Below are 144,179 nucleotides of genomic sequence, written 5' to 3' on the forward strand. Positions count from 1 at the left end.
AATCTCAGTCGGCTTGACGAGGCCAGCTGTAAACCAGGAAAACGAGTTGCGTGAAGAGCAATCGCTCCTCCAACTGGGTCAGTGGAGCAGTTCGACTCATCCGTCATCGATATTATTTCCTGTCCACTGACCGCAGTGCTGTGATTTCAAACACACACTTCCCACACAGGTTACTGCTGGTTAACCCCTGAAGCGTTCTGGGGAGGATATTCATCCAAAAAGTTGTGTTTTTTATAGATATTAACCTTTATTATACTATAGTATCCTTTTTATTTTAAACAGAGGGGTGTGTTGAGGCCTTTTTTTATATACACTACATGGTGGAAGCACATATTCTTAAAGAATAAAGAATAAAAATTGTTTTCTTACATCTTCATTTGTACATTTATTGGTAACACTTTACTTTATGTCCCTTTATTTATCTTTTATAACCAGACTTTGAAATAAAGAAGTAATAAAATGTTTACAGCACACTAATGTAGTCTGAAAACAGCAGTAATAATATTCTAAGTGTTTATTAATATACAGTATTTGCCAGCAAGCATAACTTTTGTTTATGAAGACTGTTATGTAATATTTCAATTAGTTTTTTCATGTTGTTTACGCTATGTTTTACTACACTGTCATCCCACTTAAAGTTACTCATTTATTAATCAGGCGAATGAGGTAAAGTCCAAGCCAGAGCAGATTGTCTACATCTGGAAACCAGATGTTGTGTTGGTATTCATGAACATGATGGGCCTTGGCAGTTATGTGAGTTAGCTTGAACAGAAAATGAAATGCGTTTGGTTCTGAACTGTCACTTATATCAGGGAAGACGTTAGTCAGGAGAATTAAAAATAAATGCTTTCTGTTAGAAGAGGCTTAAATTATGAAATACGCTCTTTTCCTTTGGTGCCGCTTCTGGAGAAACTGAACGCTGCCTGTTCTCTGACAATAAAATGTGTTTTGTAGACTTCTTTTATTGTATAGCGTTTCTTTTTTGTTGTATTTTGTGTTTTATTTTATTTTCTCAAGTCTAAAAACCATGTTTGTTTTTGTTGGAGCAGCCTAAAGTTCCTGTGTGTCATGTAAACCCATTGTAATGGTCGACAAATGGCCGAAGGGCGACACCCTGTGGCCACCCGTAGAAATGAATGAGGGACATGTATGAGGACAAAAAGCACCGGGGTCACAGTTTATGAGAGCGTGTGTACAGACAGCATGGTTTATGTCTGCTTAGCTCTGATTAATTATAGCTTCTTACTTCATTACGTCCCCTGATATCTTGTTTCTTTCTGCACGACTCCCACTCATTCATCTTCCTCTCCTCCTCCGCTCGGCCACTCCGCTCTCTGCAGCCCAACATAAACATCCCTCCACCCTGCCTCCCATGGTGTTTTTTGTTTGAGTGGTTCTGTTTCTCTTCACTTCCTCTCCTCCTCTAATACAAACTCATTCATTCAAGTTCTTTGTTTGTTGAAGCGATACGGCAATAATTAAAAGTGTCTTTCTAACTGATCCCACCATCATTTTTAACTCATTCATAGTTTCCCTTTCCTGCTTTTTTATGCACTCAGCTGCTTTATCACTTTGTCCTCTGCACCCATTCGCACCTCCATGTTCTTTCCTCCATCTTTCTCTTTTTCCAGCCCTCATTCCCACAAGTCCTCTGTTCTTCAATCTAGGTCAGGCAGAAGAATGCACTCCCCCGCTTCCCTAAAAACGCAGATTCTTCACTTTTATGACAGCTGTTTTCTTTATTATTTCCATAGACCAGAAACCCCACACCACCGCCATCACCACCACCTCTCGCGGAACATCACCACCTAAAACATGGTTCTCTCCTCCCAGTTTTACAGTTTTACTAGGTGGGATTGCTGCAGACGCATTAATGATCCAACCTCGAATCAATGTCAAGCTTCAAATTGTTTCTGTTTTGTTTAATCCTGTTTATCGGCGTCCTGATAGAAGCTCAAGTTGGCAGTAATTATTTCACTGTGAGGGAAAACAAGGCCAAACAGCTGTAACGTAGACCTGCTGACCCTCATCTGGGTTTTGACAGACCCATGTTTACTCTGCAAGTTCAGTACATGTTTCTAAATATAAGTATCCCTCTTAGCATCTTACCACCTATTGTAATACATTTCAAATACTCCTGGTACTTTCCATTGACTTATGCCACTGCCTCAGAAAGACAAACGAGCCACAAGGAAGTGACATCCTCACTGATGACCTGCTTCGATGAGAGCTCAGCGAGAAATGTGATTGGTTGTGGCACAATTTGTTCATGTAAGAAAACATTGTTGGGGGAAGAGCTGCTAGCTGGCTAACATCTGGAGCTGGCGTCAGAGCGGCGGAAAAAGACAAAAGATTGACATATGACCTTTGGCCAGATCGCCCACCCCTATGCTCAAAAATTACAAGTACACATTCTGACTCTTTTTTTTTTTTTAACTTAATCTGATTGGACAGCGACAATCCCACAAAGCAGAGTCCAATCAGAGAGCAGGTGGTTCCTTTACCTTCATCTCTGCCTATACCCTGAAAGGTGTAGTAGATTTTCAAGCCCATGCTGTCCTCCATCTTGAAAATCTACTACACCTTTCAGGATCTGCCGTGGAGCTGAAGGCAACTGAATGACCTGCCCTCTGACTGAACTTTGTGATTGGATTGTCGTTGTCCAATCAGTAAGGTTAAAAAAAAAAAAAAAAAAAAAAAACAACTTCTCTTTTTTTTTTTTTTTTGGCACCAGTAAATGCCACTTAAACCAACAACCAAGTAATGTAAGGTTTTAAAAATCTTTCCAGGATTCCTGTTAACAGTATCTGCGGTTGGAGCTGTGTGTGATAACCTCCTTTGAAACTGACGGGAGCTAACTTCATAACTTGCACTTGACTGAGTTTATAATGGTAAGTGAAATGAATTATTTAAAGCAAATTGTTTCTCAATATTGTTTTGTGAAAAGCTGCCTAAAATGTCTTGATTTGTCCTGCAATGGAAAATGTATTTTCGTACAACTGCATGTTTTCATAGAGATGCCAGGACCCACCTCAGGCCAGGACCACATCCTGTATGGTGCCGCACACCCAGCAAAAAATGGTAAGTCATGGGCATGACTCCATCACATACCTATACCTAAACTAGGATCAGAAGGATTTTGAGCTTATAAAGTGATGTTCACAAGTAATTCCAAATGTAGTTTTAAATCAATCTTTGTAAACCTGCAGAATCTGTATGAGAAACTCAAGTATATACACGTGAAGACATTGTGCTTGTGTAGAGGAGATTTGTGTTTGTAAAAAGACCGTGTGATTTTAAAATCTGACCAAATGAAATGAGTGGTGAGGTAACACAAAGACACCGTGGAAGACCTGCTTTACTCAGTGTCTGTGTATAGATACAAAGCAGACAACTGTGTAAAACTTGGTGTTCAAAGTTCCCACACAGTGTGTGACACTGAATTTACAAGCACGATTTTGACGCCATCCTTACACCTTAAAATGATTGGACAAAGACGGTCCAATCACAAAGCAGAGTCCAAATAGAGGGCAGGTGGTTCTGGTATCTTCATCTCTATCGCACATCCTGAAAGATGTGGTAGATTTTCAAGATGGACGACAGCGCTGGCTTTAATATCTACTACACCATTCAGGATCTGCGGCAGATGAAGGCAACAGAACCACCTGCCCTCTGAGTGGAATCTGCTTTGTGATTGGACTTTGTCTTTGTCCAATCATTTTTAAAGTGTAAGGATGGAGTGTGTGTGACCCGCTGAGTTTTACAGTTTTCAGCTTTTTATCTGTACACAGACATTTACAAAAGCATTTCTTTTATGTGTTCAACCCTCACCACTGACCATTTGTGTAGTTTTATTCAGAGAGTCTGTCTTTGTAGCAAATACAAATGTCTTTGTCAAAGGACAAATACATTTTTTCACATACACAAACTTCCATTTCTCCTGCGGATTTATTTTACAGGTTTACGAAGTTTGATTTACAACTACAACTTTTGGAATTATTTGTAAACATTACTTTACAAGCTCAAAATCATTTGGACCCTAATTTGAGCCTATATAGGTGTCGGGGAGGGGAGTAAGTCGGGGGGGAGTAGCCTCGCGCGAGGCTGAACGAGCCCGATGGCTGGAGCTTCTTTAAAACTTTTTTCTTCAGCATTGAAGGTCCCAATGAGCACAGTGGCCTCCATCATCCGTAAATGGAAGAAGTTTGGAACCACCAGGACTCTTCCTAGAGCTGGCCGCCCGGCCAATCTGAGCAGAAGGGCAGAAGAGCTTTAGTCAGGGAGGTGACCAAGACCCCAATGCTCACTCTGACAGTGCTCCAGCGTTGCTCTGTGGAGAGAGGAGAACCTTCCAGAAGGACAACCATTTCTGTAGCACTCCACCAATCAGGCCTGTATGGTAGAGTGGCTAGACGGAAGCCACTCCTCAGTAAAAGGCACATGACAGCCCGCTGGAGTTTGCCAAAAGGCACCTGAAGGACTCTCAGACCATGAGAAACAAAATTCTCTGGTCTGATGAAACAAAGATTGAACTCTTTGGCCTGAATGCCAAGCGTCATGTCTGGAGGAAACCAGGCACTGCTCATCACCTGGCCAGTACCATCCCTACAGTGAGGCATGGTGGTGGCAGCATCAAGCTGTGGGGATGTTTTTCGGCAGCAGGAACTGGGAGACTAGTCAGGGTCGAGGGAAAGATGAATGCAGCAATGTACAGAGACATCCTTGATGATAACCTGCTCCAGAGCGCTCTGGACCTTGGACTGGGACGAAGGTTCATCTTCCAACAGGACAACGACCCTAAGCACACAGCCAAGATAACAAAGGAGTGGCTTCGGGACAACTCTGTGAATGTCCTCGAGTGGCCCAGCCAGAGCCCAGACTTGAACCCGATTGAACATCTCTGCAGAGATCTGAAAACGGCTGTGTGCAGACGCTCCCCATCCAACCTGATGGAGCTTGAGAGGTTCTGCAGAGAAGAATGGGAGAAACTGCCCAAACATAGGTGTGCCAAGCTTGTAGCATCATACAAATCATCATCATCAAAAAGACTTGGGGGTGTAATTGCTGCCAAAGGTGCTTCAACAAAGTATTGAGCAAAGGCTGTGAATACTTATGTACATGTTCTATTTTTGTTTCTTATTTTTAATAAATTTGCAAAAGTTTCAAGCAAACTTTTTTCACTTTGTCATTATGGGGTATTGTGTGTAGAATTTTGAGGTAAAAAATGAATTTCATCCATTTTGGAATAAGGCTGTAACATAACAAAATGTGGATGTGTATGTGATTTCTAGCTTTAGGATTATACAGACTTAACTGTCCTTAGGCACAGGAATAATATAAGTTACATTTAAGACATTTATTTAATCCAAATATTTCAAATGAATGAACTGTACGTTTATGAATATTGTTTATGACTAACTTCAACTTCGAGCATGTTGGACTTTTACTTGCAGTTTACCTTCACCTGCTGCTGCAGCTTATGAACACTGAACATTCCTTCCCTCTCTGCTTAAGTTTATGGATTTTGTTGATGCTGCATGTGACAGATAACTACAACTCATCAGATAAAGTTATTATGTTTACTTTCTGTCATTGAGAAGCAGATTTATACGGCATTCCTTCTTTAAAAAAACAAAAAAAAAAACAACCAAAACTGTGCAGTTGGTTATATTCCTTCAGTCATAGGCTTTGCATGAAACAATGCAGCACAGTCCTTTTCTGTGTACTTCCGTTTGCATTCTTTATCTTTTTTCCTGCTGTGATGCTGCCATCAGCTCGAGTCCTCCGAAATCTTATAAATGATTGGGAAATTGAGGTCTTGAAATTACAAATCAACAGCAGACACAGCACCAGCATTTGGATTTAATATTTAATAATAACCCATATGCAACATTTAGAGGGTTACTGGTGAAAAATGCTTGTGTACAGATTGGAAATGGAAGAACTCCAGCATTGTTCTGTCTTGGGTCCGGGTGGAGGTGGAGAGGTGAAGAACTTCTTCAAAAACACTCCTTTGGATTCAAGGATGAACTGATTAGATTTTGGTGGTCAAAGATCTCAAGATCTCAAGAAGAGTAATTTCACTTTTGGTTGTGCGTTGTACTTTGTAATTTCCATCTTCTCCTATATATGTACATGTCTGGGCTTCTTTTTTTCTTTGGTACTAGTGTTGACTTTTACACAACCACCACCACTTCAATCAAATGTTCTCCATCCACTTTTTTTTTTCTCCTTCTAATCTCTGGTTTGAGGCTTTAAACGTCTCTGGCCTCCTCTTAATTGCCCCCACGCCACAAGAACATCAATATCCCTGCCTTTACAGCTCGAGTGAATGTTTTGAAGAACCCCCCACCCTGCAGACCACCATCAGTATTAATGACACGAGCATTAACTTGCCTCATATGAGTTTCTTCACCACAGCTCCTGCGGAGCTGCTGAGCGACTCTCAGCACTCCACTCATCATCTGTCAGCCTCCATTTACCCCTCAGCCATATTTATTTAACTGCGCCACCACATCCAAACAACAGTTTCCCGCTGAAGGGAATACATTTCGGCACCGGACACTGAAGCAGAATCAAGGCACTGTTCACCCAGGAGGGTATAAATCACAACAGGAGACGAAAAGCTAGTTTAAAATACTATTATTATTATTTATGGTACTTTTTCCTCACATGAGTGTTTTTGCAGTTACAGTTACTGGTCCAACAAGCAACTTCTTTTTCCTCTCTCTCGTCAAGACAGTAAGTTTCCAGTCGGTTTAGAAAATGGCTGTTATAATACAAGAATACACACAATATGTACAAAACAAAACAAAAAGTTTATGTTCAGGGTTGTTTGGTCTTAGAACAGCAGGAGCCATCTCACAACAAATAAAGGAAGTGAACAAAACCAAGTGAAAACTGTAACTTTTAATGACCTTTAAGCTGGAAATGTGTCGCTTCCTAACAGAGCAGTTAACCAGTGACACTGATCAAGTAGAAAATGATAAAGATGAAGATGTCTGTGTTTTCAGAGCTTCTGTATTTTCACTTAACTTCAGTCCACCAAAATATACATGTTTCCACTTCCAAATCCCTCCCATCTCTTGTTGAGCTGCAGTGGTTCTTAACTTGAGCTGAACTCTGTCCTGGCCAAGGTTTAGGATACTGGTTAAAGCTCCGGAGACTTTTGGCAAGATCACAAATCACGAAACGTCATGGGAGGTAACAGCAGAAAGCAGTTACTTAAAGTTTAATGGAACGGGTGTGATGGAGGATAATTAACATGAATGACAGGAATCTACCCTCGTGGTAACTGAAGTTTTAAAGGAAAAGTTTGAGACTTTGGGATAAACAGCAAGTTAGCTTAGCATAAAAACTGGAAATAGGGAAACAGCTACTTGTTAAGTTCATAAAAAGAAAATTTATTTCCACCAAATTGTTCAAGTCATTTTAAAACAAAAATGACAAAACATTTATAGTGTCATGTTCGTTAGATGTGAGAATTTGCTGCTTTTTCTTATATTATAATCATATTATAATCAATTTCATATTTTTGGGTTTGGGAAGGTTGATAAGATAAAACAAGACATTTAACAATGTCACAATTAATCGAGAAATTAATCAGCAGATTAATCGATGATAAAAATAATGGTTAATGCAGCTTTAAGGTGAAGTATAACATTAATTTGTGAGCAATAGAGGTGGTAGAAGGCACATTTTGTAACCCTTCAACAGAGCCAGGCTACCCGTTTCCCTCAGTTTCCTGTCTTTTGCTAAGCAAAGCTAACTGGCTGGCTTTAGTGTGCAGATCTGAGAATGATATTGAGTTTCTTGTCTAACTCTCGGTAAGAAACTTTTTTCTTTCTCTTTAACATCAGTCTCCTGTAAATATGAACTGCAGGATTTAAAGGTCAGACAGAGTTCAAGGCAAAAAAAATGGCAGTTAAACAAAAACAAACACACATTTTGAAAACTTCACCAGAAACTGGAACAAGCTCATCAACAAAAAACTGCAACTCTGGTTTTGAGACAAACCAGTTCCTCCTCAGAATTCCTTCCCGATCTAAATATACAGTAAACTTTGACTCTCTCCGGTCTTTTCGTTCATCTTTTACAACCAATTCCAGTCATTTCAAAAACCAAAAATCATATATACACATCGTATACATTATAAACACAAGTGTCTTCTGTACATAACAATCATTACGTGACAGTATAACGAGTTGGTGGGGTGTCAAACTCCACACAGTAAAACATGTTACAGCCGTAGACATTACAGTAATGAAGAATACAAGGTGATATGATGATATGATGCTAGATAATACAGTATATGTGTTTCTGAATGCAGGTGTCAGCAAGAGACAGCATACATGTAGCTAACTTCCCAGTGACCGTTAATGATGCTGCAAATGGCAATTACACAAAACTGACTTTAGTGTTGTTAACGGAAACTCAGTTTCTTAGTGTGAAGCACCGAAAAAAAAAAGTTCCCCCTCAATTCTCTGAACCAGGAGGTTTAAATACAAAAGAAAACAACCACAAAAAAACAAGCAGCGTCTTCTGACACATTCATCAAGCGAAAATGTCTTTGGCAACGTAGTGTGATAAGGCTTGAGTGCAGTTTTACAGAACGTGTTTCAGGCAAAGCGAAGGGTGAAAGGTGTAGCGATGAAACGTCTTTTACTTGGGTTTCTTCAGCTGTTTTGCTCACAAACAAGGATCTCGGTAATCAGGTCGTCCCGTTCTTTCCATCTGTCAACGTGTCGTCCGCTCTCAAATCACAGCTCTAAGACAAGATATGTTTCTGTTGTAGTTGGAGATTTATCCAATTTTTCAAGTCTCTAGTTAATGAAGAACATGTTCTGCTCCTCGGAACGGAGCTTGGAGTAAACTGCAGATGCTGGATCCAACTTTCTTGTTCTTCTTTGTGTCCGACGCTGGACTTCAGCCTCTTGAGCTCCATTATCAAGTGTTGGAGTCGGATCTTCAAGTTAATGGCTTTCGAGCCATTTGGCATTAGAACGGCTGCATCTGTGCATCTCTGCTAATTCTCAAAGGAACAGTCTGACATTTTTGAGATGCTAAATATGAAGCTACAGCCAGGACAGCTAGCTTAGCTTAGCATAAAGACTCCAAGATGTCACAGTGCCCAGCCAGCAAGTCTGGCACATAACCCCAATGAGTTAAACAGTGAACCTTTGGCCTGAGCCATGCTAGCTGTTTCCTTTGGTTTTCATGCTTTGTGCTAAGCTAAGCTAATCAGCTGCTCACTGTACCTTAATATTGAACAGACATATGAGAGTGGTAGCAGTCTTCTCATTCTTCTCAATAATGCATATGAATGCTTTTATAAAAAGTCAAACTGTTCCTTTAAGAAACTCAACAAACATTTACACTGTATGTTTAAACTGGATCCTGACTGATCCGGTTTTCATTTTGTCTCCACCCCCTTTCCATTTTCTTCATATCTTCAGTTTTTTTTTCTTTTTCAATAATGTCCGTATCCCATCGACATTCCCATCCCCATTCCCAGTCCCAGCCCCAGACTCTCCCTCAGCCCCCTCAGCTGCTCCTCTCCCAGCCGGATCTTGTCCTCCAGCTGCCTCTGCTCCACCAGCAGAGCGGCCTTCATCTTCACAAAGTGACTATGGAGGAAACAAATGGAGGCAAACATTATAAAGCATGTATTTGTGCTGAGAATATGAAGACAAAGACAAAGACAGTGCTGTACCTGTAGTCCCTGTGGTGTTCGGGGGACAGGCAGCGGGACAGCACCCGGCTGACTGCCTGCTCTCTGCGGTCAACGTGGTCCTTCAGGTCCTGGGCCTCGGACAGCTGCCTCATGAGCTGACGCTTCTTCTCCAGCAGAGGGAGCTAGAGGACGGAGAGAGAGACAGAGCGAGAGAGTTGATGCATTTTTGACTATATGTAAACTTTATTCTTTTCAAAATACCTCTATCTTTGTTGACCTTTTAAATTTTCCTTTTCTTATCTCTCACTTTCAATCCTTCCAGTTATTCATCCTTCCAACCATTCTTAGCTTATTTCTGCCTTTTTTGATCACTTAATATAAAGATTTCAGTCCTAACTTCAGCCAATCACCCCTCCACCTCACAGCTCCTCTGTCCCTCCTCCCCCTTCTCCTCGTCTCCTCACCCTCTCGTGGTGCTCCGTCTCGGGGTCCAGGGTGTCCAGCGTGGTCTCCACCCTCAGCAGCCTCCCAGACAGCGACAGCAGCAGGCTGACCACCTTGTCCAGGTCGCCGATGAACATGCGGAACTTGTCCACCTCGTTGGGCTTGCACACCGACACCACCATGCTCTCCACCTGAGGACGCGGACAGGGACACAGCTGGAGGTGACCGAATTCGACTTTGTGAGTCCCAACATGTGTAATTTCACAGTTTGATTTGGTGCAGAAGATGATAAAACTATGAGTGAATAAATATTGAACATGAACTTTCTACTTTCTCTGGACACCATTTTGCATCCCTCAATACCAAAGTCTTTGATGTTTAAAAGGGACTGTTTGTAGGTTTTCTCTGCTGTTGAGGTGGTGATTGTTGCTTGACAAGAGCTTCAGCCATTGTTGTGTTTACAAGAGGTTATAATACGTCTTTAGAGCAGCGCTGTGTCTTCAGGGTAGATCGGATGCTACAGTGAGTTGCTATCGGAGAGTGGCGAGATGGGTCGGGGCTAGCTGGTTAGCATGCTAACTTCAGTAGAAGAAAAGACGTAATAGAGACAAGAGTTAACATTGGTGTGTTTTCCAGCTCTTGGCCAATAAAAGAATAAAGTTCGATGCTGAACTCGCAATGTTTTTTCTAAACTGGTAAATAAACAGCTGCTAATGCTAACGTTAGCTATGGTGCAAATATAACTTACAAATAGCTCCTTTTAAATAGATGTGGGGACACAAAATGCAAACTGCTCACAATTTAAAACTCACAATTTAAGTTAAGGGATTAGAGCTGAAATGATTGGCTGATTAATTAATCAACAAATCGACAGATGAATTAACTGGCATCAATTATGATACCTGCTTTATTGTTAGAGTGAAGTTGTTTAAGGCAAAAATGATGAAAATTCACTGTTTCCAGCTTCTCAAATGTGAACGTTTGAAAAGACTGAATGAAAATCATAAAGAAAGCAGATTCATGTAGTGAAAATAATTCTCAGTTGCAGTTGGGTGTGACCATTTTTGGGGCAGGTCTTCAACGTCCCAAGTGAAACCCAGTGAGTGACAAAATGAAGAGATGAATGAATGAATAACTGGATGAAGTGTGTGCCCACCTCCTCCCCCAGCTGAGCATTGGCTCTGATGTCCTCCTGCAGCCCCCTCTGAGCTTCTCTCAGCACTCCCAGCTTCTTGCGGAGGCTCTCCATCAGCTGTTTCTGCACGACGGACGACAGAACGGTTTCAACAAATGCAAATGTCACATCATCATCATCATCATCATCATCGTGTCAACGGGTTTCCCATCACCAGCAGCGGAGACAGTAGCCGCCTGTGCTACCTTGTAAGTGAGCTCGTCGTCGTCGTCCCTCTCTCTGATATCAGTGAAGTCCTTCATCTGTGACAGGAGCTGAGCCTTGGCTGCCGACGTGCTGTAATAGGACGAACAGCTGGAGCTCGCACCGGATCGCCTGAGGAAGGAGGAGGAGAGTTTATTTTATTTACGCAGAGATAAAACACAGAGGCAAAGCGATAAAAACAGACACGCGGCCGTAAAACACAGTGGTTACAAAAGTACATAAATAAGAGATGCAATCAATTCTCTGGGCTAAGTGAGACAAAAAGAAAAACAAGGGGCATGTGGGAAACATCTCAACTCCAAACAGGCAAATAAATAAGAGTTTAGTGTGGGGAGGATGATGAGAAAAACAAAAAACATCTGTAAAGTGACAAAAGACTGTGAAGCAGTTCAAATCTACCCGACAACAAGAAGGACATTTATTTCTTTTATTCATTTATTTACGTCGTACATTGTTGATTTTATCTGTTTTACGTTCATTAATAGAAGAAGGTAGATTCCTTTTCCTCTGATCAACTAAACCCTGTGAGCCTTGCCTCCATATCTGACACCTGAGTCAGCAAAAAACAAACATTTGTCAACTTCACAAAGAGACAGAGAAAAAAAAACTGGCTGCAGAAAGGTGCTCTGGAGAGGTTGTGGGAAAGAGGGAATGAGCTTAGTGACAAGAACAGTTAGGTCTTGTACAAATCAAATGGTGTGTGTAATGAATGCACGACACACACACACACACACACACACACACACACACACACACTTAGTCACATTCCACTACTCAGATTAAAGCCCTGCAACCCTCCTCCTCCTCCCCTCTCCTCACCTATCCAAGCTGTCCGTGTTGTGCTCCGTGGTTTGGTAGGCTCCTCTCCAGCTCTCTGTGCCTGACTCTCCTTCACTGCTTTGGGGGAACAGCTCCTCCAGCCTCAGCCTCTCTCTGCCACTCTCCAGCTCCTCCTCCAGAGAGCCGCTCTCCGCCCTGGTCCGGCCCGACAGCGAGGCCTCAGACTCTGGTAAGGTGTCTATGTCCGTCTCCAGGACGGTGACCGGCAGCGCGAAGCATGGGAGCTCGCTGGTGATCGGCTCGGCCTCCACTGGGAGCTCCTCTTCCTGGAAGTCATCGATGTCAGTCTCCAAGGGGACGTCCAGGTCGGCCTCCAGGCTGTGCGCGGGACTCGGGCTGAGGGTGGTCTCAGATTCAGTTCCTGGTTCTGGGATCTTCTGCTGCTCTTCAGTCTGGAAGCCTCTGCCCACATGAAGTTGATGCTGCTGCTCATAGTCTATGGCGAAGTAGGACTCAGGAGATAAAACCCCACCAACACCTCCGTTTTCTACCTCAGGACGATGTGCTGTGTCGCTATGAACTCTGGGAGATGGGGATCTCTCCCACTCGGCTCCGGGTCTCAGGCTGTGCTGCTGTTTGTGAGGTTTCACTGTCACTCTGTCCTGGTCTGGACCGTGGCTGACGTGAACCTCAGATAAACTGCAGAGACACAGGATCAGAATAATCACACATTAAAGTACAGAAATAACCTGTGTGATTTAACACACCGGTGAAACGACTGGTTACTGAAGAGGGTAAGAATAAAATGTGTCAGGCATAACTGCTCTTACATATCGTTTTAACTTTCAAAGTGTTATTTTGTGCCATTCAGACTCTCAAAATCAGCACATTCAGAGTGTAACAGGACTAAAAGCTGAGCATAAATGTGCTGATTCAAGCTTATTGTTTCTGAATATTAAATATCTTTAGGTTTTGAACTGTTCAGACAAAATAAGCAATTTAAATAGTTTAAATTTGGCCCTAAAGATATTGTGATGAGCAATTTTCACATTGTTTTCACATTGTACCACAAAATAATTGTCAGATTAAATAATAATGAGTCATTTATAAGATGTTCATTTTTTTCCGCCTGTCTCACCTGCTCGTGTCTGTTGGCGGCGGCGGCGGTGGTGGGGGTAGAGACGACAAAGCCTCCACCCTCTCCTGCTGTCCTCCATACAAGCACCTCAGGTTATCTTCCCTCTCTTTCTGGGGCGGGGCCACCGGTCTGAAGCCCCGTCTGGAGAACATAGGACTGGGAGGAGCAACAGTAAAGGGCCGCTCCTGGAACTGAGCCTGATTCTGACTGGACGGGGCGTGGGGAAAGGGGTGTTCCTGGGTCTGGGTCTGGCTGCAGCTGCAGCGAGGGCAGCCCTCCACCACCTCCTGCCTCTCTGGAGGAAGACTGTAGGACCTCTGCCTGGATGTTTCAGCAGGAGGGACGTATGAGGAGGAGTGAGTGGAATAGTGTCCCTCTGCGGCGCTGAGGGAGGGAGGGATGGAGCGAGGAGCAGTGGATGAAGAAGAGGAGGGGAACAGGGTGTGGTGAGATGCGCGCCTGCGGTGGAACTGCTCCCACTTTGGGGGCGGCGGTCTCGGGGGAGGCGGTGTCTTCTTCCTGTTTTGCCTGGCAGTGCTCGCTGCTTCTCCCCTGATGCCGCCCGTTCCCTCCTCCGCCTCGCTCAGAGTCTGACTGGTCGCCATAGAAATCGACGGTGACCAGCGGTGGCTGCTGTCGAAGCGGAGGTCGTTTTCGGACATGGCTCGTCCCCGTAGCCCAAGAGGAGCCGGTGGGGGAGCGAAGGCGTATCCGTTGTGGTCATTGTGGCTGCCGTCGAATTGTCTGGAGCCCCATCGACTCTGGTGGAGGTGCTGCTGGTGCTGACCAGTGCTCTCTGGGGGTCTGGACTCCCGTCTCCAGCTTGAGTAGTCCCTGAGAGGAGAGGGTGGAGCAACAGAAGAAAACAATGATTCTCTGTCAGTAAAGCTCATAAAAACCTGTTTTCTATAACATCAAAGGAATAGTTCAACATTTTGGAGACCCCACCAACAACGTCCTAATAAACTAGTTTAACTCGGTTAAGTGGGTTATAACTATATAATTAATAACTAAAAATGTTTTTTCTAACTAACTCTGATTGTGGCTCATTTAGCTATGAAAATAAAAAGGAATAGTTCAAACGAAGTTTCATGGGAAAACTTTTTCTTAACAAGCAACAACTGGACAGTGAGGTTGCCAGGTTTGGTATTTTTGTGCTTGCACAGAGACAAATAACCACAGCTCTAGCTCAGAGACTGAATCTGGCAACCGATGCTGTACCCAGGTATAGCCTCAGATGTGGTTATTACATTTCTGTTTGTGCCACTTTATTATTGATTAATCATTGGGTTTTAAAAATGTCAAAAATTGTTGTTGCTCAAAATTTTTTTTTGTTGATCAACTAATTGATTTCTCAACTAATAGTTTCAATCCTCAAAAAAGCAGGATGTGTTAAGTAGACGTAGCAGACATATTTTTGAACCAGGCTCGCTGTTTCCCTCCGTTCCCAGTCTTTATGCTAAGCTATGCTAACCACAGCCTGACTTAAACTTTGCCTGTAGCTCTCTTAATCTACCAAGGTGTTGAACAAAACCTTTTAATATTAATTACTAGATTCTGAAGTACTAATTAGTTCGAGTTTAACAGTCAAAAAGTGGAAATCACCTCCATCATGTTAGGGATTGATTTAATTGACAGTGTCGTACGATACTGAAACAAACGTTTCAGTATTGTACGAAACATAACCCTAACCCTATGCTAAATTCTGATTTGAGCACAGGAAAATACCTGAAATTCTCATACAAGGTAAAGAAAACTAATCTAAATTTGGCAGGAAACTGAAGGACCCCACTGCTCACAGTGCAAATCTGGGTTTTCAGGGCCTTGATGGATGTGTGGCAGAGAAAGTGATTAAATTACAGTCAGCGTTTCCCTTTTGCATCCCAGGCTCAGTCAACTGTTTCTGTCTCAGGTCAAATATGAGTAGAGGCCCCTTTACGAGCCATGCATGTCCTAAAAGACCCCCCCCACCCCCCTGCATGCTAACATACAGGAATCACCACCCAACCACATATCATTATGGTCACATTTTAAGCATGGATGATTGCTGTGCACACTTAGAGCTCATTATAGTCAAATCACAGCCAGGCATGACTGAGTGGGATTTCCGCCTGCCAGTGCACAATGGGCTGACCCCACCTAACGTCCCCGGAGACTCACTTAGAGACAATCAGACAGAGATGGAGCGAGTGTGTGTGTCTGCAGTGCCATGCCAGTAAAGGTACAGTCACAAATCTAGAAGATCATGAAGTCAGAGAAGATGTTTATATGAATGTGTGTGTCCGTGTCGGTGCTCTGTGGTTGTTAAAGGAAGTAGCTCACCTCTCAGTCAGGCTGTACTTCCTGTTGAGCCTGGTCGTTTCCTGTTGCCGGGCGGGATAGTTCTGTGGAAGAGATTTAAAGCCGGTTAATAACGGCAAAGGAATGAAGGAAGGCTTCACTCTGGTGCAAAGTGTTGGTCAGCACACGTTCCCGCTGAAGGGAAGTGGGTGTGTTTCTCCACCCTGCACTATACTGCAGCGCTGATAAGGCTGATGGGGCGGGGGGCATTTTCTGCTGAATGTGGACCAGACAAACCAGCTCTTTACCTTAATATCAATATCTTTAAAAAGCATCATCATTTTACACTTTATTTTCTATCATATAGTCTTTAACATGTCAGAAAATACTGAGGTGATGTCGACCAACACTACAAAACTCAAAATATTCAAAAAATCCAGCAATTAATTGATTATCAAACTGGCTGCCAATTAATGTTTCTGTCAACTGACGAGTCAGTTAATCTTTTATTGTTTCAGCTTCAAGCTTCATTTTCATTCTTCTGTTTACCACTTTGTATCTTGATGGAATGATTCAGTCCACTCAATGGCCTTTTTCCAGAGCTTTCAACTGCATCGCATCACTGGATAGAATTTGTTCTTTAAAGTTACAATTATGTGACTGTAAATGTATCTGGGGCACAATTCTTTACAAAAACAAATCTAAGGAATCCATATGAAGATAGAAAAGAAGAATAAATATAAATATAAAATATAAAGTTATGATTGTCATTATCATTATCATTTAATTTTATTTGTAAGATCTCAAACCTCCCACTGAACCTGAGTCACCGGGACAGTCACCGGGACAGTCTGACAGGCGTATATGTAGCCAGAGCTACATATACGTCTTGTTGATCTAATAAATAATATGAGGTTTTACTCATTACGGCTGCAGTACAGGATACGTCTGTACAATGCATTGGGTTATTACCCCACCAGTGGAATGCTGAACGACCTCATTGCACTCTCATTACTGCTCAGAGATACAAGCAGCCAGTAGATACACACAGAGAGGCAGGGATAGGCTACACAAACACACCGGTGGGGCCCCCCCACACACATACACACACGCGCACACACACACACACACACACACACACACACACACACACAGATTCCCGTGCAGAGATATTTTCTGACTGGTTGGGATGCAAACCTGAACCTTCAGCTGGTATTGTTGTTGGAGAGGTGGGATGATTTTAACATATTTGGCCGTCACTTGTCTTGTAAACAGAGCATAAAATCCATTAAATAAGAACAACTGATAATAACCACAAATACCTGGATGGCCCCTCTGCATTTAAATTCACCATCTTGGGCTTTAAAGGGGCATTAAGTAATTTACGACTTCTATTGTTGAATACTTTGAATTAAAGCTTCCACACTTGGGCAAATGCTGGACTAGTTTTTGGGCAAGAACAGTGACTTTTAGGCGTCCTGTCCTTACCGCGAGGTTGCCAATGGTGATTCCAGCGAGTCACTGCTCCCAGCCAAGAAATGGACCCATAAATCCGTCCGCCGAATAACATAATGCTCACATAAAGCTTACAGCATACAGTTTGGTTCCGAATTTTCAGGTCCAGATGCGACATATTTAAAAACGAACTCTTAAAATAACTTTTTATCCCACTAGCAAAACATACACTGAGAATATATTAATGACAGTTCATTTTCGTGTAATGACCATCATGCACAAAAAGTTTTCTGCATGGATCGTAATAAAATTAATATCCTTTGGGAAAAGAGCAAATTGGATCAAAGTGTAGACTTAATGTCCATGTAATGAGGTGAAATGTAAAACATAATCAAATTTAATAGTCTTAATATTTTGCCAAAAACAATTCAGCTTAACTACTTCCAAACATTTCTGAAAATGCAGCTGGGCTTCTCAAGTGAGAGCCCAACTGAGTGACAGACCTAAAATAAATATTATAATAATAATAATAATTATGATGATAATGAAGATAATAATAATAATAATAATAATAGCAGCCAGTTACATTTCTGTATTTTCACAATCTGTTTCCTTCCTCGTTCCAAGACACACACTGGAATATGAAAGCACACACATAAATGAATGACCCTGAATTCCCCGCTTCATACCTTGATAGGTGCATATTTCCTTTTGCATGAGTACATTTTCATGTGTGTGTGTGCCTCTGTAGAAGGTCTTATCACAGCTTTGTAGTCCATCCAAAACATCTGTTATTGTTAAAGATATTGGACGTTGTCAGCAGCAGATATGAAACAAAAATTCCACGCTTGAGGTTATCGCTGTGGCATCAAACTAACAACCTCCCATTTGAAACGGAGCCCAACATGGAGGAAGCCAGGGTTCAAGGCCCCCCCCTGAGGCTTCAGCGCAGCGAAAACCACACGAAAACAACAACACAGTGTCGGCTTGAACAAAATATCTGCTGAACTGAAGATGCATTTAGTCCAAAACAAATGTCAGTTTGGCTTTGCTCACTGTTGAACGATAAGGTTACTAATAGGTTGAAGTTCACAGGAGTTTCTTAAGTTCAGATGAGGGGCTGCACCCCCTGCCAAGTAACTTGAATCAATTTGTGGTAAAGATGTAACTGAAAGCTGCTATTATCGCTTACACAAGTGTCCGCCACTGTTGCCCAATCTCCCTCAGTTCCATGAACTATTTCAATGACCCGCTGAATTTTCAATGAGAATTTCAGACTTTCACCACACGTAGGACGCGAGGTTCAACTTCAAAATCGACCATTCAACCACGGAGTACTTGGACCAAGTGGCCACTTAGCTCCAACATCCAAGAGGGGCCACTCAATCCTTTTCTGGTGCTGGTTTAAAGAACCAAGATAGTTTTCAGTCTCCAGTGGTCATTTCAGCTCAGTCCAAACCCACAGTCTGATTTCACTGAGCTGCAAAGTTTAACTTTCACTCTGAAAGGCATTACTTGGTTTCCGTCCTGCTGGGACAGAGGCTGTGATTTAGCTTAGCATACCTGCTGCTGGAAATCAGTTTTGAGGCCAGCAGGCTTGTAAACATACTTGTAAATGGAAGCAGTTAGAAACCCTGACATATTGATATTTATTGATGTCTTGTTTCTTTTAAATTTATTTGAACGCAAAAATTATGTTATCAGTTTATTGATAATAATGTTTTGGCTCTAGGCGATCTCGGAGAAGATCAATACCACTTCCTTATGTGTTTGTTAAATATAAATCTGCAGCCATAAACTTGTTAGCTTATCTGGGCATAAAGACTGACAACAGAATGTGTAAAAACCAACTTGTAAAATGACAATTCATGGTGCCAGACTTATTCTTGGCTTGAAGCAGAGACTTAAGTGAACATCTTAGTAATATGTAGGAACACCTACAGCATGTTTTTAAAGCTGGGCTCCACCTCTCACTGATATTGACTGATATTTAAACTCACTCCAGATCGCCGACACTCTTTCTGTCTATAAACCTGACAAAGTCCAGTTTACAATCCAGATCCCAGGACAACAGACTCCTGCTGAGAGCTAACCTGGCAACCCCTGACTCCTTCATGAATCCCGTAAATGCAGTGTGTCTTTCACCAGTGATGAAAATGGAATTTGCTTGTGTTTTGATGCGAGTGAAGTGATGCATTTTTGAGTGAGAGCCGCACTCTTACCTCTGTGGGTGTGTAGCTCCTTGTTGTGTATCCCTGGTGCTGAGGTTGATGGTTGCCCAGGTGCTGAGAGGTGGTGTTCACTGGGTAAAAAGCTGATCGAGGGACTTGATTCTGGGTTTGACTGTGGGTGAAGTCCTGAGGCTTGGGCTGGAAGTTGTGGAAGTCTTGATGATTTTCTTTGATGCCAGAATTGCCATAAAACTCCTGATGTGAGTTGAGCTGAGCATCTTCTTCCCTTTCCTTTTCTCTTTCTCTCTCGAGCTCTTTCTCTCTTTCTGCTTTGAGTCGTTCCTTCTCTCTGGTCCTCTCCATCTCTTTTTCTCTCTCCAGTTCAAGCTCCCGCTCTCTTTCTCTTTCCCAATGTCTCACCCTCTCTTCTCGTTCCTTCTCTCGCTGAATCTCTCTCAGCTTTGTCCTCTCCATTTCCAATTCCCTCTCTTGCCTTTCCTTCTCCTGTTGCCTCTCCATTTCTCTCAACCTCTCTTCCCGTTCTCGTTCCCTGGCCTTATCCTCCCTCTCCTTCTCTTTCTGCCTCTCCCTGTTGGTACTAACAGACTGCCTTCTGACCTCCATAGTGTTTGAAAGAAGGGAACTTTGCGGCTGAAGTCCCCCCTGGTAGGAGTATCTCCTTTGGCTGGAGTGCAGACTGAGTTCTCCTCCCTGCTCAGAATGGTTGGGAGGTTTCTTCTGCCTACGACTCGACAAACTTGAAAAGTCTGAACCAGACATGCCTTTGCTCGTCTCCTCGAAAAACTTCATTCTATCCGCAAATGGAAGGATATCAGTCTCTTCCATCCGAGAACATGAAGAGGAGCGACTGTAGGAGGACGAGGAGGTAAAGGCACAAACCCCATGCCTTGACCCTGTAACCCCTAATACCTTCTCACCCAGGACTCTACACCGCCGGTCTGGTTCTGGTTCTGGCTGGAGTTTATGCTCAGGGGTCCAACGCCAGCGACGGGCTTTGCCAGCAGGAGCTGGTTCTTCCACGACTCGAATACCGACACCAAAACTGGGCAAGCCTGGGTCTAGAATCTGAACAGACCGGGACATGTTGTTTTGAGTGTAGATTGTTGACTGAGGCTGAGTTTGCAAGACATCCTGGATTGATTCGCTTGGAGTGTTTGATTTCTCTACTGGTGCTGTTGTCCTGAGATCTTGTGGGCATACAGGTGACGCAAATGCAACTTTGGTACTCCTTTCCTGTGCAGGCATATCTGGGTCTGCCTCCTCTTCATGGAGGTCTGGACCCTCCTCCTCCTGGACAGTCTCCCCACTACAGAGCAGTCCCCCTGGGCCACGGCTCCTCTGAAGCTGGGCCTTCTTCCTCTGGATTTCATTGCGGAGGTTAGTAGCAAATCGCTCGCTGCGACGACGGTTACGTCGATGGTTCCTCGATGAGTTTGTCTTCTTCATAGCTGCCTCTCCTTCTAAATCCTCCTCTTTTTTCCCTCCACTTCCTCCTTTGTCCACTGCTTTCTGCTCCTCCAGTAAAGTGTCCACACTGGCAGCAGCACTAAGAGGCTCAAAATCTTTCTCCAGCATCTGGTCAGAGCTCAACCTTCCTTGGGCTGATGATCCACTGGGGTCTCCTGGTACGCTCACAGAGCGACCCCAAGGGTGATGATGCTGAATTGGGGAGAGGGACTCGCCATTTACACCAATCCCTTCCAGCCTTCCATTTGAATCCCCATCATCACCATCCCCTTCCAAGAACACAGATCCTGGGGTCGAACAACGGCTGCCTCCCCATTTGTTTGATGGAGTGTTGAGGTGGTTATAATCAGGGTTTGATGGATTGTAAGGCTCCAATGAGGAGCTGTCACTGTTAAACTGCAATAACTGAAGTTGTGTAGCAAGGAGCTTCTCAGGAGCACTGTGCCGGTGCAGCCCTGTTGAGGAGTGCTTGGTCTGGGAGTTTATGATATGAGATTGCTCCTGAGCCTGCATGGAAGATTGTGCAGGTAACGAGCCAGGATGAGAGGAGGGATCAGGGATTAGGGAGGCGATCACTTGGTCAGAAAGGTAATCTGAAGTGGTCTCTAAATTGTGGTCTTCATTCGCGCTCGTGTCACATCTGATATTGCTAATGTCTTTAGTCTGTCTTTGGATATAGTGCGAGTCTAAAGTATCCTCTTTGAAATTTCCTGTTTTGTCACTTTCTTCTGGTGCAGAGAAGCCGTTGAGAAGTCCTGATTCAACATTCGATAAGGACTTGTTTTCATCATAGTAAGAAGAAACGTTAGAAATTTCAATAGGAGCAGAAGCACAACGTTTGCTGGTGGCATTAGGGCGACTCCGGGTTGCCCTAAAACTGTCCTTTCTGGTTGGAGGCTGAGGAGGATTCTTTCTCTCTGCTCCTCCATCTCCATTTCTTAAGATCTCAAAGTTTCCTCCCCTCCGTTCCTCTTCATAACAGCAGGACGAAGGCCTCTCTTTTACCTTGACAGGCCTTGGTCTCGGCCTGGTCAGCGACCTGGATTTGTGTACAATCAGCTGTGCCTCATCTGGGGCCTCGCCAGATGAACTCCCCAGGGTTGAAGCATCACCACCAGGGTAGCCTCGACAAGCCGGCCCCAGACTCTGGAGGAGGTTATCCATGGAGCAGGCTTCACCGGGCCTTAGTGGCACAGTTGCGTAGTCAGATGTGTTTGAGCTGGCAGAGAAGGAGCTGTAGGCAGAGTCTCTCTTGTTGTTGAAGAGGGTGGGGTCCACAGGTGAATTATGGGAGTCAGAGTATGGTTGTGTGGTGGGTGTCGGCGTGTCCAAGCTCTCCATGGAGCCCAGGGAACTGCTTCGGTCAGTGGAGGAGTAAGGTCTGGAAAGCTGACCCCACTGCATGGACAAGTCACTGCAGAGACATGGAGACACAGAAGATCAACTTAAATGTTTCAAAAACAGAAATCAACTCTCCCCTGGGGAAGTTTAGCTGCTCTTCACACAAAATAAGCAAACTGACGTCATCTTGGTCTCTGGGAACTTGCAATGGGCATTTGTCATAAATGTCAGATACATCACATACAAAAAAAAACAAACAAAAAAACTTGCTATTTTATCTGAGTAAGTAACTTTTATTGCTTCCTAAGTGAAATTCATTTGGTTTCATTCTGAGCAGTCCTTGATTGACAACATGGGCAACAATTTTATAAACTACATACAATAAGTTATCTTTAATTTTCAAGTACCAACTGTTTTTCCCCCAAGACACATACAGTATATCCTTCTGGAATACATCATTTGAACTGTACCACTGGGGAATCTGTTTTCTATCAGTCCTGAGCTGAAGATCCAGGGCAGCTCCATGTGTTTTTAAGGACCCTCAGAGGAAGCCTCTTTAGGCGGAGGGGGATTTCCTCCTCATCAACTCCTACTGCCTAGAGTCAAAATCTCTAAGTCATCCCTTGATTCCTCTCATCCTCTTTCTTCTTCCTCTTTTATTCCTCTCTTCCTCTTGTGGAATATTCCTGTCCCATCTCCATTACATCAAATTTAGATTCATTTCAAAACTGCATTTTGCTAAACAGTTGAAACCGTCTCACTGAGAATGACTGAAAGCACAAAATGACAGCACAAACAGGATGTTTACAGAAGACCCCACTCATGTTTTTCTCACTAATGCCGAGTAATGGAGAAAGACAGAGATTCCTGAGTAATGTGAAGTCAGTTTAATCTATACCTTTACCACTTTGACCCTTGATTCAGATAAGGAAAAACTCCCCAAAAACTATTTACCAGGGAAGAAATGGGAGGAAGAGCAACAGAGGAAGGCTGACTCTAGGAATGGGCAGACATATAATAAATGTCACATATATCAAATGTCGTGGTTGCTTAACAGGCTGAACTGCACGCCAGGCAACCACAAACTCCTGGTTTGAATCTGACCTGTGACCTCTGCTGAACATCACCCTCCATCCTCCGCTTTATTTTCCCTTCTACTTTTAACTTTCTAAAAATAAAATATTGGAAATATTACATAAAAAAGACAGAGGAAAAAAATCATTTCCCAACAATACCACCTTCTTGGAGAAAACCACATTAAGACAAAATGACAGAGAATTCTTTTCAGCCATAGGAGAGATCAGGGAATAGGGATGGAAAAATAAGCTTCCATAAACATATTGGCTATCGATGTGAGCTCCGGGGGGTAGGGGCACCCAGTGTTCTTGTGCTTGGTTTGAATCCAACTCGTAAAGGGCTCAACAAAAATCTGCAGACATTTTATTGTAGTGTTTCTTTTTTCTGTAAAGAGAGTGGTCACTCTCACCCTTTCTTTGCTGTCTTGTTCAAACAATAGGAAAAGTTGCCGAGGAGACAGAGGGTGGGTTACAGAAGAGAGAAATCTCTAAAGGGCTTTGATCTCAACCCAGTATGGGGAAACAACTAGGCAGACTCTCTCCAGGCTGTTTCTGTGGTATTTATGGTTTAGAATCCATGCAAGATCTGAAAACTGATGGGTTTGGTTCTCCTTGTAAAGTATCCCACCACTACTTAGTCATATCAACACATAATTTTGTGCACATGTAGGAAAATATTTCAGTGGTCTGCAGAATTTGTGTAGGTCATTCATCTTTTCACGCTCTTGCCATTACTCCAGAAAAATAAAGTCTATTAAATTCTTGAAAGAGCATGCCAAGGTTTTGCAATTTGGAAATTCCACCTAAGAAGTAAACTATCAGCTTCGTTGGGTCCTGCATTACTAGCTAATCTCGGCACCCTACAGTACCTTGTAGAAGGATCCTGTGTCAAAATGTTGTTGTAAGACCTTCATTGTTTTAGTTTATATTGTCCTTACATGGTGACTATCCCTAAATACTGGAGTCTTTTGATAATTTAAATCATCAATAACAACTACTGTACTCATATTCCAACACAGTACTGGAGTATTGAGTGAATAAAACTGCCATGTGTGGTCTACTTACTGGGAATTTAAAGGTAATAGTGTACAATGCGCATGGGGGTGGACAATGGGCAGCCAGAGACAAATGTTTGCCTCAAAGTGAATCAATTATTTTGATAATTAATTAACCGTTAATTCATTTTTCAAGCAACAATACCAAACACTTCCTGGTTCTAGCTTCTCAAATGTGGGAATTTGCTGCTTTTCTTGGTCTCTCCTGAAAGCAAATTCAATATTTTGGGGTTTTGGACCGTTGATCAGACAAATCAAGACATTTAATGACGTCACACGTTGCTGACAGTTATTGTAATGGACATTCATCACTGTTTGTGATGTTTTAAAGACTGAAAGATTAATCAATTAACCAAGAAAATAATCTGAAGATTAATGGATAATGAAAAAAAAGAAGCTAGTTGCAGCCCTCCCAGGATAAACTAACAGGTCATGTGGCCATGGTCATGAAATATCTGTAACTGTACAGCATTCATGTGAAAATGTTCTTGAAAACTTGCCAAAACGCTAGAATAAGACACGACTCATGTAAAAACAAAGGACTAAACGTAGTAGTAGGAAAAAAGTTTCAGTATCTTCATGAGAAAATCATCTCTGAAGGAAGTGAGCCATGAATGAGAAAGCAGAGGCTGCTGTATAGATTTGACCTGGCTGACAGCGAGAGGAAGAAAGGAAATGAGACAGGAGCTGGACAGGAAATGACAGTCACTCCTGCCCAATCAGACGGCAATGTGGAACATGTGAGCGTGAGGGTTGACACAGATAAACCTGCACCAACACACATACACAAATACACGACGGGGCACGTGAGATGTGATTGGATTAATTCTGAGTGTGTCCATTAATACAGAGACACACACACACGAGATTCTTCTAACAGTCTCATATTTTGTTTTAGTATTTACATAAAAACACACACTTGTTTAGTGTAGAAATTAACACACACACAGATGCAGACTGTACAAAATGTCCTTCACACAAACACAGTTTATTGAATGTCTTCCTCTCTTTGTCCACATGTTCTGGTGGTCACATGCCATTGTCCAGAGTTATGCCGGGAGCTGCCTCCTCATCAGATGATGTGTGTGTGTGTGTGTGTGTGTGTGTGTGTGTGTCTCTGTACGATGAGATCAGGCAGGGGAAACTGTGGGAATAAGAGACCCACACATATGCACATGTGCAAACACACACACCGCTATCTAATCCATGTGGGACCATTAAATCTAACAGTGGTACATTATATCACCGATTCTTATCAAAAGGAGAACAGTATGAGCCGCTGACGTCCCGTGAAGCTGACAAACAAAGGGATAACAGCTATTTTTATTGTGAGTCAATATACACGCTGTGGTGTGGTAACTTCCTCTTTCCCTTTAAAGAATTACAGTTTAGCTTTATGAGATCATGCTGTAATACAAAGACATGACTTCTCTCCAGACATGACCGGACAATTCAGGATTTTGTCGCAATGTATTACAGTAAAATAAAAATACCCATTATGATATTTAGAATTGAGTGGATTAGTTTATCAAATGATCTACCACAGACAGAATGAATGGGATTTTTCAAGCAAAAATGCCAAAAGTACCGAGATCCGGCTTCTTCATTGTGATAGTTTCATGTTTTTCTTGGTCTCATATGATTATATATTTTTGGCTTTTGGGCTGTTGGTTAGAAAAAGTCATGTCATCTTGGGCTTTAAGAAATTATGGTGCACATAGGTGGCTAATTTCTTAAGTTCTATGGACCAAACAGTTACTTAATTAATTAATAAATGTCAGATTCATTAAAAATGAACATAATAGTTTGCTGCAACCTGTTCTGTTAGCTTGTGCTAATGTTATATGTTGTAGCATTAGTTATCAAAAGTTAAACATACAAAACAAGTGGAAGAGCAGCAAATGGAGGTTAAAGCTCTGTCAAAAGTGATGTTCATCTCTGAGACACCACATGGGAACCAATAATCAGCTACACTGAAGAACTTCTACACTTACAGCCTTTTAGATGCAAGAATTTTACACATTTTTAGGCTTTTATAGATCTCCAAACGCTTGCCCAGTAAATCCTTAGCTCAGACTGCTACATTACACATCCCCAGTGATGGCAGCACACAGAGAATATATAATAAAACAAAAGCTGTTAAAATGAAACTAATATTGAATTAAGATCATTTGATTTTGCCCTGCTGTCAGTGTAAACCTCATAGAAGGTCAAATTAAACAGACTGAGTTAACCACCACAGCTGAAAACTTCCATCTGGCCCCCAAAAACAGAGAGACAAAGAGCAGGTCACCGGGGGATCTGATTGGTTATCACTTTGGAATGTTGAAATAGAATCCAAAAATAGACCAATAGGCTTCCTGCGTGGGCAGCGTTGACATAAGACCATGGTGAAGTCACCTGTTTCCTGGCAATTGTTGGCTCTGAGGGGCCAAAATCCCCCTCAGTGACTTTCAATGTCGCAACACTCAATGTCCCGTGGGGGTCATAGGTTCAAAGCGTATGATTTAAAACTATGATATGACACACTCACTGTCTGGCTGAGGCTGCACATTACACAATATTTGTTATGTAAAAATAAAACAATCTTAAGAAAAGCTGGCTTTAGGAAGCTGGTCACTTCCCCAAGTCTATTTCTAGGTTGGTTTGTAGGACTACATAAAAGATGGATAAAATAAACTCAGTGTTGAAACAAAGAATCTATCGATCAATTAGTTGATCAACAAGATGAACAGGTGATTTATCATTAAATCATCCATCAAACAAAAATACAAAGCTCCTTCTGGTCTCAGCTTCTCAGACAGAAGAGTCTACACTATGTCACTGAAAACTGTAAAACATAATTTTGTATGACTTTAGTGTACATTGTTTTCCTTTGTAGACCACTGGTCAGACAAAACAAGCCATCTACAATGATATAAATCACTTTGGCCTCGAGGACTTTGTTATGGGCATTTTTCATATTTTATAATTGAAACATATAATTTTTCAAAAGGAAATTTAAAAGTTTATAAACACTTAAAGTTTTCAGTTATCAGTTATCACCTATTACTAATATGAGAGATGTTGTCTCACCTGTTGTCAGTTGTGTGCCAGGGTAGTGTGTAGGGGCCGGGGTGGAGCTGCATGGCAGACGGAGGCGGCGGAGGGGGGAAAGGAGGGGAGTCCGCAGAGGGGAGGCAGGGCGGAGGAGGAGGAGACGGAGGAGGGGGAGGGAGGGGCAGCTCCGACAGCTTCGCCAGGTGCCAGGAGTGAGGCCTGATGAGGGGAACGTTGCGCCTGTGGAGACGAGAAGGAGAAAGCCAGGTGAGGATCAATGACAGCGAATGACCAACATGGTTTATCTAAGGTCTGACTTAAAAACACAATCAGCAAATTCCAGCCCTGGAAATGCAACTCTGCAGAGTTCTCAATACACTTTGAGGCCCATTATACTGCATCACATATCCGGATTACATAACCTTCTGCTCGGAATTGTTTAGACTATCTATTCCTTTGTTTTAAGTGAGTAGTGTCTTGTTAAAAATGCAAACAGAATGAAATCACACTTTGCTTTCCTGAGCCAAAAGGATGACACACGACATATCCATCCTTAGAAATTCCCAGTAAACTCCTTGTTCATCTTCCAAAAGTTGTAAAACATTTCATTGTTCACAGTATCTGCACAACCGCTGCTCATTTCATGTGTTAACTTCCAGTTTAGATCTGAAAGTTTATGGAGCTGCTTGGCATTTACTTTTTTAAAGTGTCCAGACGCGGCTCTGAGCACATTGTGAGGTACTTTTGATGACCTGCTCTTTATTACGTGCATAAAGTTTGTTATTCCAGGGTCAATAAACGGGATGTGTTCATGAACATGGTCACACTGTGCTTTATCGCAGCACGTTGTTAGGTAAATGTTAGCACAGACAACAGTTGAGGACTGATTTACAGTCTAAATTTAGCTGAACAGTGCTCAAATATATAGAAGCTGAGCTGTGTCTCCCAGTGTAACTGTACAGTAACAGTCAAAGATTCGGAAACACTTGGGATTAGAAAGTGTGTCCAAGCCTCTGACTTGTACTGTATAACTATACAACATAGCTAAATGGAGGTTGTCATCTATTTCCCCTGGCGGCTAATGTAATTTCCTTTTTATACGTTCAGTTTTTCCATTTTGCAGCCCCTTCTTGTACGTCCACAGGGTTCCTTTGACCTCAGTTCAAAGCAAGCATCCAGTCTTTTTGTCTAAATATGATGATTTACCCAGGCGAGATGGGTAAGATGACATCCTTATTTGCAACCACATTTGTAAGTGTCCTGGAACATCAGGGCTCATATAAAACTTAGACCTACTGCCACGGTACCTTGCCAACCCAAATTCTGTGGAAACAGCTTCCTAAAAAGTTGTTTGGACTTCCATTGGGCTGCCATTAAAATCTCATCAAACATGTACAGTATGTTCTCCAGTCTGATCTGAAGCCAGACATTCCAGTGTATCCCAAGATATTCACTAATTCCCTTACACAGACTTCCGACACCATATGCTGGCCAGATTCAACCCGACCCCCTGCAGACAGTGCGCGCGAGACAGAAAGAGAAACAAAAGTGTCTTAGAAGGGGGAAAAACAGCTAGAAACAAGGACAGAAAGTGAGAGAGAACAGCCAGATATAAATTTAATATTCTTGGAGTCTGAATGGACCTCTATGTGGGTAATCATATCTTTCAGACACGCGGTTGGGAACGCTGCTTCTGGATGGAAATAACTTTGTACAGAGAATGAAAACTACCAGAGCTGCTGACTTGTGACTTGAACTTCAAAGATTTAATTCACAACCATGAGACTTGTTATAAATCTGGCTGCTGTGAGACCTTGACTTGACAAAAGACTGAGAAGCCAAAAAGATTCAAGTCTACCTGATGAAATCCGTTCTATATACCATTATTAGACCTGCGTTGAGACGCAGACTTGAACTTGTCTCGAATCACTTGAGACTTGATTTTGACTTGTCTCGTTTGTTGTGATCCTTGACCTGGACTTTTCTTGACTGCCTTGAAACACGTCTTGGATCTGTCTAGATTGAGACCTACAAAGACTCAAACTTGACATGGACTTGTTTCATCTGACTTTAAACCTGCCAAGACTTGTACCTGACTTGTCTGACCTTAGACCTCACTTGAATTTATCTGGAATGACTTGACATTCAACAAGGCTCAAACTTTACCTGGATTTGTCTCAATGGACTTAAGACTTAACCCGAACTTGTCTCTACTGACTTGAGATGTGACTCTAATTTGTCTTTACTGACTTGAGACTTGACAAACTTATGACAATTGCCTTGACATTTAACAATACTTGGACTTGACTTATAATTGTCTTGTATGACTTGAGACTTGGACTTGAGGTGAAATCAGCTATGAAAACAACAAACGTAGCACCTGGATGGTGTTACTGTATAGAAAAGGTCCAAGGTATTGTTCCCAACAACACCTCACAGTGAGGACGATTAAGATTCTCCAACTGAAAGTACAAAAATGTAAAATGAGACTGTTCTGGGTTTTTCAGACAAAAACATTTGGAGGTACAGTTTTGGTAGAAGAATGTGGATTCTGGCACCACGAGGGAAAGGAAAGGACCATTTCTGAGTATTATTGTTTATGATAAAGCAGGAGCAGGAGAACCATTTCCAAAATAAACACTCTTGCTTCCTGGTTGTTGCTCCTTAAGAGGGATTTCTATCTGAGCCCACTGATTGTTCGACTCCACTGACAATGTCCTTAAATTATCCCTTGAGAAAGTTTATGTTGAGCCTGTGTATGTGCGTCTATGCCTGCATGTGTGTGCATGAATATGTGTGGGAACTATCCAAACTCAACCAGACAAAATACCATTATCGAACCTATCATAAACATTAGCAGACCACCCCCCACCCCCCTACACTACTACCCCCTTTTTTCTCTAAGTTTAGCATTCAGAGATTGATGACTGTGAAAACAAACGATGTGACGCCAAAGTTACAGGAGATGGAGACGGAATGTGAGATAAAGGCAGAAAAAATTATGATAAATCTGTAGTCTTGCAACCTAAGAATGTAATACAGAACTTTATATAAGCTACTGCTGTGCTGTAGCAATGCAGGGGGGGAAGAGAAAAGTTCTTCCAAACCACTTAACCAATCCCTGTTTTTCCAAAACGCTCAGAGCAGTGCCTGAGGAGGGGGTCAGCGATCATGTATCCCACAAATTTGGAGATTTACAGTCAGAAAAACCACATCGTCTATGTGGGAACAAAAGTGTGATAATGGGAGGTTGGTTTGTTTTTGGTTGGGTGAAAATCTGATATATGAAAGTGAAAAACATGAACATCTGCTTTCCCTTGTCTACTAACATGTACTTTTTTTCACTATTTGACACATTATTCTGGTCTTTTTTTGGTTCACACTTGACAATCAGAGTTTCTTTTTTGATGATTTACAGATATAAAGACATCAAAACTGATTAATTCAGATATAAGTGTGAATCTAAAAGGCATAAACCTTTTATTTCAACAATGCTTCAATGACCACAGTCTAAATACTTGATACAATTCCGAAATGTTGTTGAATCAAGTTTAAGTTCAAGTCTGACGATCTGGAGCTTCAACTAACAATTATTTCTATTAATGCTTAATCTTACCTTTATCATTCATCAATTAATAGTTTAGTCTATAGAAAATCCAAAAGTAATGAAAAAAGTCAATCACAAGTTCCCAGAAGTTTCAAGGTGACATGTTCATATTGCATGTTTCATTCAACCAACAGTCCAAACCCCAAACATATGACATTTTTATGTAATTGACAAAAACAAATAATACATGTGATGTATATTTATATGCATATAAACATATATGCAGAAATACAAACTGTGTGAGGTGATACAGAAAATAACCTCATTTGGTTTGAATCTAGATGCATTTTGACCTACACATTAATAAAAAGATGCTTACTGAAATATTTGTAAGACATCCAGAGTGTATGGTGTGTGTTTAGGGGGGAGCTTTTATCAGAGAGGCCAAAATGTAACAGAGACGACACCTTCACTGGACTAGACAAGCATCCAGCAGCTCAGTATCAGTATCTGGTAGGTGGTTCCTCATCTCGTAGACTTAAGTCAATGAAAAACTGAAGGGATGAAAACTCTTCCTTGGACAGCGAAGTGTTAAAAAGACCTCTAAAGCTTTTGTCAAGGCTGCATTCAGTGACATCCACAGAGGCTCCATGAAGTCTGTGTCCCTTTCATTTATAGGACACAGGAAACACACCACAGCACTGGCTAAAAACTCTCCTTCTGCCACAGCGACTGAAGTAACACATACCAAGGGCTGCTATCGGCTGTGCATGATTATAATAACATAATCCAGACTAAAACATTAACCCCCCCCCTTTTTCTGTTTCTGACACTGTAACCTAGTTGGCTACCTGTCCCAGCTGGCAACACACATGCAAAGAGGAATCACATGAAGCATATTTTTTGAAGACTTTGCTGGCATACGCGAGACAACAGCATGTCCTTGAATTGGAAAACAAGATAATGAGTTAATTGACCGCTTCTGTGGTATCTCTGCGACCGCGAACGAACCAGGAAATTCAATCAGGTGCGCAAGACATGGCGAGCTTCTATTTATAAGTATATGCTCAGGGTGCTGCACAGGTTTTTAGCATCTTAAACTCATCGGCATAAAGAAGTGGAGGTAAGAGAATAGGGGACAGAATGGGAAACAAGTGATGAGGCTTGACAGCAGCCAAAGGCCGAGAAATCATGAATTCTCCGTCTCGCAGCTTTGAATGTGCCTCTATGAAAGGATCGGCTGGAATGTCCCACTTAATGGTCAGAAACTGCGACAGCTGACTGATACCGCAAAGGTCAATGCGCATTAATCTGAGTCACACACACAGTCTCAATACAGTACAGAACGAATGCCAGACAGGCAGCCAGACAAACAGGTCTGGACTCTACACAGTCGCACAGATAAGGACAGAAACTGCTGTAAGAGGACACGACATGGAGAGGAGAGGAAGGTCTCACAGCTGGGTAAAGAAGATGATTAGAAAATTCAAAATAAGATGACAGGAAGTTTGAATGGATTTGTGTATCGGGGTATAGGTGAAGACCCTCCCTGGGAAAATAAAAGAGTGGCAACTGTTTACTCAAACAACAAGTTTGTAAACTTCATATTTTCCCTCATATAAAATAATAGAGGAAAAGTTGAGTTTTATGTTGATAATCTGCAGGGAAAACAAAAGATGCAAGAGTTTCAAACCTACCAGACTCCACAGGCTGAAGCATCCACAGTCAAACTGATCCCAGTTCAGCCCCCAGCATCCCTGACACCCACAGTTCAAGTTCAAAGAGTTGAGCGTCTAACTTCGGAAGCCTTCACACGCGCTCAGACAACAACGCAAACCTCTCTAAATCCCCCTTGCAAGTTTCCCGAGAAGAATCGCCACCACGTAAAAAACGCTTCGATTTGGTCCTCAAGCCAGTCGAGGTCTGGTGAGAGAGCCCGGTTGCATCCGTGAGGTGCAAGACTTGGCAGAAAGTGGAGTCCGAGTCCAGGAGCTGATGTCCATCTGAAGTAGCTGGCAGGTTCTGACCAAGAGGGAAAAACCAACCGATGATCCTCACCTCCCCTCTCCCTCCTTTTCCTCTCTTCCTCCTCCCTCGCTCCTCTCGCTGGAAGACAAAACATGGCTATTTCTCCCTCCTGCACTCTGCATTTCTCTCTCTCCCACCCCTCTCTCTCTCCTCATCTCATTCTCTCCCTGCCTCTCTCGCCCCCTCCCAAGGCAGGATGCGTGAGTCAGTGAGAGAGGAAGTATTGTGGAGAGCAGATAAAGTGGTGGACGGCTGCTAAAATAATACCCAGAGTTCCACACTGTTATTGTTTGACGGTGGGGAAAAAATGCAGAGGTACTTCCTCCTTGTATAAGTGTGAGTGTGTGTGTGTGTGTGTGTGTGTGTGTGTGTGTGTGTGTGTGTGTGTGTGTGTGTGTTTTTTAGCGCGAACATGTGTGTTTGCAGAGCAAGAAAAAGAAAAATCGAAAAGAGCAAAGAAAGCAGAGACTGTTGAACAGACACTGGGGCTTTTTTCCGCTTTGGCAGAAAGACGTAAAAAAACAAAGTGTGGTGAAAGACGGGGAATGTGAGAGAGGACGGGAGGTCTGCAGGAGGATACAAGAGTCCGTGGAATAATTACACACAGAAACAATGAGTGGAGGTGATGGATGAGCAGGAGGCAGAAAACACTGGGCTTTTATCACACGTCTTATCACTGAGATATGTTTCTGTTAAAGAGCTCTCCTGCTGCAGGGATATCAAACAACTATGGCTTTGACTATTGTACTCTGAGCTGCTGATAAGAGCTGCTGTTATTTTAGCTGGTTCAATTAGTCTTGTTGAGTTTATCACTGGTTTATAGAGGAATTTCCATGAAAGAAGTTTCCCCATTCAATATTTATCTATCATTCATTCATTATTGGGAATTTAATCTTCTATATGATCTGGATTGTGTGTTTATTTATAGACTCATTTCCCTTTATATCCCTTCTGTTAATTAGTACCAAACATGCTTATTTCCAGGAAATGAAGCAGAATTTACAGACCTGTAAAATAAAGTGTTACTATTTTATCTTGCTGGGACATTTGCAAGAATAAAATCACACAAAAGACACTGACAGGTGGAAATTTGACGCTATCACAGGAAATCTGTGGAAAACTAATTAAACATCAGTTCACTGTGCAGCTCCCAGCTTTGTGTTCAGTGGCTGCACAGTGAATATAGCTGTTAGCTTCAGTGTGGTGCAAGGTATCTCTTCCCGTTGCCCACGAACACTTAGTAAATTAAAAAACAAATAACAGATGAATTAAAATAAATTAAGAAGTTTACGTTGTTTTTTGTTTTTTTTATGATAAATAAATAATGAATTATAAAAAAGCCAAACAAGCAAACAAACCCTCTCATCCAGAAGTAAAAAATATATTTATATATAAATAAATAAATAATTTATATAAAAATGAATAAATAATAAATACATAAATAAATAAAATGAAACTAGGGCAGCCTGGTGGCCCAGGACATCAAGATACCAGGCATATTAATCACAACATCCCCAGCTCAAACCAGGCTGGGAGCTTCTGCTGCACTTCATACTCCGGCTTCCCCCTTATTTCCCCTCAGCTCTCTGCTGTTTGCTAAACAAAAGCAAAATGCCCCAAAACACTGACAAATAATCCTGAACAGAAGTGTTTCCTGGGGACATTAAAAAGTGCTAAACTCTCTTGTTGTTTGGGGGGGTTGCACATGGATTATATTAGATGTATTATAATACATTCATGCAGTGCATCTTGCACCACTTTTTAGTGTCCTGCAATGCGTTTGTGTATTTGGTTGTGTTGTGAGTATTTGCAGCACTTGTGTTGTCAAATTGATGAAGATGTTTTCTGTATTTTTTAGGTTTTTTTTAGTTTTCTTAAGTTGTTGTGTGTTGAGCTCTCAGGGCCACCGTAGACTTTCCCATCTACCTTACGATCTCCCACTACGTCCACTTCACTTTGCCTTAACCTCGACATAATTACTAACTACTCGCGCTGACAACACAGAAGTTAACAGTATCTGACAACTGCTACTGTAAATCACTGCTCTGCGCTGAAGTTTCACAGACTGTCAGAAACCTGCAGCTCGGAGTTTTTTTTTTTCATTTCACTACATGTTGGACATGTTTCAACAGCAAAACAACACACAACTAGTTGGCTGAACAATGCTACAAACTAATCCATATTAATCCATCAGGCAACAGCCAAGAGTTTGGTTTGGAGCTCTGACCAACTCATGGATTTCACATTCATTAGCTGCAGCTGATAAAATCTGCATGTGACATTCTTCCTTTCAGACGGCGAGCCCGACAGCGGACGGCTGAGAGCCTGAACCACAGCGGTTATTTTGACCAGACTTGAACCTTGCAGAGCAAACATCGGGAGGTGTGAGTGTCCAACATTCACCGCGTTGAAGTTTAACCAACCACACAACAGCAGACACTTAATAACATGAGTCTCTCAGCAGGCTTCAAAGGATTTCCTGGAGACTTATATCCCCTGCAGACTTGAGTGTGTGTGTGTGTGTGTGTTATGTACATGCATGTGGGCAGATTCCTTACATGCCTTGTCTGTCTTCACAGCGGTGAAGGGTTAACTGAGCAAGAGAGGCTCAACAAGCTCACCTCCTCCCCTCTGCCCCTTTGTGTTTGACTGCAATTAGGATGTATTTGTTTGCTTTATGGGTCTCCTGCACTGTGTTTGTGTGTGTGTGTGTGTGTGTGTGTGTGTGTGTGTGCACGGCTGTCTGTTTGGCTTGTGGGCCCTCATCACCCTCGATTGTGGATTTCTGAAGGACAAACACACACTGGTAGACATGTTTGCTGCTTAGATACACACATACGGTAGACATGTAGACTACTGTTAAGGATTAAACTGACACACACACACACACACACACACACACACACACACATATATACACACTGTTTTTTCATACCAGGTAATCAGTACAGTGAGACCAGGCTCATACCAGAGGCCGATGGCAGGAAGGGTGAAGCCCACTTCGGCCTCTGCAGCACAATGCACTGTTTGTTACTGCTCAAGCCCCTATACTGTGTGTGTGTGTCTGTGTGTGTCTGTGTGTGTGTGTGTGTGTGTGTGTGTGTGTGTGTGTGTGTGTGTGTGTGTGTGTGTGTGTGTGTGTGTGTGTGCTCCTGCTATTTACCCCATCCAACTGTCAAGAAAATGTAAAGTGAATTCTTATTAACATACTTTATTTATTGAACATTAGTTCGAAAGGTTCAGCTTTGATTGTTTAGTGAAGCTTTGCTCGGTGGCAGTGAACCCGCCCTCTATTGTTGGACGTTGGAAATATTCATCAGACTCAACAAATCTCAATGCAATGTCTGAGTGGATTTCGGATTTCAAAATAAAACAGAGGGAGCTGAATGAACTTGCTGAAAAGCCCTGCTAGGTTTCAGCTCCGTCATTTGACGTTGACGTCTTCCAGCAAACCTGCAGAGTCCGACAACAACTGCAGCGTGACCTGAGGTTGTTCATATCGCAGCTTCTAATCTATTATTTAATCTTTTGTGCAGCTGCTCTTCCTCCGGTCTGACAGTTTATTCTCCTTCCATCTTTTAACGCTGCTCAATTGTTGTCAACTCATTAAAACATGAGACTTTCACAAGCTACGAAAACTTCAATACTTGACTGATTTCCTATGATGAGGTTAGTTTAATAACAGAAAATTAATTTGATAATCAATCAAGTTCATGATTTATGATGTAAAAACACTAAACTTTTCCTGTTTTCAGCCTCTAAAAGCTGAAGATTTGCAGCTCTATCAAGATGAAGTTAATACATTTGATTTATTCTCACTGTTAAAAAAATAAAAGCATATTAAGGTCTGCAGCTTTATAATTATTTGTAGACATTTTATCTACTAAATAATCAATGATTTCAGAAAACTGATCATCAATAATGACATAATTTGCAGAGCTCTGAAAAGGCAGACTCTGAGTCTGAGAAACATCTGAACAAGGAGGGGCGTCCGAGGTTACAGGGTTAAAGGGAATATCCTCTCTCTCTCTGAACACCACTGATTTAGTGTGATGGCACTTAATGTCCTGGTTCGTCTTCCGTTCCATAACACAGAAACATCCTTTTAACATGTGTGTGCGAGTGTGTGTGTGTGTGTGTGTACGAGCTGGCCGCTAGGAATTTGTGTGTATGAGTGTGTGTTTGTGTGTGTGTGTGTGTGTGTGTGTGTGTGGGGAGTCAGACCAGTGTCATGTATCATGGAGTCGCAGTTTAATGGGCCAGTTAATAAAAACCAGGCCAGTGGAGACAGATAAACTGTAGCAGACCACACGCATAGAGGACGGACACACTCGCCCACACAGACACACACACACACACACCGTACCAGGGCTACAACTAACAATTATTTTCATTATCCACCCGTCTGCTGACTACTCTGCAGATTAACTGATTAATCTTTGGCCTATTAAATGTATGAAAATGAGCATCAAAGTTTCCAAAGTCCAACGTGACGTCTTTAAACAACTGTTTTTATGACTTATAACTTCTTCTTTAAGCTTTCATATAAGACGAGCAAAAGCAGGGGATCATCACATCTGAGAAACTGGAACCTCGTTTTCCTTCAACAAATAACTTTAACAATTAAATGACTTAACAAACCTGTTGTAGATTTATCATCTGACGATCGACTAATCAATGAATCAAACTGCTTCAGCTCTACACTGACAGATCACTACAGGAAGTTAGTATAAGACATCTGAGTCGACCATCTCAGCATTTAAGGCGCCGTTTTTAAAGTGGGCTCCGGTGGAATAAACCCAGTAGAAATATGGGAAGGTTTCAATACATTAGTTAAGTCTGAAAGCACTTTTTTTTCTGGACACTGAAAGGCAGCCACTGTGCACTACCTGCCCAGCCCCACAGTGAAGACAAAGTTAGTTATTAGGTAGTGAACATGGAGGACCAATCAGCAGCAGAAGAGACAGAGTTTTTCTCAGAAGGTGGTGGAGACCAAAACAGAGCTAAAACAGACTGAATTCCAGTTTCGGGCTGCTCTTTGGAAAGTTCACTCATGACATCTTTTGGGTAAAAGGCTTCATTGACCCCCAAACCTCGGATCAATGAATCTCAGCTGGTGGGCACCCAGGTTCTCTGTAGCACAGTTAGAACAAGAACAGCCACAATCACAACGGGACAAATCCCGGGGGTCTCCACATTGGTCAAAAAAATCCGTAAAGGTTTCACCGGCCCTATCAGTGTCTTACTGTTCCCTGTCGACGCCTGCCTTTGAGAGCACGCTGCGTTGTCGCGTGTCCGAGAACTGGGCTCGACTTCACCAACCCGAGTTCAGAATCATGGGGGATTGACAGCCGCACTTCTTACGTGAGCAGACCTTTTTCCCGCCCTAATGATCAACCGATCTCATGAACTCACGTCTCTATCCCTGAGGTCACCGTGGCCCCCGTTCCTGCTCATCCTGTTGATTTAACACGTCACAGCAGACGACTAACCCACTGACCGAAACACATGAAACACACAACTATCCACAGTGTCCACAATTCATCCTAAACAGCCTCACAACCAAAATTGTTAACAGTCGGGGCTCTAATCAGACCCAGGACGGTGTATGGAAGCGTGTGTTTATGTATGTGCGTGTTTGTGTGTGTGTGTGTGTGTGTGTGTGAGGAAGAGGTCTTGAGGAATGTAAGGAATGTCTATTGTTCACTTTGGGAAGCAGTGATGGGGGGCAGACTATTGTGTTTCATGGTTCTTGGCACTGCAGACATCAGTCTTAGCCCCGGTCTCCAGGGACCCTGTGGTACAAAAATCTAAACAACGGGATGTGTGCGTGTCTGTGTTTGTCCGCGTGCACGTTTTCGCCCCATCCATCTGTCTGCGGTGAAATGCCAAACAACCAGACAAATGTGTGTATGTTGCATGTGCCCGAGCCCACAGACCTCCTTCTGACAGTCCGAAAGAAGCATCTTACTAACAAGAGAAACAAAAAACAGAACAGAAAGAGCCAGTCAGCGTGCAGACGGAGCAGAGCTGCACGGTCGGAGGCCAAACTCTTCCAGGAAAAAGATGAAAACAAATGTTTCAAATGAGCAAGAACAAACAAACTGTGAAATTGAGCAGCGCTGCTGAAGCAGCTGACGCTCACCGGCCACCACTGAACCAGAGGCAGATCGCAAGAGAGCAGGAGGAGAGTGGGGTCGGATAAGTGAGAGGAGGACGAGGGTGAAGCGGCTTCACTCATGATTTAACAGTTTTCAGATCGAGGAAACATCCAGACTGCAACAGAGTCCTCAGGAACCCGGGTCCTTGATTTTCCTCACACATCAGCATCAGTTTGTCTCAACTTTCACCAACTTTGGCAACTGCTGCTCTTGATCTTAGCAAAGTAGGGCTTCATTATAGATTCACCTGTTGACTATTTTTTCGATTAATTGATTACTTGATTAATAGGTTTGTCTATGAAATACCAGAGAATAGTGTAAAATGCCTGTTTTAATTCCCCACAGACGAAGGTGATGTGTTCAAATGTCTTGTTTTGTTTGACCTATAGTTGAAAACCCAAAGATTTTCAGTTTATCGTCATGTGACACAAAAAAGGAAGCTGAGAAGCTAGAAACAGCAAGTATTTGACATTTTAGCTTAAAAAAAGGACTAAAATGATGATTTAATTCTCAAAATAACTTTTAAAAACACTTCCAACACCTTTTTTTCCTCATAATGGAACGTAGCACTCGACAGCAACCTTAAAAAAAGCATTTCAGAAATCACAGGTAGGTTTAGATGCATATTGACGGCCGCTTGCTAATGATGAAGCTGCTGAGAACCAGTTATGTTTACTGTGTTTATTTAAAATCTGGTACATATGTAAATGATCATGTTATGACATCACAAACATGCAAACTGACACATGTAGCGATATCTTGGCTTCAGTCTCTTACCATTGAAAACTGTTGAAATGGAGTTGAGTATTAATTATTAATATTTTCAGTGTTTTCAGTTTTCATTTAGCAAAAAGACGCTAAAGTTAATTCTGTCTAATCACATGCAGCCACGCAGGAACTTTGCCTGAATAAAGTACAGTGTGAAAGAATCAGAGTGATGATTAAAATCAATAACTTTCTGATCAATATGAACAGGTTTGTGAGTCCAGCTCAAGCTCTTCATTACCTGGTGCCTTGGACACATTTTGGTGGGAACCAAACACGACAAACTGATCAGGGATCTCCCTCCAAATCCTTTAAACCGGGCTCATCGAGGACAAAATGACATGAGCATGTCAAAACATGTCAAAATGTTATTTCACCTACATTCTTCAAATCACCACAAACCCCAGCTCCTTTCTCTTTCACCCACTTTCCCTGCTTCCACTCTTTCATCTCCTCTTCCTCCTGCCTGTCGAGCTTTCGGCAAAAATAAATGTTTAGTTAATGTGTAACACAGATGAAAGAGTGAGCCGAGACGAAAGGGCTTTGTCATAAAGTCCTGTTTACCCTGTCAAAACATCAGACGTGATATCAGCCTCTCCTGTAATTAACATTTTAATTTCCTCATGTTCGCTCCTCCTGCTGCCGTGAGTGTACGGTGCTGCCAGGTAACTCCGGCCTGAACCTGAGTCTGCGGGACATTTCCTGCCTCGCTGCCCTGTAATCTGACAGTTTTTTGGTTTTTTTTTTGTTTTGATTTGCTTCTGAATTTGAAAGAGATTTCCACCCAAAGTGAGATTTTCACTATTTGCAGAAAGTGATGAGAAAAGATTCATATCGGGGGAAAATAAAACAAACAGCTGCGTTTTTTCTCACCGGGGTCGGGCTGCGATCTCGGTTGGCAGATTCAGAACAGACTGCAGAAAAAATGCAAAAAAAATAAAAGCAGACTGATTTGAATAACCTGGGTTTCTGGCAAAAACACAGAGCTCTGAAGGGGCCTGGAGCTGAGACCCAAAGCCAGCATCTGGACCCATCTGGTACTGCCAGATCACAGATTCAAACCTGACCCAAGAGTGTGTTTCTGCTTTATTTCTTTCCCTCTTCCCGCTGGACTTTGTATAACTACCAGCAGCATGGGTCACGCAGACTACTGGCCCAGCCGGAGAGAGGAACGTCTGAACAAAAAGGCCTGAACCCAACTTGAAATCCAGCACATGAGCAGCAGAACTAGAACTTCAGCATCCTACTCTCAGGATTTATTTGATTTTTTTTAAGCGAGAGGAACTGATCTCATTTTGTATATTTGGTAAAACAGGCCTCTGATTTCCAAAGTGAGGTTTTAACAGAGAGAACAAAAAATCCTCCTCAACAATGAAAACAACAGCGACAGACAGTATAGCTACAAGAGGCGTCAGGTCACTGACAGAAAGGTTGAGGCCTAAACTTTGTCTCGACTTCTTGTCCCTTCAGCTTCCGTCACTCAGGTCTATAAAATGAGCTCGTACATGCAGCATTCTGACGCCACCTTACAGGGTTTCTGGGTACTGAAGTTTTTCCAGTGTCATTTCGAGCTGCCAACATACGACGAGTCAAATTAAATTGAAAGATCTAAAACCTAAAATGATCTCTTCCTCTTTCATTTAGGCCTGTGCGCACAACATACACATGCACACCTGCATCTGAGGGGCGGTTTCCTGTTCAATCAGCGGCTGTAAATAAACGCGTTTGGTCTTTGTGTCGCTTCCCATTAAGGCTGCGTCTTCTCACACAAACATACACACAAATTTTTGCCAACGCATTAAGTCCAAGCTGGACAGGAAGTAGGGAGGGGAAACTTTGGGAAGAACAGGAAATGATGCAAAAGTTGAAGAATGTCCTCCTGCCTCGTCCTCGGCTGCCCACCGAGACACACACACACACACACACACACACACACAGTAAAACACAAAAACACACACACAGTACAGTTGGATCTAACAAAAGGTCTGTGAAAACAGGAAGTAGTATAGAAGGAACATTTCCAGGTCGAGCCGACAAAACATCCCCAGCGTTCTTTCCCTTCCAGAAATATATTGGAAAAATCATCAGTCAGTCAACGACAAACGCCCCAAAAGATGTAAAGAGACAGAAATACTCCTGCTGTTTAACTGGCAGCGACAAAATCTGAAAGAGAAAAGCTAGAAGGTCACACTGGGCAGCGAACATGAAAGAGAAACTCTTTTTATCAGAGGTTATAGAAGCAGGGTCGTGGAAAAAGAAAAGAAACAAGTTCCTCGTTGAATAATATAGAAAAGCTGATAAAGAGTGTCTTATTACCACTGACTGAAACCCTACAGATACTGTATGTCCAGAGGAAATCGTATCGTCAGGTATAGAAACAATAAATCACAACTTACAGTCCAATAATGAAAAATCTAGTATTCTGCACTTACAGTAGCTACAGTATGAACATGATCTGTATTTGACAAACAGTGTTTGTGCAGTTTGTCCTGAGTGATTACATGCACTGCCACACAGCTTTCAAACATAATTAAATGTGTGTTTTATAAGTGCAGTACTCAGGACATGCACGTTATAAAGCAATGCTCAGTGTTTCTGCAGCTCTGAGCTTCAGAGCAGTGACGATGTTGCTGTTTTCCTGGGTTCTGGACTGTTGGTCAAACACAATAAGTTATTTAGAGATTTTAACTTGGATTCTGGGAAATTACGGTTGCAATTTTTCATCTACTATAGACCAAAGAATCAATCAGTCGAGAAAACGCTTAACATGATTTGAAAAGTGAAATAATAATCAGTAATTTCAAACATAAAAACCATATAAATTTATACAAATCTGCATCACTGTCATCATAATCATGCAGAATGAAAACAATTTGTTGAACAATATTTTTCCTCATAATTTTGTATGAGATTCTGGGGAATTAAGTCCTTCAACCATCAGAGAACACCGCAAAAATGCAAACCTCTCACTGCTGTTTGCCAACAGCACAGTGTGATCTCATAAAAAGGAACTTTAGTCAAGAATCAGTTCAGCGTTATTCTTCTTAAAATTATCTTTTGTTTGTGTTTTTAGCTGCAGTAACTTTGTTGGGAGCACATTGCATTCTTTATCACAGTGGATTTCTTAATTAGGAGAAAAATACAACACTAGTTAACAGCAGTGTGGGACCTCTTCACCGTCAGTTGGCTTGTTAAAATGCCCATAAAGCATCACCCCTGAAATAAAAACTAAAATGGACCCAAACACTGAGCACTCTTATCCTTCCACTAAACTGCCAGGCAGCCCAGTAAATTCCTGTGGTTTGCCAAATTTAGCCTGCAGGCCTTCATTTGGCCTGCTCCTCTTTCAGCAGCACAGGACAATGAAGCAAGTCTGAATTCAATATATTTTATTTAAAGAATGAACAATGATGCGAAAAAGCAGAGTTAATGGGAGCAGAGTTTTAAAGGCCCTATATTTTACACTTTTCTGGTGTTTTATTTGAAGTGTTGATATTCATAAGAAGATATATTTGTGGTTGACTTTTACATCTCCTCTCTCAGGCTTCTCTCTGGAGCTCTAGTAACAACAGGTCTTGGCTGACTGTTTTCTGAGGGATCCAATAAAAATATAGCAGATTTGAGGTAAACACTCAGAGAAACAAAATCCTGAAAGGTTGGATGGTGGATCCAAGTGGGCGGGGCTGAGAGCAGTGACAGTTGTTGTGACATCACAAAGTTACAGAAGTCCTGACAGCTAGTTTTAAGGCTCAGTTTCTGAATACAGGCTGTGTGCATTTCTCTGTGGACTGAGGCTTTGATACTTTCACAGGATTAATATAGAACCTAGACCTGCTTTATAATCAAAAAGGACATGGATGTCTCACTTTATACAATATGGGACCTTTAATATATTTCTAGGAGTCAAAAAAACATGAAAATCTAGTGTTACACAACTCATGGAAACCTTTCAAATACAATACAGCCTTTTATAAATCTATTACAAGCTTTCATATCAAAGCTTTCCCAACCAGAGTTTAGTACAAACGTTGGACAAAAACACCATTTTCCAAATCTTAGCTAAAGTTGAACAAATCATCATCTCTCCCCGCCAACTCCATGTTTCCTTCCTCTGCGTTTATATCATATAATTAAATCCAATATGTACATTTTCCTTGCCTGCTCCCTCAGTAAAAAAGCCCATTTATTCACGAAATGCTCCCACAGTAAAATACTGTACAAGGGGAACCCCAGTGAGTAATTTCCTGCTGTTTCCAAGACAAGCGTATTGGGTATAAGAAATCCATGTAGCTACCCTCCATCTCAGTTTAGGTTAAGTGAGTTTTAATTGAGCTTAGAATAACAGAAAAGGCACTGAGGGGAAGTTCTCACACTGTCTAAAACACATGTACACATACACACAGGCACGCACATATAAAAACATACAAGGTGGAGTTGCTGACGTTTGGCAGGAATGTTGACAACTGTTTGGAAAGATGCCATCCTGGAAAACCAGGGAGCCGTGGCGAAGGAGGAGGGGACCAAAGGGCACAAACAGACTGGAGTTATTGTTATACATTTATATGAATACATATAAAATGTATCGCACGGTATAACCCGTTGAATGGGAAGAGCCCAAGAACTGCAGTTTTTATCTTAAGGTGCCTTTAAACTGAAGCTCGGAGAAGACAAAAAGTGAAAGGGAAGGATCTTAAATTGGAGGAAGTGGGAACTAATCCTCACACTAACTAACTCTGACATATTCTAACTCCCTCACAAACTCCCTCCATCATGTTAAACTGCTACAGATCCACAAGGGGGAGCTGTTTGGAGTCTGTCAGACTAATTCCACCTCTGCCCCCCAGCACCACCTGCAGGTAAAGAGGCTGCAGTTACAGACAGGCTGATGTCTCCCCCCTGCAGGCAAAGGAAGTAAGAGCACCACCTGCTGGCAATGACTCAGTTTACCAGCAGCATGAACACTACTGAACATTACGACGCTAACACACAACTACAAAAATGTCATGGAAAACACAATGAAGTCCAAGGCTTCCAAAGATGACAAAGATGCAGCTGCACAGGTGATAAAGTGGCGTTTCTGCAACAAGCCAACACAATAAACGCTTCCGGCATCACCAGTGAAATCATCTAAGTCAAAAGTGAAGCAACAGTTCCCTCCTTTCCCTGCAGGTGGCGACGTCTTCCTGTCCAGTGTGTCGGGGTCTGTGTCAGCTGGACTGTTGCTGCATTAATAACAATGTGTGTTCCTGGTGTTTTTCAAGCGGGATTGAGAACAAGCTTCATAAACTCGTGGTTGGTAGATTTTCTTTTTAACAACACACATTATTACTGATTTTTATTCATGTATACACTTAACCTAGAATTATGAGAAAGACTATATCATTTACGGGCTCTGTGCTGGTCATACGTCACAGTAAAATCCTCTCTCTTGGCGAGGTGAAGAAACACCCTTCTCTGTTTTTATTGCAGTTAGGTCATTTCTAGGGAAAGTCTCGGTTCATTGCTTCCTTTCTGGTATTGCTGCTCTGTGCACAATGACAACAGCAAAAACAAAAAACCTGATGATTCAACTGACAACACAGGCTTTGAATCACGTGCACCTCAACTAAAGATTCAAATCACTGGCATTTAAGGGGCGTCTAGGCAACCCTTCACATCCCTAAAAACCTAGAACTGAGCCGAACTTGCCTGCCGACGCCTGTTTGTTGAATGATTGATTGATTACCTAAAATGTTCCCTTCGTGCTGAGGTTTCAGCGACAAAGGTTCATTCTGCCCCCATGAAAAACTTTATCACACACCCCAGGTTTTTACATTCCTAATAACGACCTGCTGAGGCAGAAAAAGAAACAGGGACGTCCATCCACTCACATGCCGTCTCCGTACCAACAGTCCCCTTGTGTTATTAAAAGAGGTGGTAACGAGTTTTGGCTTCTGACTAAGGGCCCTTTTCCACTGTTAAAACTACACAAGCACAGCCAAGTGTGCAAATGTGAGCATTTCATCATCCCTGTGTGTGTGTGTGTGTGTGTGTGTGTGTGTGTGTGTTGTCTGGCAGCAGCGAGCTACACCACCTTCCAGAGGGTTCCTTGTTCCTACGGTAATGACTGAAACGAGGCTGGCGAACGCCGTGACGTTACTGGCACAGAGTCGGGGTCAAAGTGCAACAGAGTCCCGCCCAATACCGGTGTTCCGATTGCTGATTAGTGTCAGAAACTTGTCAGTCAAAGTGAGTTTACTTCACATGCAGGTGGCCGTGTTAGAGCGCTCCTGCCAAAACAGAACTAACGGCTCCGTGTTGGATTTGTGAGAGTAAACCGCACAGAAATCACATAAAAACACAAAGTCAATCAGAATACGGCCACATATCAACCCACCAATCAGAACACGGTTACAAACCAACCAATCAGAATAAGCCTAGCAACCAATCGATTTATATAGAAAATGACTGGCAGAATAATTAATGATGAAAATGATGGTTAGTTGCAGGCCTTGACTGTCAATCATTCCTGAAAAGCTTATATTACCAAACATTCAGAGCAAGACGGGCGCTGAGAGAGCGAGAACATCCACCAAGGCCAGTGTCAAACAACATACACCAGACTTCAGAGAAAAAAAATCGAATTCACAGTAAATTATTCAGGTCTGTCCCAAAATTTTACGAGTTCTTCCCTGGCTCATGAACGGTCCCTCCGCTGAGTTCAGTGTAAATCAGTTCAGTACTTTTTGCGTAATCCTGCTGACAAATAAACGAGAAAACCAATCACACACACACACACACACACACACACACACACACACACACACACACAAAGTGTTGGGAAAGTCCCTCAAGAGTCAGACGCTCAGTACATACCAGACACTGACACACACACACACAGTGGATTTAACTGGGTGGGATTCTCACAACCAGTAGCATTCCTTAAACAATCTATGTTTGTCCATCTGTCTGTCTGAGTCTGCGCCTGAGCATTTAAAATGTACATGTGTGTAAGTGCAGGTCAGTGTGTGTGTGTGTGTGTGTCTAACAGCATTAGACAGGGGTCTGCCTGCTGCAGGAACAGCAGCAGAAAACCCAGCAACGACTGCTGGACGGCCGATCCGGTTTCAAATCCAGAACAAGACGCGCTGCTGCCAAACAGCTGTCTGAGGCCGTCCGACAAGACAGAGCGATAGTTGTAGCACCAGAAAAACCTTCCACACTGGGTTTAAGCTTCAGTCCTGTTGAGCCGAGCAGAAAGTATCGACGTCAAGGTGACAGAGAAGCTGAGAAAAATAACAAAACTCTATTTCTCTATTTGCAAAGTTAAATATTATTTAAAATGTATTTTAAACTTTCTGGACACTTGTTGCATTTCCACTTACATCCACTGAGTTGCAAAAAAACAGCATCAAAGGGGGGTTGGTGTAGCATTCATAGACTGCAGGAAATTAAAATATACAGAAAGGGTTTTCTCCGAAATTAGCTGGCAAAGCTTTTTATTGTGTATTTTTTTTAAATGCTTTTGTGGAGTTTACACTGCTGTAACTAAGGGTGTGTTACTGTGACATGAAAAAGGGATGGAAGAAATGGAGAATAAGAAGAGTGATGCACATGTCTAAATTTGTAAAAAGTCAGCTGACACAGGAGTCGATGCAGAGATGATGGAGAAAATTAAAAAAAAAAAAAGGTTAAATATGAAAATACAGATACCAAATTAAAATGTCATCAGGGTGATAAGAGATCAATAAACTAAAAACGTCTCCTTGAGATCAGCTGCTCTGCTCCAAATAACTGATCTGATACGGCACACTGTTAAATCTGACCTCAGATCTGCAGATCTTCACCCGAGGTGCAGTAAATAAACTTTAAAGCTGCACTAGTCGACTGTGTGAGTCACCGGTGTGTTAATGGCTTGTTTTTCCTGTGGCCAAAAAAAATCTGTTAATACAACTTTAAATCCACAGTTTTTACAATTCCCAGAATTCCCAAAATAATCCACAGAAACCTTCATGTATGTTATGATATTAAATTTCTTTGGTTTTTTATGCTCACAGCAATTTTACAGTTTATCTTTCTACTTTACAATCTCAGCGTCACTGTGCAGAACTTCTCCAAAAGTTATGAAACTGTATTTAAAGAATAATCAATAACATTACAAGAGAGAGACAAGTGTTTATATAATGATACAGATATGAGATGATGCTGGAGGATAATTTCTAGGACAGAGGGAACAGTGGTGATAATTATGATTTAAACCCAGGTTGGAAAATTTTTGTTGGAGAATTCTCCTTCACTGATCATAAAAATCTGCACAGGAAACTGAAAACTTTCATTTATCTTCCTATTCACTTGTTTCCTTTGAGATTCAAGCGCTTCGCTAAACACACCCAAACAGACATCCACCCCTTCAGTCCTCAACGGGGTTTATCTGCTTCCCTTCTGACACCCTGAAGGTGAAAGGTCACATCCTGCGCAACATTTTCTACCTGAGAACATCGCTCTCATGAGTGTTTGCCTGCGTGGCGAGCGGATTCCTAACAAGCCTCCTTCTCGTCTCCTCCCTCACCTTCCTTCCCGTGTCGCCGGGTCAACGACAAGACGGGACGAGTGTCAGTGAAGACGGAGGAGGAGGACCGAACGACGCGCATCCGTTTTCGGAAGACAGATGCTCAAATGTTCACTTTGAAGTCGTGAAGCTGTTCATGAGGAAAGGCCATGTGTGTGCAGAGCGTGTATTTTATTGCATCCAGTGTTTTTACCTCCTGACTGTGAGCTTCAGTGTCCGGTACGAGCCCTTGATGAGGATGAGGGCCTCCTGTCTGCTGCCGTAGAGGGCGGATCCGTTTATGTTAATGAGCTCGTCGCCGACTTTCAGCTTCTTGCAGTGGGCCGCCTTCCCTCCATCCTCGATCTGCAGACAAAGACGTGAATTGGTTGAGACGAGAGAGAGAGGGAGAGATGTTGGAAGGCGAACAGAAGCACATTCACATGAAGAAAAAAAAAAATGATAGCAAGAATAAAAAAAGTCACTCGAGGATACGTCGGCGCTGCCAAGACGACTCCTTTAAAACCCAGTTTTGGGAGACATTTTTTCTGAAGCTGTCTCTGTCCCCATGGCAACAGGACCCTGAAAGAGCATCTCCAAAACAGCCTGGACCAAACATCCCACAGAAACCCAACACATTCCTCAGTAACAGACTCTGTGTGTGTGTTTGCCTCAGTGCTGACTGCGGGTCACACAGTGGTGAAGCCCGTGCTGTTGATGCATTGCTGGGATGTCTCGGCGCGTGTTTTTCAGGCTGCAGAGGGGTGAAACAGTGACGGGTGCGAGGTTTGAGTTCAGCTATAAATCACATGAAAAGACGTGGAGAAAGAGAGGATGGAAGAGAGAGAGAGAGAGAAAGAAAGAAAGAAAGAAAGAAAGAAAGAAAGAAAGAAAGAAAGAAAGAGAGGAACACACAGGACTTACTGAGTGGACCGCCAACAGGAGGAGAAGTGGGCCAACGACAACGGTACAAGATTTAGTGATATGACATTTTACAGATACAAAAAATACTCAATTTAGTGTTGTCTGCAGTACATGGTGCAGCAGAAACATTAAGTGCATTTTCATCCTCATGTTTTTAAAGCTGGGCAGAGATGCTAGGGGGAAAAATAAAGTCTCCATATAATACTCAAGGCAATGGAAAAGGCTTTTTTAGTTTCTTTTAATATTTATATTTTGTATTTTACAATTGTGTTTTGTTTTGTTTTTTTATTAATGTTTTCATATCAGTTTCAATCTTGTTACCTCTTCATGGAAATAAACTAAATTTGCAAAATGTTCCCTTCAAGCCTTTTTGCAGAGCTCACAAACCAAAATTGAAAACAGCATCTAATTTCAATGCTACAGCAAAAGTAATATCAATATCTTCAAACTGGCGAGATGTTAGCCTTATGTAGGTTCCTCTAATCCAGTTTACTTGGATTTGCCAAAACCAGGTCACTGAGAAGGTTAAGAATGTGAACCTCTGTTTATATCAGAGTAGGCAGTGATAAAGTGGTGTTTGGTGGGGATCTCATTAGAGCAATGGGCTAAAAAGTCAATTTTTTTCAATGGAGTTTGGTGTGAGTAAGAGGTTTTAAAGGTTTATTTCATGGATGACTGGATTAGATGTTTACAGTGACTTTTCCAAACTTCTCCCCATTTTAAAGTGAGGTCCTGTTTTTTTTTTTTCTCCTCAGCTTCCTCCCACGTCATTGTGGAGGTTCAGGTTTTTTTTAAACATCCCTTTCATATCAAACCCAGGTGAATTCCACCATTAACCCTGTATAAATTCTTCAGGGGCATATATAAAGGAACAAAATCCTGATTATATAGTGTGAAAATGGAGAGCAGACTTGTCCCACCCTCTTTCCATCATCCATTCATTCGTTCTCTCACTGCTGCTGCAAAAATCAAAGGAATGCATGTAATGGAAACACAGGTCTTATTTTACGGTTTTCGGATTTTACGGACACGCGGCGGGGAACTCTGCCTCGTGAGCCAACTCAAACATAAATCCAGATCTTTCATATATTAACTCCTGCTCTCCGCCATGTTCTCTTGGGCCTAATGCTGTCACGAATCCTGACTTCAAAGGTTAATATTTCAAAACTTGATCCTGCTGTAATACCACTCCAAACATGGAAAACCCCGGAGCGGGCAACCACATCTGAGCTGTGCAGCTTTATCACAACCTTTGGTTTTGATGATGGTCAGGTTTGTGTTGGTGAAAGCCAAACAGTTTCATATTTGGGTTTTGTTGACATTCTGTAAACCAGTTTAGGTGGACTGGGATCCAGCTCAAGGCTTGGCTGATGATTTGACACCGCGCTCAAGTTTCTGAGTCTCTGGCTCTGTTGAACTTGGTCAGGACTAAGACCCATGTAATCCTTCTTCTTCTTCCATCTGCTTTCACACAAATCAGCCTCGAAGCAGCACCCAGGTTTACAGGTTCCACCTGAAAACACCTTTCTGCTGATGCACCATGAAGTGTCACGGTTTATGAAAATGAAAGAAGGTCGTCACGAGAAGAAGAAGCTAAAAAACGCTCGGGACAACACAAAGTGAAAGAAATAAGTTTGATCCATCTCTTTTATTTTCTACATCAGGAAACCCCAAAGTTTTTTCAGTTTTCCTACTTTCCTTGCACTTGATGAGTCAGTTTCTCAGAGAGCCACCGTGTGATAATGCAGAATCAAGCATAATATCTGGGATCTGCACTAGAGTTTAAGGTAATGTTCTGTAAGTTTGAACAATGTTTGGCTGCACAGCATGAGTTTGTAATGACTGACTCACTGACAGGTCACCGGGGTTTATTAGCTGATACTGGCCGGCCAATCAGAAACGAGTATTTTCTGTGGCCATAGCATGAAATGCAAAATTTTTCACAGTGTGGGTCTCACACACCTCTGTTTTGGTTGCTATTGTATTATGTGCTGTGAAAATTATGGTATTTCCACACACATTCCAAAAATCACAGAGATTACACACACACACACACACACACACAGAAAAAAGGGCCTCCGGCATGAGTTGAATGCATTTGACACAGTGTTTATGTTCATTCGTTTCTAATGAGTTTTTCATTATGAAAACAAACTGGAGGCAGAAATGGCTTCGCTGGTGGAATGTTTAACACTGCTTACAATGAGGATCTCACACACACACACACACACACACACACACACACACACACACACAGTGTTCCCAAACACATGCATGCATGGTTAAGAAACTCAAATACACAGCAATAATATGACCTCTCATTATTCTGCTATGTAATAAATGTAGGACTCCGCTGAAATAAACAGTGCTAGGGTAACACACACACACACACACACACACACACACACACGAGCACTGTGCAGTACTTGGCTCTGCTAAAACTATCAGTGTACCGTTAAGCTCAAAAAGTAATCTGTCATTTTCCCATGGACAAGAGGGGGACGGAGTGAGGGAAGGAGAGGAGGAAGGGAGAGGGCAAGGGAAGGTGATGAAGATGAGGGGATTAACCTGAGAGGAAAAGGAGGTGAGGATGAAGTGAGGAAGGACAAGAGGAAGATAAAGAGGAAGGGAGGCAGGCAGGATGGGGAGGTGAGGAAAGGCAGAAGGAAAATATGAGGAGGGAGGAAGGGTGGGAATAAAAGCATGTGATGATGAAGGGTGGGAATAAAAAAAGAGAGCAAAAGAGAAAAATACAGACATATAAAAGAAGAAGGGAAGGTGATGAAGGTGAGGAGGAAAGGGTGGAAGGGAAAAGACGAGGATGAAAAAGGCAAGAATGAAAACCTAACAAATGAAGGCAATGAGATGAGAATGAGTAAGGGAAGGTGGTGAGGATAAAAGGAGACAGAAAGCAGAAGGGAAGGAAAGGAAGAGAGGGAGGGCAGGAGAAGAAGGAGAGGAGAGAAAGAGGAGAGAGGAAGATGTGCCAGAATTTACACCGGTGTGAAGGAACAATAGGAAGCAGAGGAAGGAAGGGAGGAGACGACCTGAGGAGAGCAACACACACACACACACACACACACACACACACACACCTGTGGGTTTTACATACTTAACCCAGCAAGCAGGTATGTGGGCCATAATAATTAGAGAGTGGTAATAAGAGAGTTTATTATGGGCAGAGCAGGCAGATGTGTGTGTGTGTGTGTGTGTGTGTGTGTGTGTGTGTGTGTGTGTGTGTGTGTGTGAGTGTGTGTGTGTGTGTGTGTGTGTGTGTGTGTGGCTGATGAAGTCATTAACCAAAGCTCATTTCTTGACATCAGAGGGTTCGGGAGCTGCTGGTCGCTGCCAGTTGACATCATACCTCCAGACAGAGACGAGCAGGATGGAAAACACAGGGTCAACTTTCCACAAAAGGGCCCGAACGTGTGATGAGGAGAGCAGAATCAGGATGAAGGCTTCCAACGAAATCTATCTATCTCCAACTGCTCTGAGAGTCAGTTAATCAGTGAGGTCATGTTTAAAAGGAAACAATAACAGTGTTAGAGGAAGAGGAAGCAGTTTGACCGAGACACTGAGGAACATCAGTTCAGCTGCTGCAGGAACTGGAATGAAACTCTTCTTCTTCTACTGCTTCTCCTGCGTCTGGATCAAAGCTCTTCAGTCTGACCTACATGCCCGGAGTGTGTGTGTGTGTGTGTGTGTGCCATGCTGCTGGCTGTGGGATGTCCAGACTGGGTGAGGTCACCCCCGGCACTTGGTAGACGGAGAAGAATACTCTCTCTGTGTGCTGAAACACACACACAGTCAGACACACCCTTTTATTTTTAGATTCAAGGGGTGACTTCACAGCAGTGTGTGTGTGTTTGTTTGTGTGTTTATGTGTGTGTGCGTGTGCGCGTGTGTGTGTCTGTGTCGTGGCATGATGCCCGTTATTGTGCCCTGGAAAAAACGGGAATCCCCATGCTGGTCACAGGTTGTCATCACTCAACTATCACCTGACACATACCCACACACACACACACACACACACACACACACACACACACACACACACACACACACACACACACACACACACACACACTCTGCAAACTCCATCGAACAACAGCCTCTTTATCAAAAACTGAAACGATCATCAGTTCCAGACTGAAAATCATTAACAGTTGGGTACAAAACCATCCTTCAGAGGAGTGTGTGTGTGTGTGTGTGTGTGTGTGTGTGTGTTAATGTGCGTTAGTGCAGCATTTGAGCAGTTATGACAGAGATGATTAACAAAGCATTAACATCTGCACTTCAATCTTAAACAGCAGAAGTTACTCAAGTCGCTTTACAGCACACATCTGTCTGTGTGTGTGTGTGTGTGTGTGTGTGTGTGTGTGTGTGTGTGTGTGTGTGTGTGTCCCTCACTGCAAGGCGGTGCCTGAACACGTGCATTTAAAACCTCACATTACTGAAAGGACCAGACAGAGAAAATGAGTAGCTCTCTGGGTAACGCAGCTCTGAGAGTCTGCAAGCAAATTGTGTGTGTATACACAAAGCATGGGACACACACACACACACACACACGGAAAGATGATCAGAAACTCTGGCAGTGAGTCCAGTGTGGGAAAAGTTGTGTCATTTCTTTGACGGTGAAGATATACAAAAATTTTAATCCGCATTTAACGCGCACGAACACAGTCGCACAACACACACAAATATACACAAAAAAAGAAGCGCTGGCGAGGAATAAAGAGGAGGAAACGGTTCCTCATTTGTTTACATGAAGACATCCAGAGGATACGAGAGGGTTTAACAGACAGCTCAGAGACTGGAATCAATGTGTCATACGTCTGAATGAGCTGAGCTCCGAGGACGGAGACGCACGTGATGCACACACGCAAACACACACACGCAGGTGCAGTGTGTGTGTGTGAGGACAGCTCTGCAGTCACGCTCTGAACTTGTGTGTTTATAGCATCTTTAAAAAGCACTTATTCAGCCATTGAAATCTCACAAACAAAGAAGCGGCGGCGCATCAATTGTTTGGAGATTCGACGCCACCTCCGGGGTGTGAAAGTTAAGAATAACTCACCACTTCCACCATATGTGTTTTTTTTATTTTTTTTTATAGCTGACGTGGTAAATAAACTTCATCCTGCAGGAAGTAAACATTATTACTGAAGTTTCTTGTCCCTTCTCTACTTCGATTCTGTTTATAAAATCCTTCAGTCTGATGATTAAATGTTCATTTCATGCCACACTGCGTCTTGTCTGGGCCTGGATGAACACTTCCTGAAGAGCTTATAAAACAGACAGGATCAGATTTCTCTTCAGGTGAGAGTCCAACTGACTTCATCCTGCAAGACTTATGACTTCATCCATCTCAAGAACACACAACTTAAGAGACGCACGGTCGGTATCAACCTGTGCCTGCAGCGACCTGATTTTGCAAACAAATCTCGAAACAGTAGATTTGTGAGATTTCTCCAGGAGAGCGTCTCTTTTCTTTTTTGTCTATGTCCACACGCAACCAGGTTTCAGTTTGAGTTTTGAACATGTGCATGACACAGACGTCAGAGAGCTGGCAGCCGACAGGCAGGATGTGTCCTTGGATTCAAAACAAGTCCATCCAAAAGTGAAACCGAACACAAAGTAGCCTCTGTAAGTCCAGATAAGTCGTTTCCACCGCTGAGCATCTGATTATTTGTAAGGTTCAGACATGTGAAGCTGCAGAGTGGGAGAAGTTGTTTCGGATGACGCTGGAAATAAAAGTGACGTTCACTCTCAGGTGCAGCTCGGATGGACACAAAACTCTCCCAGCTGACTCCTCAGTACAACAGATAAACAGCAGCTTTAGAGGACGTCGTGTTCTTTGATTAAAAACTCAAAGTACAAGTCTGTCTCTGTGAAATCAGAAATGTGAGGGGCGACCTGATCCTCATTCCCCGCTTCTCTCTGTCCCATTTCCTGTCACTCTTCACTGCCCGATCATAATAATAAAGGCGTAAAATGACCAAAAATATACATAAAAAAAAATAATAAATGTGACACATTTACTACAACTGCAAGCTCCAATAATCAAAGAAAGGTCAACACGTCTGTTCAAATCCTAAACTATTAGGAAGACAAACTGATTTGCTACCACACTGATTCGTGCCTCTGATCAGCTTCTGCTCCACAGTAATGGTGAGCTAAGGCTCATGGGTATTGGAGTATTTTAAACTCATCCACCACGCCAAAAACCCACAGAAAAATCATGACTTCTTAGATACTGGACTGAAACTAATTCAACTGGTCTCAGGCTGTAACACTGTCCGACACACTGTGCTTCTGTGCTCAGGGACATGAAGAAAAATTTAAAAGAGGGGAATTCAGAGAGGGGGGGAAAAATGCCTCCAGAACCAGCAGCTCTTCCCACTTAGCAGATGAGTCATCTGCCTGTCCTCTCGCGGTGCAGTAACCTGGTTACTTGTGCATGTAAACATACTGAGTGATAACCAACGGACTCGATCCGCTCGGTGCATCAGGGCTCTAAATGGAGCCATCAACCTGACGGGTCAAACACATGCTCCGAGACCCTGCAGGAACCCCCGCCACTCTGCTTGGCCCCCCAGGACAAAGACCCTCCAGGGAGAAGGAGGAGAAGCTCCCAGGACCCCCTGCTGCACACCAGCTCCACGCTCGTGCTATTGTCCGCACCGCCACCGAAACATAAAGCCCTGCGTCCCGGCTGAGAAATAAATTTGGGAAACAGCGGTTTGCAACATGGAAACATGGCTGAGGAGCTGGAGGCTGCAGCTGCCAGTTCTTTTTGAAGCCCTGAAGGCGGAGCCCACTTTCTCCCACTGTTCTGACACTGTTTGAATTCACCTTCGTTTCCACTGCGGGTCGAGGGCTGACTCACTCACTGCCTGACCCACTCTCCAGAATGAGGTCAAGGGCTGTGAATGCAGAACTTACAACATAAACTCCACTCGGTGTGTGGGAAGAGCGAGTCCAGGACCAGAGGTTAGGTTCCCTGTGCTGGTCCTATCAGCGCTTGGTGGCGCCTGGAAGTTGACCAACATCTTTGTTGTGTGTTGTTCAAAGCGTAAAGGGCTTTGAGAAAAATGTGATTACTCACTATATAAATAAAACCGTGCTGACCTGATTTGACTTAACTACGTACTTCAACGGGCAGAAAATGTTCCTGCAGATAAAGAAGTTGGATTCTGTTGCCCAGGACATTAAAGGGCACGCTGGTTCAAACATAATCAAAAAGGAAAAAGTGTTGTTATCAACCATCAAAAATATCATTAGGAGGCAGAGGATAAGTTTTTAAAAAACCTTGTGGAAACTATTTTAAAGGCGTCGCAACTAAAAAAGGAAGTTTATTTAAGGTAGGTGAGGTCTCACCGAGAGACTGGTTCAGATCTTTAAGACTTTATCAGGTGTTTTTAAAAAGCAGCTTGATCATTCGAGCCATAATAATCATCCCACCACAACTTCTGGAGCTTTCAAGCAATTGGCCTGATATGCCTCAGGAGATGGAGTCGCCTTGTTGTCACAATAGCTGACGCTGCAGCTGGAAAACAATCTCATCACAAGGTCCATTTAGCTCCTATTCCGGAGCTTTCAATCATATCGCACAAGAGTCTTTCTACAGGGACTCCGTGGTTTTCTCCACCTGCAGAAACATCTTGGTGCGTCTGGGTCGGTCCTAACTCATCTAAGCCCCTTCACATGCAGAAGAAGTTTTTCCTTATCCTTGCATCATCTATTACGCCTTCAGGCTTTTTCTGGGACCCTTTATTGAGGTTCCTAGTCCCAGGTGGGGACTGGTGCCACTCAAGGGTCCTTTTCTTGCACCTATATCTTCTTACATTATGTTCCTAACATCTTGTTCTTCATGGTTGACTGAAGTTCTCTTGTTCTGCTGTGACTGGCGAAGACAATTTTCACACAGTGTGGACGATGAAGTTCCCATCTGATGGGTGAAGCAGGCACCTTTCATTTTAAAAGCGTACCCACACTAAGAGTTGCTTTTCTCCGTTCGGGGGGAAAACAGGAACGTGAACATATGCACACATGACAAATAAGCTCTCTTTTTCCTCACTCTTTCTCATACGACTGTGCACATACACACACAGAAACACACACACCCTTCATCAACCTCTGCCCTCCAGTCTGAGCCTTGTGAAGCTCTCCTCCCTTCCTCACACCCACGCTCACACAAGGCCCTCTTTATCAGGGCGGGAGGAGGGGAACGGCAGAGATGGAAAAAGAAAAAAATCTCCCACGCTCACACCAAAAGCACCAGCAGCTCAGATGCGTGTGTGTGTGTGTGTGTCTGTGTGTGTGTGTTTGCATGTATACTGCTGGCATCCAGCTCCGCTGATCCCTGATGTTGCAAGTGGGGTGTGAGTTGTCCTTAAATGGCCTTTCCATGGAAACATTAAAGGGAGCAAACAGGACAATGACGCCCCAGACAGAGAAGCCCTTTCTGGGGGGAAGATGCAGCTCTGTGGCCCCTGAAGAGGAGTGGAGACCCGGGGTCACTGACACAGTTGGAGGAGATTCAATACCAGAGTGGCAACGAGGACAGGAGAGGAGAGGAGGAGAGGAGAGGAGAGGAGGAAAGGAAAGGAATGGAAAGGGAGGCCAACAGATGGACGAACAACATCTCTCCAACATTTTGTTTTGATTGATCAAAATCCACTAATCACCCATTCATCACTAACATCCTGAGAAACCGCAGAAACGTCCTGCGAGCTCTGTCACATGGATTAACACCAACATGTGAGTAAACGCTCACTTGTTCGTGAACATAAGTCACCGTCACCCCCCCACCCCCCGCCCTCTCTCTCTCTCTCTCTATCTGAGGTTAACAGTGTGTGTTTTGTTTCAGCCAGAGGAGGAATGCTTTTCCATGTTTTTATATTTCCCCGATCTGTTCGCCTCTCGTGGCAGCAACTGACCACAGGTTCAGAAAGACCAACCTCTGGCCTCCGCACAGGAAGCCCACACATTTTATATTTGTTCTTCGTCATCCATCTCCTCCTCTTCCTACTCCTCTCCGTCACACCACTCTCCATCCAAATCTATCACACGTGATAAAAAAGGCTAACTAAGACATAGCTCAGCCATTACAAACCTGTTGACTGTCACTTATTTATAATGATGTGTAGATGGAAACAGGTTATCAGCAGGAAGTAAACAAAGCAGCGGCAATTTTTCACATTGCAACCCTTGATTTTAACCTGCATTTGCACCGAGATGCGTTCACTGCAGAGCTGTGGGCTGGTTGGACGTACCTTTGGAAAACATGCTGTCCGTATTTTCCATACTGCTGAGCAGAGCGTCTACGTGACGTCTACCAAAGACAGTTCAAGCGTTCCGCCACTTATATACAAACCTATATATCTAAACACTCTGCCGGCTCAGTGGTTTCTCATGTTTGTTTTCGATCCAGAATATTTTCACTAATTATTTAAAATGTGCTGTGGCCACTTTCTGGTGGGTCTCATCCACCCGTATATTTTCATTAGCCGCACTCCGAGGACGAGACTAAATATTTTAAAATCAAATTAAAAAATCCCTTCCCCCCCTTCCCCTCATGCTTGAAGCGATGCTTGTTTTGTGCTTCGCTCGGTCACATACAGACGAAAAAAAACAGTTTATAACTCAGGCGCCATATTAGTCAGGAGGACGCAGCAATGGCTTCAGTACATCTGAGACTGAATGAACAGAAGCAAAAAGTGATGAACACACACCACAGCCTCTCTAAAAGCTTTAATCTGGTGTTAAATCCATATTCTGAAAGGAGCAAATTAAGAAATAACATATAAATGAAGTTAAATATAAGCTTCTCAAACATGAAACCTTTATGAGCCTAGAACAATTTTCACCACTAAAATCGCTGTTAGTCAGCAGCTGAACTTTAAAGGTCCCATAGTTTACAGTTTTACAGATGATCTCCATAAGAAAATGGTTTTAAGACACAAAAAACATCTCAGTGTAGTTTTACATCTCCTCTCTCAGGCTTCTCTCTGGAGCTCTAGTAACAACAGGTTGGTGAGCCAATCAGAAGAGAGGCTTTGAGCCTCTCCTCTGATTGGCTGATTGTTTACTGAGTGATCAAATAAAAATAGAGCAGATTTCAGGTAAACACTCAGAGAAACCAAATCCTGCAAGGTTGGACTGCGGGTCCAGGTGGGCGGAGCTTGGGGCACGGCCGAGGTTGGTGGCTGTTTGGTTGTGACATCACAAAGTTACAGAAGTCCTGATGGCTGGTTTTAAGGCTCAGTTTCTGAATACAGGCTGTGTGCATTTCTCTGTGGACTGAGGCTTTGATACTTTCACAGTGTTAATATAGAACCTAGACCTGCTTTATAATCACAAACACATGGACATTTAAGTTCAAGACCTTTAAGTTTGATGTATCTCCTGTTTGGCTCTAGCATTTCTTTCCCTGCAAGAAAACACTTCTGAATCAAGAGCTGAGCAGCGTAACCAGTGTTGGCCGCCGAGGATGAAAAGACGAAGAGAAGAAACTTCATCACCAGAAAATTCAAAGAAAACAGATGTGACTGCACCGCCCACTGCGTTTGATTGACAGGTGATCTTTGGGAAATCCAGTGCAGAAACACCATTGCTTTACACCAAAGATGTTCTTACCACCCAAAGCTCCAGTAATACCATAAAAATCCCCACTTAATCTGTGAAAACAAGCCCCTCATTACAGACTCTGAGTGGTCGGGCCACATCAAAGCTCCACTACCCAGAATCCTCAGCAAAGGAGCGCAGCAGTGCCGCACTAACCCCTGACCCTGAGCAAACGCCAACCTGTCGAACCTTAACCCTCAGCCATCACGTAGATCTATACATCATAAAATACAGCCTCCAACTCCCATAATCCACCACAACAACCCCCCTACCCCACCCCCCCACCCCACTCTCACACACACACACACACACACACACACACACACACACACACACACACACACACACACACAGGCTCCTCCTAATCCAACATAAGCCTGACACTCAAACAGTGACACTTCACCTTATTCATTAACTCAAGTGACAGTCACACACACAAAGACAGTGTTATGTTCTAGTTGTCACATGTGCGCACACACACACACACACACACACACACAAACAGAAGGGGTTTGTGTATAACACACTCACCAAAGAGGAAGACATCCACTCTGGGGATGGACCGCTGCTCTTGGAGCTGCAATGGTTCAACTTTGAGAGCTTTTGTAAGGACATGTAAAGACACACATAACACAACAACACACACACACACACACAAAGCAAACAGTGTTCTCCTCTGGTTATTTAACTCTTCTTGTGATGTTTGCAAAACATAATCTAGAAAAATATGACATGCACACAGGCAGGAAAAGAGTCTTTACGGTGTTTTTGTAACGTCAGTGCAGATGTATGACACACACTGTTTGTGGTGTGACGAGTCCCAGTGACACAGCAGGTTTAAACTAATTTGACAGTGGCTAAAGGTTTTGTAGTGTGCGGATGAAAACACGAAACATACATTGGCTCATTAGTAGCTGAATATCGAGCCAAATGTTCAGTCTCTACCGTTCGATCTTAGTCGTATGTGATAGTAAATTCACTATCTTTGGATTTTTGATTGATGGTTTGAACAAAATAAACCACCTGAGGATTTAAAGATGTCTCCTCTGGCTTGCAGCTGTACAACGAGCACTCCTGACAGACAGTTTATCCACCAGTGTCCGGCTACTACCTCGGCCGCGAGGGTAAATCAGAGAATGCATCATGAATGTGGAGCATGAATTTAGTTTATATAGCTCAACTCTAGCCTATACACTCACACACACTCACACACACACACACACACACACACACACACACACACACACACACCCCTGGCTGTGTGTTCCTGGTGGAGTATGGAAGCCATTAGATCCAGTGACCTGCGCTGACAATAGCGAAGGTTCAAAGGTCAGCGGCCTGGTGGGAGCAGAGGCAGTCTGGATTGATCCATCAGTGTCAAAAAAAGGCTTTGTGTTAGTGTGTGTGCATGCATGTGTGTAACCCCTTATCTCTTGCACACACACTTAAATCCTGGTGAAGTATTAACTTCTTAATCTGCACTAAATGACCTTGCCCTCTCAGCTGAAACCTGCCTCTCGAGGACTTTTCCTCCGTCTCTGGTGTGGGTTCTTGACTGGATGTGTGTTGTGTGTTTACAGTTGAACGTTGTGTATGGTTTTACTTCTGGGAGATCAAAGCTGCTTTGTCAGATTTCAAACCCTCTCCCTGCATCATTTTTTTTTCTCTGTCTCTCTCTGGGCTTCAATTCAAGTATTTTTATGAGGATCTCATCGGAAAAACCGAGGCCAAATTTTGGGAACATTTACATTAAAGCTTCCTTAAGGCAGAAGCTTTCTGTTGATTGTAGATAAGAAAGTTGGATGAACTGGATGAGACTGAGCTTTTTCCTGAATAAATATATTCGGACACAATTTTAAAATCTCAAAAATGTTGTTGTACCGTCAGTTGCAGACACATCAGGCAAGTCCCAGCTGTGAGGCTTATGGGGGCTTTTCTTGAAACGATAATTAGTTGACAATAATTTCGTGATCAATCTCATGATGAATGTGCAGCAAAACTGTCATCTCTGTTTATCCATGTGCATCAAAACTGACCACAAAATAAAATAACGATCAAGTCTCGAGCACAGTTAATCCGCCAGCTGTCGACAGATGTGAGCCACACAGAGATAATCACCATTTATGATCAGTGCATCAACATGTCTCCAGTTCAAACTTTCCAAAGCTACCTGCTCGGATCCTTTCATGATGCTCCAGGTGCTGAAAACAGAGTCTGTCAGTTGATTTGGTTTACAATGAGTGACGCTCTGAGGAGTTTGGGTTTGTTTGTTCTGTCTCTCTGGTTTTAACGAGTCATTAAAGCAAGATTTAGCGAAATCTGAATCAAAATGTGATGATAGTTGTGGGTTGTTTGCTTCTGTCAACCCACTGTATTCAAGATACATCCACACAGAGGAAGCAGACTGACTCCGTTTACATGACCCTGCACAGTTTTCCATCCCCAGTAGAGCTGTGGACCAGTGTTACTGTGAGCAGGTCCCTGATTTGTTTGGGCAAATTGTATATTTTCTTTATTTCCTAAGTAAAAAGAAGTAAATGTAACCTCAGCAAACAGATATCCAAAGATGAGTAACAGTGCATTTAATTTCTTTAAATGTCAATGACTAATACTTCTGAGTTTGTGACCTTAAAAAAAAAAAAAAATCCAACTTTTGCATAGAAGTGCAACAAAATTTCCAGGAAATACAAACGAATCCACTGCTGTTATGGAAATATTAGGAGCTGGTCACAATGAGATACACAGCTGGTGGTGGTAATTCTTCAGTTGGTCCTTAAACCGCTGCAGAATAAAAACAGCACAATGTAATCTTAAGAGCACCAGTCAAATTAGGAAATAAAAAAATTGCAAAGTATGAGAAAAAAACTTGAAGGAAATATGGTACTTGTGGTTTTAGTGTAGTAAATTTAGTCCACTGCAGCTCCATCTATGTCATGCTTCACTCGCTGAGTCTGTTTCCGTCACTTTTTGGTGCGTTTTTTTTTTTATTTTTTTTATCAACACTCTGACTTTTCTACATCACCAAAGTGGAAAAAACATTTCCCACTCAGGTGTTTTAATGTGCTCATTGAAAACACACAGAAAAGCAGAAGACGACGGCTGGTTAGAAAAACATGGATGTCAACAAAGCAGGTTTTAATATACTGTGTTTTTTAAAGAAGGAAAAGCATTCAGCTTGTTTTTTTTTAGGCCTTGAGGACACACTGTGTGTTCTAGTGAGAAACACTGACTTTTTTTTATTTACAAGAAAACTCCACTGGGTGACCTTTAATTTTCATTTTTGCTAATTTGGTCATGAATATACTTCAGATTTGAAACCAGTTTTTGGAGGAGTCTTTATTTTTAACTTTAGTGGTTGGTCTTAGATTTTCAGATCCAGCGTTAACCCTTTCAAACCGAGTCCACGAGACGGAGAAACACAGCTGGTGACATGTTGACGGACTCAAAAAGGCAGAGAAAAAGACAGGAAAGCATCAATCTGGCAGCCGAGTGTCCAGAAATGTGACACCATGAACTCTGCCCTGACTGTCCTGTTTTTTCCACCTCCTCTATCTTTTGATCTATTATCTCTCCATCATCTATTATCCATCTATCAGCCTAGAGCTAAAGCAGTCGAAGACACCCCCCCCCCCCTTTTCCTTTTTTAACCAAATCATTTTGGCCGCTGATTGTCTTTTCTTCTCATTCACCTTTTTAGCCTCTTTAATACATCCTCATCCGCCGTCCTCCTTACATTTCTTTTCCCTCAGTCTGCCCCACTTCATCCATCTCTCCTCCATTTTCACCCTCCCAACCATTTATCGCTTGACTCTCCCTCCACCCTTCAAGCAGCCTCAGTACCTCTGCACGTTTCCGTCAAATGTTTGCTGCTTTATTGTCCTGAGCAAATGAGACTTTTACACCGGAATCTTATTCATTTAATGATGAATTAGTGCTTCAATCTGGTTTTTTCGAACTTCATGTTAAAATGGATCAATCAAATCAAGGGATATCTTTTCTCAAATGCGCTGTCCTGCTATTTGTATCAAGGTTTTTTATGCTTTCTTTTAAAAAAAGAAGCACTTCTGCAGAGATAATGAGTCTTTGACAGAACAGGAAACATAAGAATAAGGTGAGATTGATATATGTGGAAGGGGATTTTATTAAAAAGTGGAAAACTGTTGCATTGTCCACCTCAGATTTCTTCCCTACTACATCTATAGCAATGGAAAGTAAGATTCCAGGATTATTTAAAGCACTTTCCATCAGTTTATTGTCATTGCAAATTCATTTTAAGGCGGTACATTTATCCCTGAGTGACCCTGCTATCGAGAGACGTTGCCATAATAAATAGTTCATGTTAATAGTATTAAATTAGTGTGGATTTCAGAACAGTATTTGTGGCTTGCGGTGGTTTAAATGCTATTTCAGAGAGTTTTCTTTAAATTCAGGCAAAGACACTGAATCCCTTTTATTTATGGAAAGAGGGAGATTGAATATTGATTATCAGCAGCTTCAATCAGCTTTCAAAAACCAAAATTCGACTAAATTCACTCAAGAGATGAGTAAACAATATTGGAAAATTGCTCATGAATCCAAGACCACGAAGAAGACAACACCACCCACCGTCCCCCTCGCTGCACCCACAAATTTTGGTTCCCCACTCAGCAGTTCCATTCGCCCCCCGTCCAACCAGGAGAGAACATGAGGGAGGTTATGCCTCGCAAAACCCCACTTAATGTCTGCAGAGTAACCCACGTCAGGGGGTGGGGGGGCAGGGGGATGAAAGGATGTTCCCGTCAGACGCCACCAAGGGCAGACGGGAGGGACGGCGACAAGAGAGCATCCAGTGCACAAAGAGAGTTCTGTGTCACATTGGACCTCAAACTGGAGTCGGCTTGCCAGGGCAGCAACGAGAGCGGACCACATTGCACGGTGGAATGTGTGTGTGTGTGTGTGTGTGTGTGTGTGTGTGTGTGTGTGTGTGTGTGTGTGTGTGTGTGTGTGTGTGCGGTACATTCTTTGGTTTGAGGCATGGCTACGTTGCAGTAAACTGTAAACATATAAACACAGATGCACAAGAAAAAACTCTAACAGCCGCCTCTTCATCCAACATCATGTCTCGGAAACTGCCTCTAACGGCGAAGCGTGAAGCGGAAGAGCTGCAGCGCAGCTGGTGGAAAACGTTATCAGGAGAAACCAAAACCAGGAACAAGGTGGGACTGAAGAACCTGAAGTAAATTATGACTCTCTCCGAACCCCGCCTACATTCATGCCTGGTGGGTGGGACCGTCAGACTGTCTGCCACCATGAGTTCCCCCTCTGAAAGGTGGTTTCAGGCCCAGTCTGGTTAAATGTGTTCTGGGTGACCAGTGGTCATACAGGACTTCAGCTGAGTCGGCGTGCACGCCTCCAAAAACGCCTCGTGAGGAGCTGAGCGATGAGTGAGCTGGTTGGTTGATCCAGGTCCAGGAAGCGGGTTCAAAGCAGAGAAGAACCTGCTCCTGGTCTCGTTTCGCAGACCGCCTCCTCACACCCGGGAGGGGGGGCAGCTCAGAGGCTGTAAATCAGCAGAACAAAAAAAAAAAAACCCAACTCTCCTCCATCACAAGAAGATGCAATTTGGTGAAATCTGAGTAAAGCAAACACGGCCGAGGTGCTGAGGTGTGTGTGCACGTCAGGGTGTTGCCCCCCCAGTGAGAGGGTAAGGTGGGGGGGGGGGCAGAACGTCAAAAAAAACAATAACAACTGCAGCAGCCTCAGGTCAAGGCTTCCTCACACACACACACACACACACACACACATAATTTAACTCTGATGTTTATCTCCTGTGCATCTTTTGTATCACACACTGATGGCTGAGGGTCACTACACTGACTCACAGAGGGGGTGTTACTGCAGTGTGTGTGTGTGTGTGTGTGTGTGTGTGTGTGTGTGTGTGTGTGTGTGTGTGCACCTCCAGACACAGCCTAAAAGAAACAGCTAAAGGCTCCACAGATCAGAGATAGGGACATTCCAACCCCACCCCTAACTTCACCTATTCACAAGCTTCAGGCTCCTGCTACTGATCCACCCGCGATTATTTATCTCAACACCCCACCATCACTCACATTCTCCCTGCTTCTTTCATTCCTTCTTCGTGTCTCTTTTCCTCTTTCTTCTTCTCTCATTTTGTCTCAGCGTGGTTCAAACCCACACGTCGGACGATGTTTGATCAATCTTTCCATCAGCCTCATGAGAATAAGAAACTAAAAACATCATCTGAGTCTTGAGGAGAACCTCTCACTGCTTTACTGCAGCTGTGTTCGGGCTACATGACGAAACAATACAGGAAAAGTATTCGCCATAAATTCTTGATAATCTTTGGATGTATGAGCGCAGTGTGGGCCCTGCTGCAGACTGACTGAGACTGATTGATTTCTCTATATTTCTGGTTGTTTATTTGCTGGATTTAGCCAAAAACTCGCTGTGACGGAAGCTAAATGAAATGTTGGTGTCTTTTATTGAGAGACAATAACAAACACTCTCTGATTCCAGCTGCTCAAATGATTTCCTGTTTTTTCTTTATTTTATGCGGTTGTAAACTGAGTATCTTTGGGTTTTGACTGTTTGTTGGATGTTTTAAGGATGTCAACTTGTGCTCTGGGTGTTTTTAACATTCTTCAGATACCATATAGATAAAATTGTTAATTTACTACGAGTAGGGGCGCCTCAGTGTCTCACCTGGTAAAGCAAGCTTTCCTGTCTCTCTCTCACTGTACCTATAAATAAAGGCATAAAAAGCCAGAATAAATAAAAAAAATCCCTATACATCAAATATCTATGGTCCATCCGCTGCAGAAAAAAAGACTCACCTCAAGAACATGTTTTTCACTGTGCTATGAAACACGGCTTCTTTTCACTGCTCAATATGTATTAATTTCTTCCTTATCTGACAGCGGTTTGTTCTCTGAATTAGTGAGAAATGACCACACAGATGTTTTCCCACAGATGTTTGTTCAGTCTGCCCCAGCAGCTCAGGTTTTCTGCTCCAGTAAACTCAAATATTCACATTTGAGAAGCAGGAACTTGTGACTTTTTTGGGCAGTTTTTTTTTTTGGCTCCATAAATGACTTGATATGATTAAATGATGATCGAGAATAAACCGAATGTTCCCGTTCACGAAACGCAAAACTCAATGTCATTTCTCGGAAACGTGAAAACACTGATTCTTCTTCTCGGTCTCTCTCATCAATATGCTCTATTGTGTATTATGCTGCTGCGCGACATATGTTTTCGGTTAGTTAGGACAGTTAGAAAAGCAAGTCAGGGCAGAGGACATGGAAACACACACACACACACACACACACACACACAGTAGGGACAATAGCATCTCTATCTGATGGCATCCTCATCTACCCCCCGCAGAGCAGATTGCTACTGGAGGCTACCTTTACAGGAATGCAGACACACACAGACACACACACACACAGAGCTGTTTACCAACCCAGGACATTTGGTTGCATACCTTCGACCACATGTCAAAACATTCTTTTTGTAAAATCCCTGGATTTCTGTTACTGTCAGCAGCAGCGTGACGAGAGGAGGAAGATTATCGTCTTCATCTCCGCCGCCTGTTCTGGCAGAACACAGTCCCCCTCGCTGCTTGCGCTCTTTTGAATCGCGCTCTGTAGGAATGCTCCCTGCAAGAAACACGGCCCGATGTCCGACCAGAGAAGAAGAAGAATTCAACCACAAACAGAAAACAACAATAACTCTTTGGGAGACTCATCCGAAACAGGCTTGGTGGCCACATGTAGAGAGTCCTGTTTGAATTCAGTCGAGGCGACGTTGTGCAACAGGATATTTCAAACTCCTGCAGCAGAACAGGAGCTCAGTCCAACAAATCTGATTTCAACAAGACAAATTCACACTTTTCCACCCTCAACAGAGGAGCATTAAAAAGAGGGCTTTGTTACGAGGATCCTGAATAAAATCCCTGATTCTAACTTGCTCCAGTTCAACTTCAGATCTTCAGGTTTCGACTTCAGGCCTGCGAAGGAGCTCTGTTACCACAGTGACCAGTTTCAGGTCCACTTTCCATTTATTTTCCGCGCGTGTGTCCATCAAAGCACCGTGGCGCGGAGCAAGCCATTGGAAATAAAGGGTTTTGGTGTCTGAAAACCCTGTAACTCCTGACAGATAAAGATGAATCACTGAGGTTTTATTCCACAGTGTCAATAAAACACTGATTCAGCAACAGAGAGGAGTCTGAGGCAAAAATCCATCAATAAGATATTTAGATATATATCCAATCATCTAAGAGGGAGAGATACACATCTTCATTTAAACAAACTCCCCTCATCTCTTTTCCAAACACACTAACAATGACAGCCATGGAGATAATGAGGGCTGCTCATCAGTGAGCTTCTGCCTCAGACAGACTCTGATGAGAAAGTCTGATGCTCAGTCAGATAACAGGCAGGTCTGGTGGGAACAACGCTCCAGGCCAGACAAGCTCTCATGAGCAAACTGGGATCCATCGAAAAAACCTGATGACAAACATCATCTAACAAACGCCATCTTGAGTCGAACTCGCGGCCCAGCTCATCGGAGAGCTCGCAGTGGATCAGAGACGCAGCATGTGAAAGTGAGCTGACAGCTCAGCAGCAGCTGCTCGGTCAAACACAACGACGGAGGGAAGTCACCGCCGCGTCATCTCGGCCACATCTGAGCAAAGACACAGACGATGACTGGTGGTGATTCAGATGATAAATCACACTAAAATATGGCTGCATGGCGCCAAGTCTGTGAAGCTGCACAAGGGTCAAGCCCAGGAATTTACACACATCAAAACACTTGTGTGTAAAGTAAATGTTTGTTTGCTTGAATTTATGTATTTTTATTCCATTCAATCTACTATTGTTGGTTTATTTGGAGGGGAGGGGCTTGACAAGGAGGGGTTAACATGCTTTAGCTGACTTTAACACTTGTTATCTTCAGACTTTGGAAGCTTTTGTGTGTAGTAAGCTTGCGTTACTCCCATGACCAAGATTTGTGTAGTTACAGGTGAGTTTAGTGCAACATCAGCAGCTGTGTCCTGCCCTTTATTTAACATGAGAAGATTTTTCTAAACTCGAAATGTGAAACACATACTCTAAATATATTAGCATAAATCAAACCTTTGTGTTGTTTGTCCAACCAACTTCTGATGTATTTCTATTGTAAATATCTAAAGGTCGTCACTTTCTGAAGAAATAAGTGTCTGATATTACATTTTTCTTCCAACCCTGCACCATAGCACTCGGGTTAGTGGTGCTCCTTCATTTCCATGATCCATCATGTGAGGACGTTCACTTTTTACATCAGAGCTGTTGCCTGAGACTCCAGAGTTATATCTTGTATTTAGTCATAAAATATTTAGGATCCTTTCACACAGTTCTCATTTTCATACAGATCAGGTGGACATGTTAAAAAGTCAGCAGGAAAAAAAAAGAGATTTTAACCAGCTCATGGAGCTAATGCTAACTGGCTAAACCCAGCTTATAAAATCTGCCTTTGTTATTTTAGCAAAACTGAAGGATAATGGCTAAAAATGAAAAGCCTGCTTTTGTCTCCTGACTGAATTTAAGGACCCGTGGAAATGGAAAATGTGCAGTGTTATTATTGTAAACTGCATACGTGCTACGCTAAAAGGTAATAAGTACACTAGGAGGCACTGTTGCACTTATCGAACCAGAATAGAAGAGTCAAGGAGGAAAACTTATTAACCAACTCTAGAAAAATAGACCTAATGAATGGAAAACAACCAGTTTGCCTTTGCTTCTCAGTCCACTGCTAATTTGTGCTAATATGCATGATGTGTAAAATACAGCCTCTTGTTTCCACGCAACCACAACAACCTGTACATGTATGTTCACCAGAGTATGTTTAAGCTTTGACTGACTGGTTAATGACTTGACTGACTGGCACTAAACAGCCAACTGAGCAGCGAAGCTAACGGCTAACTCAGACAAAACCTTAAACTGACTGATCACTGACTGCAAAGAAAACAAGGACTCAGTTTAGAGCATTACATGTACGGGGACTACACACACACACACACACACACACACACACCCCACAGTAGTAATTTGTTATGCTCCTGGAGGAATGTTGACCAAATGGCTTATATCCCTCTGCTGTCTCAGACTGGGAGAGCCCCCCTCCCCCCTCCAGCAGCCACAAGAACACACTCCCCACTACATGAACATCCTGAAGGGGCAGTTGGCACATTTATGCACCCTGTCCCTTAAACATGTGTCCACAACTGTCCAAAAAAAAAAAAAAAAAAAAAAAACAACAGCAGACTATCTATAGAATGAAGGTATTGTGGACACTTCTGCCTGCAGGATTGTGTTGGAAGTGGTCGCTCAGGAAAAATTAGGTCTGATTTTTCTGATTTTCTTTGCCTGGATGGATGGATGGATGGATGGATGGATGGATGGATGGATGGATGGATGGATGGCTTCAGAAACCAGTTCTTTGGATTATTCTCCCACCATTTCCAAAACCAACAATGCGACACTCACACCCCCATCACGGGATGACTGGCAGCTCCTCTCCAGCTCTCGTCTGTCATTAGTTACACAACTACTAGAGCACAACCCGGGACGTAGCCCCCGACCACCACGACCTACAGCTGGTTAAGTCGCAGAGAACAAATTAAATCGCCAAAAGTTCTGAAAGTCGAAGCAGACGTCTTCAGACGGCTTCTTTTCTTTGATTAAAACAAAGACATTTCACTTTAGAATCATTTAATTAGAGAAAAGCAGCAACTTCACAGATTTGAGAAGCTTCTGCTTGATACACGACTTGAGCGATTAACGCCGCTGGCTTGATTTTCAGGAATGACAGACATGTGAATTTCCCCCAGCAATCAGTTGAGTCTCACTTTTTAAATTAGCCGACAGGCACATTTGCTTGTGCCTCTTTCTCGGAAGTGAGGGGATTATGACTGTGTTCAGCTGTGGTCCATACAGACACTGTGAACCTCTGTTTGGAGGCTGATGGAAACTCTCTCTCACCCTCACTAAACCTAAAACACATTATACCTTAATACACACACACTCACACACACACACGTAAACCTCATCTTTACCTTCCCTCAGCTTTCCTTCAAGGACATGACACCTAATCATTGAACACTTTTCTGCACCACAGTTCCTTGTTCAGGACTCAGTGCCTGAGCTACTTCATTGTGTTTTTCTGAGTAATTGTGTGTGTGTGTGTGTGTGTGTGTGTGTGTGTGTGTGTGTGTGTGTGTGTTTAACTAGCCACTGGACACAAAACAGCCATAGACCACGGTTTGATTTTTATCTCCTCTTGCAGTCCCAGTCACATTTTCCCAGGGGCTGTGTTACTGTGTGCGACTTAGTGTGTGTGTGTGTGTGTGTGTGTGTGTTTCCAGATGATTGAGCCAGGCTTTTCCATTCCCCGCTGTGGTGCTGTGGTGAATATGGATGCACACCAGCCAACATTTACACCGCCGCTGCTGCGACTTCTCAACAGCGTGGGCGAGAGACGGCGAGGGACAGAGAAAGAGAGAGAGAGAGAGAGGAGAGAGAGAGAGAGAGAGAGAGAGAGAGCAGAGGTTGCATGTCAGTCGGCCTACTTATGCACTGGACTGAACACATATATACAGAGAGAGAGAGAGAGAGAGAGACCACCCCCAGCAGAACACACACCAATAATTACTTGCAGTAATTCAGCTTCAGGAGACACCCTCCTTATTTCCAGCAGCTCACCGCCCGCAGCGTGAAACCGTGAGAAGAGGCCGGGAGGAAACGGCGGCCCCCCGCAACTTTATCGCACAGGACGAGGTCACGTCAAAATCTACAAGCACACAACTACATCTCTAAACAAAGCCCTCAAAACTTCCCCAATGCACACACCTGAAAGTAAAACCGACGCTCTGCAGCTCTGCAGGAATAACAGCAGAGCTGACAGCGTGTCATTCTGCACATCATCATCGGTGCTGCGGTCGATTCATGAGGATACTGTCGATGAAAGGGTCAATAACCTATAAGATATGTGACAAACCGGCACAGAGGAACCATGATAACCTTTCATTCCCACAGACACCCAACTTGTGGTTTCAGTCGTCTGTCGACACTCGGAGCATTTCGACCGTCCAGTGAATGAAGCAACAGGAAGATGAACGGAGCCTCGTTTGGTCCAGGATCCCCCCTGGGAACCCCCGTTTAGCACCCCTGTGGGGACCCTTTGACCTCTGAGTTTGAGAACCCAACTGCTGCATGAGATTATGTAGGGAGGGCTTTTTTTTTATTCATAGACAGTGACAGCTGACAAACATCAACCAGCACCGGATATTTGCTTTAGCTGTGGGCAATAACTTTTTATTCTCTGCAGAAGAGGAGGATGAAGAGCGCAGAATAGAGGCGAGCAAGCGAGAAAAAAAAAAAAAAAAACAGTTCGCAAAGACTCTGTGAGTTGAAAAGTTTAAACCAAGTGGCCAGCAAGCAGAAACGAGGGAGCAGCCTTACAAGTCTGCAAACTAACCACAATTGCTGTTTTGGTGGAGCTGCAGTGTTGCAACAACCACATACTTACAAAATACAAGTGATACTATGCAAATGTGACGCCAAAACTCTAAATATATACAGGAACACTATGTGAATTTAACACTGTCCAGTATAAACTCACTCCAAGTACAGTAGACCACTGTGACTTTTATATATCACTGTGCGTTCATGTGTACGCAGAATTGTAGTTGGCTGAGGTGAAGCTAGTTCATAACTATTTCATTTAAGACTGAAACCACTGATTTTTTAAATTCTGGATTCATCTCCTGATTATTTTCTCAATTAAACGATTGAATGTTTGGTTTGTGAAAATGTTTAAAAATAGTGAGAAAGTCCACCTCCATTAAACGAAGCCCAAAGTTCATTTTTGCAAAGCTTGTTTTGTCCAGGAAAGGAGCAAATCCTCACATGTGAGAAGCTGGAAGCGTGAAACGTTTGGCATTTTTACAAGAAAATGACTTTTTTGATTGTAAAATTGATTTTCTGTCAATCACCTCATCATTTCAGCTCTGGGTGGAGCTATTAGGAAGAGTCAATCAGTCAATTAATCCCTCTACAGAGGATTTATCTGCAGCTATTTTGATAATAGAATAATAGATTTGGTTTTTAAGCAAAAATATCAATGTATTGACACATGAGAGTAAACTGAATATCTTAGGTTTTCTCTCATTTTAAAGACAAAAGGTGACAATGACAATAATCACTAGCTGCAGCTCTACTCTTCATATTGTAAAAGTAACTTAAGGAAAATAAATGTAGTGGAGGAAAAAGTACAATATTTCCCACTTAAAGTAGAAGTAGAAAGTATATGAAATAAGTAGAGGACTTCATAAATACTTTTCTTTAGGTTTTAAAGCCTCCTAATTGAGATTTGAGAGCGACACCACTTACTTTCGTGATGATGAGCGGCTCTCCGTGCTCCAGTCCCCCTTTCAGGGTGAACCCCCAAGGCGCGCCCCCGGTTAACTGGACCTGAATGTGGTGGAAAGAGACGAGCTGCTCGACCGTTTCCATCCTCTCCCTCCGGTCCGTTATCCGTTATTTTCTTCTGTCCCGCTCCCCTTCTCCCTCGGTCTGCCTGGCTCTCTTTGACTCGGTGCGTTAGCCGGGCTGTGTCGTTGCTAGCTCAGCGGCGCCGGTAGCGGTGCCTCGGCTTCTCCATCCCCGCTGTAACAACAACAACGGGCGGATGGATGGATGGACGGACGGATGGATGGAGGTCTGGAAGCTCGGAGGGAGTGAGCGGCAGAGGGGGGAGGGCAGAAAGTTTTGGCTCACGTCAAGTCCGACAAAGTCACGGCCATCTTGTCGGTTGTTACTTCCGGTCAAAGTGCTGCTCCGTTAACGGAAACTGGACGTTAGCGCGTTTAACGGTTTCAATCTCGCTTTGTATTTTCCCGCGTAGTTCCAACGGTTCTTTCGTTTTATATCTTTAGCTAATGACCCGCGTATGCCACCAGATAGCTAAAGATAAACGCTTTTATTCTGACACCTACATCGGTTGTTTCCGGTGTTACTGTCACGGGTTTGACGCAGCTGCGAACTTTGGGAAAACTTTTCCCGAAGCGAGGTCCGCAGGCCCCTCCCACTATTCGAACGGGACGTGATTGACAGAAAGATTTACCAATAGCAAAGAGGTTTTGGATTCATTTGTCCAATAAGAAGCGTCGAGGGGAGGGGCTGTCAGGGCAACAACCGCTGTATTGTGTCAACATCAGGCGAATAAAGCCAGAAAAACAGCATCGGTTCATTTTACTGATATAATCTTCTGATTTTGGGATATTTTACTTGTTGTAGCACACTATAACTTTGTTTTTAATTTGCTGCTCTGATTGAAGCACTTTGTCACAAAAGTTCCCTACAAGTTGAGTTCATTATTATTATTATTATTATTATTATAAATATCCCTCTGCATATCTGCATTTACTCCCACCCAAATAAGGTTTAAAAATTCAAGTGAGCAGTTATCTACTGAAAAACACTTTTACCCTTTTTTGGGCCCAGTTTCTTTTGAGTCTGCTGTTTTTTTTTTTTTAGCAATAGCCGTGCAGTGCTTGTCTGTGTAGCTCAAAACCAAGATATCCTGTGTGTTTCTGTTTATGCAGATGATGAATGCAGTCTATGGTCAGGATGTGTTCACATTACACTAAAATTGCAATCACAAGCCTCCCTGGTCATTCAAATGAAGAGGTCACACCTCAATTAGGAGTGCAAAGACTTTATCATCCTGTCCACCAACTGCTGTAACTCTCATTCTGCAAGTGAAAGCAAAGATTGTCAAAGCCCTCATCCACACACACTGAGGTTTTGCAGACCTGCAGCATGAGCACCTACAGTACACGAGCCTCCAGGCCAACAACAACACTTGGTATCACGTCCTACACATTTCTGAAGCCTTACCAATCGTACCAGTCTGCTTGTCTAACCACCATATTAAGACTCATTTAAACAAGCAATTACAAGCTCTCAAAAGTGTTACACAAGACAAACTTACTGCCATTTTTGTTAATTTTCCACTCCAGTGATAGTCAGCTATAGTTACGCAATGTCTGCAAGTTTATTTAAGCTCTCTTGCAACAATTAATTATCAATAATTATGCTTTTTTTTAAGTTGTTCTATAAGCTTTACTTGGTCCTTAATGGGGCCTGCTGGGATGACAGATGATGTAACTGACCCATGATCCTGTATGAAAGTTTCACTTCAAATCCATTTGAAATCCACTGCAAAACACCCATGATGGAGGCAACAATGTCTTAGCAGCCAGGAGTATTTATATATATACATATATACATTTGTTGCTTTTATTAATACTTCTCTGATTAGCCAACTAAGTTTGACAAAACAAGCCCAACACTTTCTAGCTGTCTCTAGGCACGACAACTAAACACCTCCATGCACCAATCAAGACTGTAAGATGGGGTTTAAAGCGACAGAAAAAGCTTGACCTTGTGGACCTTGAGTTTTGTTAAACTTGATATCTCATGGGACACTTGACTATGCAGAACATTCAAGGATTGCTAGTACTATAAAAAGTTAAATTAATATGACTGTGTAATGCATGGACTGATAGATTAGACTCAACTTTTTGGGGATTGTGGTCAAAAGCGATTGCCTTTTAAAGATGGCATCTTGAGGCAAAGTTGGTTTTAAAAGGTTGACTTTCTCTGTAAAGGAACAGCTTAAATCTACAGAAAGGTCTCTGTTTTGTACAAAAACAAAACAAAAACCTCCCTGGATAGCTATTAAAGCTGTATTACAGTGTATAATGTGTAAATATTATGTGCAGTCATTCAGAGTGGAGCTTTCTGCACAATTTCTGGTTTGTAAAGTTGAAGCTGAAACAGTTGCTTCTGCCTTTATTGGTGAATTTCTGTCTGGAATAAACATTTAAAACGTGTTTCAGCCTCAGCAGCTCTGATGGCCATTTTCTGTCTGTCTCCTTTGTAGTTTTCCCACAGCCTCTGTGCAGACTGAGAAGATCGGGATTGTAGATAATCACTGTTGTGGAATGCCACTACACTGCAGTGCCACTTATTTGTGTGTGTGTGTGTGTGTGTGTGAGAGAGAGAACGAGTGGCTGTCTTTGCATAGAGAGAAAGAACAAGTAAGGAGGGACAGACAGAGAGAATCAAAGAGAAGGAGAGACAGATGTGAACATGTCCAGACATCTCACCTTTCATCCACACCACAAGGTCAGAACCTTTTTGTGCCTCCACGCCGGTGACAGCCGTGGACGGAGGCTTTATGTCTTTGGGATGTCGTTTGTTCAACTCATCCCTGTTGAGAAAAATTCATTCACCAGAAGCTCGCTGATCCCGAGGGCTTCAAATTATCCAAGTACAAACAAACAAAATATCAAAACACTGCAATCAGACTCCTCCAAAATAACCAAAGTCTGGGAGTTGTCTAAATACAAAAACTACACCACAGTGCAAAAAAAGATGGTACCACAGACCGAGAGAGCAAGTCACAAATTATTCCTAGTACTGAAACTGAGTCATGTTACAACCATCTGGTTTTTTTCGTCACTTTTCCTCAAAGCCACTAAGTGTACAACTTTTATGTGACTGTAAAGTTCAATTCATTCTGATGGAGCAAGTCTTTGTTTGCAGAAACATGAAACGATCCTGGTGGGAACCGGTGCAGTGATGTCATTGTACCACTCGATGGCGCTGATGTGACCAACAAGAGTCCTTTTCTATTGTGTCTGAGCTTTATTGAACAATAAATTAACAAACAAAGAAATTAAACCATAAGACAACAACTGAAAAGGTTTTTTTTTCAGTTAAAGTTAAAGTGAAAGAACAAAGGGAGATTGAGCACAATAATTTATCTTTTGGGTATATAATGCCAGTAACTCATCATATCAAGTGACGTGTTTTAATTGACTTTATTGCAGGTTACAATCAGAGTGGCGCAATTTGCTTTTCCTGAATAAAACCTGTATTTCTATCAATTATTAATTATGCTGGCTGTCTTACAATTCACCCACACTGTGCAAACTTAATTGGATGCTAAAAAAAATAGATATATTTCCTCTGCAAAGTAGACTATCACACTGAGGATTTCAGTAAAGAACATATTGCATTATCCAGAATGTACAATCAGTGCATGCAGAATGTACATTTACCTAGAAATGTACAGTTCAACCGACCTTGTTCAATTTAAGAATAAGTAAGTATGTGAAAACAAAAAGTAAACACATGCAAATTCACAAAGAATGTGGTGATGTGTAAATAATGAATATACAGAATATAATTTGTGAACCTGTGCGCACCAATCACGCAGCTTCCTCACGCATGTCCGAAGGGTTAATTGGGACATGAGCAAGATGGCCGCTGAACAGGTGAGCCTGTAAATCCCGCCCCCGGCATGGTTGCCAGTCATAGCCTCGTCGGTGGAGCTTGCTAGCACCAGAGTTTTTTTTTTTTTTATTATATATATATATATCACCAACATGAGGGCGACCCGCTGCGTCCTGTCCTGTTTTATCCTCCTCTTGAGTTCCACCTGTTTCAGGGTCGCAACCGGACGGAAAACGGCGGCCCACCACCCCGCGCCGAGGAGCGGCCGGCGGGGTCACCAGGGCGCGCACCACCGGCCGCTGACGGACGAGCAGGAGGCGGACCAGAGCCTCCGGTTCATGCTCAGTCTGTACGAGGGCGCCGCCGGCCCGGACGGCCGGCCCAAGCAGCACCGGAAGTTCGGCTCCAACACGGTGCGACTCCTGAGACCCTCCGCGTCGTCGGTGCACTACCTGCCGGCGTCCACAGGTGAAAGAGCCCGTTCCCTTACCTCTGAAGCACCCGCTTCTGCTCAGGTTTTTAATGGCAGTAATCACAGACCAGCCACTGAGTCCCACTCTGCAGCAGGTGGATCAGGTTTATGACCGGAAATGGGTTGTTTGGGCAGTGGGACAACTTCCGGCGCATGTCCACCAAAGCTCCATTAACCTGCCTTTCATACACATTTCATGAGGCTTTTAATTTCCCTGTGTTTCTCATTATGTTGTCGAAACCCTGCCCCCGAAAAGATAATATAGCAGCCCTGCACCCAGCAGACCAGCCTTTTACTTTTTTTAAAGAAGACACCAAATCTGTGAGAAGAATTGAGGCTGATATTAGTATCATACTAATCTTAAAATGCCTGTACAATAGGGCATTATGGCTGTTTCAGCTCTGATGTAGGCAAATTGCCGTAATGATGGCCTGGACTGCTCTAAATTAACCTTAATCTCTTGGAAATTAATTTTATTCCGCTCTTTCAATTGAAAGAAGCATCAAGTTTGCTTTAAAAAGTCCAGGATTTTATAAAAATAAAAAGCAAGTCTCATGAAAACATTCATAAAGCCGCAGAGTGTCAATGTGAATAATGGTTATTTCACCTCTCCTCCAGATCACCACTACACCTTCAGAGTGCATTACAACCTGGACACTCTTCCCTCGGAGCAGCTGATCAGAGCCTCTTTCATCCACCTCCGCTCTCCATCATCCCCGTCCTCTCCCTCCTCTTCGTCCACCACAACTTCAAGCACCACCCAGGCCCGTGAGCCGCCCCGCTGCAGAGCTCATATCACCTCGCTCGGCCCGGAGAGCCTGGTCACCCTGGAGCCCCACGACCGGTGGACGGAGACGGACATCACGGCGCACGTCACCGGGCACGTCCTCAAGAGGAAGGACCAGGGCGCGGGGGGGCACTTGACCCTCACTGCTCAGTACTGGTGCACAGAACCTGGGCTTGCTGAAGAGGACAGCAGCCTCTGGTGGTGGTGGTGGACTCGTCTTCGAGGGAGACAGAGGGAGGAACCACACCTCGAAGTCCCATCTCTTCTTCTGTACTTGGAGGAGGAGAGGGAAGTGAAGGACTGGATGGGGGAGCTGTTGGGGGCTGAAGGGGAAAACACGAAACGGATAGGGCAGTGGCACCCTTCGCTTCGACGCCGCCGTCGCTCCAAAGACACTTCAGAGGCAAAAGATCCCTCGCTGGACGCTCTCAAAAACGCCCCTACTTCCTCCTCCTCTTTCTCCACCTCCCCCTCCGCCTCCATCGTCTCCGAAATCCCCAACTACAAACGCAAAACCAGCATGCCCAAGAACCGCTGCAAGCTCCACTCGTTCCGCCTCTCCTTCGACGAGCTCGGATGGGGTCACTACTTCATCGCCCCGCCGGTGTACAACCCTCGGTTCTGTCAGGGCGACTGCCCGAGGGTGCTCCACTATGGCTACCATTCCCCCAACCACGCCATCATCCAGACCGTCATCAACGACCTGGGCGTTGGAGACGTCCCTCCTCCGTCCTGCGTGCCTTATAAGTACATGCCCATGAGCGTGCTGGTTGTACACAAGAAGAAGGTGGAGTACAGGGAGCTGGAGGACATGGTGGCCGAGTCGTGCACGTGTCGCTAAAGGCTCTGGAGCAGAGGCACTGAGAAAAGAGACTTAAAAGGGCGCAGCTTTGGTGGGTCATTTTGTTTGATCTCCAGCTTGGCGGCTAACCACAATGAGCTCGAGACTGGAAGGAGGAAGTCGTTGCGGTTTCAGATCTTCACCATCCCTGTTTAAGCACTTTAAAAGGCAGCTGGGGGGGGAGTCCCTACTTCCTGATATTCTGAATTATTGTGGCAGAATTGTAACCGTGATTCTAACATTGTAGAAAGCACTGTGCAGGTGAATGTGTTCAGTCACTGTCATGTTATTTTTCTATTGAGATAAAAAGGTTGCAGGTAATTTTGGAAGCCTTTTACACCACTAAAGAGCAACTTAACCAACTTGATTTAAGTGGTAATCTGACTTAACTAAGCTAAACCTAAATTCCAGGGTAACTTCACAAACTGAACTTCTGCAGTATCTTGATAAACTTGACTAAACATCATGGGAACCTTTCAAGAAAACTGCAGTAAGCACTGGTTCGTTTGTGTTACTAAAGTGAGCTGAAGTCAGTTTTCTGCCTCAAACCACATGAAACCATATTTTCTTTCTTTTGTATCGTTCTTTTTTTAAAACCTGATCTGTGTCACATCAGGAATCTGTAATATTCAGTAAGAAAAAAAAAACTGTAAAAAAAGAGACATTTCTGGATAACACAATCTTCTGTGAGAAATTAGACACTGCTTAAAAAAGAAAAAGTATTTTATTGGACAAGGAGTCGACCGTATTGGATGTAACTGTAAAGGCCTTGTGATTGTTGCTGTTTACAGTCTGAACCTCTGTATTTTGTACATATTTATAATGGGAGGGTTGTTGGAGAAAAAAAAAAGTGCTGCTACTGGCCTGTCTTACAAAAAACGACAAAACAAATGAAGAATTATGAAGACACCAAAAGTGTTGAATGTTAAAGTAAATGAAATTGTTGGAGTGGAAAAGAATGCAATTTTTATTACGCGTGAAAATGAATAATAAAATTAAATGCATGTTTTCTAAAATCTAATTTATTGTCCTTTTTTAATTATTTTGTTTTATTTTATCTATTTATTCTTTTTTGTTGTGGTTTAAAAACTAGAATTATTTGCTTTTTCCAAGTTCAAGATTGAACTTAAAGTCAAAATGCGCAGGTTAAGGAGCGAAGAAGGTAATGCTGTATGATCGAAAGCTCCAGATCAGCTACTGAACGGAGCTTGCAGTAAGATTGTTTTGTGAATAGAAATATTTAAAGGAGAAATTCAACATTTAGAGAAATGGGCTTAATTGCTTTTGTCACAAACTGTAGAGTAAATGATGATTGGCCATTTAACAGGGAATTCTTTGGGACTGTTGGTAACTTAGTCCCAACGGAGACATATATATTACCCAAAATGTTAAATTACCTTTAAGTCTGCAAACATATTAAAAGAACTGGAATTTTTTCTGGTTGCAAAGACTACACAAGATGGTGTTTTGTAAATTCTAGATATGATGGTACAATTATTGAAAATCCTTCATATTTGTACCATATCTGGAGTTTACACTGTAGAATTAATGAAGGTTGCCAGTATAAAGTCTCTGCTCGTCTGCTAGCAGCACAAATTTGTGCATCTTTATTTTATAAAGTACAAAATATATTCATACATCCTTGTAAAGCACAATCTTAAAAGCTCAAAGAACCAACAACACAATAATGTTCGGAGCATGCATTACTGAAAGCGTCCAGGAGATGGCACTGTTCACTAAGATGGTGCATAAAGTTTCCATCAGCAGGTAAATCAGGTTTGTTTTCTCACCGACTTACTTCTTCAGAAAAATAAAAAGAGAAATACTTAAACAATTAAAACACTGAATTTGCTTTAGACAATTTTTTCCAATATATAATGTGTCTTCATGATGTGTTTTTATCTCTGGTTTGCAGGGGGAACCTGTCTGAACTCTGCATTGCAAGTTTCATAAACCTTATTCCTTTGGTTGTTTGCTTCTTATTTCACCTTGACCTCACTATCAGGAGGAGCCTTTGAGGAAGGTCATGTGAGATTTACATCAAGGAAAAAAATAAAAGGTCAAACTGGACATAAACAATTGAAGCAGACCCTCTGACACACATATGTAGATAACATTATTGAACCAGCCAGGAAAGGTTGAAAAATAACTTCTTGACACAGATAGAAAGGAGAAGAAACCACATTTCATTCTGTCTTGAATGTCAGGTTTCTGTTTTATTATTTAATGCTCTGACCCTCGTTCTTCTTACTTTGTCATTTAATAGATGAACCTGTAATTTTATAACTATTTTAACTATTCATTTTCATTGTCTCAATTTTAATGGCTTCTTTATGTTTTATTCAACATCTTCACATTTATTATGTTGTTCCCTTGCAGGTGGTCAGTCTCTATATATAAGTTAATCAATGGTTATACTATCATATATAAATGGATTTTGTCCTACGTGTCCAGAGCCTTTTAGCTTTACTGTAAATTGTGAGTCATCGTTTAGCTGATGAAGGCCAGCGTCACTGTTATGTGGTGCACTTTGTAAGTAGGTCACGGTGAAGCCGTTCCTCCATCACTGTTTATCCACACAGTCACCTCAACATGGATATCTATGTGGGCTGATTGAAGCACAAACACGTGTGCACTAACACACACAAACACACACAGGCATGCAAATATAGAGACACAAAAACAAGCATGTAAATCGCAATGAGGCATGACCTATTTGTCTTTTTAAATTTTATCCTTGATTTTTGTCCATTTCTAACATTTAATGTGTTGCGATTTTAAAGTAGCGACATACAGGAAATAAAGATTCACTTCATCCTATGTTGGCACTTGCATGATGAGGTTTTCAGGACAGTGTTTTCTAAATATTACCAGACAGACTCTCAGATAAAGGTTTCTATAAACTGTGATGTTACTTGCTGTCCAGCACTATAGAACATCACACAGTAGAACAACAACACTGCCAGTGTGATTCAGACAGTGATAACTTCAGCACGTGCAGCTTTTATTTGGATTTCCAGTGAGGACCTTTTTTTTTTTAAACTGTCAAGACACCTATGGACTGTTGGCTTGTTTTTGGACATAACTGTGTTACCAGTTAATCACAGTGATATGGTTTGAAGTAACCTGTAAAATGATCACTGTAAATGGGTCCTTTTAGTGGTGGAGGCACAGGGACGTAAGGGTAATCTATCTTACATAAATACACACACAAAATTTATAGATAGAGATACAATGATGTTCTCTCAAAAGTTCAGGAAACTCGTAAGCTTGGTTTTGGTAAAATAAAAAGATACTGAACAAAAACGTGGCTCCTCAGATTACATAAAAGTGAAATAATCTATTCCATATGGCAAAAGTATATTTTATGAAGAGATTCCTAAGTAACAAATGTTTAATTCAGGCATCGTTATGGATCTTGTTCTTATTTTGCAGAGCTGGTCTGTTACATAAAGATTTAATTACTGAGTGACTGGAAAGCCTCAGTTTTACGGGACATCACCATCTATTTCCTCAAGGGATCTTATGTGTGTGTGTTTGTGTGTTAGTGCTTGAATGTGTTGTTTTGTCCCTCTCATCCTAATCTCCTGTAACAGATGTTGTTCTGAAATCACACACACACACACACCGAAAAAATTTCTAGCAAGGCAGATTCCCATAAATGTCCCACTCAGAGGTGCAGCACAGAGAAGAAGTGACCGGTCACGAATCACATGAGACGGAAGCTATGACGGTCAGTCATGGTAGAAAAATGTCAGCTATTACTGGACATTGTTTGGCTTCAAGAAAGTGTGTGTGTGTGTGTGTGTTAAATGTAAGGTGATGAAATGAGTCAGCCAGACAGTCGCACAGACATCATTGTTTGCATTATAATGGACAAAAAGTTTTCTAGCTTCACTGCGTAAGGAGCATAGACTTTACCCAGAGTGCCGCAGGGATGACGTATTTCTTCTATGCTAACCTGGATGTTAGCGACACTCCGGTTTCTTTGACATAAAGTCAGTGGGATTTGTACATTGGCTTTTGGATTTTTGCAGAAAATAAACTCTGTCTCAAACAAAAGTTTACACCTTTCCATTCTGCAAAATAGCCTTTATAAATTAGTTAAAAGGGAACCCGAAGTGCTAACACGCTAACTAATTTCCAGGTTTTAGGACTCATTCCTGCAGCACTCTCTCAAATGTCTCAAATATGGGAGAGAAGTGTTTGCTTTCCATTTTCTACCGACAGCGTGGTTGCAACATTACCACAAATGTGCCTTTTTCCTGGTAAAAAGGACAAATCTGGAAATCTATATGTTCCAGTTAACTTCTAAATAACTTCTGATTACTTTTAATGCTAAAGATAAGAGACGAAGCACCACCAGAGATGAACTGTCACCACATCCACTATCAGGGAGTTGTTGGCTTTGATTCAAGGCCTGTCCACATTTATAGGCCTTTCTTGGTAACCCATTTCTGTGAACATCAGCCTCCACAGTCCACATGGGTACTTAAAACTGGTCAGATGAGGTCATGTCTGCAACACCCTTCGATCAGTTTGTCCAAGGGAATTATTCTTCATAGCAATCAAAGTCTAAAGTTCAGGCATCACAGGGTAGGCAGACAGTTTTTTTCATTGTGGACTGACTGTGCTAGGAAGGAAAGTGGCACAGTCAGGCAACAGAGGCTGCACCTTCAGCCTCAGCGCTGCTAAAGGGTTGAGGCCTGAACAGCCTACTGAATTCCTGCCCATAGCAAACAAAAAGGAAACATTATAATGGACATTTTTTTACAAATTACATAAGGGGAAAAATCACGAAACTCTTTATGATATGCAAACACATTTATCTGAATCACTTGTATCCATGGTAAAAGCTTCAGGTAGTAACATGTAATTCACTGAAAGAAATAAACACTGAAAGACAATATAAATATAAGGTTAAGATCATCAGCTTTGGCAAGCCAATCATCAAGTCTTCCATATGGTCAGTGTGTTTTCTGATTTTTTTATTTTTTATTTTTTAATTTAAAAGCTGATTTCCAGTCTTTTCAAAATATGACAAATCTGAAATATCTGGATGTTGGGAGTTGGAGATGCCCTAATACAAAGTACAAAGAGTCAAGAAACAAGAGATACAATGGCACCGATGGTGAAAGTCCACTATCATCAGGTCCACAGTTATAATTCAGGGTAATTAAAGTTCAACATTAGCTGTATGTGAGGTCAGATTCGATCTGTCGGAGGGAAAATTTTATCAATATGTTTCAAGACCTTTGACGTAACTGATAAAGAACCGGAGCAACAGCTGAGTTTTGTATTTCAAGCGCAGATTTACAGCTGTCATGCTAAACGGTCATGCCATGGCTCTAACCTGCATCTATTTTTTAGACTTTTTTTTTATTTTAGCTTTTTTTTTTGTATGCATCTCAATCAAAGCCATTGCAGAAAAAGCAAATAAAGCAATAATTGCGTCCATCACATAAAGTTATATGATGGGCAAAGCTGACTTCTCTCTCTGATAACAAGCATCATAAAATCTAACATGCCAACATTAGTAAAAACTCTCTGAAGAACGAGGTAAACGTCCCTTTTCATTACTGAGATATGTACATTTGCACTTTCCGTGCTTGTTGTTGCACACTTTGCTTCTGTCCTGCATTAGCGCAGCACAACAGCCGCACATCAAGGACAAAACCCTTAATTTCACGTCCTGATTCTGGGTCTGAGCCTCTGCAGTTTCTCTCTGCAGCTGCTCAGCCTGTCAGCCTCAGCCTGATGAGTCACGCTTTGGTGATAATGTGCGACGCAGATGTTCTGAGTCGATGCAGCGCGGGATTCCTGTCAGTCTCGCGCTCCTCTGGGGGCCTCTCAGGGATGAACAACCTTACAGGAATCAGCGCAGGAACTTTCCATAACATCCATCCATGATCCTCAGCGATCCTGGATTAAATCAACTGTACTTTCTTCCTCCTTCTTACATTTCAGGGAGGGTTTTAACCAGTGGTTTAAACATGTGAGTCTGTCTTTAACGTAACATCCAGCGTCTCTGTCTTGGCCGGGACTCCCTTTGGATAAAAACATCCTCATCTCTTCCAGGCCGACCTGATTTGCACTGGAAAACTTAAATCCAGTAATTTGGATAAAACATGACCAAGGGAACATTATTGTTGCTGTGGTATCGATGTAGCTTTGAGCTAAAGACCGAAAGATTCAAATCTCTTCAATTTTGTCCAGACGACCTCTTGACCAATACATTTTAGAAAGGTTATGTACCACAAAATGCACATGTCCTGTAAAAATATTGGTGCCCTCACCTTTGTCTTAATAACCCAGTTGACCAGTCATGAAAGCTAAAAAAGTGCAGCTGGTAGTTCACGCGTATAATTAGCAAATGTCACAACCTATTGACTCTTTGAAGTTAAGATTAGGAATACGTCTGCCGTTGACCCCAAGTCAGGCCTGGCCTCAGGACTGGACTTGGTCCCCAGGTAGGGCTTAGTTATACTTAATTCATCTCCATGTGGACTGATAAACACAACAGAAACACAACTAACTGCAGTTTTAAGTGTGTGGCCATTTCCTAGAGTGAGAATGTGAATTATTTCCTTTTTTTTTTTGTCACATCAGCTTTATGAATCTGATGTATTCCCATAGTCAGGATATATTAAAGTACACTGTCAGCTGTCCAGTGATTTTTTTTTTTTAAATGCATAATTCAGTGGGCTGATAGAGAGATATTTTATCCTTGACGTATTCCCTGTGTACATACACACATATGGACACAACATCTTTTGTTCCGCTTCCACTTTTTAGGGAACAACATAGGGTGTGTCCAGTGTTACCCCTTATTTAATTACACTAAATTTTCTGCTATTTTATTATCTGCTATTTTGTTTGACTGTCAATCCCACAATGCAATGCCCCACATTTTATAGTAAGTGCCTGCAATCTCAATTTGCTGCTGGCTGCTCGGCAAACTATTGAGTGTCTGTTTGTGATTTGGTCCAAGGCCCGACTATGGTCCATATACTACCAGATCTGGGCAGACTCCAACTTTCATCCTCTGGTATGACTGACAGCTGGAACATTTTCTGTGTCTGTGCCAGAATTGGTTCAGATGTGGAAGTAGCATCTGACAATCATGTTGTAACTGGGCATATAAGGAATCAAGCATGTGGCCCAAGTATGGGCCGGATTTATTTAGCTGTCAGGGAGTGTGTTTTCATATGTTCATCCCACATTACAGAAAGAAGGCGGTCTAGCTAACGTTTCCAGATGTGGTGATGGAAAATGACCAGACTCTCAAAACTCACAGGGACGGGTAGTCCTGTACATTACTCTGTGATTCAGTCACTTAGCATTCACTATGTAAACATAGAAGGAAAATTAAAACACGTTTTCGTGATCTCACAGATGTTGACTCTCTGCTCAGGATACAAAACTTGCCTGTGTCCAAAACCAACATTGAAAACTGACATTTCTACAGACCCTGTTCCTCTCCTCTTCACTGCGCTACAGAGAGCTGAGCAAGTGGCCAGAAATATTGTGGGGAGCTATTGCTCCAATCAAATGACCAGCGCCAACATGGAGAAACCCTGTAGGAAAATGAACACAAACACAAAATTAACACAAATTGCATTGAATTAAATACATTTTAATTTAATCTAAGTTAGTGCCAGATGTAGGGATTTGCTCTGCAGTCATCGGGTACATCCAAAGCCGTTTATTTAAATATATGGAGCACACATATGCACACACACAAGTCACGTGCTGGGGTCTCGTGTGCTGTGTACCTGCTTATGTAAACCAGACGTGTTGCTTTCATGTATGCATGTCGTCTGCATTGTATAAGTGGGACTGTGAGATTGCGTCAGGTCAGGGGCATCAGTGGTCACACAGACTCTGCAGATTGATAAAAGCCTTATCTTACTGCAAGTTCGTTCACACACACACACACACACACACACACACACAGTGACACACACCCCTTTTACCCAGCTGAGTCTCTCTGTTGCCATCCCTTTATGTTGCAATCACGTGTTCTGTGTCTACCTGCGCTCACGTTATCTATTCGTATGTAGGTAAAAGAAGAAGAAGAGAAAGAGAGAGTGTGTGTTTCTGTGTGTGTTTCTGAGAGACGTTGGATGGCCTCGTTTAGGGAAATTACTGGTTTTCTGCAAACACATAATGTCATATTTGGGCCAAAAAAGAGATAAAGAGGGAGAGAGGGAATGAAGGGTGGACGACACAGAGTGGACTGTGACTCCTTCACTCTCTCTCTCCCTCCCTCTCGCTTTTTCTCTCCTGGGATCATGGCCTGTCTATATAAAGGAGAGCCCAGCCCTCTTTGCCGGTGCCACAGCTGAGTTTGCTGAGTCAGGCTGACTTGAAGAGACCTCCAGCAAAACTGCGACTAATAAACCAAACTTCATACAACCGCCAGACTTGCTCCTTGGACTGGTTGAGTCCTAAAGAGGTTCCTAAGGTGCTGGAGATCAGAAAACCGGCCCGGTCCAGGTCAGATTTCAGCAGCAGGTCACAGAGGGGAAGAGAGTCTCATCACCAAACACCTGAGGGCATTGAACTGTACCATAAGAGCGTGAAGATGCAGGAGAAACGATTTTTCGCCCAAAGAAAAACAGCAGTGGCGCTGTGCATTGTGCTGTTAATGCTGGCTCAGCAGGTGAGTGGACTGTCTCAACTCGAAGAAATAGCTGTGATCACGAAATCCAGATAAATGTGTCCGATCTTAAATCAAAAGATGTGGGGACACAAATGAGAAAAAGTCCAGAAAAAATTAACCTTGGGTTAAGGTTATTAAGATTATTTCATCAAAAATGTTCTGAATGTTTTACCAGTTGCTTTACACGTGCTTTAGTTTAGTCAGTAGGCTATTAAGACAATCATTTCAAAATGTATTTGTCTAACGGGCCTCCGAACCAGCACATTAGGTAAAGTATTATTTTACCACTTTCACAGCACATACACAAAGGAATACTGAGCATTGACTTATGGAGAATTATTGTAATAAATCAATGTCAATTATGCTTGGTGCCTTATTGTCTTTGTTTTTCTAATACACATTTCTGCACCTTTCTGTCCGTGTCTACCAGGTGTGTGCAGGTCCACTGGCCTCTCGGTTGCAGTCCAGCTCTGAACAGGGTGCAGATTCAAGGGGGGAACACAGCGTCCACACACTGAGGAGGATAGCTCGGATGACCCCGCTGTGGAGAATCATGAACAGCAAACCATTTGGTGCTTACTGCCAAAACAACTATGAGTGCTCCACAGGGCTCTGCAGGTAACGGAGACAGAAAAAGCACCAAAACACCTCATTCGAGTAGAAGTTGTTATATGATCAAGGGGTAAACTCATCAGTATACAAAGCCAAAGTAAATGCAAAAAGCTCTTAATTTCAGTTGCTTGTCAGTGTAAACATATTGAAGCCAGCTGCATCGTGGGTAATCAATGCAATTTGAGTCGGGTTAACTCGTGCCACCTTGAGGCGGTAAAATTCAAACTGTAAGGACGACAGTATGTTAGGCTCTCTAAAAATGTAGTTTTTAGTGTCATGTTCTCCTTCAGTTTTAGGTTAAAAGGTGAAAATGGTCTTAAAGTATCTACCATTGATGTTTCTGTGACTGTCCAGCTAGCTTGCACTGTTAGCAAGATTAGCGGGTCAGTTTGCTAGCTAATACATTTCGTTAAGGAGTTAATGTGGATAAACTTTAGTAGGTATATAATATATACCTATATAGATAATGATTTCTTATATTATAAAAACATATATATAAATATTTGATAAAATTACGATATTAGCCTTATACATGTGATTTGTAATGTGGAGGCTAATCAGAAACTTGTGAGAAATTTTTACTTTGTACAAAATATATGAGCAAATTTCATAGTTAAAATGAATGTTTCATGTACGACAACCCTATCAAATGTCAAAAATTATTAGAAATACTTTTTTTTCCAAGAATTTTTAATTTATTTCTTGAGAAAATGCATGAAAAAAAAAGTAATTTAGGAAAAATGTTAGGAACTACAGTATAGTTCTGGAAAACCTATTCTAATCAATCATTTTATAATAAAAAATGACAAGAAGTAAAAGCGAATAGGCTACGAGTAAGCTAATCAAAAACCTAAATATTGTATATTTAGTCTTCCAGTAAATTTCATGTTTAAGATGAAGTGTGTGGTAAAAGTTGGAGATGACACATAAAACCTTTAGTTTCTTTCACCTTGAGGAAACTATGCTACACTATTTGGTTTTATTTTTTTGGATTCGTAATTTCCTAATCATTTCATTGAGTTTTCTGTTTTTTCTTGTCTTTTTCGTCTTTAGGGCGGGACACTGCTCCACCACCCACCGTTCTCCCTCAGAGCCCGTAAACTATTAGACGTCCCTGGACACAACCAGCGTGTTTACATGGGTGTACAGCCGTAATCCTTATTAGGGGTTCTGATGACTGGGATATGAGCTAATCCAGTCTTTTATAAAAATCTTACTTTCGTATTTATATGTGCCAATACGTTTCTGATTATATCTAAATGTTTTTATGGATTAACACAGCAGGTAGTTATATCCAAGAAAAGGCACATCAGGGGGTAAGTTCACTGCTCCACCTGAAACATTTTAGAAAGTGAGAACTATCACCTAAATGAAGATAATAGGAGGTGAACTGAGGCAATGGGTAAAGTGCAAACATGTAAGCAGGGGGATCATTGAGAGTTTATACTTGATATTTTCCATGATAGCTTTTGATACAATCAATGAGAAACGTTTTCAACTGGGGTGCAAACAACTAGTATTTGTACTGCTGTGGACCAAAATCTTTTTAGCCTTGATCTCAAAGTTGAGACAGTGATTTATAATGAAAACAAAAGACAACATCTTTTTTTTTAAATCTCAGACACTCTGTCCTGCCAGTTACTGTAGCCTTGAACTAGTTTCCAGAAATGATACGACGTCAGCTTGGTGTCTGCATAGCTTAAAAACAATCAGGTTTTATTGTTGACAGCCAGTCGCTTATCTTATGACGACAGTGTTTCAAAAACTATTATTAACAGTTTAAAAATTAGCTGCGCAACTTTTGAACCTGTCACCAGACATTGAAACAGATCTGGATATAACTGGTCACTTCACAGAAGTATCACAGATATTTTTTTTGGCAGTGAGTCTCTTTATCGGTTGTGTTATTTTTGTAACAGATAATGATACACAGAGTAGGTAGCGGTTCAAAGCACAGAGAAGACTCTGTGCCTTTTGGAAACGCTTGACCTTTAAATATTTCCACACTGCGTCATGCTCGATAAGTCATAATTTAGCTGTGTGCTGAGAAAGTCTTATCATTCCACTGATATTGGGCTGCAGGGACACACAGACGCTTCCCTTTTACCAAGAGAATTATTTGGTTCAGTTTGCTAATGTCCTGCCAGAGACATGTAATATTAACATATTTAATGTTTGGAGATTCAGTGTTTTCAATTATCAACATTACGACCAATATGAACATCTATGAATTACTATTAATAAGGCTGTAAAGACGCATTTTCACAAATTAGTCATAGCTCAAACTGAAAATAAATCATTTAAAGAGCTTGGGAACGATGCCAAAAGAACCAAATGACGTGGTGCTGACTTTTAGACTTTGAACACGTATGTGGTTCAGGAATGTGAAGCACACAGTGTGCTTTGACTCCCAGAAATTTCAGCAATGCCCGAGGCGTTGGTATTAATCAACAAACTTTACAAACTTAGAACAGACAAAAAAATGTACATGTCAGAGGCATAAAGTGTTAGACAGGAAAAAGAAAGTAGGAAAAAGGGTATAAAGGAAGAGATTCCTGTGGTTGAAATCAAGCAGAGGGCAAAAAGATAAGACAAAGCAAAGGAGCAGAGGTTACAAAATACTGAAGCAACGCTTGAGCATCCGTAACATTTTAACATCTTCAAGTTTTTTATTTTATTTTAACTTCTTTAAAAGTTATATTTAAAGTTTGTTAAGGCACAAAATCCTCTGCTGAAAACAGAATGATTGAATAACAAGCACATCATTTGTAATAAACGGAGCAAACCTGAACATTATTCATTAATGCATGCATATTGATTTTGTGTAATGCTGTGATTATCTCATCTTTTATTTATTGTACCCTTTGTTTAAAAACCAAAAATGTACCCATTTACATCATTTCATTTGCTATGTTTTTAAAATATATATTTGTTTAGGATATTTTAATGGCTTGTTTTTAGAATAATCAATCAAATTTAACAACTATCCTGGTTGAGTGTGCAAATATTAGGAACAGTGTCCTAATTATGAGCTGCACAGCCTTGGTTCGTTCCTCAAAGCCATAAACTGTCAGAGATGTGGCTTCGACTCACCTGCAGAGTTTACTTCATGCACAGAGCAGGTGGTTGCTGATATTTTGCAGACTCAGCGTGTTTGAGAAATGTTTGAATAGGATTGCACTTTTAAACCAAAATCTTTGTACTGTGTACTGTATACTCTATGTACTGTGTTACTCACACCTGGAGAGCTGGAAGACGGTGGAATAAAAGCATTGAGAAAAAAAAAAAAGAATTTGATGAATTTGTGACTTATTTTTAATTTTGGTTTTATAAAAATTTATGTCGACACAGATAATTGGTTTTGTCACCAATGGAAGAATCCTGCATTTTACTACGCCTTCGCTGCGTGTATGCTAACTTTAATTCAGAAATACCTATCTATGTTCACAGAAAGACCAAAACCAGCTATGTGTTGGTCCGTCTCTCAGCACTTTCTGACTTCACCACTACATCTGTGGCTCTAAGCCTCAAACCCACTGGTCGCTATCGGAAAATGACGAGATGGGCTGCGGCTAGCTGCTTAGCATGCTAATTTCATGAGAGGAAAAGAAGTGATAGATTATCATTAGTGTTGCTTCCCACCACTGGAGACAGCTCTTGGTGAGTAAAGGAGGAAGTTTGATGCTCTCAGTTGGGAAGCAAACAGCTGTTAATGCTAAAGCTGGCTATGTAGCAATAGCAAAACCTTTTAAAAAAGGCTCAGTGATTTCCTAAAACAACTGGGCATTGTAGTTTTAACCAATTTTTACTCAAAGAGAGAGTGAATAATACATTTATGGGGGACTATTTTCAGTTGCGGATTAATACACATTTGTTGCTTTATCTATTTACTGTATTTACATTTACAGTATTTCTTTGATTCCCACTTTTATGACAAATAGATTTCCATTCCTTTAAATTCTATTAATTTAAACAATTTCAAGTGGTCTTACTCAGCAGATACTTTTTTCACTTGTTATAGAGATGGTTCTGTTGACACATCACCCTCAGTACCTTTACAACCACGTTTGCATGAATCTGCCGAACACCTTACTCAGCAGATTCCTCCGAAAAGTGCACGAATGTCAAACTCCTGCAACTCGTTTAGCACATGTGGTGCAGCAGGATCATAAACCAACACTTTCCCTGCAGGGCCTGGATGAAATCTCTGACTCATGAACTGTGACTCATCTGCTTTCACACTCAAGAGTTTTGCATTTTTCATGTGACTGGATCTGCCGCCAGTGTTCAAAAGTCAAACAGCTGTTGGCGTTCAGACGCTCGGTCTTTCACAATGACAGAGATAAGCCAAGTGTGTGAGTGGAACAAACTGAGAGAGGGCCGCAGGTCATGTGGACTCAGGAGGGATAACGTCTCCTCAAGGAATTTACACGAATGTGCGTTTGTGTGTTTAGTGTAAATACATATGAGCTGTGATGAGTCTGAGTCCAGGGTTTTGCTTGACACACAGCGAAATCATGCAAAAGTACAATTGACTGAACATTTGACTTGATGCATTTTGCAGCTATTAATTAAATTTGGGAGAAATAAAATAAGAAAGGTTGAAGAAAGTAAAGGCCAGGAACTATTATTTCAAGAGGGAGGTGATAGAGATGAACAGTACTTTGTGGCAACACTGAGCTGTTTTCAGTTCAGTGATACCTAAAAAATAGATTTTCATTCAGATTGTGGTTATCATTGTAACCACGACAACAAAGGCGCTTTAATCTAAACCCTGCCCTTCCTAACCAAGTTGTATTTTTGTGCAGAAACGAAGCTTGAATAAATAAAGATGGCGGCCATGACGCAAACCTACAAATCCGGCAGAGTCTCACAATTCTGTGAAATCGTTTACAGAAAAATAAGAAGCCGCGTCTCTGCTTCTCCCACTTGGCAGCTCTCTATCAGCGCTGCTTTGAAAATGTATTTACTGTGGTCAGTCCACGCTCGTGTGGCCTGGTGCTGCTTTCTCCACATCAGCATCCATCAAATCTTTGTCTGAGCAGGAGTCATCTGGCGCTCTCGGCCTGCACTCAGTGTTCCTCACACAAGTCGCCCCTCCCACTTCTTCTTTTGGGACTGAGGCGGCGAGTGATCATCGGCCGCATTCCATTATGAAATAACTCAACCTTTCCTCTGCTTTCACGCCTGCTTTGGGGAACTGTGCTTTTCATTTTGTGTTTTCTTTTCTCAGTTTAGGTTCACGGCAGGTCTCAGCTGCTTGGTCAATGCACACCTCTACATTATTTCAAATCCAGTAATAGCTCTGTGCTACATGGAGCCAAAGCACAGCTGGTCAGTGCCCTTCTCTCCACTGCTCTGTTCAAACACGTAGACATCGCTGACTGTGAAGAATTAAAGGTACTGAGTTTGCTGCGTGCTACTCTGCACAAACTCTCTCTGCAAAAGCTTCTGCACCTGAAGTGTTTGATAAATGAATTCAGATATTTTTACCTGAACTTTCTTCTATAAATGGTGCATCTTGTAAATGTGCAGAGGTTTAATGGGTTTGCAGTTAGTATCCACATGATGTTATATCTACTAGTGGTGGAAAGTAACTAACTACTCAAGTACTGTATTTAAGTAGAATTTCATATTTTACATGAGCGTTTCTGTTTTCTGCTGCTTAATATTTAATATTTAGTCTAATATTTTACTTTTTACTCTATTACACTGACTTAATGACTAAATTACCTTGTAGATTCACATTAATAATGCAAAAGAGAATCAGTAAATAAACTGTAATGTTTTATTGTAGCAGAAAATAAAATGTGTTTTATTTATCCACAAGCTTAAAATGAGCAAAATCTGTTAGTGACGTACATGTTGCTGCATCAATAATAATATAATTTACGTTATTCTGAAATGTGCTATTCTGCATAATGAATACTTATATGACTTTTACTTGAAACAGAGTACAAGTACAAGATCTGAAGACTTCTTCAACAAGCAAGGTAACTCCATTTTGTTTCAAACTAATGTTACTTTCTCCTCAAAATCATATTTTCTTTAGGGATAAGAGGAAAAGTAACTGTGGAAAAAAACAAGCTGGTTTATGAAATTATTTGTACAGAATAACTGTGTCAAATGAAAAACAGGCTCTCCCACACAGCTGAAACCTCTCAGCAGTGCTCAACAAGTAATGAAACAAAAGTCATAAAGGCTTCTGCCAAACTTCATGGAAATTTGTCAAGATTTCTGTAACAAAGGGAAGGACTGACACTGACAGTCGATGTTGTTTCTGAGGTTTAAGAAATGAAGTTACTGTTGATATTACAGGTGTGATCTAGTTGTTGTCAAGCATTTAGTGTTTTCCATCCAAACACGTGTAATTTAACTGATGCCAGAATTTGCAGCGCAGCTAAATGTACTGAAACCGAGGAGGTGAACACAATAAGAGAAACAGAAAAGCTGCGCACCAGAGATGTTTTTTTATTGACTGCTGTGTTTCACATGAATCTTGAGAAACCATTTGCACTGAGCTGTTGATTTACGACTCATTCTTCTGCTGACTGCTGCAAACTGGCTCATATGTTTTACATTTGAACCAGTTTTTCATCCAACAACTGAACACTTTTAATTTCAGTTTTAATTTTAACCTTATTCTGGTTTTTTTTTTTGTTTCTTTTGCAACAGACAGACGACAGGTTTGTATATGTGTGTCACAGGTCTGTGTTTATCTCTGTCTGTTTGCTTTTTCACATATAACCCAGGTCACGTATTTTTGTCTTGCTAGATGAACTTTGGACTCTAAACACCACAGTTCAAAGTCGAACATGATATATTCCCTGTTTCCAACTGAATATTTTCAGTTTGAAGCAGTTTTACTGTAGTTTGGTGCAAGGAATGTAGATATTTAGAGCTTTTTCTTAGAAAACTAAATAATAATTAATTTATTTAATTTTATTATATTATATTATTATTTTTTTGTCAGTGTTTGTTTTTGTAATACTGTTTTTGGCCACAAGAGGCTGTGAAATTTATTTAAAAAAAATTTTTTTTTTGCTATGGCTACATAGCTAACGTTAGCATTAACAGCTGTTTACTTACCAGTCCAGAAGAAAACTTGTGAGTTCAGCATCAAACTTCAGTCATACTTTACTCACCATCTACTGTCTCCATCAACGTCAGTGTTCACTCTTATCTCTTTCCTTCTACTGAAGTTAGCATGCTAACAAGCTAGCCCTGACCCGTCTCAACACTTTCCGATAGCGACTCACTGCAGCCTCCAGTCTGCCCGGGAGACGTCGCGCTGCTCAGAGGACGTATTATAACCTCCTGTCTTATAAAGACAGTAACGGCTGAAGCTCTTGACGAGTTCCAGGCAAGAAACCGCTTTCAACAGCAGAGAAAACTTACAAAAAGCTCTCTAACATGTGCGTGTATTTATAAAACTGGACTGCAGCCTCAGTTTCTGTTTCTGGGAATTTGGGGCTTTAAACTCTCGGCTCTGTGCAGGGAGATAAACTAATAATGTTTTCTTCACATCTCAAAGTCAGAGAGAAACCAATAGAGCTTTAAACACCATGTGTAAAATGATAATTACAAAGCCTTAATATTCAGTTGAGCTGTTCCAGGGCTTGAGTAACGTTTCCCTTCTGTTTTCTTTGGTTTGGAGAAAGTTGAAAAGGGCATGTTCTCCAGAATCAAACTAGGTTTCAATCTGACAGGTTTCTCAGGAGAATAAGTAAATAAAATTGTTCCAGTCTGAATCTAAATGTTCTGTCAGTTCAAAAGAGACCCACAGTTCAGCTGCTCTTTTAACCAGCAGGCGGTGGAAAGTAACTAAGCACATTTACTCAAGTACTTTATATGATTATTCCCATTTTGTGCTACTTTACACCTTCAACTTTTTACTGCACATGTATCTACAGCTGAAGTGACAAGTTACTTTACAGATTCAGATCAATAAAACAAAACACAACCAACAAATAAGTATTATGTATAATTATTATAGCATAAGATGCAGCATATAAAGAAGTTCAAGTTAACTCCATCTACATTAACAATGTATTGATAATTGACAGCCAAATATAAATGGCTCAGGATACTACATAATTAGTACTTTATATTAAGTGTATTTTGATGCTAACACTATGGATACTTTCACTCAAATTTTGAATTTGTGCCTTTTAAGAAAACTGGATCGTGGCAGTGGCCCAAGAAAGATAAGAGAACAGCAAATATAATATTCAGACTACAGATTTGAATTTTACATAACAATACATGCTGCCACAAATACAGCAAAGTATATCAGATATTCAGTCACAAAAACAAAAGAATGTCTCTGAATGACTACAACAGCTCCTCATGTCAAGGATGATGTGAACGGCCCTGACCTGAATCATGAAGTTAATGATGATACTAGAATTAGTCTGAGTGTGTGTGTAGCACCATCTACTGGATGTTTTTATCCATTAGCAAAGAAAACATGATGCTTTTAACCTTTCAGCAGTCCTGATTGTGACTGCAGCTTTGTTCGATTTCAAGGTCGACTGTGGCTGAACTTCAGTTTAGAGTAGGATCGAAGATATTGTTACTGGTATAGATCTGAAGAGGCTTCAAAAACATCCCGAATAATTACTATTCACATGTGAAAGAATAATTATTGTCAAACTGAGAGGGACAAATAAATAAGTGACAAGTTATTGTATGTTACCATCCACTAAATATCAATTAATTCAGCCACTTATTAGCTTTTTCTGGAGCTTTCACCCATTTCAGTCCAGTCTTCTTCAAGCTAACGAGGTCAAGAAGTGCGACAAGCACTGGAATCACAACAGCCACTCGGCTTGCATGTCGACAGATCCACCTCCATGAAAACTGATGAGGAAAGCTGGTGAAGACACGGCCGAAAGCTCTGGAAGAAGCAGGTGATCTGACAAAATGTGCAGCAGATCTTGTAAAGAAAAACAAATAAACACTGAAGAACAACAGAGTTTCTCTCTTTTATTACAGAATTAGCTTCACAAGCAACAACAAAAAATCAGACAACAGCCAGTTTCTTCAGTGGATGTTGTTACCTCATAACACAAATCACTGCCTCCCTTTCTTTTCAAGCTCAATAATAATATTAATACTAGTATTATGCAGAGAAATGACTCTCTCTCAGTCTGCCGTGATGGTTTGTTGTTCACGTGGAGTGTGGCGCTCACATCTTAAAACATCACAAAATAATTCAGTTATTTTACATTTGACATGACGCATTTCCCAACCTGAAAACACAGAATTGTGATTGTTCTTGAATTAACTTCAATTCACTCACATTTCTGGACGGTGAATCATTAAAACTTTTAAAGGTGAAATGTGTCCAAAATAATGTAAAACAACACTTTGTGAGTAAATTGTTAGTTTGAGTGTGAATATGCTAAAGTAAATGAGCAAAACTGATTGTTTAGCAGTAAATTAAGGCATTTCCCTTTACAGAAATCTGAACTGCACATATTAAGGGGAGTTAGAAATCACTGCAAAACTACAGTATCTGAAGTGCTCTACAAGCTAAAAGCCACCAAATGAACACAATGAAAGCTCTTAATGTGTTTGAAAAAGAAGGTGGTTGTAATTATTACACAAGCTCCACACAAGTCTCCTGCATAGTTAAAATAAAACAACTTTCCTGTAGCTTCACTCACACACACACACACACATATACACTCACACACACACACACACACACACTTACACACACACACACACACTTTAAGTGCGACAACATTAAGGCTTTCAAGACACCTCCCAAACAGACCCGTGTCCTCTCTAAGACACATCTGTGGTCTGTTTTGGATTTTCTTGTTTTGTCATTAAACTATAAAATAAATAGTTTATTATAGATTATCTAATCTTTATCAGTATTTTGTACATCACACGGCAAGGAGGATCTGAGGTATAGTGATGAGACTTAGCAGGTGACCTACAAGCTTAGCATATGTGTGGTAATAAATTAGGACAGTTTTCATTTTGTTAAAGTTAATGTCAAAGTTGCCAAGTCAACAGTGGTGAGAGCAGATGTTTGTTTTCAGGCTTTACAGTTACGTGAAGATTAGGTGAGATAAATCGGTGTGTGTGTGTGTGTGTGTGTGTGTGTATGTTAGTCAGTGGCTGTAAAGAGACTGAACTGCTTTAGGAGACTTTCAGGGTCAAATCACATTCACCTCCACTGGTTCAAGTGTTTTATTCCGGCCAACAAATCCCATTTAAAAGACTTGAACCAGCAGTGAATGGATCCCACAAACAAGTATTATCTATGCATCCAAAATCTTATGCCGTCCTGCTGCTGCAAATACTCACTGGAGCAATAAATGTGTGTTAATCCGCAGCTGAAAGTAGTCCCCGACAAATGCCTTCTTACCACTGTTTGAGTAACGTTTGCTGAAAACTAGAGTTGATTTAGGAAGTTACTTAAACTTTATATGTATGACCTATTTTTAAAGATGTGCGACTTCAGCAGGAACCAATGGGCTTAGCTTAGCACAAAGACTGAGAACATCATCTAACACTAGGCAAGAAAGCAGATCGGTGTGTTTCGCACACTGTCGACAGCTCCTTTAATAAAACGTACTGTAACATGTGTCTCAAACCTCCAGCTCCACCTGTTTCTGTCACTGATCAACACACAGCGACGATGTTTCTGTTCTGTTAATTTATTGTTAATTTAATGTAAAAAATGTTTCAGCTTTAGCAGTATTCGATCGAGAGGTTTCTCATCTGGCCTGGGTTCTCGTGGCGCCCTCTCACTGCACGGCGCACGACCCGCTGGGCAGCAGGTCCTGCACGTACACTGCCACGGCCTTGGTGAGGTAGGTCATGCTCCCAAAGCGGCCGCTGGGGGCGCTGTCATACAGCAGCCTGCACACTCCGGTGGACGGGTCCCTCTCCAGGATGTGCTCCTCTGCTCCCAGGTCCATCTGCAGGGGAGGGGGGAAGAGGAACATCCTGTCAGACCTAATCACAAACACTTCATCAGCAGATCTGGGAGTCGTGTCTGTTGCCGCTGACCTGATCCTTGTAGAACATGTCGTTGGCGAGGTGCACGATCTTCTCCACGTGGATGATGGAGCCGATGCTCTGGATATCCACGTCGGCCAGCATGGTGAGGACCAGGATGGCCTCCACCAGCAGCTGTCGGTACTCGGGCTGAGGGACGCGGTTCAAAACCGTCTCCACGTGGACGGAGAACTTGATCTCTCCTGGCGTCATCTGGAGGCGGGAATTGAGAGAAGACAGATGAAGGAAAAGCGACGGTGAAATAGGAGGACCTAAACCGACAACGCGCTGAGTTCCTGTTCTTTGCTTCCACTTTGCACCGAGGAACTTTGACTTAACTTTAACGACCTAAACAAATCTATTCCATCAGACTTAACTTTTACTTCTACTACAAATATACATATATCGACATATAGTTGAGATTAAATGTAAAAGTAAAAAGGGAAATGAAGGCTGTTTTTGGAGCTGGGAAAGGTGTTGTTGAGTCTTAATAATTTCTTTCTAATTATCTTTCACGTTTGCTTTTTCTTTATTTGCACAGACTATGTACAAAAGGTTCAGATATTCTTGTATCTTAATAGCAAATGTGTTTTCTCTCTCAGTGTCAGAAAGATAAACCTGAGGAGATCTGATAAGGTACCTGAAAAGACGTCAGATTTAAAAAAAACCTTCTGCTTGGGTTTAAGCGGTAAAGTGGGAAAAAAAAGAACAAACCAAAACTGATTAAGAAGAGAATGAGAGGGACAGAATCAGATTAATAACAAAACAATATCAGATGGAGCTCTGACCTCTCTGGTGGTGGAAGAAGGAAGAACAAATCCCTCTATGGAGAGACCGTGGCACTGGAGGGCAACAGATTTTATCGTCAGTACATGGCAGTAAATGTGTATCATAGGTTCAGCAATACACTGGAAAATAATCTAATTTGGTAAATAAAATTAACTTCCTGCTCAGAGTTATGTAGCTGTAAGTTCAGAGTAGGGATGTGACATCTGCTCTGTGCACGGACCGACCTTCTGCAGGATCTTCCAGACTTTCTGGTAGAACCCGACGGGGACTCGGTTCAGAGCGCCGTCCAGACGCCTCCTGCGCAGCCATTGGCCGTGTCTGGTATCCTTGGCGACCGGAATGCTCTCTGGGATGTCCAGAGATTCAATTGACGGCAGCCTGTACCTCTGAATTCATCAGAACAGAAATGATTTATTGAAGTATTGTTTTATTCTGAAAGAGCAGCACCCCCCTTCCTGTTTTGAGGCACATCACAATCCAGCAGACCAATTTCCAAATCTGACCTACAGTGATGGCAACGCAAAAAAAAGAAAAGAAATATCTGATCCATAGACAAATCTTTACCCCAGATTCGATGTTTTCTAAGTCCAGTGACTGAGATCGCATGCTCTGAGACAGGGTGGAAAAAAAAACAAACAGAGGAGAGGAGAGAGGGGGGGGGAAGAAAAAGATGCACAAAATGAAAAACAAACTTTGGCTGTCAATCAAAGTGCGAGTGATGACAACATAACAAAACCAAAGCCAGTGGATTCTGGCTTCTTACACTGAGAGTCACAACATGCATGAGTCAAAAAACCAAGATGGGAGATGAGAGAAATGAGGTTAGAGAACAACAGATTAAAGGCAAATAAACAGATTAATACCCTGGTGTGCAAGTTTCCATCAAACAGCATTAGACGCATCTAAACCCTGAAAACTCCAACAGACTTCATCATCACGTGACAGCGAATTCAGTTTCATTTAAACAGCTTGACCCACAATGAATAATTTAGCTCAAATAACAAACTTCAGCTGCTGCAATGAGCTGATTTAACATTTAGTCGATCAACAGGGAGTTTCATAACTAATATTCACCAGTTCCAGCTTCTAAATCTAAATCTTGCTGCTTTTCTTCATCTTAAAGGTCCCATATAGTCTAAAGGTAGATGTCCATGTGTTTGTAATTATAAAGCAGGTCTAGGTTCTATATTAATAATGTGAAAGTATCAAAGCCTCAGTCCACAGAGAAATACACACAGCCTGTATTCAGAAACTGAGCCTTAAAACCAGCCGTCAGGACTTCTGGAACTTTGTGATGTCACAACAAAGCAGTCACTGCTCTCAACCATGCCCCAAGCCCCGCCCACCTGGACCCACCATCCAACCTTGCAGGATTTGGTTTCTCTGAGTGTTTACCTGAAATCTTCTATAGTTTTATTGAATCAGTCAGAAAACAGTGAGCCAATCAGAAGAGAGACTCGCAGCTTCTCTTCTGATTGGCTCACTGACCTGTTGTATATAGAGCTCCAGAGAGAAGCCTGAGAGAGATGGTTTTTGTTTCTTAAAACCACAAATATTTCTTCTTATGGAGATCAACACTTCAAAATAAAACAAAGTGTAAAATATGGGACCTTTAACACATTACTTGGGATATCTTTGAGTTTTTGACTGTACGTTGGACAAAAAAGCATTTGTGGCTGTATTCTGGCATCATGTCGACCAAACAACAAATGAATTAATTAAGCAGACTGATAAAGAAGCAGATTTGAATTAAAACGAATTGTTAGTTGCAGCTTTATTAACAATAAATATAAAATTAACTACATTAAAGTTGGGATATATTTCACTTTCTCAGCAGCCCTGCAAGACTGAGAATTAACAGCCAGGAGGCAGCAGAGTGTTAATCGCTCAGATTGTCTGCTTCATAACTTTTAGTCGATGTTGATGTGAATTAACACCCAGAAAACCAAGTTTAATATCGTTATGGTCGTCACCTTGTGAAGGGAGGTCAGTGACTGGTTGAACTGAAATGGAGAAAAAAAACACAAAAACACAAAAATCCATTTTGCATCTTGAGTTAACTTCCTGCAAAACCTGTTCACACCCAGATTATTTAGCCTCGACCCTTTCTATGAGCTGGAAAAGAATTAAGGGATTAATCACTGACACCTCCACCAGCATCAGCATCATCATCATCATCATCATCATCATCATCATCATCATCACTTTGATCGCCTCTGTCAAAGACAACCTGTGATCCCTCTGCATCAGAGCAAAATTAACACTTAATTACGATTCTGATTTCCTTTGATATCAACTATTATTCACCCTCTAACTCTTCGCTTGCCTCTTCCAGATTTTTTTTAATGAATTTCATCATCATCATCATCATCATCATCATCATCATCACCTTGACTGAGTCAGTTAAAGACACTCTACGGTCCATCTGCAACAGAGAAAACACAATCAGTCGCTACTGTTGACAACCAGCTGCTAACTTGTCCTATCATCCTTCTCAACATCATCTAAATCTTCAGTTCACAACTCCACAATGCGGCGAATTAACTTATCATCATCATCATCATCACCTCCATAACTGGATCTGTTAAAGACAGCCTGGGGTCCTGAATCAAAACAAAGACAAAACAAGCGGCTTGACAATTCGTTCTCGACCTTGGAGGAAAAAAAAAAAAAAAAAAAAAAAAAGCAGCTGGAAAAACTCTCAAGTTGCTTGTTCTGGAGCTTTCAACTGTATCACACAGTCTTCATGAGGCAGTTTCTCACCACCTCTTTTTTCATACGTGCAGTCGTGCTCCCCAAGACCTGCAAACAGTCGACAAAACAAGTCGAAAGCTCAGGAAAAATGGAGTAAGCGGACTTGAGGTCGTTTTGTCGGAGTTGGTTTGAAGTTTGAACATCTACAGTTTCATAACAACTGAGCAAACTCCATGTGATGATGAAGACAGTGTGATCCAGCCGAAAGCTCCAGAACAAGACGACTGAACAGTGTAACGACTGAACTTTTTTTAACTAACAAAAATAAATCACATCACACACGTTTACACGGGAGGTGAATTAACATCGACAGCACAAAGCAGGAAAAATAGAAGAAGAGGAAACAGACAGAAAACTGTGACAGTTAATATTCCCTCATGTAATCATCACCTTAAATGGATCCGTCAAGGACAACCTGTGCTCTGCCTGCAACACAAAAACCAAGTCACAAATAAATCACAGTGAACGAGCTGCTCTGGTGATTTATTTAAAACTGAGGACGTTCCCATCGACCACAATTAATTTCACCCTATTGAGAATTTTTCAGGCACAAATTATTGCCTCATTCTTAATTATCTCCACAATCCTCCTCCACAGCATTTCGCCTTTCAGTTTCTGCACAAATTATTTTTCCCATCATCCATCTGAATTAGCTCCTAATCAGATTCAACGTTTCCAGTCGTCATCACCTTACTCGGATCCGTCAGAGACAACCTGTGCTCCAGCTGCAAAAGACAAAAGTCCATTTGCCGACAGTACTTTCAAAATAAAATTCCTCTTGCCTTTTAACCTCATCCTCCACCTCTTCACCATCATCACCATCATCTTATAAAATACTCGTCAACACCATTTCTAATGACAAACTAGACAATGAATCTGCACCAGCGCTGTGATAATTTATTTATTTTATTTTTTATTTTTTTACCCTCAGCCCTGTTTTAAAGTTGACTTTACTGTCTGTTTCTTGCAGGAGCTGTACTTTTGAATCTCACAGCTGCAGGAACCTACCATCTTCATGTCGCTCTTCAGTTTGCTGATGCCGGCTCTCTCGCTCTTGGTGGCGCCGACGTTGCCCAGGTGATGGATGGAGATGGCGGGGCTGACTCCGACGTCCATCTCTCTCACTGAGGAGCAGAATAAAAAAAATAAAAAAATAATCAACATCAACAAAAGACAACTTAAGTGTGTAGGCCAACAGATACCTCCCAAGAGGAAACAGCAGAGACAGAGCAGAATCTGATTGGCTGTGTGGGACATAGAGAATAGAACAGAGGATGTAATTGGGTGACTGACCGCTGCGCTGGACTCCAAACTCCTTCCCACTGAGGATGTGGTGGAGGAGATTCTTCAGTTCAGATGGACTCAAACTCATCAGACTTTCTGTCGCCTCCTCTCCTGCGCGCGCACACACACACACACACACAAACATATATATAATAATTAGGAAAACAGCAGAGTTTTTGATCCAATGCACTTTTTTTTAACACGGTTGGTTTGTTCTATTTCAATGTTGGGGTGAATTATCCCTTTAACATTCCCAGGTTTTACCTTTGTTCTGGACATAAAGTACATGTTATGGTCTATAGATGAAGTTGGACTTGAGTATGACAAAAAAAAGCACGAATGAAACATATGTTTCTTCTTTTATAAAACAACTGAAAAAATCGCTGTTTGAGCAATTTAATTGTTATTGTTGTTATTTTTTCAGCGTAAATATTTTCGGGTTTTCGTAGTCTGCTATGTTGTTTTGGTTTTGAAATATTGGTGCGGCAGAACAAGACTTTTTTAAAAAGCCACTTTTTGATATTTGGGATTTTTCACTAGTTGCTGAAACCACGTCCTTCCTGTCTTACCTGAGCAGTTGAGGGACTGGGCCAGTTCGGTGGCCATGACCTGGATGATGAGACCGATACGGAGCCTGAACATCTCGCTGAACAGACTGGGCTGAGTCCTTATGCTCATGGCCAGGTACACCATGATCTCCTGAGGAGGAGGAGGAGGGAAAAGATGAAGGAGGAGGACGAGGGGTGGGGGAGGCATTCACAGATAACAGCGGAGGGTAGTGACTCACCTGAGTGAGTATGGCCACGCTGATGTTGCCGTCGCTGGCCTCGTCGATGAGAACAGCCAGCTGGTCGGGAGGTATGGGAGCGGTGATGGTTTTCTCTCGGGGCTCAGGAGGCAGACCCACGGTCAGGTGCTTCTGGTGCGACAGCAAATCAGAGCAGGCCTACGGAGAGACGTCACAACCAATCAGAAAAGAGCAGAGAGGGAAATGTGTGAAGGACTGGAGGAAGATGATGAGAAGAACTGTTACACCTAAACACATCATTTAAATTACAAGATAAATTGTTTTCTTCAACATGAAAACTTCCTGTTGGTTCTTATAGTTATGACTAAAAGATTTTTAACACCTTAGTCAAATTTCACTCATAGCACCAAACTGGAATGAACTTCCTGAAACCACAAGTCACAGAAATCACTAATTAGATTTTTCAGGCAGGTTTACAAGAAAACATGGCGCCTCAGCAGAAGGAGAAACCACTCCCTGGACGCCGCTGTTTTATTTATAACCAGGTCTATATTAACACGAGGGCGTGTCGTACCGAGTCGAGCTCCTCCACCTTCTTCCTCAGCATGCCAGAGATCATCCTGATGAGGCCCCAGTGTTTGAGTTCACCGGCCTTCTCGTAAAGGTCAGACAGCAGAGACCGCACCGTGGAGCCTTTCCCGTGCAGCTGGGTGTCCCACTCCATACCCCTGTGGAAGAGACACAGGGAGTCTGATGAAGACAGCACTTTCTAGTAATCTGGTTCCAGTAAGGTCGTACTGTATTTAAAAAAGCAACTCTGATACCTTTACCATTCATTAAAGGTCATTTAGACTCTATAGAATCCTCTTTTATGCTTTTTTGAATTGTTTGTTTCGAAAACACTGAACATATTTATCTCTGCTTTTCCTGTTGGTTTTATTGCCATTTTTTTTTTTTAAATGTTTCATCATTTCATTATTGTTATTGTTTATTTTCATTTTCAATCCTGTTTTCTAAAGCAGTGGTTCGAGGACCCACTGGGGTCCATGAGGGGGTTCCCGGCAAAAAGGGGAATAACTTATTTTCACTATAATTTCATTCACAGGTAAACACAATGACAGAATCTGTGAGTCCTGAGTTTTAAACACTTTCTGTAATAGAAGCAAAAATCTGATCAGATCTGGGAACCTGGGACAAAATCTTATCAAATGGGGGTCAGTGGTCTAATTTGCATCAGTTTTCCTTGACGTGAAAAATTTTGAGAACCACTGTTGTCTCGGCTTGAAAGGTACCATGGAAACAACAAAAGTTATGATTATTCTATCATAATTATGAGGAAATGAAAGAAAAGTGATTCACATAAATACAAAACACATTACAATACAAAAATATAAAGACAAAGACAAACGTTAACACACTAAATCAAAGACAAATGGTTTTGTGTGCAGCTGGGGACACCTCGGCTTTGAAAAATGCTCCGTCTGTAAATCAGCGCATCTCACTTGTCTTTGAAGAGGATGTAGAGTATATCGGCCTGGTCCTGGAGGTTCTGCGTGTCTTTGAGCAGCTGGGCCAAAGCGCTGTAATCGATGGCGCCGCTAGCGTCTCTGGGGATGCCACTCTCTGGTGTGACCGTCACGTCTGGAGCCTGGAGGGCGGAGAGTGGAGCGTATGTGAAGATGAGAGAAGAAGAGCAGCGGAGAAGAAATAAATAAAAGAGAGGAACGAAAACACACCGGAGTCTGTTGATGTGCAGAGGAGTCTGGGAGGTTCAGGTTGAGCGACGGCTGAGAAGAGCGAAACAGCTTGTTTGGCAGGTACATGTTGACATCTACACAGAAACAAAGAGACAGTGAGAGCTGCTGAACTCAGCATCCACCTAAAATGCTGTGTTGGTATTTGAAATATCTTATTCTGTCGAGATGCTCACTCTGGATGTTGAGGCCCTGAGCCTTGTTCATCAGAGACACCATCTCCTTTGTTTTGGTGGCAATAGCCTTGAACCTGCCCAAACCCCCGGCTGGCCGTTTGGGCTTTTTGGGGGCAGACTGGGCCAACAGGTGATCCAGGTACTGAGCGAGGTCATCAGCCTCTGGAAGAGTGGACAAAAGAAGGGATGGAGGAGAAGGAAAAAGGGGAAGGAAGGAGGGAGGGATAGATAGAAGAGGAGTGGATAAGGAGAAACAACAAGAGTCACAGGGAGCAGAAAAGAAAAAGGTTTAATTACCCTTTTCTAAATCCCCAGGCTCACAGCTCAGCTTCATTTACTTTACACACAGGTCCTTAAAAAGTCAGAGCACAAACCAAGTGTCTGACCTGATGAAAATCTTTTAAATATCTCAAAGTAAAAAACAAAACAAATGTTTTTATTTTATAATAATGTAACATTTTAAAGGGTTTGTTCATCCAAACCCACAAATAACATCTCAGGATATTTAACCAACAGATTCTGTTTGTTCTGTTTGAGGTTTTCAGATATAAGCTGCAGGTTATGTTTTCAGCAGGAGCTCTAATCTCCTGAAGTTAAAGTGTGAGGCACAGTGATGTTTCTGGAAAGACCATAAATGTTATATAAGTGTGTGTTTATATTCAGGCTGTGTGAACAGCAAGTTGCTGATTTCAGTGCTTTGAACACATCACAACCAAGATGCTTGAAAAATGTGAAGCCACAGCTCATCAGGTGCAGACACATGCATCCAGTCACAGACAGTAAAGGTCAAAGTCATTTTACATCATGTTTGCTTGTTAAATGAAACCGGACGTGCTCAGAGCGCAGGCAACACAACCTATCAGGACTTAGTCAATTAAATGCATTAAAAACACTGTTACTGAACAAGTCTCATTCACCAACAAGCAAAGTCATGCTTCTCAACTTTTTCAAGCCCAGACCCACAACAACTTTAATGAGGAAGGGGGCGAGGGTCAAAGATCAGTGATGATGTGACATGAGGAAAAAACAGGATTCTGTTATTAATGGGATTTGAAGAAGACTTTTAGTTTCATATTAGATTTCTGCTGAGGTCTCTGGCAGGTGAGGAATATTAAAAGAACTGTTAATATCTGAATTAAAAAGTGAGATAATTCTGTATGAAACATGATGATGGGAAGTGTTAATGAAGAGAAAGACTTTAACGACATCCACAGACTCAATTTCATCCAAATCTGGTCTCTTGGGAGTTTGAGTGACTCAATAGGTTAAACACGGCATTGACAGGAGAAACAGGTAAAGCTCCACCACTTTTCCTGCATGTACGACCACAGTCTACGGCTGGTGTATGTATATCAGGAATACATACCACCAGGAATGGTCAAACCAACGATGGAAAACAAACAAACGCCACCTGGCAGAGTAGAGTGTGTCTTTATTTTGTTTTTCCACAGCTGGTGTCACCATTCTGTTCAGCTGATTTTTTCTTACCATCATCACAACGTAACTCATGCACGTATCCATCGCCGCCACCCTCATCATCATACTCTTCGTTGTGGCGGCCCATGCTGCCGGGAGCCTTACCGTCCAGGAAACTGAGGTGAGCGAAACAGGAAGTGGTCAAGAACTCCGACAGCTTCCCTGTCTGGATCCTGGAAGAAGAGGAGGAGGAGGAGGAGGAGGAGGACGAAGAGGGGGAAGGAGAAGCTTTCATATGTTTAGCTCACATTATTTCAAAAATGAATGGAATGTAGGTCAAAGGTCAAACTCAGAATTTTTTAACAAAATGCTCTGTGGTCAAACTAATTAACAGACTGATGAGCTGGAATTTAGTTGAATTCATTTCAATTGAGTTTAGTTGTTTATTTCCAATGTGACAAAAAAAAGCTTGAAAATCGACTGCGACAGATAAAAACAAAACATATCTGTGCAGAAAAACAACAGCTTCACAAAAACCTTTAACTGTTAAAAACAAAAAACAAAACAAAACAAACACAAACATTCAACATCACATGTGACAAACAAAGAGATATTTCCTGATTATTTTAAAATGTTTTTATCTAATTCATCTGTAAATTTGATCTTCTTCCACATCTACAGTAAACTGCCAGAATATAGAGTCATTCTGGAAGGAAAATACTAAATCCCCTCATTTTAATTTAATTTTTTTGTTTTAAAAAATGACTTGTCTGAAAATACCAGGACCAGCCCTCAAAATCCACCGTGACTGTTTTGTGTGTGGACATGTACAAACTCCTCCTCCAGTAACAACACACGAGGCTCGACCTTGGTGAAATTCACCTTGCTCCTCCATAGTATCCGTCCTGCAGCTTCTTCAGTGTAGCCAAGACTGCAGAGTCCAGGTTTGTGCGGTCTTCACCTGAAACACACACACACACACACACACACACACACACACACACACACACACACACACTCAAAAGTCTGCAAAATTGAATCTAAAAAAAAAGTTCTCCACACTGTGTGTGTGTGTGTGTGTGTGTGTGTGTGTGTGTGTATTTACTCAGCATAGTCTGTGAAATGGGAAATGTGACGGTGGGTCGTCCAGTCATCCTCCATCTGGAGGACAGGTAGGCGATTTCTGTCCTCAACATCTCCACGATCATCTTGTTGTCCAACGCCATGTAGAACTGCTGGTGGTCGATGAACTGGAGGGAAAATCAGGACTTAATATTTTTATTTAATCTCACCAGGAACATGTTTTTGTGACTGATCAAATTAAGGCAGTTGCATTATGTGGCTCTGAGGAAGATGAAAATCTTGGCCTTTTATACTGCGTTGAAAAACCAGTCTGGTCTTCCACTGGAACGACTGGAAATCTGAATGATCTTCAGTGGTGTGTTTTCTTACTGACCTGAGGTGTGAAGGAGAAGATGGTGTTCCTGATGATGTAGAACTTGGAGGTTCCCAGCACTCCGATCCTCCTGTAGGGTCGTCCCGTCAGACCCAGCCTCGGGTTACGCCCTGGGACAGAGCAGGAAGAAGACGTTAAGCTTTTTTAGTTATTAAGTGTCTCAGCTCCACTTTTCCTGTAGGTTCAGATCTGATGTTTTCTAAATTATGTGAATATTCTGAACCACTAAATAATCAAAATTACACAGCACTGATAGAATCAAATCCTACAACAATTAGATGTTAGAAAATTAGCTTCTAGCGCTGCTGGTCTGAGCAGTAAGAGCTCGCCCTGCAGTTCAGTAGGTGAAGCAAGTCATTTCATTCTGATGCAGCGATAAAAAAAAAAGAAAACGTTTGTGTCTGAGTTTATACCGAGTCTGGCGTAAATGTGGCTAAGGACTCTGGAGGGCTGCACGTGGATGGGATGGATGTCAGCCACAGTCTCCACGTCGATACCGTTCTTCAGCAGCAGCTCTTTAATCTCCTCGTTCTCTGCCAGGATTGACACTGCAAGAGGTGAGAGGAGGTTTTACACATTACTGCATATGAATAACCATCAGACATTCTGTTAGGGGGAAAATGGCTGCTAGTGGCCAGTGGCTGGAAGATACTAAAGTTTCAACATTGAAGCCTCATCATGTTTCCTGATAACTCACCCTGCACGACCACATCAGGCTTCGGGATAGTGGAGAAACGACGGTTGAGAGGGTCGATCTCTCCGGGGGCGAGAAAACCCTGAAGAATGAGACGGAGATTTAAAAAGTCGGAGCCTTGAAATCCAGAAGGATTTGTTTCAGCGGAGCAAGATGATACATAACATTTTTAAATCATAAGAAAACTTTTATGGGTTCAAATAAAGGTCATGTAATCGTTTCTACATATTATTATTACACAGTTTAAAACTTTATCAACCTGGTTTCAAAACCAAGCTTTAAAATCATTCCTCATTTCACAAGCTCAGAGTCTTATTGACCTTTAATTGACAGACTGATCGGTGATATCATAAACTAATCGATTGATTTTTGTGCTTCATTATTTAATTGTAAAATAAAGCATAAAGAAAGTATAAGAGATAAATTAATTTGTTTTGCGCTAAACTAAAATAAATAAAGAGAAAAAACAATAAGAACAGTGAACACAAGAGATAAACATAATTAAAAAGATTAAAAAAAGAAAATAAAAAATCATGACAAATACAGCTGACAAACTTTGTTATTCCTCCTTTAATTAATCTCCTTTTATCCAGATCAGTCCTATTAGTGGCTGATAATGCTACACACTTTCTCTAAAAATAAATCAACCCTTATTAAACAATGACTGATTCTCTCAGACAGGGGTTCTAATTTCCATCTGTTTTTGAAGTGTTTTTTGAAGTCTCACCTCGGACAAAAGGTTTCCCAGGATGTACAAAGACTGCGCCCATTTCAGAGGACATTTGCCCATAGAAACCCTCTCAACAGAGTGAGGGCTCCCGTACTCCTCCTCCACCTGTTTGTATGCATGAACACACAACAGAATAAAATCACGTTCAAGCCAAAACAAAGTTTGATTTCATTTTATCAAGAATTTCTAGAGCTTCCCCTGAATTGATGACCTTCTCTGCGGGGACACTGTAGAGCTCCGGGACCAGTCGTATCCCGTCTTTCTGTTTGATCAGGATTCCCTCCAGAGCCTCCTGGTACTCCTGCACCTGGATGAATCAACACAAATATTTACCTTGTAAATATTTCCACTGAGGATGAGAGGTGTGTGTATGTATGAAGCGTGATGAAAAAAAACACACATACAAGTGTAAAATTACCTGTTCGGGGCTGTTGATGAAGATGCCATCCAGGATGAGGTAGGTCCAGAACAGCGGCCACTCGCACTCGATGTTCTCAAAGAGCTTCAGCTCTGCAGACTCGTAATACAGTCTGTTTGGATCCTGGAGAAAACAGCACAGGAAGAACTATTCACTGCTGGGCCCTTTCCTAAAATTACCTCAGTGTGTTTTGGAAACTGACTCAGGGTTTCAGTGTCTTGCTGACACAGGAGCCTCTACCTGCATTCCCTGTCTGAAATAATGATTTCAACAAAGTCTGAGTCAAACTGAGTTCTGCTGGATGCGGTTTCTTGCCGGGAGCAGGTGGTGGGGATTGTCGCTTGACAAGAGCTTCAGCCATTGTTGTCTTTATAATACAAGAGGTAATAAAATGCCCTCTGAGCAGCGCTACGTCTGCAGGGCAGATTGGAGGCTGCAGTGAATCGCTAGCTGGTTAGCATGCTAACTTCAGTTGAAGAAAAGCTGTGGTAGAGACAAGAGTTAACTTTGCTGTTGGCAAGTAAAGGAACAAAGTTTGATGCTGAACTCATGTTTTTTTCTAGACTGGTAAGTAAACAGCTGTTAATGCTAACGTTAGCTATGTAGCAATAGCAAAACTTCCAAATAGCTCCTTTAATGTCAGATATTGAACACCACCTCTGCCTTGATAAATGACAGTCCTGACAAAGTCTGAAATTTGGCAAAAACAAAAAAAACACAGTAAAGAAGCCTAAAATATGAAAACCAGAGCACAGAACGCAGCAGATGCAGAGGGAAGCTTTTAAGACAGATTTCAGCTCAATTCACTGACCAAACCAAAGACCTTTTTCTACAGTCCATTAACTAAATGGCCTCTTCCAAGTTCCCACTGACATGCAGCTCCGACAGCCAGAGCAGCCACTCACACACACTCACTCCTCTGTGAGCAGAGCTTCACACGTAGCTGCACGTGGCTCAGAACTACTGGAGCCAAAAACAAAAGAGGACCTGAACGCACAGCACATAATCCTCAGTCCTTTACTAATGTGAAAAAGATTAGACAGAGACACATAGAGGTCACTTACCTCTTTCGGTGTCTTGTGTCCGTCTCTGAGAAACCTGCAGCAGCCGTATCGACCCTGAGAAGACAGAAATATCTTCAGTAAGTATAAAAATGCATGAAGTCTAAAATGTATCTGTACAGTACATGTTGAAAACAAGTTCTGTCAAAACAAGTGACATTTTGGACAGAAAATACTTTGTCTCTTCCTCCTCTCCCTAACTAACGCTCCAATATTCACCTGCAGTTTAGAGATGATCTCCTCCTTGGTCATGTTGACTATGCTGATGTCCTCAACGGCAAAAGCAGGGTACGAGATGATGGACAGGACTCCGGCATCCACCTCTTTAGAGATGGATGCTCTGGGTAACATGGAGGTCAGGATGGACTGAGATAAAAAAAAAAGAAGAGTGGGAGATAAATCAGAATCAAAAGCTGCTGTTTTTCAACATCATATATAAATGTGTGTGTGTGTGTGTGTGTACCTGGCAGTGTTGTATGTCATCAGCCAGGGCGTGGACCACAGATCCAGGTCCTCCTTTTGCTCCAAACAGGTTGAGGTCATCCAACGCCTCCAGAGCTGCCTGGAGGACAACCAGCGTCATGTGAAGCTCATTAGGACGAGACAGCAGGACTGCATGGTGCGGTCCGATGTGTAACATTATACAGTGTAAATACTGTAGAGTACAGTGCAGAATAGTGCACAGATGTACAGTTTTCAATGATTTTCACAAAGAAATATCCTGATTGCTTTAAGCTGAATTTTACCCACAATTCCAATTTCCTTCAATTAAAAAAACGAATTAGTTGATGAATCAATCTGTCGATAAAAACAAAACTTAAATCTGCAACTATTTTGATGAACCAATAACTGTGAGTCACTTTTTGGGTAAAAAAATCACAAATTAGCTGGATTTGGTTCTAAAAATGGGAGAATTTCCTGCTTTTTTTTGTTTTTACATTATAATAAATGGAATAATTTGGACTCTTGGGTGGACAAAACAAGACTCTGATGACATCATTGTGTACTGAGTTTTCTGTTTTGTGGAGAAAATATTGGACTAATTGAGCGATATTGTTTGAGAGTAAACACAAAAAATATCATAAATATCCACAGTCAAATATCAATAAACATTAATATTCTATTTTCAGTGTGTTATCAGGCAACATCATGAATATCTCTGTGATAAGCAAACATTGTACAATCATAGTTGCTCATGTCCAAGTATAAAAACATACTTTTTAATAATCAAAATACACAACTCTATGTGTCTAGTGTATATACATATATAGCAGTATTGTGTATATATACAGTAATAGAACAACAGTAAATTGAAGTACATGTTATATTCAATTCATGTTGTGCTGCCTTTATAAATGCTAAAACTACATGTAATTAATGGAGCAGGGAACGTCCTGCAGTGGTGCCTGTTTCCAAAGTCCTAAATTAAACTGTGTGTGTGTGTGTGTGTGTGTGTTCACTGGGTTGAGTACTGTGAGTACTGTGTTATTTCTGAGCCAGGGGCCATTCTTGGAAGACCAAAGAGAACCTGATACCTCCTGTTCACTGCCGGCCAAGGACAGCAGTGGGTCAGGCGCAGAGAGAACGGGCACCACACTATGTAAAAATTTCACAACTTACAGAGTTTGTCAGGGATTTTTAAATGTCCTTATATTTGAAGGATGTGGATCTTTTTGTAGACTGAGACACGGCTCTGCCAAAAACCGTCCAATAACATGAAAACCATGTTCTCATTCATCTAAAAACACGGCTGATAATCTAAAGATTTTATCTGAAAGCAGGACTACATTTATCCCGAGTGAGGACACACTGGTGCTGCTGTGTACACTTTGAGCACCAAAACAAAGTCTCCTATCTGATCCTGCATCAGTTTGGAGAGTCTGGGTTGTATAAAGGTCAGTGTAAAGGCCGTCGCAGTGACTAGACACCTTGTACCGTGCCAGAGATTTTTACTGGAGCACCGCACCTGTTCTTCCTCTGTGGTGGGAAGCTCTGCTCTCGCTCACACACTTCCTTCTCCTCACACTCGCTCGCCCGCCCCCCCCCGCATTCATGTAAATACATGAATGCAGCATACATTCATGTATTTACTGTATATTTGTCTGTGTGTGTGTGTGTGTATTAACCTTGGCCATGCCAATAGAGCTGGCATTAATCTCAGTGATGCCCTGGTTTGTTTTGTCTCCTCTCTCCCACATCCCATAATCCTGCGGGGAACCAGACAAGCAGACGACAACGTTAACGCTCCAGAATAAACAATAACAAACAAACTGAAACATTTGTGTTGGCCCACTTTCTCCTGAGTTTGAGTTTGGGAGTGGATGAGCACTTACTGCCACTTTGTAAGCTGCCTCGATGTAGAACATGAGATTCTGAACCACGTCCACTTCATCTTGTGTGTAGACAATATGGAGACCTGGAACACACACACACACACACACACACACACACACACACACATTTTACAAAACATTAAACATGGTCAGCATGGTTTTTAAAAACATTGCTCTGCGACAATATTACAGTTTCTGTGGTTCTGCTTGCTCTACACATCTTTTGCCAATTTTTTCTCCCACATTACCTTTATTTTTTGTTGTTTGTTTTTTTTTTAAATATAATTATAGTTTCGTCGTAGTTTCTTCTTAATATATATAATACATAATTATATTTTTGTATTTTATGTTTCAGGTGTTTTTTTTATAATATAGAATAATATTTTTGTATTTTATGTTTCAGGTATAACCGATGCTACAGTAAGCAAAGCAGTGAAACAAGGGTCGCACTCAGCAGCAGTGCAGACTGTGCAAAACTGCAAAATGGCTAAAAAAATATTAAAACTTTTTATACTAGGAAAAATATTGCACAGCAAAAACAAAGCATAATCATATTTTTTTATATTATGATTTATTATTATATATTGCATGAAATATTACAATATTCAATAATGTTAAATATTGGCCAAAGCCCAATGGATAAGGTCACATCTGGACATAGTCTGGTTTGCACTGTGATCAGATCTCAGCCAAGAGCCAAATTTTACCCTGATACAAACTGCGGGTTGATTCAAAGTGTAAATGGGATCCAAGCTTTTCCTTGAGTGAAACAATTTGTCATTCAAACTGCATATTTACCTGACGCAGTCATCTGAGCGAGGAAGAACAGGAAGAGCGAGGTGGCGTCGACCTGTAGGTGACCCCACTGGTCGTCTCCGACAACCGTGGCACAGGTCCTGGTGTTGTACTTGGCATGGAGAGAGTCTGAGGTACTTCTGCTGTATTTAAACTTCTCCACCTTATCCAGCTGAGGGCGGCGAGAGCAGAGTGTTGTCAAGGGATCAAATCAATCAATAATAAAGTCCAACTAAAGAAATCTGACATAGCTCCACCTTTTACACTGTATCTCTGGCTGTATTAGACCACTGCCCATGATAACCAGGGCTGTTTTACAGCAGTATAACAATCAAAGGTCTTTTTAACAGGATTTCTTTGAATATGATGAAGCACTCTGGTTTATTTAGCAATAGATTTCACTGGGTTGGCCAGAAACAGATGTTCCTGTCTGGTTGTATCTAACTGTCAATCAATAGGATTTAAGAATTTAAGAACAGGTGACACACTGAGACATTAATCTGAAGCACTTTTAGGAGAAAAAGTAAGATTTGATGTCAGTAGGATTCATCACAGCAGGGTTTCTAAACTTTCACTTTATTTACTATTATTTCTGGGACATTGTCCAACTCCTGTGTTTACTTCCTGTGTGTGTTTGTGTGTGTAAAACAGAAAGAGACACAGGGAGAAAGATGTGTGTCAATACGATCAACGAGGAAGGCAAAGAAAGAAAACGTGTGTCTGTAGGAGAGTGAAATATCACTTCGACCTGACGTACCTGCCTCATAATACACTGAAGGACACCTCGCATTAGCTTTACCACATTCTAGAGAGAGAGAGAGAGAGAGAGAGAGAGATGGTTAAATGTCAGCTTTTTCAAAACAGCGTTCCTGGTGTCCAAAGAGAGAAACATGAGACCCAGATGAGTCCCTCCATCAGCAGAAAGGAAGCAGCTGCACACTCTGCACTGGGACCTGGACTGATGTGAGCCAACGTGATACTTCAGGGAACAAAAACATGAACTCTCAACCTTAATCCCATGTTCTTCTTGTCCACGGGCCAAACAGACACGAGCCTACCTGCTCCAGTTCGTAGGCCTTGGCCTTGTCTTCATCTCTGTCAGCGTTCTTCCTGTAGGCCAGACTGAGGCCCCACACTGACACGATGCTGTAAACATTGTCTCTGACCCAGGCGTCCGGCTGATCTGGGCTGCCTGGCAGGAGACCCGTTACTGGATCCTGTCAGACACAGAGATCAAAGGTCACAGGTCAGTGCTTAATGCAAACTAATGAGATACGCTGGACACTCTAATGTGGACATGAACTGCTTCACGGTCTGTGTGTTCATTTATTATACGTGTAGGTGTGTGGCTCAATAGAAAACATGGCCTGAATATTTTTAGTTTTTGGATTTTAATGAAACAACCTGAGGATGTATATGTTTGTTTTGAACTTTTAACAAATGGTTAAAATGAATAAAATCAATATAACGAAAGAGAAAAGTAAAAATGCGATTACAAGAAAAACAGCGATTACAAGCTTATATTTTTATAAGTCTGGTTGATATACAGCAGCTTATTTGCATATTCTCCACCATTTATCTTCTTATAATAATATTTTCATTCATGTTTAATGTGTTGTTTATTAAGAATAAGAAAACCACCAAACTTTCTCACGTATGGTTTTTTTTGGTGATTTTTGTTTTAAAAATTGACTTAAAAGGTTAAACAAATACTAAAATTGTTGCCGATTGATTTTCTGTACATCACCTACTTGTTTGACTCAGTATTTTACATGAATTATATTCTAAGTTGTATTATAAGTTGTCATCCAATACAAACTGCAGTAAACATTGTGTTCTTGTGGCAAAAAATACCACTTCTTGTTGTGTGTGTGGACTTAAAATATGTGTGAAAATCTTTTTGGATGCATTAAAAATATATAAGAATCAGTTATTTTCCTGCTTCGTGACAGTTGACATGACTTCACATCAGGTCAGATAAACCACATTATCTGGGTAGCTGGAGCATATGTTTAGACCTACAGATCTACATTTCCCATAAGCCCCATTGTTTCCTGTTGTAAAAAGTATGTCACTACTTGTCTGAAAACAGCCCTTCTTAACAGCAACACTACACTGTCAGAGCGAAGGAATTAACCAGAATACATATTCATTTTGTAGATTTCCTTTCTGCAATTGCTGCTGGAAATGAAGAACCACTAAATATGAATTCTTCCTAATGTTTAAGTTCTAAATGTTCCTTTTATTTGCAGCTAACTGAGACGCTGAAGCAGTCCATTGTTTCAACATCAAGTTGAGTTTCGTCATGAACAGAGAGAAATGTCACACAAAGTGGCTTCTGGGCAAATTGCACAAATGCACAGTGAGAAAGTCGACGTGTTCAGCAGATCTATGGATGAGACATATATTGGCCCCCAAGTGCCAAATCAGCAAGAGCAGACTGCTTTACTGCCAATGCATTTCTCATTCTTAATTAAATGTATTATTGATGACTCTTGGCTTGCAGCTGCAGGAAGGCTCTGCTCTCAGTGAGTTTGTTTGCATGTGCTTTAGTCTCCTGGTTTTGAGCTTTATCTTGTTTTTGATTATTTTCTGGATATGGTGTTTACATGAAGCATGAAAAACCTGGTTATTCACATCCCTGTAAACATGATCATAATTGTATCCAGGTTTCTGATTGTGTGTCTGCAGGTGTGTCTTCATTTCTCACCATCTCGGCCACTGTGAGATGGTTCAGAAAGATGGATAAGGTGTTTACATGCCACAGTATCCTGGTTTCTGCAGGAGTAATCCAGGTAGTATGTATGTGCAGGATCTTAAAACCAGGATACGGACTTATCCTGGTTTCAGGAGGCGGGATAAGCTGTTTACGTGCACAAAACATTACCAAAACTCTCCAAAAACCCAGTCATAACCAGGATACTAGTGTCCATGTAAACACACCCAGTGACCAGATTTGGTCATTAGTGCACTGCTCCATCTGAGCAGCGAGCTGTATACAACTGCAGCCTGGCCGGCAGCCATTTGGGACAGATTCAGTAGTGACTTCATACCAAGTTTGTCCACTTTCAGATCCCATCTCCACTTTCATCTAATTTCCACAGAACTGTGAGAATGCGAGTGTGAGTCTGGATCCAACCCCAACTACAGCTCCTCTACCCGTCACCATCTTTACTACAATCTGAGATTTAAAACACAGCCACTAAAGCAGGGGCGAGGGTGTGATTCTTCGCCCTGGTGGATTTTGTGTATTCATTTTGGCTTCCAGGTCACATGTAAAACAGACTTTACACAAAGCTCAAGTCCTGCAACTTTAACCTTGATCTCACTGAATGGTTTGTTATCATTAAGGATTTCTTTGATCTTGGTCCTGGAGTTTGCTTTCCCTGTTCTCAGCTACATTTCTACCAAATGCGGTGTTGGCTAGTAAACTCTGAACGTCTTATTTCCTCCAAGAAAAACATGACAACTGTTAACCTGCTTCTGCTGCTGCTGCAAAGGAGAAGGATTTCACCCAAATCCCATTTTGGGGGGGTTATGGGAACACATTAACCCTTTTAAGACCACGGGGATCACCGGTGAAACCGCGGCGCATGTGTATTTCAAATTACCTTAGCTAGTTTGAATTAGATCTTTGCAATCTCAGAAATGTTCAATCTGCGCTTTTCAAGAATTTATAAAAAGAAAGTTGAAGAAAATTCAATTCCGTTGTCCTTTTCTTCTTATAACACACAGCTTTAGGTATTGAATTACATAAGAAAAAGTTCTACTTCTCCTGGAAAAAGGGTGTAAATTATTTACACATAGGGCATTTTTTTGACACAATTATTGACAAAAATAGACAAAAAAGACCAGGCGTTTTAATAAATACCTGTTATTATGGTGCTAAAAGGGTTAAGAAGAAGACAGGAAGCTTCATGAGAGGTGTATAAGTGCAATCTAGTACTTCTGTCCTTGTGAGTGAGGACATTTTAGCACAGGGCTGATTGAGGGGCTACAATTATGTTTAGGGTTAAAGTGAAGTGCTAAGGAAAGGACTACACTACATGGCCAAAAATATGTGGACACCTGTGACCAACTACTACTGCAGTTTTTTTTCTCATGTCAGGTGAAGTGAAGGGGATGATTAATTGTGTAGCATACAGTCATACTTTTCTATCAGCTATACTGAACGAGTTTTCAGTCCTTTCCAAGCAATGAGCGAAATGTCAGTTTACTTCACCTACTAATGAAAACACATGAACCGTCTCTGGACTAGCTAACATTACATCTGCACCTATGGAGAAACTGCTGTTTTTGTTGAAAGACTAGCTTCATTTAACCGTTAAGCTTAGTAAAAAAAATAAATAAAGCAGAATTAAAAGACCTACTTGGTGTTTCAGGATAGTTTCTTGCACTATCCGGGCATAGTTGTCCAGTTTAACGCCCGAGTTGCTCCGACTTCTCATGGCGACGGGTCAACGGTTCGGTTCGGTTCGACGACACTAACTCGTTAAATCCTCGACGGTGAAGTCATTCCTTCCTTCGGCGCTTTAAAAAAGTCCGGAACAGCCAGGGGAGGAAGGCAACTTTCAGGGGGGACCGGTGGTGGTGAAGCTGCCGCCCGGCTGTCATGAAAGCAGCTTTACGGCGGCGGCGGCAACCGGAGGTCCAGCAAGTGTTGTAACCTGAAGCCGCGGTAAGCTAGCGACAGGAAGGGACACGGAACAGGAAGTGAGGACATCATGCCTTCAAAGTAAAAGCAATGAACTCACAGATAGATAGATGACTTTATATACAAAATACAATAGAATAGAATACTGAGGTAGACAGAATAGAAATACAAATACAGAATGGCAAGATATAAATACCATAAATAATAATATGCTATGAATATGCATATGTAAATAGAAAGTGCAAAAAAAAAAAAGGATACAAATATTGTATGAATATGATATATAATAGCAATACAGTTAGTATTTGGAGAGGAGTGTTGTGGTGATTCACAGTGCAAAGGGTGACAGGTCATCTTGTGTCATCTTGGCTCTGACAGAGGTGGATGACAGTACAGTGTGATTACAGTAGGTAGGAACAATTTCCTGTATGGTTCCTCAGAGCAGCGGGGGTTGGATGAGTCTGTTGCTGAAGCTGCTCTTCAGCTTGTCCAGTGTTTTGTGGAGGGGGTGAGAGGGATTGTCCATGATTGCCAGCAGTTTTGCCAGCATCCTTTCCTCCACCACCTCCTCCAGGGTGACAGGTTCAGAGCCAACAACAGACTCTGCCTACTTACTGTTTACTCATTCAAAGTTGCACACAACGGGTTTGTAAAATTTCTTGCTTTTTTGTTTAAATGATGAGGACACATGACAAAGATAAATGACAATTAATTGTTGCAAGGTTTTCCAGCCACATGAAAAAATGTTTTCCTGCATTTACTGTACTTTCACCATAGCATTTGGTATGAGTTTGCAACCGTTGTTACGTATTTTATTTTGAAATTTGACACAGGAAATGCTATTCTTCATCGAAAACAACCAGTGTAACTTACTGTATGGAGTTTATACATTTTCAGACCAATAGCAGAATTTTAGTCAGGGATGAACGTAATGAACCTACATTGTTAACATATATTTAGGAAAAAATAACAGCTAAAAAAACAACATAAAACTGCTTTGCACACATGTTTGTGCAACTTGAGACAGATGCAACCAGGAAGCGAACTGAGGCGAAACAGTGGCAAACAGCCGCACGCCAACATGCAAAGCAGATTTACTGTTTTATCGGTGCTGTATCCAGCAGTATGAGTTGGCACTGACTGTGGTCGACGATAACCAGAATCATAACATTTTATCTTGCTGGAGTGGCTGGGAACAAATCAGCTGTTTTTGTCTCCCTCTACCGAAAAAGCATGGATTCTCCCTCAAAGCTCCTGAAAAGAGTTTTCAACTTAAATACTATATTCTATATACTTACAACTTACTTATGGGTACAACTGATTATTTTCTTTTCAAGCCACATTATCCTTCCACCCACTCAACCACAACATACAGGGAATTATTGTACTTTTTACTCCACTACTATCATTTGACAGCTTTAGTCCCTAATTCATCTACAAATTACTATTTTGCATACAAAACATGCAAAGATTATAAAATATTATGCTTTGTTATATATTGAACTACCCTTCAGTATAAAGGCCGACAGGAAGATGATTAGTTGATTAATCGAATAATTGTTTGACAGAAAATTAACTGGTCACTTTTTCCCAGGAAGCAAAAAATCAATGCAGAAGAAAACAAAATGCCTCTTTTTTTTTAAAAAAAAGAGGAGAATAGCAACATTAAAAATTGAGAAAATCTGTATGTCAGCCCTGTGTTGGACTGGTGGTCTGTACCCACATCTTGATCAGTGTCAGCTGGGATTGGCTGTGACCCTCAAAGGATAAACAGTGTAACTAATGGATAGACAGATGTTAAATACCAGGTATTTGTATTAAAGTGTTTGTGTTTTTTACAGAACGTATACATAGAATTATTATATATCATGTCATACGTGTCAGCTTTGTTTATAGCTTTAAGAAGTTCATTCAGAAATCACAAATATAATTTGATATTTTATTGTCTAAATTAAGCATGTGGGAAGAATCCAGAGCACCTGGAAACTGGTTGTGACCCTGGCCTTGATGTTGAGGCCCCTGTGTGGCCCTGTATAAACTTCTGACAGCAACAGTGAGGTGACAGTGCTGAGCACTGCACCACCGTGCCACTGTCAGAAGTTCATAAGAAGATGACAAACCAGAAGGCCACCACCGTGCAAATCGCAGCTATATCCAAGATGTTTCTGCATCGACCGTTCTTCTTGTCTGCAGGCCGAGCAGAGTGCTCTTTGATGTGGGCTTGCAAACACTGAACGATGGCAGCGTCCACGGTTGGGTGCTCTGAAAATATCGCAGTCTCCAGTTTGTACATGTTGCCGTACTTCTTCTTCAGGTCCTTGATCACGGCCTGGCAGATCTGCTTGATGTCCTTATCGTCCAGGCAGAAACCTTCACTCACAGTGAGCCCCTGCATTGTCTGGTCCACCAGGTGTTTGGTGTAGGTCACCAAAGCATCCCTCCTCCAGATGTTCACAACTTGGAACTTGCTGAGCAGGCTCGCTGTCAGAACGGTGACAAACACCCGGGTCTTGTCCTCTGTCTCAGCTGTGATGCCACAGCCAGAGGCAGAGGAATCATTAGACTCTGTATTTTTCTCCAGTGGGTTCATGGTGAGTGTCGAGTTGTTTTCCTCCTCTGGGATTCCTGACTTGCTGCTGGACTCTCCCTGTGCCTGGGAAATTATAGTCCACTTCACATACCCGTGTTTTTAATGTGACATCATGAGATTAAAGCCCAAATCAATGCGTCATCAAGATTATGACGTGGCCCCTAAAACGTTACGTCACACGCTCGACCAACAAAAATAAGTGTTTTCATCCTGCGGCCATATTGAAGTTGAAGTGGCCCAAATTTGCTTTAAAAGTCAGACAATAATAATAACATCAGTTGTACAAACTAAATAAAACCTCTATTCATCCTCAAAACAAAAATGTCGACAGTTTTCTCAGTGTTTCTCCATTTATGGTGCAAATACCATTGTCGTTTCCCTTTGTAATCCACAGAAATGACCAGAATATTTTATATTTTTATATATTATATATATATATATATTTTATATCTACATTTATATTTACATCTTCAGTTTTTTGTTTTACTGGATGCAAAATGGTAAAGGACACATTTTTCGTTTTATTACTAACACTACATTTACCACCAGGCAGCCCTTTCGCGATTTAGAGAAAAGACTACAAAAACTCCCAGAAGGCTTCTCGCCCCACGCTCCGTGCGTCAAAAACGTCCGCACAGCGGAACGTTAGATTTGATCTAGTCCGACCGTTTGCAGCAGCTTTTCCACTTTAGCCGTTACTAAAATAATCGAAATGTTCTTTGTTGAATCTAGATAAAATCTTCCTTTTACAGTTTATTAAGTTTCACATTTTATCTTCTTTATCTTCCTTCTAACCGAGCGGCGAAGACACAGCATTTGAACCGACTTTACCGGGTCAAGAGGGGGGGAGGGGGACTGTTGACGGTGTAACACCAGAACAGAGCTGAGCAGCGTCGCCGTGGATTTGTTTTAGCTTCGGCTTCAGTCAAACATTGTAGGTTTTCGCCGTCGTAAATGAGTCGCAGCGGAGACAGCGACGATGACAGCTGTGGTACACGGAGAGTCGCCTACGTTTACAGCTCGGACTACATCCAGACCTGCGACACTTTGTCCAAAGTGCCGAACCGGGTGAGTGTGATTGAATGAGGAGGGTTGTCGAAGCTAGTTACCTGTTTACACCTGTCTCTCTTCCACCAGACGCTGTTTAGTCACATTTGCTCTCTATCTTTTTTTTTACCATCTCTAGGCGAGTATGGTCCACTCACTGATAGAAGCCTATGGGCTGCTCCAACATATGAGGTGAGTTGTTGTTGTTGTTGTTTGTGTTTGTGTTTTCCCACACAAATGCTGCACCAGGTGACAGCATTAAATGTCTTGTTTTCTTCAACCAGCTGTCCAAAAACCAAAAAATATTAAGTTCACCATCAGGTAAGAGCAAATTCTCACATCTGAGAAGCCGAGAAGCACATGTTTTTGATGTTTTTGCTTGAAAAATGACTGAAATGATTAATCAATTATCAGAAATAAGCTGCAGATTCATTTTATTTTAACGCGTTTTAACTGAAAGGAGCTGAGGTGTCTGTTGAAGTTAACTGAAGTGTATGTGGTGAAAGCATGTGAGCTCGTTAAAGTAGCTGAGATCAGTCCAGAGATGACTTGGTTCCAGTTGCCCTCCATTATAAAACACCCCTCAGTGGTCACTTCCATTCCTCTTACTTTTTTACCGTCAGTCATTTGAGTGTGTGTTTTTTTTTTTTTTGTGATTTTATGTGTTCAGTCTTCTCTGACAGACTCTCAGGCTTCGATCAAACTGACGGAGGTTCGCACTCAGAGTCTATATTGTTGGCTACATCCAAAACAATTTTCTGGACGGATCTTTGTCAGTTGAGAAACAATTAAGTGGGAACTATTTTTAATAATCGTTAAGTCCTTTCAGTCGTTTTCAAGCCAAGAATCCGCAGTTTTGATGCTTTTCTTTATCATACGTGACAAATGAAATGTCTTGGTCATGTATTACATATGCAGAAACCTGCAGGTGTGTGTTGTATTGGAACATAGTGGTTTTGTATTTTAAAATAATTTCTGTGATGCATTTTCCCCTTCAAATTAAAAGCATGTATGATTTTATTTTCTCCTCCATATACTATTAATTTCCACTCCCACAATGTAGCATTTATTCCATTGACTTATTTTATGTCGGCACAGCAGTTTCTGTGCAGTCGGCTTTTTTATTATACACCCTTGGTCGTCTCTGATCTACAAGTGACTAAAATCACCGGTCACCAGGTCACAAACACCCATGAATCACCTGTAGTCGTCCGTGCCTTTATTCTCACACACGCTATTTGATTTGACCTCTCACTGAATAAACCAGTCAGGAAACGAGTTTCTCTGCCGCTGCGCTTCAGCACGTTATTGGAGAATCAACATTGACATTAATATCGTCTTCTTTTTTTTGTGTGTGTGTCTTTTCTTCAGCATCGTGAAGCCTCATGTAGCCACCATAGAGGAAATGGCCAAGTTCCACACAGACTCCTACCTGGAGCATCTTCATAAAATCAGCCAGGACGGAGACAACGATGACCCCCAGTCAGTCGACTATGGCCTGGGTGAGAGATGCCACGAACAACTTCTAAACATTTAACATCAGAATCTGGTAATTCTGCCCATGGGTCAATTAAAAATCGACCTACCCAGCCCTTTGTTTTATGAATAAATAAATAATAAACTTTATTTATATTGCACTGTTCATACAAGTGATGTGGCTTTACCATAAAAACCGAACTAGGACAATAAAACACGGATGAATAGGACAATAAAATGAGATAATGGGAAGACAGGAAATTAAAATATGGAAATGTTGGACAGGTGTTCATTGTAGATTAGATAAAATAAATGAGGCATAAACAGGAAATGGAGAGATGGAAATGGAGAGAGGGATGAGGAAGTAGAATTAGACTTCGTATGCAGTGTGTGTTTCTTGTCAGCAGAGGGCAGTGTAACACTGGATTTAAAAACACCAATGACAAATATGACCTGTATATGACTGCTGCACTTTTAGCATCCAGCAAAACATTTAATAAAATCTGTGTTTCCTGATCCCAACTGAGCCCCCACTGAAAAAAAAAAAAAAAAAAAAAAAAATCCCACTGTGGTTTGTTGGTCCTGGATGGCTCCCCAGCTCTAAGTCCACCCTCCTCCAAGGTTCACATTTCCAACTTTGGAATAATCTGCAAGTTGTTTTTATTTTCTTGACTCACTCCCTATCTCTTCCTCTCCTCTCCCTCCTTTCCTCCAACCTTGCTCTTCTTTGTATCCTCGACTCATCCCTCATCCTGTCCTCTTCCTCCTTTTGTATTCCGCACACCTCTTTCTCTCTCTCGGCTCCATCCCTCTGTCTTGCTACAAAAGGCAAAAGGCTCCACCTTTTCCTGGATTAAAGCCCCCCTCCCTCTCTCTCTGTCTCTCTCTCTCTCTATTTCCAGCCTCTCCATAATTCATCTAACGCCACTCCATTGTTTTCCATCGATCACATCCACTCTCCTCCCTCATCTCTGCCCTTTCCCCCTTTTTCTCTGACTCCTCCTTTGTCTCGTTTGTCCCATCAGGTTTCTTTAACCTCCTCCGTGAGGGCCTGAGTCGGCCTTGAGAAGTGCTGACTGTGCAGAAAAAAAAAAAAAAAAGTTTCCATCAAAGGCCAAATGTTTCACAGAAAATCAAGCAGGAATAAATGGATTTTCCTCTGGAGTTTTCTTGATGACATGATTGATGTTCCCGTTTATTTATGTGTTAGGAAATGTTCAAATGTGGAAATAAAATTCTAACGTCAGTGTAAACGAAAAAACGGTCTCTCCGGTAAATAAAAACAGGCATTTGACATCATGTGATGCCCCCCCCCCTTGTGTTTCTCCAGGTTACGACTGTCCAGTGGTGGAGGGGATATTTGACTATGCTGCAGCAGTAGGTGGCGCCACACTGACCGCAGCCCAGTGTCTGCAGGACCAAAAGTGTGAAGTGGCCATCAACTGGGCAGGGGGGTGGCATCACGCCAAGAAGTAAGAAAGACACAGACAGCGGGGCGCGGAGGGGCCCGAGCCAATCAATGCGCTGCTCTACAGAGAAATAAAGTTTTATCCATTTGATATAGTCAAATGTTTTCAGTTCATGATGAAACTGTTGGGACTAATGAGACTGTGGCCAGGACACATTCATGTTCACGCTGCACTTTGGTCACACCTGAACTTCGAGCTGTCCACTTGTGATTGGATCACTGGAGACAGATGTGAATACCAGGTGTGAACAGGGCCAGAGATGTAGTGTATACATTAGCTGTTATTCATCTGCATCTCAGCACCATGTTTAAACCATACAAGTCTGAGGAGCTTGAATTTGTTGGAGAAAGTTAAACTTGGACTGTAACTAAATAAAAACAGACTTGAACAGTTTTCCTGGATATTTATCCTCTCGTGTTTGTTTAACCAGACTTCTCTGTCTCTCTCTCTCATTCTCTCTCTCTCTCCTTCAGGGATGAGGCCTCCGGTTTCTGTTATGTGAACGACGCCGTGTTGGGAATCCTCAAACTGAGAGAGAAATACGAGCGCGTCCTCTACGTGGACGTTGACCTGCATCACGGAGATGGTACGCGCACCATCAACAAACTCCACAGAGCAGACAACTAAAATCGTAAAGTCTGGTCCCCAGGGAGTGTTTAATCAGAAATAAGCTTCTTCTCCTTTTAAGTTATCAGGCTGAAATTCTGTTCAGTGAGTTGCTGAAAACTCGTAGCTCCCCAGAGCATTTGTAGTGAAGGTATCACACATTTTTCTTTTTCGCTCTGACATAAGGATCTGTCCTCCTCCTCCTCCTCCTCCTCCTCCTCTTCCTCTCTGCAGGTGTGGAAGACGCCTTCAGCTTCACATCCAAAGTCATGACCGTCTCTCTGCACAAGTTCTCCCCCGGATTCTTCCCAGGTCTGTGCTCGCAGATGTTTAGGACACAACATGTTTCACCTGTATTGTGTAAGACACAGTCTAACGTAAGTGTGTGCACGTTTAGGTACAGGTGACCTGTGTGATACGGGGCTGGGTAAAGGCCGGTGGTACGCCGTGAATGTCCCGCTGGAGGACGGCATCAAGGACGACAGATACTACCAGATTTTTACCAGGTACACACACACACACACACACACACACACACACACACACACACACACACAAACACACAGTGAAATATCTGGAATTCCCTGTGCAGCTCAGGGGCAACTTTTAAGAAATGTTTTCCTCAAGGACCCCTGTGGAAAAATTCTGTTTTTCCTCCCCTCTCCTGAACCACCCCCCCGCCTTCCCTCCCCCAAAGTCAGAGGTTGGGGTCAGTTACAGAGCACTCGCCTTAGAGCTGGTGCAGTTCCTCATGGTTTTGCTCAAGGACACTTCAGCAGGGAATTCCCTCCTACGAGAAGGATTCTCTCAGACTCAACACTCAAACATGTAAAGCTGCTGAAAGTGTCAATGTTCTGTTTGAAAGGAAGTTGCCCAGAAAACCCCACAACGTGTTTGTGAACATTTTTTCATTAAATCTTGTTGTACCAATCTATAAAATGAAGTACTGTGCAAGTGAAAACAATATACAAGCATGCATACTGTATACTTTAGCTTGGGACATATGTACAAGTTGATATATATACCTGTATTGTCCTGATTCATACACATCCTTGCGTGCAGTACATGTGCGTGCACATACATAAACACAACTAGATGCCAACAATTAGCAATATTCACCCCCCATTTCCCTCCATAGTGAGCAATCTACAAACATCCTGACTCCCGATTGGTCCACCGGTGGCTAACGGTGTCCCTGCTCTCTTGTCTCGCAGCGTGATGCAGGAAGTGCGGGCGCAGTTCAACCCGGAGGCGATGGTGATGCAGCTGGGCGCCGACACCATGGCGGGCGACCCCATGTGCTCCTTTAACATGACCCCAGTGGGGGTGGGCAAGTGCCTGCAGTATGTCCTGCAGTGGCAGCTACCTACACTGCTGCTGGGAGGAGGTACGCCTCATGTGTGCGTTTATTATTCTAGCTGATGTTTGGTTTATTTCTTTGTGTGTGTGTGTGTGTGTATGCAGATGTGTGTCCATATATGTGTGTGCATGTGTGAATTGTGTGTCGGTGTGTTCTTGCACATTAGCATACATGCATGGGCGCTCGGTGTATTAAATCCTAATGAAAAGTTGATAATGCACCACCTCCTCTGCTTTGGATCTCAGTGATTTACTCACTTGTGCACAATTACAGACACACATACAGTACACACACACACACAAAGACGCGCACACACACCGTGCTCTGTTCCAGACCCCTCAGCCCTTGGCCAGATGATAGCTACTAATTATACAACACAATGAAGCCATTTTACTCCACTACAATCCCACCTCTCTTCCTTTCTCTCGCTCTCTCTCTGTCCTACATACTTTATCTCCGTTACATCCTCCTCTCTTTCTCGGGTCTTGTCATTCTCTTGATATCACTCGAGTCTATCCTCTTCCTCCTTCACCCTTTCTGTTCATCACTGTGTGAGAGCGAGAGCTGATAACTTTTCTAACTTTTGTGTTAGAAAAGTCCACACTGACACTTTTCAGCTCTTTTTTTCCTTCTATTCATTTTTTCAGTTCAGGTTTTGTCTTGACTTGCAGTGCTCCTGTTCATTTGTCTTCCTGTGTGACCTTATTTATTATAAGAAAACAGTTCAATTTAGAATAAACCGATTATTTAGCAGTATTTAGCTGTGGTCAGATGAATTTCTGGAGGTTTGGATTTTCAGGAACCATCAATAATCTGACGCACACGTACATGCAGCATGTGACCACATAATAATAATCCTGGCCCTGGTCTTAACGTTCCTCCCTCTCTATCACCAGGAGGTTATAACCTGGCAAACACGGCTCGCTGTTGGACTTACCTGACGGCGGCGGTGCTGGGAAAGACTCTCTCCTCCGAGATACCCGACCACGAGGTACCACGACACACACACACACACACACACACACACACACACACATTTACATATTCCCACATGAGCACAAATGCGCTCATTCACTGCACTGTCGCACACAAAAAAGCCACACACACACACACACACACACATTAAAACGCAAACACACCCCCTTGTGTTCACTGTCTGCTGAGTCACTCCGGCTAATCAAAGATGGCCGCCTGCCTCTCAATAAAGGGGTTTGTCTCCAGGTGAGTCACACTGTGTGTATGTGGAAAGAGAAGGGTAGTAGTGTTGACAATTCCTCTCTGTCGGCCTCGTCCAACACAGGCTCCTCTCTCTGCGTCTTATCTGGCACAGAGGTGAATCTTTTTCATGCCTCCACGCCGGCGGCAGCCCGACCTGGAGGCTTATTGTTTTCAGGTTGTCCGTCCGTCCCTACGTACGTTCCTCCATCCCGCTCTCGTGGACATGATACCTCAGTATCGCCTTAACATTTGGCACAAATGTCCACTTGGACTCTTGGAGGAACTGATTAGATTTGGATGGTTGAAGGCCAAAGGTCAAGGTCATGGTGACCTCACAAAACGTGGTTTTTAGCCTTGTGAACGCGTTATCTCCGTAAGGCCTCAAGGGAATTTCTACAAATTTGGTAAAAATGTTCACCTGAACTCAAGGACAGACTGATTCGATTTTGGTGGCTAAAGGTCAAAGGTCAAGGCGACCTCACAAAATATGTGACTCTTGCCTTGTGAACGCAATATCTTGAAAACTTACGTGTTGGGAGTTGAGTTAAATAAAGGCTGAACTATTGTGGATCCAGACGGAGGCTGTGCTCTGTGTGAGAGACGAATAAAGAAAGATATGTGTTGCTTCCGACCTTCTCTCCAAGTGATCGTAAGTAAATACAGCTGAAATCACAACTCGGTCTTTCTCTTTAACTTATGTGTTTGGTGATTTTTGCCAGACGATGTTGTGGATAGTTTTTGACTTTGTCCTATTTTTTGTACATTTTGAATATGCACCAAAAAAAACCTACATAGATACATCGTGAAAATAAATAAAAGATTAGTCGCTTCGCTTGCTTCCTCTTCTTTTGTGATGCGATTAAGATGCCTCCATTAACAGGATTATCAAACACAACATTTAGACCATGCAGAAATCAGACGATTGCGAACCGTGTCAACAACCTTCACTGGAACTTAATCTGGTTATTCGCTGTAATTAGGTCATAGCGTGCGTGTAAACAAAACACCTATTGGTTTTAATTTAGCAAGGAGAGAAAAAGCCCCAGTGATTTATGTTTGTGAAAGAGAGGACATGTGACCATGTGACTGGTAAATCAAATAGACTCATCCTCTCTCCAAATAGAAATCAGTAGACCCATCTGTCTTTCTTGCTCCTACATTCACACACACACAAAGAGTCTCTTTCTCCAGCAGCTGATTTTTGGACCTTGTCTTGGTCAAATGTAATGAATAGCTGTGTGTGTGTGTGTGTGTGTGTGTGTGTGTGTGTGTGTGTGTGTGTGTGTGTGTGTGTGTGTGTGTGTGTGTGTGTGTGTGTGTGTGTGTGTGTGTGTGATGAAGGTACCTCTTGTTTCTCCTCGTCAGCGTCCAGTGGCCCTAAATAGCCTTTGACCTCATTAAGGAGCACTCACTGAAAACAAAGCAACTATCAGTGTGGGCAGCTGCCCCAGATGATGAAGACAAGGATACACACACACACACACACACACACACACACACACACACACACTTTCCTCTCAAATCAAATATGGAAGAAACAAACACTAGACTGGCTTTCCCCAGCTTCAATATTGAAGTTCTTATTTGCTTCTTTTTCCAATTTAGCAGGTATTAGTTGGAAGGTAACTTTCTACTGAAGTCATAGCTACTACACAACTTTATACAGATGTGTGTGTGTGTGTGTGTGTGTGTGTGTGTGTGTGTGTGTGTCTTTGTCTTTGTGGCTCTTTCTGTGCCCGTTGTGCTCGATAAGAGGGGCATTTATCCATGATGACCAAGCAAAGCTGAAGTTCCAGCGACACAGGGAACAAAAACTACCTTTGTACCCCTCTCTGTGTGTGTGTGTGTGTGTGTGTGTGTGTGTGTGTGTGTGTGTGTGTGTGTGTGTGTGTGTGTGTGTGTGTCCACCCTTGTGCTCAACTTTAGACAAAACCACATGAATACACACATTCATCAAAGTCAGATAATGCACTGGCCTGTTTTATAACATTTTTTTGTCTTTCAGTTTCATGATAAAGTTGGGGCGAAGTGTCAGTCAGGAAGACTCAACTAGAAATAAAATAAATTTGTATTTGTTTTCACTCTGCTGCTGCATTTCAAACATGTCCATAACTGACAAATGTCCGTCAGTCTGAAATAATAAATGATGCTTCGCGTTGTTTCGGACATCCAAAAACAGGCACTTCAAAAAGCTTTGGTTTGTTTTATCTGCTCAAGTTCACTGATTTCAATCCAAACAAATTTGTTTTGGCTTAATTCTGTTGAAAATATTTTGTTAAAGAGTTTATTTTTAATTAACTCAAAAACACACACTCTTTTTTTTTTCTTAGTCAATATACAATTTTTGGCATGTACTTGGCTAAAAGGCTAAAAATAGTAGTCTTAAAAACACAATCATCAGTCAGAGTTGGCCAGTCACATCAACAATAGTGCTGTAATATTCACTGATTACCAGACAAAATATTACACTGCAGATAACCCACACAATGGCCCTTCGTCCGTCACACTTATTATACTGCAATATCTTATAAAAACACAGTGAAAGTGCCTTTTGTAGTTTGAATTAGGAATCAAGCTGCCAGGTCCAGAGTCGTTAACCCTCCCCGTTGACTTGTATTGTGTGTTAGTGGTTAGCTGATACATGTTTGACCCCCCATTGTGCAGACCAGTGAAGCCAATCTTCATGTGAATCAGTCTGCAACAATATGAGGTCTGCTAAGAATAGCTGAGGTCAAAGGTTAGTTAGTGTCTCTGATTGGACAGGCTGCGGATTGTCTTAATAACCTACTTTGCCTTTGAAAAGAAAATAATTCATCGTACTTGTGTAGCTAATTACTTGACCAACATTCAATGTCCGAATGCAGCTTATTGTTTCATTACATTCCTTCAAATGTCATAAAGAAAATTTGAAGGGGATGTATTGTCATCTTGGTTTGAAAGGTGATGTTATGGTTGACAAGAGAAGGATATCTTAGTGTGATTGTATCAATAATACTTTTCTGAATCCTCCTCCTGTCTCTGACATCTAAACATTGGCCGATATCTGTTGTTTCCTTTTAGGATTAACGTCATCATTTTGTTCCATTCAACACTTAAATAGATTGACCCACTCTGTTATTCTTAATCAGAAAAAGTTCTGTGAATTTAAAACTCAATTTAGTTTGGATTGTTAGTCATGCAACAGCCATGAGAGGATAGTTAGCAAGCTAACACAACATGCTAAATGCTACATGCTAAAAGTTTATTTGTCAACATGCTAACTGCACGTACATTAATGAACTAACATAGAAAAATGTTACATTCTAAACATTAGCATGTTAAAATGCTAATGTACCCATATTCATGAGAAACATTCAAAGCATTTTAAGTATTAGCTTCTATAAATGCTAATTGTTCACATGCTAATAAGCTAACACTCCAAATAGTACATACTTAATGTTCGCATATTAACAAAACTGCTAGTAATAAAGAATTTAAATCATGATTATTAGTGGTGGTTGGGAGAGAAAAAATATTTTACTGCCCCCTTTCTAAGCTAACAATAAGTGTTAAGTTAGCTTGTTAAAATGCCAACAGGGCAAATGTTAATGAGCTAACAAAGTTTAATGTGTTTTATGACCGTGGCTAGTCAGAATTTGTGATAACATAAAATAAGCTTGTGCAGATAATAGACAGTTAGTCATGCAGTTGTGATGTTTAATAGCAAAGTGTTTGGTAAACAGTCAGAGCTGTCCATCTGCCTTCCTTAATAATTCAACCTGCACCAGCCCAAACCCCTCCTTCAATTCTGTTTTCAGTCATTTCCCAGCAGCTGAGTTCCTTTCAGCCTTGCTGTGGTTTGATAAAAACAAACCACAGATCCAAACTTCCTGCGGCCGCCCTCCTGCCTCAGTGGGAAAACACACATACCATGTACTCACAATGCTGCTGGTGTGAATCCAGTGCATATCCTTAGTAACATACTGCACCTTCCCCTCTGTCTGTCACTTTTCTTTTTCCTGTCTCCAATGTGCCCATAAAGCACATACTATATATGCCAAAAATAGTCTTAAATGGAAACTGCCACCTGGATTTTCTTGATTTACAGAGTAAATCCCTCTTTTATCTCTTCCTTTTTGAGAACCAAAGTTTAGTTAATGTCACTCTTTTTACCTGTTATATAATCATTTTACTTGAAATTGTTTAAAGCCGAACTGAAATAAACAATAAATCTGATTTTAAAAGTCGATCATTGGATAAAATGCTAATAAGACCAACCCTAATCCAGGGCTACCTAAACTGATTTTAGCACTTCAAAAGACTTAATTTCCTATATCAGCAACTTTTATAGTAAACAGGAATAAATGTAAAAACACACTCCTGTGAAAATATGTTGTTGTTGTCTTGTGTAAGGACGTGGAGAACAGATTTCTGGGAACTTATAGCTCATCAATGAGAACCTTCTCTTGGATATCCATCAGCACTGAGGGTAGGCCAACTGTCAAACAGAAATAAAATAAACTACCATCTGGCAAAACCATTATTTTTATGAAGGATCAACAAAATTAAACTAAACCAGAGGGAGCAGCTAACAGATTTGTGATGCATCTGCAAACCCTCCATTCCTGTGACCACAGAATTGTTAAATAAGAGGCTTCAAGAGGCTTTTGGTTGCTTTTTACATTTTAATATTTAAAGTATTTTCTTCTTTCCTGGATAGGAAACATCAACAAATAACACTAAATTAAGATGGAGAAAGGCCTGTAACATGTGACTGAGCTCGTTCATAGGTTTCAAAGCTTAAACTCTGGGAGTGCAGGGTCCTTTAATTTGACATTAAATTTATACTGATAACAACCCTCAAACTTGCCAATACCAACTCCCAGTTTGGGGGTTGTTATAAATATAAATATGATAATAAATTAAAGGACCCTGGCAAGATCTTGCAACAGCTAGAACACATAAACTGATCAGCCGCTGCCAAAATGCGCCCACATTGCCCAACATCTTGCTTGAATTGCTCTTGTCTCTTGTTAACCCAAGAGAAGTAAATACAAATGTGTGTCTGTCTCAGAGTCACACAGGAAGGGAGGACGTCTCTGGTCCCAGATTGGCAGCGGGGAAGCATCCCGCCTCTTTGCTTCCTCTTTTCCTGTCTGCAGCCACTTCCTGTCCTGCCCCTCGCTGCCGTCAGGGATGTGTCGGCTCCCAAAGTCACGGGCTCAATCACCGGAAACATCCCCAGAGTAGAGCGTGTGTGTTAAGGCCTGGGGAAACTTGTCTATTTACAACATGGCACAGAAAAATGTTCTGTGAAAAAGCTGCTTATTAGAATTGTTCTCATTCTCTTCTATTCAAAATTCCTCTGCTGTAGGATATTTGACAGAGGACTGTGCCAGGGAAAGTGGTTGGTGAATGTTGGGATGTTCCAACAATGAGCTGAAAGACTTGGTTTCCTGTTCTATTTCCCTTCAGGGAGTCGTGCCTGCACTGCAATTATCTTTCAATGTGTTTGTGTTTCAAGTTCATGGACAGGCTTGATCCTAAAGGTTGGAACCATCATTCACTTTGTTATCTTCATTTTAATTTTCCTATTAGGCAAGATGTTTTTATAAACCCTCTGGCCCCGTATTTTGTAATACTAATTTTTTTTTAAACTATTTTTTACAAATTCATTTCTTTCAATTCTCAGTTATAACCAAGGTCACCTATGAAACAAGGCACAATCTACTTTTGCATTAGTGACACATTTAGTCACTAATGCATATAAAATGTATATTTAATATGCAGTGGGATCCTTCATGTTATTGACTTTTGGACCCCACTGTATATTCACAGACTGTAAAAGCATTTTCATTGGAAGATGCTTTATATGACTTATTGTTTTAGAAAACTGCAAGTCATGAGCTTGATGTATTGATAACATGTTCAGAATGGAAAGAAGCTTGTTTTGCTCTTCAAATCCTTAAAGGAGATATTTGTACGTTTTGTTGTTGGTACATAGCCAACGTTAGCATTAACAGATGTTTACTTACAAGTCTTGTCAAGAGTTTCAGCTGTCTGTTATAATGCCCTCTGAGCAGTGTTGCTTCTTCAGGGTAGACTGGACACTACAGTGACTCGGTATCAGAAAGGGATTAAACAATCCAACTGGGCTAGGGCTAGCTGGTTAGCATGCTAACTTCAATAGAATAAAAGTAAGTGATACAAATAGAAGCAAAACAAGAATATTGCTTTCCATTGCTTGTTTGAGGATGAATTCAACTTTTTTTTTCTAGATTGGTAAGTAAACAGCTGTTGGCTTTGCAGTAATAGCGAAACTTACAGTTAGCTCCTTTAAAGCAAATCTTACATAGGGGAAATTTGGATGTAATGTTTATAATAGAGTACAGCTGTGATTCCTAATCAGCAGGAGTTGCCGGGGGGAATACAGGTCAAAGGACAACTAAACTCAATTAAGTCAACATAAAATAATGATTTCATTATAAAATGGAGCCACATTATGTGTTAAGGAGAATGCAAATTGATGCAATGCGGATGCTGTATTTGTAATGAACCTCCCATCAACCTAAATTAGTTGAGAGTGTATGAAAACTAGTTAACTAACAAGCTGAAAGTAATGGAAGGATTGTTAAAATGCACAGCTTTAAGTTCATCTGATTGGACTGTTGGGGTCCATCAGACAAAAAAAGGTGGGAACCACTGGCAGAGCTTCACACAAAATCTGTATCACTGCAGGAAAATGTTAAAGAGTGACCACTGGCTACTTACCATTCAAATATTTTTACAGGATGTTTAGAGCATGAATCAGCAAGGAAATCATTCATACTATTTAACAAAGCAAACATACAAACATTAACACCAGGCTACAAAGTTGGAACAGTAATAATAGGTTAATTAGAGCCACATGGGAAACTAATATGTTTCTCATTGTGGTGCATTGAGCTTGAATCTAATCTCCTGGGCTTCCATTCAGCTTTCCCAACATTTCAAAAACATACAAACACTATTTGTGGGGTACCCTGCCTTTAAAGGGAAACTGACAGATGAGGCAAGAAAAGATGGAACGATGAAAAGGTAGGGAGGGTGAGAGAGTGCACGAGCAGAGAGAGAGGTGTACGTGCGTTATGTGACTGCGACTTTGGGCATCGGGCCGTTTTTCTCTCCTTGTTGAAAACATTTATTAGATAGCAGCTTGATAGCAGACGCAGTCCATTTGTTTTCCGAGACGTTTTCCCCTCCGCTGTGCAGCTCGGCGTCCTTCATAGCTGGAGATCCTGCTGATCGCTGTAAAAACAAACATACGTGCACACACACACACACACACACAAACACACACACACACACACACACACTACTATCCACAGACTGACGCACGCACATGAACACACACTCAGACTTTTTTTTAAAATGTACATTTTGTCTTACAACTCACACATTTGAATAAACACATACATAGAGAAATACACATGTACCTGACATGAATGGATGTACATATATTATGAATAATACTACAAATACTATTATTATTACTTCCATTATTACTAGTGTTACTATTCTACTATACTGCTATGTGTTGACTTATTTTACTACTACTATTATTATTTTGTACACAATCACCACTACTGATGCGACTTCCATTCTCACTGTTAGTACTATTACTATTCTATTACTACTACTAGAACTCCTGCTTACTACTATAATTACAACTACACAACAATTTTTACTATTGCTGCCTCCATTAATTATACTGTGTGCTATAAAACTGAACAATGCATACTATAATATAATTGTTATCATGGCTATAACTGCTGTTACTATGCTAACTACTAATACGTTTCTGCTATTAGTCCTATGGCTATTCAAGTACAAGTTGTGCTACTGTAGCATTAATTAGTACTGATGCCATTTCTCACTTTAATGAGTCTGTACAAACAGTACAAAACAATACACTTATACAATCAAATAATGATAAGCATATATACTGTTAGTGTGTATAAATCCTACATTTTGCTGCTGATGTAAAATCATCAACAAGTAAAGATGATTTGTGCACACAGATCCACGCACATGCAGCTTTCTCTGGGTCAAGGCCAGTGTTTCCCATAGAAACAAACTCATACGGACAGTGAGTGATGAGCAGAGGGTCCATGTTAAGGACCACGGTAAATAAGCTGGGACCTTTCATTATTTGTCTCCCTGTGCGTCTCTGCCAGAGACACTGGAGCCAGTCGGTGGGTATTTTCTGTCTCTTGACCTTGTCCAGGTGATGTAGATGTTCTGCGTCACTGGTCCGTGCACCAAAAATCTCTCATTTATCATGCGTTGTTTTCTCTATTTCATGTCCTTGCTTTGCAGTGTCACTCTTTTCCTTCTTTTCTCAGTCTGCAGCTGTCTGTAGTTTCCGAAGTATGAGGAATAAGATAGAATTTCTATGCAGATATTATAGAAAAATTAGTCTTTCTTTAAGGACTGTCTGTGCCTCTCTCTTTTTCGCTTCCTCTCTCTCTTCTCCCCATGGTCATCCAAGCCAAACAAGCAGGCAGCAGGAGACTACGAGTATGATTTGTGTGTGTGTGTCTGTGTGTGTCTGTGTGTGTGTGTGTGTCTGTGTGTTGCTGGTCAGCAGGAGACAGAGCACTGGGTTCATGGGAATACACTGTGGGTGTGCATGTGTATGTGTGTTAAGCAACTACTCTCATGTTGAGCTCAGTTGAGACCAGAGGTAAGAGACAGAACTCATCTGAGTTAATTGGAAACAGACAAACACACACATATATTAAAACAAGGCCTTACCTTTGTACGCAAATACCCATGGAAATTCACACAAACACACACATGTATGGACGCACTCACACCGTCTACATTTACCACAGGCAAGGGATGTTCCAATCAAGTGTTTGGCCCCAATTTCAGTCCTTCAATATTGAGTCTGATGTGATACTGACATTAACGTTACTTAAATGTTTATGTAATAGCCTTTGTATCTAAAACACTGAAATAACACAACTGCTTAATCTCACACCTTATTTTTTTATGAGCTTCTACATAAAGTGTGTAATCTTAAATTATTTATGTGATGTTATCCACTTGCATAGCATCTCATATCACTGCTATGCAGACGACGCCCTACTGTATCTGTCGTTCCTGCCAGATGACCCCACGGTCACCGGATCTCAGCTTGTCTCATAAACATATCCACATGGAGAAAAATCAGATGCCACCTGTCTCAGTGCGACACCCAACTCTTGGTCCGTGGTGATTTCTCACCTCGACCACTGCTATATGCCCTTCTAGCGCAGGGAAACCCTTACAGATGGTGCCGAATGCAGTGGTGCGTCTCTACTCTTTGATCATCCTAAAGGGTCACCTGTCGCTCTGCTGCTCACTGACACCCAATAACTGGTGAAAAAGTGACGCGCAGCACCGGCTGAAAATGAGAGGCTGCTAGCTGAAGGTTTTTTATCCTGCTTTGCTAGTAATTATTAGTGTTGGTGCTGATACTGAGCCTTTGGATTGGCTCGGGACAAATCTACTACACACACTAGGATAAATTCTCTCTCTCTGACTCACACAATCAGACACACAGGGCTATTAAACAAAGACAAAGTAGTCTTTGTCTCTGAAGTAAACAGTGTAAGTAAGTGTACTCCTACTGCTGGTTGGCTTGGCTCAGTTGTGTGTGTACATCTGCTCAGGCCTATGTGTGTTGCCAACACACCTTCTGAAGTCGTCTCTAATGACACCCGTCTAATCTGCTAAAGACTTTCAATCCAAAACAAGATATCCCCGTCATTAAAATAACCGTGGCATCAGAGTAGAAATCATTACAGCATGTTGAGTGAATCAGTTCGCCAACTTAAAGGAACAGATTGATATTTTTGGGGAAGACTCGTGCGGTTTGCTGTCATTACTCTGAGCCAGATGAGACGATCAATATCAGTTTAAATGGTGAAACAAATTGTTGATTCATCAGGAAGCCAGTGATTTTCTCCATTTTCTTGTAAATCATTTTGGGTTTTGGACTTGTGGTTGAAATCTGAAGACTGAAAAAATAATCAACCTATAAATCAATAATGGAAATACTCATTTCAGGTCATTTTTGTTTTCATATTCCAAAATCACAGATTTGTTTCATGGTTTTATGATCTGAACAACATCCAGCCGCCTCAGTCCTTAAGGCAATCACCCTCTTAACTCTTGTGGTTGAAAGCGCAGAAAAAAGCAAGTAAGTGGAACTTGAGTCAAAAATTCTTTTTGATTCCAAAGTAAAGAATGAACTTTAATGCTTGGTTTTTCAATACAGTTTCAGAACAGGTGATTTTAAACTGACAAACACTGATCATCTCATATGAAAGAAGAGCTTTTTGTACATTTATGTGTGGTATGCATGGAGGAATATGGGTCTTTTGTTTAAGGCCTCAGTCACCTTGGCTTGCTTTGTGTGTTCTGCTGAGTCTTCAGAGTCCAAGGCTTTCACAACAGTCGCTGCAAATGGACTGACGCACTTGTGGTCAAACCTGGCCTCTGAGTTTGTTTTGCTCTCATGGCACTGAGTCACGGCCCGACGAATTCCCTGGAAATGCATTTTTTCAACTGACGTGCTCTGTTTTTAACTTCTGGTTGAACCCACTCTCTGGATTTCCACCTGTTTTTCTTTTTTTTGTGTGTGTGTGTTGGCTGCTTTTGTTTTCATGGAATTGGTCCGACTGCGTGAAATGCCAGGAGCCTTTGGTATTTGTTGAAATCATCCCAGACCCTTATTTTTGTTCATGTTGGTGAAGCCCTGTCTGTCTCAGTGGACGTTTGAGCAATTTATGGCTCCTTCTCTGTGTTCTGCATTATGCTTTCTTTCTGTACATGAACTAGATGAGACTGTTTTATACATTTGTTTGTGTTAATGCAACTCAGTTCAGGAAATGCAAGGAACACGTGTCCATCTCAAAACCCTTATTTAATTTTTTTTTTTTGTGTGTGTGTTTTGGCTCTTGAGATGGCAGTTTTGTTCTTTCCCCACTTTAGTGAAGAAAGACCAGAATATCTCAACAAATATTAGAGGGACTGCTATGAAATTTTGCACAGATGTTCGTGCTTCCCAGATGAAGAATCCTATTGAGTTTGGTGATCTCCTGACCTTTCCTGAAGCACCATCATGAGTCTCATATTTGTGGTTTACTGTGAAATGTCTCAACAACTATTTGAAGGATTACCTTCAAATTTGGTACAGATATTTATGTTCCCCTGAGGATGAACTGCAATGACTTTGATGATCCCTTAACTTTTTCGGCTCTTGAGATGGCAATGTTGGTCTGACCCTGACTTATGTCAAGTAAGACCAGAATATCTCAACAAATATTGTACAAACTACCATGAAACTTTGCACATACGTTCATGGTCCCCAGATGATGAATCCTAAGGAGTTTGGTGATTTCCTGACCTTTCCTGAAGCACCATCATGTGTCTCATATTTGTGGATGGATTACCTTAAAATTTGGTGCAGACATGTTCCCCTCAGGATGAGCTGTAATGACTTTGATGATCCCTTAACTTTTCATCTAGCACCAGCATCAGGCTGAAATTTGAAATTTGTCCAATACTTTGACTGAATACCTGCAGAACTAGGGACATTCCCATCAAGATGAACATGGTGAATATTATATCTGCATGTTAGCTTACTGATGTTAGCATTTAGCAGCTCTGTGCTAACATGGCTGGGTTCAGGTAAGGGTAGGATGGCAATGGCAAATCTATTTTAGTTAAAGAGAGGAGAAAACTACTTTTACAACTACTGCCTCTCCTAATATTTAAATAAATGAATTCATAATATGCACAATAGGGGTAAATACATCTATAGAAGTAACAAGAGAATGAGGATATCCACTATGTTGGTTAAGGAAAGGAAAAAAAAAAGGTTGTAGCTCAATATTTCAAAGGTAGTCTTTGATGTTTCACCGTTTTGGATGTATGTCCTCTTTTTAAAGAACTGATCCCAGTGAAAATATTCATCACCAGTCAGATTCCCTGTCCAGTTCTTCAAAGTCCAAACGGAGCCCGAATTTTTCCAGGAAAGCAGCTGCATTCTTTAAAAAAAGAGAGAAAGAGGAGAAAATGTACTTTTGGCACTCGGCTGCGGCGACTGTGTGCAGATGTGAGGGATTAAAGTTTGACTCTGACGGAGAGAAAGAGAAAAGAAACGTCATTTTAAAATCAGTAAATCTACATTTGTCATAATGATTGTCATAATGTCATCTGTGTGTGTGTGTTTGTGTGTTAGTTTTTCACAGAATACGGACCCGACTACTCGCTGGAGATCAGCCCGAGCTGTCGACCAGACCGCAACGACACCAAACACCTGGACCAGGTCATCAGCACCATCAAAGGTGTGTGTGTGCGATGTGTTTGTGTTTGGGTGGAAAAACAGGTGCTTCTGTTAGTGGTTGGTGGTTGAGGGTGTGGTGGGTAAACAGGTGTGTGTGTGTGTGTGTGTGTGTGTGTGTGTGTGTGTGAACCCTCTCTCACCTAAAGCTCTTTTGTCTCTGCATGGCTCTTTTCATGTGTGGTTTCATGTTCTGATCTTGCTCCTATACGTCTCTGTGTGGGATGAAAGTATGACTTTTTTTTTTTTTCCCCTCCCTGTGACTCTGAACATTGTCTTGTGTGTGTGTGTGTGAATATACTGTCAACCCTGCTCTTTTACCCACAACCCTCTTTGGTCTGAGCCTGGGTCTCAACACGTGGTATTCTTTCTCTTTCTATATATTCCTTTATGTTTGTACATCCATCCATGAGTGTGAGTGTGAGTGTGTCTGCAGCGCTGTGGTTAAGCCCTAAAGCACTCGGGCCTTTGGTCTCAGCGCTGACAGCCCGCAGCACCCAGGAGAGATCCACCGTCAGGGTGAAGCTCAGGTGAAGAGTTGAGCGGCGGGAGACTTATTGGATGTTAGGGTCGGGAAATTGCCGCAACAGAAACAACTGAGTCGAGTTCATTTTTCGAACATCAAAGTGCACGGAGCCGAGGTTTCGAGAGAAAAAGAGATCAGATTTGGTGTCTCGTAAATGTTGAGACGCTGGTGTGTAGAAGTGTTAACCACAGACCAAAAGGAAACCCTCCTTCCCTTCCCTCTGTTAGTGAGGCGTTGTATTTGACATAGCAGCTACCCGTCCTATGTGAGTGTGTGTTACTGTTTGACTGAAAGGTGCTGAAAACACTGTTGACCATGGAGACACGAAAGGGGATAAAATCAGGCCCAAATCTCATCACATCAACATGTTTTAATGTCGAAAAGTGTAAGATAAACTAAGAGTTTTTTTACAGTCGCACATCTAAGCACCACCGAAGGATGGAGAGGGATTTAGTTTCCGCCAAACCACAAAAGTCAAAACTGGCTTTGTCTCGAAAAACATCAAACAATGCATAAAAGTTGTTTCCAGCTCTATTTACTCTAAACTTAAAGCTCTGTTCTAGGTCTTCAATGAAATAGTTTAGTCTTTTTTTTTCATCCAGGCAATTGGCATTTTTTCTCCAGATGTTCAGACCAATCACACCCTCATCGTGAAGGGCGTCTCCTGGTCGTGGGAATCTTCTTCTTCCTTCATTTATCACCATAAACAGCCATGTTGCAGTTAAGACAGAGTCTGAAGTACCTTTAGTTTTTTTTCCTTAATTTGGTCCCTCAGGTCTTTTGTGCAACATCTTAACTGACTT

At 41.8% G+C, this 144,179-nt stretch overlaps 5 protein-coding genes and 1 long non-coding RNA gene across 18 annotated transcripts in view; 4 read left to right on the forward strand and 2 right to left on the reverse strand.

Moving 5' to 3' along the window:
- Window positions 1–6,627: 6,627 nt before the first annotated feature.
- Window positions 6,628–74,025, reverse strand: shroom4 (shroom family member 4). 2 transcript variants are annotated; one of them, XM_071459443.1, is made up of 12 exons: window positions 73,354–74,025; window positions 48,582–48,733; window positions 27,376–27,579; window positions 19,392–22,242; window positions 15,757–15,818; window positions 13,435–14,268; window positions 12,336–12,995; window positions 11,498–11,627; window positions 11,274–11,375; window positions 10,138–10,308; window positions 9,713–9,855; window positions 6,628–9,626 (listed from the first exon to the last, which is right to left on the reverse strand). In XM_071459443.1, exons 1-12 carry the CDS (start codon window positions 73,474–73,476, stop codon window positions 9,470–9,472), a joined length of 5,589 nt encoding a protein of 1,862 aa, XP_071315544.1. In that variant the 5' UTR covers window positions 73,477–74,025; the 3' UTR covers window positions 6,628–9,469. The 2 variants fall into 2 exon arrangements, with proteins under 2 accessions (XP_071315544.1, XP_071315545.1); XM_071459444.1 differs by lacking the exons at window positions 48,582–48,733; window positions 73,354–74,025 and adding an exon at window positions 32,584–33,012.
- Window positions 74,026–77,143: 3,118 nt separating this feature from the next.
- Window positions 77,144–85,026, forward strand: bmp15 (bone morphogenetic protein 15). The gene is made up of 2 exons (XM_071459458.1): window positions 77,144–77,736; window positions 78,359–85,026. Exons 1-2 carry the CDS (start codon window positions 77,421–77,423, stop codon window positions 79,366–79,368), a joined length of 1,326 nt encoding a protein of 441 aa, XP_071315559.1. The 5' UTR covers window positions 77,144–77,420; the 3' UTR covers window positions 79,369–85,026.
- Window positions 85,027–87,685: 2,659 nt separating this feature from the next.
- On the forward strand, window positions 87,686–91,934 carry leap2 (liver-expressed antimicrobial peptide 2). Its single transcript, XM_071459459.1, has 3 exons — window positions 87,686–88,033; window positions 88,464–88,651; window positions 89,699–91,934. The coding sequence occupies exons 1-3, from the start codon at window positions 87,956–87,958 to the stop codon at window positions 89,751–89,753; spliced, it is 321 nt and encodes a 106-aa protein (XP_071315560.1). The 5' UTR covers window positions 87,686–87,955; the 3' UTR covers window positions 89,754–91,934.
- Window positions 91,935–97,613: 5,679 nt separating this feature from the next.
- Window positions 97,614–120,761, reverse strand: phka1a (phosphorylase kinase, alpha 1a (muscle)). Of its 11 annotated transcripts, none has more exons than XM_071459449.1 (36): window positions 120,446–120,761; window positions 117,134–117,292; window positions 116,833–116,880; window positions 116,079–116,247; window positions 115,281–115,363; window positions 115,074–115,154; window positions 113,411–113,509; window positions 113,167–113,313; window positions 112,951–113,004; window positions 111,887–112,009; window positions 111,680–111,775; window positions 111,466–111,573; window positions 110,742–110,820; window positions 110,458–110,592; window positions 110,045–110,154; window positions 109,694–109,838; window positions 109,471–109,549; window positions 108,754–108,821; window positions 107,173–107,334; window positions 106,979–107,073; window positions 106,745–106,890; window positions 105,817–105,970; window positions 105,282–105,440; window positions 105,064–105,193; window positions 104,504–104,605; window positions 104,219–104,334; window positions 103,900–103,935; window positions 103,601–103,636; window positions 103,024–103,059; window positions 102,846–102,881; window positions 102,430–102,459; window positions 101,021–101,065; window positions 100,681–100,842; window positions 100,456–100,509; window positions 99,680–99,880; window positions 97,614–99,588 (listed from the first exon to the last, which is right to left on the reverse strand). In XM_071459449.1, exons 1-36 carry the CDS (start codon window positions 120,521–120,523, stop codon window positions 99,415–99,417), a joined length of 3,735 nt encoding a protein of 1,244 aa, XP_071315550.1. In that variant the 5' UTR covers window positions 120,524–120,761; the 3' UTR covers window positions 97,614–99,414. The 11 variants fall into 11 exon arrangements, with proteins under 11 accessions (XP_071315550.1, XP_071315546.1, XP_071315549.1 ...); XM_071459445.1 differs by having other exon boundaries at window positions 108,661–108,821; XM_071459448.1 differs by lacking the exon at window positions 103,900–103,935 and having other exon boundaries at window positions 108,661–108,821.
- Window positions 117,190–119,773, forward strand: LOC139606964 (uncharacterized). Its single transcript, XR_011684747.1, has 2 exons — window positions 117,190–117,321; window positions 118,328–119,773. It is a non-coding gene; the product is annotated as an uncharacterized lncRNA (long non-coding RNA).
- Window positions 120,762–124,159: 3,398 nt separating the features above from the next.
- The window catches only part of hdac8 (histone deacetylase 8), a 27,749-nt gene continuing 7,729 nt past the window's right edge, over window positions 124,160–144,179 (forward strand). For both annotated transcript variants that reach the window (XM_071459460.1, XM_071459461.1), the window contains exons 1-10: window positions 124,160–124,387; window positions 124,506–124,558; window positions 125,738–125,868; window positions 127,173–127,314; window positions 127,785–127,897; window positions 128,152–128,229; window positions 128,315–128,423; window positions 129,132–129,304; window positions 130,174–130,268; window positions 142,749–142,854. In XM_071459460.1, coding sequence (XP_071315561.1) covers window positions 124,274–124,387; window positions 124,506–124,558; window positions 125,738–125,868; window positions 127,173–127,314; window positions 127,785–127,897; window positions 128,152–128,229; window positions 128,315–128,423; window positions 129,132–129,304; window positions 130,174–130,268; window positions 142,749–142,854 — 1,114 coding nt within the window. In that variant the 5' untranslated portion in view covers window positions 124,160–124,273. The remainder of the gene's footprint in view (window positions 124,388–124,505; window positions 124,559–125,737; window positions 125,869–127,172; window positions 127,315–127,784; window positions 127,898–128,151; window positions 128,230–128,314; window positions 128,424–129,131; window positions 129,305–130,173; window positions 130,269–142,748; window positions 142,855–144,179) is intronic.

Source organism: Trachinotus anak, unplaced genomic scaffold, assembly GCF_046630095.1.
Source record: "Trachinotus anak isolate AG129_WGS33_773 ecotype Australia unplaced genomic scaffold, CSIRO_AGI_Tana_v1 ptg000023l, whole genome shotgun sequence".
Taxonomy (NCBI): Eukaryota; Metazoa; Chordata; class Actinopteri; order Carangiformes; family Carangidae; genus Trachinotus; species Trachinotus anak.

Coding starts and splice junctions, on each gene's coding strand:
- leap2 (XM_071459459.1), top strand. CDS start 87,956: ATGCAGGAGAAACGATTTTTCGCCCAAAGAAAAACAGCAGTGGCGCTG. Junction 88,034..88,463: donor TGTTAATGCTGGCTCAGCAG/GTGAGTGGACTG, acceptor CGTGTCTACCAG/GTGTGTGCAGGTCCACTGGC. Junction 88,652..89,698: donor TGCTCCACAGGGCTCTGCAG/GTAACGGAGACA, acceptor TTTCGTCTTTAG/GGCGGGACACTGCTCCACCA.
- shroom4 (XM_071459443.1), bottom strand. CDS start 73,476: ATGGAAACGGTCGAGCAGCTCGTCTCTTTCCACCACATTCAGGTCCAG. Junction 48,734..73,353: donor AGCCGCTCATCATCACGAAA/GTAAGTGGTGTC, acceptor CTTTGTCTGCAG/ATCGAGGATGGAGGGAAGGC. Junction 22,243..27,375: donor TGGCACACAACTGACAACAG/GTGAGACAACAT, acceptor ATGTCTCTGCAG/TGACTTGTCCATGCAGTGGG.
- bmp15 (XM_071459458.1), top strand. CDS start 77,421: ATGAGGGCGACCCGCTGCGTCCTGTCCTGTTTTATCCTCCTCTTGAGT. Junction 77,737..78,358: donor CTACCTGCCGGCGTCCACAG/GTGAAAGAGCCC, acceptor CCTCTCCTCCAG/ATCACCACTACACCTTCAGA.
- phka1a (XM_071459445.1), bottom strand. CDS start 120,523: ATGAGAAGTCGGAGCAACTCGGGCGTTAAACTGGACAACTATGCCCGG. Junction 115,364..116,078: donor CGCTCAGATGACTGCGTCAG/GTAAATATGCAG, acceptor TGTGTGTTCCAG/GTCTCCATATTGTCTACACA. Junction 113,314..113,410: donor ATGACATACAACACTGCCAG/GTACACACACAC, acceptor TTTTTATCTCAG/TCCATCCTGACCTCCATGTT.